The sequence below is a fragment of the Sprattus sprattus genome (genome assembly GCF_963457725.1).
Source record: "Sprattus sprattus genome assembly, chromosome: 8".
NCBI lineage: Eukaryota > Metazoa > Chordata > Actinopteri > Clupeiformes > Clupeidae > Sprattus > Sprattus sprattus.
In genome coordinates, this window is record NC_137927.1 from 27,151,889 (window position 1) to 27,288,305 (window position 136,417).

Sequence of the window (136,417 nt, forward strand, 5' to 3'; positions counted from 1 at the left end):
GCAGCACTGGGTTATCCCTTGGTGTCCCAAGACAGAGCCAGATTTATGTGGGCACCAGATGCATGGTCCCAACCACTATCCTAGGGTATTACGCACACAACCTTACTCCAAGACACAAAGCTGTACGTAGGTAGGTCAAGACGACGCCCTTGTCCTCATTTGAGGGAAATGCATGTGATAATAGGGCCACATTCTGGAACAAGGACAAGACTCATGTCATTCTTTGAAAATTCATTGTAATCAAGATTAATTGTAATGTTGCAGGGACTGCATGGAGCAAACACTTCAAGTGTTTTCTCCCGTATAAACCTATTTTTTACAGGGTTTTCAAATTGAACACCATTCAAGTGTTTTCTCCCGTATAAACCTATTTTCCACAGGTTTTTAAAATAAAACACTTCAAGTGTTTTCTCCCGTATAAACCTTTTTTCCACAGGTTTTTAAAATGAAACACTTCAAGTGTTTTCTCCTGTACAAACCTATTTTCCACAGGGTTTTTCTAATTGCTTTTCAAATATGAAACGGGGTGGGGGTTGTGGCGGGGATTAGATGCTTGAATACATCTAGTGAGGCAGAGCACACGCTTTTGCTGGTTCTGCACCTTCTGCCTCTCCCCCCTCTCTTCATCTTGCCTTGATCCTCTGATCAACAGTAAAGCCAGTGCTGCCACAGTCACAGGAGTATCTCCAGTCCAGAATCACTGTGGAATAACAGGGTTCCCACGGTCATGCACATCCTGGAAAAGTCATGAAATTCAGTACTCCAGTGTCCAGTATGTTCCCTATATGCATTCAACAGCGGCGCACAGCCGAGTTAGGAAGGCCACTGCTGAAATTGAACACTGTTTATTATGCATGATAAAACATACCGTTACTTTAAAAGATATTATAGGTTAATTCTAAAGGCCTAATCTACAGGGCGGAAGTTAATTCAGTGAAAACTGTGTGAGACCAATGGTGTAGTGGGAATATTTAAACACAAAAATATGAATGACTAGTGTAAACATTTCAATGTCCAAATCTGACAAAGCACAGTGCCCAATGCTTGGAGGCCTGTAGGTGTCAGGTCCCTGTGGAGCTCTGCTCCGGCCACGCCCCCTTCAGTTCACTAACTCTCCCCAATCTGCACGTTCACCAGCGGCACTCCGGCAATCACACATACACCTGTCCCACTCTATAGCCTCACTCATCTGCACCACTTTCACAGTCACGTAAGGACTAATCATTCACACCTGCATCCGCGATCACCTGCACCCCGTTTGCACTCAGGTAATTACTAATCACCCACACCTGTCACAGCCCTTTCATATACCCCACACTCCCTGCACTCGGTGTAGGGTATTGTTTGGTTTCACATCGCACTTTCAATGATCACCCCCCCGAAGGATTACCACAGCCTGCTTTCCTCGAAAGGATTTATATCTTCTTGTTGGTTTGTCGCAGCTTTTGCCCATAGCCTTAGTTTCATTTCATACACGCTAGTTTCAGTGTAACGTTTCTATTTCCGAGTTTGACTCGCGTTTTTGTTTGCCTTTACGGTGTTTATAGTTTATCGTTTATTTCTTATAGAGGTTGCCTCTTAGTTTTGTTTTAGGTTTTCTTGTGAACTCGTCCTCCTGAGCTGAGTAGTCCACCCGGGACGAACGTTCCCTGCTGTGTTTTCTGCATCCTGTGTCTGCTGTGTCTGCTGTGCTTTCTGCATCCTGTGTCTGCTGTGCTTTCTGCATCCTGTGTCTGCTGTGCTTTCTGCATCCTGTGTTTGCTGTGTCTGCTGTGCTTTCTGCATCCTGTGTCTGCTGTGCTTTCTGCATCCTGTGTTTGCTGTGCTTTCTGCATCCTGTGTCTGCTGTGCTGTAATCCGTCTGCAAATAAACTCCCAAAACCTACATTGTCCTCGTTCTGTTCTGTGACAGTAGGAAAGGTTATCCACTCTTCTAGCGTAATCCATTGCACCCCTGTTCAAGACACCATTTTCACATATATTAATATAATAAAAACAGAATATGCATTGATAATACTACTACTACTAAAATCACTGAGGGTCCAGCGTTGCAGGCTCTTTTGGCATTTCTTTAAAGGATGCTGAATCTGGTCACCTGCTAGGTTTGCACATTGCCCTTTAGTGGTTGTTAGAAACCAGGCAGGGGGCATCTCATAATTGCATAAAAGCAATAGGGACATTTACCCGTCCATTTGCTGTTATCTCCCGAGTCCTTATAAAATCATCCGAAAGCATTTTCATTTATGCTCACACTAGTATTTTTTTTGTGTCTGATGTTGTAGGTGATAGTTTTTCAGTCCAGTGAACTTTCAATGTTGCTTCTTTTTGAACCCGATATGTACTGTAAATATATTTTAAAGCAATTGCATTGCATCCACATAGACGTGAAATTGATTACTGAGATGAACAATTACTGTATGTTTTCATCAAAATATCAGCCTTTCAAGAACAGAGGACAGCTTTTAGTTAGAGATTAATGTAATTTCACATAGTTCACTATTGCTGTAATTATGCGTTTCCATTTGTGGCCCTGAGGGATAATTTGTCCAACTTTGACCTTGCCTGTTAAGAGACAAATTGCATGAGATTCCCCAAAACAAATTAGCCTGCCATTATCATGCAAATAGTCGTCCCCCCCCTTCCACTTCCACTTCTCATGGAAATTCTAAACACAACTCTGCACCTTGCCTGGGATTTCCTGGGAGACTGTGGCAGGTTATACAAAAGGAGTACAGTGTGTTAGTGTTTTTCATGATACAAAAGCCTGTGTTTGTGTGTGTCTGTCTCTGTGGAGCTACAATAATTGGTGTTTAGCTAAGTACATTTTTTTTTAATGGAACAGTTGAGATAACCATTTTCCTACAGATCAGTACACTTCATCTTATAGGAACATTTCAATTTTACAGTCTCAGCAAAGACATTATTCATTTTCAATCATATTACTTAATGTGTTTGGGTACACATTTTTGTATTGCCCATCATATGACATATCAGAACTTGCAAGCACTTTTAGGGATTTGATAAAAACACAATATAATTGCACTGCTACGACTCGATCTCAGTTATGCCTGTCTATTGCTGGGATTATAGTCTGGTAAATCAGTCAAATATGCCTGTTTCCACAGCCACTGTGGGGGACTGTCCAGTCACCTTGGCAGAATATGCTGTGCATTTCACTTTTTTACATTGACACAGTGGGTTGGATTGATGCTTTTTTTTTACTGTGATGGTACAAATCTGTAGCCTAGATGTAAAACATGCCAATATGAAGTTCCTGTTTGGATTAAGTGTTGTCTGTTGCCTTTCTATGGTCTGTCATTCAGTCCTGTGAGACATTCTGGATTAAAGCTATATCTTTATGGAACATTTATGTAATAGAAATGTACAAAAGGTGTGAAGCTATAGCCAGAACTTACAAACCTACATTTTGGGGATGATATGCTACTATCCTCTATGCTGGACCATCCTCTGTAACACCCAAACCATGCTGGACCATCCTCTGTAACACCCAAACCAACTGATGAGATTCTGGCAGACATCTGTGAGGAAAATAGGTAGGTGAATGTTAAGGTCTGGGCTGAGAGGGGTCCCTCTTCAATCCATCATCCTGTCACAGGTCTGATTTCTTCAGAACAAAGTGGATGTTTGTTTTTTTTTAATATCAGGCGCTGGGTAAGGAGGGCCGTCTAGGATGCTTGTGTTATTGGCCCTGTATCTACATGAACAGGTGGTATGACAGATGTATAGGTGCACAGTAGTAGGGGTTTTCCGTTATATAGAAAAGTAAGTTCTGACAGAAATGTTGTACCACTAAAGCCAATAAGTCATAGCCATTTTAATTGTATTGAGGTGTCTCAAATTGTCTTGACAGTACTATTTAGTGGCTTCATCAATTACTTGTCTATTTTCAGTTGCTAAGCATTCTTTGGTAGAAGCTGTTAGTGCCTCTGGTCTGAGCACTCTGTAAACAAGCCTGAGTAATTTTCCTTGTTTACACAAGAGAACACAATTAAGAAACTTTAGCTGAAAGCAAGATATATTTATAGTTGTAGTTAAGGTATTGAGCTTTTGTACAAAGCGACTTACAAAACATTAGATAAGGAAAGAGTAAAAACAACGAGAAGATTAGGCATAATGCAATTACATTCATAAAACAAGTATGATATTAAAATAAAACTGTAAAATAATAATACAAAAACAAATATATATATGATTATATTAATATATAATATGCCTATTTATATATTAATATGCCTAAAGCAAATAAACCAATTAGACAAATGCTGTTTAAAATGGTAAGTTTTAAGCTTTGTGAATGTACCAGGGCTGTTGCTGAAGCAGAAAGCACTAAGTAGGTCATTCCACCTCCAAGGTACCATGAGAGTCTTGCCTGCGATCTCTTGCTGCGAAGAGAAGACCAAGACAATAGATACCCGTTGGAGGAGGAAAGAGGTCGAGAGCAAAAACACTAACCATTGTACCACTGATCACACTCAAAAGTGTATCTACAGTATTGTGATAGGCAAGCCAACAGTTCAAACAAAATCTGCCCCCCCCCCCCCCCCACTGACCAGACTGGACGCTTTTCGGGCCCCCCGGTAATTTGAGATTGAGACCCCTGCATTAATGGGTTTCGTATATGAAAGAGGCTATAGTTAGTTACAATAATTTGATTGGTATATCTTCTGAGGCCCCTGGCTAACTTACTGTCAGACTTAGTTCCCTTTGGGAGTCTGCTCTAGTTGGCTTGAGATGACTGCCCCAGCATATCTGCTGTTGCCATACATTTTTCTCTCCTGTCATTTGCAGGGAACTTCATAGCCTGAAATGGTCTTGTCCACCTCCACGGAACTTACCGATGCCTTCGGGATCTGGCATTATTGATATAAAATGACAGAGGTATTCTGCTAATAAGTTATGATTGACAGTGATCTTTAGAATTCACACTTCACTTTCCTCTGCAGGCATAAGAATCTTTGGCCACTTACGTAGTTTATGTGTGCATTAGTGAGCATGAGAAGGAATGTACACTTTAGCTGTGTATCAACAACATTTGAGTTCAGCTGCGGGGGAATTATTCAAAACATTAACTTTACAACAGTTGGTTTGGTTGAACTCCCTCAATATGCCTCTGCATTAGATAGGGTTTGAGTATTTGTTCGAGGCCCCAGCTCTGTACGTGTACATACAGTGTGATCTCAGCCGGGTTGAGCAATCTCATATTTCTACGTTTAGGTTACCATGGCAATGCAATTCCTCAACTGAAAATAACAGTGTGCCATTCTTGACCTTATTGATTTTAGAGGAGTGTGGTTTCCTGGACTAGATGAATCTCTCCTCATTAAAACACCAGTGTTGTGGCCGCTGTGCCTCAGGGACACTGGTAATTATCATAAATAGAGACCTGTGTGTATTTAAATAGAGTAGGCTCCCGGAATTTCACCAGCTCTCACCTGGAATAAAGTCTTCTCAACTAGTCCAGACACATATTTACCGTGGATACAGCTGATGCCTTCACATGCTTTCCTCAATATAACCACCACTGACAGCTTCCCTACAAGGCTCCCCCTCAGGAGTTAAGGCATCTGTTGCACAGTGAGTTCTCCCTCACTGCCACGTAGCCAGAGAGGCTACAAAGTGAAGCCTTAACCTATTGAGAAGTCCTTTAACCTGTCATGATGCTTTCAAAGGAATAGAACAGAATGCCAGGACAGAATTAGGGGCTGTATTACCGAAATCATCCTATCCTGTCCTTGAGATGTGGTTTTGAACAAATCCATATTACAGAAGCAAATCCTTTTTTATCTTACAACATTTTCACGTTAGGAAAGCCTACACTAGTCAATCCTACTCAATAGTTGATTGATTGTGTCTGTTACCTAGCAACTAACGTCACATACACATTCTAGTACTAGAAAATATGGTGCGTTCATGAATAACTGAGAAGGTTGTGCTAGGTTCGATCAGCCGGAGTGACACTCTCAAAACTGTAAGCTGCTGTAATTGGCTGCTTTGCTGTCAGGCTACTAATGCCACTCTGGGCATTTAAAAAGGTTGTGGGGCATCTGTTTTATGCACATTCTTTCGTTAAAAAGCGCCTAGATCTGCAAGGCCAGGCACTTTTGTGGGCTTTTAGCATGAGTACCCACTCTGCCTGTGTATCTGGATTTTGGTTTTCCAGTTGACCTCTGTGGCAAAGGGGTTGGAACACTTGGGCTTTTTTTGCTTTAAGAGGAAGCTGCATCCTATCCTTCAGGCTCACCTGATCAATTTTGGAGTACCGAGTGTGGTCCCTGGCCTTAGCCTTCACAGAGAGGAAGTAACAGAATCTGGAGGGGGAAGGTGGGCTGGTTCACACCTCTAACTCTTTGAGCAAGATGCTGCTTCACCTCACTTCCTCACACCCTGCTTCATGGTCTCTGCTACTCACTGCTCTACTCTCACGTTCACAGGCTCACAGAATGATGCCTCCTTAGAAAGTACTCAGACTTGTAGTTTCATATCAATATATCCAGGTTTTTTTTAATAAATACTATGTTTTAGTGCTTTGTAAATGGGTCATTGTGTGGTGATTTCTTTTTTTTTTACCATGTCTCCCATTGCATGGCCAGCAAGCACACTTGGTTGTGTGACAGCATAGCATGTTCATTTTATGGGAATACAATTGAATCTCTCTCCAGGGCCCTTCTCAGCATCTTGGACGCTGTATTCCTACTCCTTCCCCCCTATTGTCATCCACCTAGTACATGTACATATATCCAGCTCCACCTTGAGTCTGGGTCATTTCTTGATGCCTGATGAACAGCATCTGGATTGGCCTAAAATTATTTGGGGATATTTGGGATATTTTGGCAAGTTAGGATGCTTCTGTTGTACCATTTTCCTATCTTTAGTTGAGATAGGAGTTTTAATTTAGGATCTGTCCTTCTGTAATAGCTTTTATCTAAAAACAGAACATACTAGAGAGATAAAATAGAATATTACAGTTGGGATGTTTCTGTAATAGCCTCAGGTGTGGAAAATGGCTCCCACAAGGTAAAGTAGTTAGTGGTAGCTATCTGACCTTGTGTTCCTCACCTAACATTATTAAGCTGTTCAATTTAGAAAAATATCGTTTGATAGGGTTTCTTGTCTGCTCTAGATTATCTGAGTGGACCACAAGTGTAGAGTTGCTCTGAAATATAGCCTACTGGCTACTCCATGTTCCATATATATATTCATTTTTACCTGTACTGGCTTTTGAGGCCTGTTTTGCTCGTTACATCATAAATCTCACTCCACAGGAGTGGATGAGCAACTTGAAAGGACTTTTATAGGAGGTAAATTCTAAGCACTTTTTACTAATGATGTCTCTAACATCTGGGAAATCACTAACTGCATGGCGCCTGTGGCTAGGTGAATACACTGGGCGTAAAAACAGCTTTTGAAAATCGACAAATCAAACATGGGATTACTCATTCATTTCACTCTGTAAAGGGCACATCACTTCAAATGCCATATAACTACTAAGTTAGAATGTAGATTTAAGTTTATGCTGTCAAGAGTAAGAACTAGGATTAACATACCTGCATTCAGGTACTCGGACATGTAGTCCATTACAGTACAGCAGTGCTATTATGAAAAGACACATTAAGAATGCAGAGTCTGAGCTGTGTGTGCCAGTTGCTGAGAGACTCAAACTGGGCTTAGTACAATACGTAGAGGAAATAGTTATAGAGACAATTTAAGCAGAAAAGAGGTTGTTGTTGGTGTGCACTCTCTGTGCTTCTTTCTGTTGATGTATGTGCGGGTGACATAGATGCTCCAGGAGATAGTAGACATGCTAGTGATGTTGTAGTTGATGTTGTGCAGAAACACCTCCTTCTCCTCTGGTATATAAAAAAAGCTATGCATGGCCTTAGGTCATTCATTTCATCTGTTGGCATAGAGCATAGATTTGCTTTTATATAAGGTATTAAACATGCTGATTCACCTCGGAACACAATTCAAGAACACTGCTGCCAAGTAATTATAATCCACTTTAATCTACTTACACTTTGTGCCTTTTGCTCTGTGAACACAATTAGCAAATGCACGTGTCCCTATATGTGGATATTGCTTTGAGTCCATTTCAAATTATGGGAGGTATTACAGAATGAAGATTTGCTTGACTATTGACTTGATTAGGACGTGATTAATGTGGTAAAGACATATGCTTGCCACCTTTAATATTAATAAAAGATTAATAACGGGTATATGACATTGACAGTTCCATTATATTATACCATTGTCAATGCTAATTAAAGAAAGCTCTATAATGTGGCATTAATTAACAATGTTAGAAATTAAACAAAAATACCATGTTAGGCATATAGTCAAGCAGAATAAAATAGATTTACCAGACAAATACATTATGTGGTTAGAACGCTTCCCAAACAGTCTGATTTGAACTTGCTACTGTATAAATGCATATTTGTTCCCATTCTATAATTGATATAAATAATATCTGGTAAATTACATATACTACATGAATCCCCTCCCAGACACCCATCAACATGTTTCAAGGCGACCATATGACGTACAACTCAATCAACAAAGACGAAAACCTTACAGCGTTTCAGAATTTCCATTCTCCCTACCTAGACTGTTTTGTTATCTGACCGTCTTCCTTCCTTTCCCTTAATTAATTTAGAAGCTCCTTCTGCCTCGTTGCAGATGAGAGATCTTAGACTGCATAATTAATGCACACTGTTATTCGCCATCCACATGAGAGACATGGGTAGTGGCTCCTGAGTCTTGTTTTGACTCTGAAGCATCATATTCCTTATCATTATGAGATTAGATTAGCAGGCTCTGGATTTTTGTGGTGTTTGTCTATTAACCTTGAAGGCGGTCTAGGTTAATGTTCAATCACTTCTCCACTCTTGGTGGGGCCAGTGTGGCACTACAGCTGGTTTCCAACTGAATGAACAGTCAAGCTTTGATTAAACTTTGTGTGCACCCCATGCACAAAATGCCCTGGATCTAATAGAGGACATTTCCACAGATGGAGTGAGATGGCAATCGGGTGCTGAGAGTGAAATCATTCGAACAGTGTAAAACATAACGGCACCCTTGAATGGGTACCCATTTTGGAAATGTTTGGCATCACTTTCTTCCATACTATGCAACAAAATAGCCAGGGTAGGGAGGTCCAACAGCAGGAGAGATCCATTTGGAGACCCATCAATCATGCTGATGCAGGCCCATGGAGAAATTCATTTTCGCTGAGAAGCTCAGCCACATTTCAGTCTCGTAGTGCATCTTTCATTTAAGTGCTAGTTGGAATCTCGAATAGAATGTTAGTGGAAAACGATTAATTAAGGATGCTTTGTGAGGTAATGCTGACACGCGATGAGGTCACGTCTTATATGTTATACTTTCCACTAAAAATGTTTCCACAATTCCTTATTCTAGACCTTAATGTTGGTTATTTTTGTAATTCACGTTCTGTAATGAGGATGCAGGGCACATCAGTATGTAATCTGATTGATAAGATAAGCAATTTGTTCTGGCATGCCTAGTGAATTGCTATGATGGCAGAAGACATTATGTACCTGCACAGATGCACTCAATGAGCTGCCAGACTTTGAATGCAATTCCACCGTGAACTGCCACCACTACTGCCAGCTTGTCTTCCAAACAAAAAGAGTTTACATATTCTCTGCTGCCACCAGCTCACAGGATGTTTTTAGTTTTTTTACTGAAAGCTGCAACAACCACCTTGAACCCAACACCTTTCTGAAGTGATTGCCTCTAGAAGAGTGAAGCGGGGTTTCCTCCTGTGAGCCAAACATGATGGTCTCCAAAAGGTTCAAAGCTCTGAGCTGTACCTCTGCTGCTCTGCATTCATGCAGAAACTTCCAGCTGGTCTCACACTCTGGTGCCCTGCCTGCTGCCTGCCGCCTGCCATGGTGTTAGAGTGATTGCCTTCCACTCTCGGGAACAAATGACATTAGACTATGGGAATATTAAGCGCTCAAGGGACGTTTTAAATCAGTCACTGGCACTTAACAAGCCAATCATCGACGGTGGAATTCTACCGAGCTCACTTACTGCTGAAAGGAATGGTGATGGTTATGAGGACCTCATAATGTCTGTGATTTTTAGCGAAAGTCAATAGTTTTAAAACTCAACGGCCAAACAAGTACAACCCCAGTGTTCCCTCTTTATCTTGGAAAATGGACACGTTCATGGAACTTGCAAACAGCTGAACTAACAGCTGAAAGGAAAAATCTTGACTGTTAATTGTTTAAACTGTACTAACAGGTCAGGCAGTGGCAGGTCACTAAAACATTGCTACATTAGAGAATATCTGAAAATGATTGGCACATGCACCATGAACTAGCTGATTGACAGTTGGAGAGATTTTCTCGGTTTGAAAGCCCTCTATATGACCAGCATTTGTAACATCACATTCTCATCACATAGATTTCCATGGTGAAGTAAAGAAAACTTAAGGAAGTTAAGGGATAGACAGTGGGTTGCCAAGATAGGGATCTTCCCAAATAGTGAGCCCGCATCGATGTATAAAGCTGTGTTTATAACTAATTTATAATGGCTTATTAATGACTTACAAAGGGTTTACAACCTAATTAACAACCTATTTATAAACCATTTATAATGGAGCCTTATTGTAAAGTGGTACCCCTATTACCTCCAACTACCTTATTACCTTTATTCTCATTTCAAATAAAGTTCATTGTTGTTCATTGATGAAAAACATAGTTTGTTATTTTAAAAGGATCAAAAAGTAATTCTATTTTCCAAGCGATGTATTGCGTTTAGTCCGCAATATCATTTAGATGATGCCAGAAAAATGTTTTCATAAGAAATAAATGGTACCATAAGAATAAAAAGCAATAATTCAGAATGTATCTGGAATATCCTCTTTTTCATCAGAGATGATAAATACACCTACATGACTCCCTGCTCAAAGGATTCCACACTGCACCAAATTATTATTATTATTATTTTTTATATTCTTTCTTTAAAATGTAGACATTTATATTTTTGGTCATAAATAATTCTTTGCAATCATGTATGTAGATTTGATTCTGTAACTCTTTGATCAAAAAAAAAAAAAAATAGTTCTAGGAAACTTCAAGTAAGTGAAATCAATAGGGAAATGTGTAATTATCCCTTTATAACTTATTAATGTTAGAGCTTTGCCCTAAATATCTTGCTCAGTTATGAGTTATCATGTCAGATTTGTTCATCTTCAACAGCATGCTGAAGGAATCAGAAGGTGGAATGGATTGACACACATTCCATGGTTAGCAGTGATTCCATTTCTAACATATTCCTGTGCAATTGGAACTCCAACAATTAATGTGTTCATTGTGTGATTTAAACTGACTTTTTACTATGAATCATAGTCATGAAAGTCATTAGGTAAATAATCACACCTCTCCTTTAATCACCTCCTGTAACTCCTTTTTGTTTTCTCTTATACTCTCACCTCTTTCCTCTGATGGCTCTCCAACCTTTGGGCAGAGGTCAACCCTATTGTGTAGTCTGCTTGGGTCAGGTGCACTGAACTCATTGCTTTCAGGAAGAGCACAAGAGCATACTTGAAATTTCTTGTCAGTTAAGAACTGAGCACAACTAACCAAGTAAATAAGTTAACTAGCTAAGCATGAGAAACAGAATCTTGCTAGCCCGATATGGAAGCAACGGAGCAAGTCAGTGCCAAGCTGCTTACTCAATTGAACTCTGAACTTTATTGCTGTGAAATCTTTTCATGTATAGGTATTTGGTAGTTGGTATGCAAAGAATGATAGCCATATGCAAAGTTGATGTTAGTTATGCCTCACACAGATGCAGGGTCTTGCATGTAAACTAACCATCCTCTTTCCTCACCTGGCACCTTTCTCTGAAGGGCTAGATGAACCTGACTGCACAGCACAGAATTCCTCCTATTGTGCAAACAAATACTAATATTCGTTTATACATTTCATTTGAAATTTGTAAATGGAATCCCATTAGTAAATGCAAGTTGTGCCTGTCCGAGTACTTCAGAAGATGTATTCTGGATGTGATTTGAAATGTATTTCCAGATCAAAATAGTGGGAGCCAAGCCAGTCCTGGGAATCATTATGAAATAAGCATATTTCGTTCATGCCAGCAGCCAAACGATGGCACAGTCTCAATTTACCTGTTGCCTCTGCTCTGCTTTCATGTGCGCTGGTTCCTGTCTCATGGGTCCTAAGTGAATGTGTTGTTTTCTCAAGGCACTGCATGTTCATCCAAAGAGGACCCATCAATTTATTATGACTCTGGGGGAAACACTGCGATGCTGAGAGAAATATATAATGCAATGCTGAGAGTAACATCTAACTTTAACTGGCATTCTGTGTGCATAGTCATATGATTGTCAGTTGTTATAAATTCACATTTACCCTCTGGATAGCTCAAATAAATAATATGATTATATTTTACTTTCATGAATATTTCTGTGAAAACCCACATACACTTATAGATAATGCTGTTCATTTATGCTGCATACTGTAACAAAATGATGTAACGCCTGTAGTACCATATAACCCACTTATTGTAAAGTGTTGCCATGATGTCATTATTTGCAGTGATAATTTAGACATACTTTCCACACCAAGCACATTCTAGAAAAATGACCAACCTTTGTTAAGACTGCAAATTGCAGTTTGAATTGTATGACTGCTAAATTAGTTGATTTGATCTAACTGTAATGATTTGAATAATTTTTTTGTGATGACATTCTCATTGAATAGATTATAGTAAAAATATTTGTGTAACGTAGAGTTCTCCCCATACTGTATAATACGAAAAGGTAGCTTAGCTGAAGATTATGTTGTCTTCCTTTTTTAATAGACATAACCATGCTGACATTTCCTCACATGCATTCCAGTTTGGAAAGAACACTTTTTTTTCAGCATGTCTAGAGAACCGTGCACCATGAGCTCTGTGAATGATGGCACTGGCTTTGAAGGCCGCTTTTAATAAAATGTATACTAAGAGCAACAGTTAGGTGTGGGAGATGCCTGCAGGGGTCATTGCAGACGGTTAATGCATCTTCACATGTGTGGTTTTCAGCGGGATTGGTGCTGTGAAACGCTGCAGGTAAATGTCTCGCTGTAAATTTGAAGGTAAACGTGAGGAAAATATCTGCTGTGTCAGACGAAGTGCACAGAGAGAAATATACGGTTTACATTGAAAGCAAACATACATCAGTAAGGTATCATGGCTGGGTTGTCACATTATAGAGTATGTAAAAAGTCAGGTCTCACTGCAGCACTAGAAGAGAATTGTGAAGTCTTATCAGTAATGTTAACAGTCCTATAACAACCCTGGCTACTTTGCATTTACCAAGGACTAATCATATAAAAGATCACTAAGAGTACTGCTGGACTGTGAGTGTGTGGTGAGGTATGGTCACGTGTGAACCAGTCTGGCTAGTGGAAAAGATTATTTGTCTGGATAAAATTGTCCCATCTTCAGGTACATGTGGGATCACATTGCCATAGAAATAATCTTTGTCAGGAGGCAGAACTAGTTTGTAGGTCTTGCTAATGTCTTTTTGGTTCCGTACAATAGACAGTATGTGACACAATTAAAAGCAGGCATGCATGCTGTTTACAGGAAACCAGTCAAATGTTCTAATTAAACAGAAGAGTATCTCCTGACATGATGCTGGAGCAGAACCACAAACCCAGCAGTCTTATTCTGTCTACTGGAAGATGTTTACCCAGACACTAGCAGTACATCATATTCCCATAGTTTAGAGCCAAAGTTGCCCTTTAGTTTGCGATGTTTAATGAGCAGGGTTTCAGAGAAATGGTATTAGAGGCAAATCTTGTAAAGCTATCAGAAGTCTGCCTGAAAACTCCAAATGGTCTATTTTAGAAATGAACTTGGAAGCTCAGAACAAGTTTGGTTCCCAACTAAATAGTTGTACAGCAAAATTAATACACCAACCCTTGGACTCGAGCATCTATGCGGTAACAACTATAGCTACTGTTTGCAAACACAGCATGGACCTTTTTTAATATGATTCTTGTGGAGAGGCCAGCATGCAATACATCTCAGGATAGAATGTGGTGGTGTTTGATAAACCCTTACAAAAAAATCACTGATACCTGAAATGGTAAATGTTTCCATGTTGATTTTTAAGAGAACCATCACTTTCTTTGTACACTAGGAGACCTAGTTTGTGTGTAATAGTGTGTAACGGCCAAACGGTACTTGAGGCAAAGTCAGGTGTTTTCATCATAAATTTGGGTGTGGCCAAAGCAAGCAAAGACATTGATGTTCCATTTGAGAAGGTGACATCCCCTCCCCCCTCTCACTGACTCTCAAGAGGAGTTTGGCCTCCCCCGCCGCAATGGTTGAGCGGTTATGCAGTGATCGAAAAATGTATGTAAGTAACCACTTCTGTGATTGTGCATAGTCAACACCGACCTTTTGAGTAGGGCTTCGAAATAAACCTTGAACTTTAAATTGAAGGTATCTGTCATTGAAGGATAATTAAAAGATTGCCTCCAATCTGTAAACACTTTAATAACCCCTTGAATTTTGATGAACTCAGGAAAAGGCCTTAATTATGCCTTGCATCACATATCTTAGGACATTTTAAAAGTAGTAAGTAAGGGCAACAAATAAATGGCTTTTGCATAGTTTCAGTTTCAGTGTTGAGGGAGAATCTAATGGTTGCCTAGATATCTTTCAGCCATGTAGGCTTCAGGCTCCACCATCGTGTCTGCCACAGAGCAATCGGAGTACCACACTGAAATGCAGTACGCCAGGTCGCTTTCGGTGTTGGTGTGGTAAAAAAAAAACAGCATCTTACACTAACCGCTGCTGTGCCTTTTTGACGACTGCTGAGGTGTGGGCAGACCAGGAGAGGTCATCAGATAAGTGGTCTCCCAGGAATATGAAATTGTGGACCCTTTCCCCACAGTCCCTGTGAATGTGGAGTGGGCCGGGATACACATGGCCTGCTGTAGTCCGGAATGACTTATTTTGATTTTGTGCTGTTCAGTGACAGATTTCACCACACTGCCAGTTTCAGACCACACCGCCTGTTTCTCAAGTTAAAATGAATGTGCGATAACCCTGTCATTTCACATTAACTCAATAGCCCTATTGAAAAGGCATGGTATTTGCAACACTATGCTATGGTGTGAAGTGGAATAAACTCCTGGAATAACCATGTGTGTAATCACCTGAAAGCATGTGCAGAAAGAATAATCTTTAGTAATAATCCTTAGTGTAACCCATCTTGTAGCTATAACACAGCTTTGCATATTTTGTATCACCCCCCTCAATGATGCTTGAGGTATACTTCATTGTTTTTATATTTTCATAGGATCCAGATAGTGTAGGGGGCAGTTATGCAGGTCAGGTGTATGTTAAGTATTTTACAGTATGCATGTGCTTGGACAGACAGTATGCAGAAATATAAACCATACATTAAGGTGTATTTTATCATCACAAGGAACACTATAATACATTGGATCATTCTTGGCTTCAACTGAAATGGAAAAAACAAGTCCTTGCTCCAGTCCTCCTTGGCCTTATTAAGGAGACACTTTAGTCCCTTGGCTAATCTTTTAAGGGCAGCGCTGAAATCTCTAGCTGGATTTTTGAATGGGAATGAAGCATATTCTTATAACTCCATGGTATTCATTTTTAAATAATCAATTACTGAAGATGTTCCATTTATTAGTGAAAATGTAACATCCTCTTGCAACGTGGAGTTTTTCCACCACCATGCCACAACAGGTAAGGAAATCAGAGAGAGGTCTCTAGCAGCTGTGGAGGAAAGTGAAAATATTTGGTTTATTAGTTCCAATTATTGGATGTCAATTCATTACATATGTAGGTACAATAGGAGACCTATAGCTAAGTGCATTTAGTATTGATTTCATAGAAATGTGTTTAAATTTATCTCTAGAACTTTGCAACAGCTATTAATGGTCCATGCCAATGGTCAAATGCTGACTGCTCTGTCTCAGATTTTTAGCTGAGAGCCCAAAAAAGCTTTGTTGGATTTCTGGAGGCGACACATACTTTTACTTTTTCACCGTAAAGGAAATCTCCATCACATAGAAGTCTGTTGTTTCAGTTACTGTGAAGGACATTTTTGGGAAGCATCTTGGTAAAGATTTTTCTTGTTAAAACTTGAGAACATTTTGTGGCTTTTGTTCTTTGGTATTGATTTTGTTGTTAGTGTGTGTGTGAGTTTGTGTATAGAATGTCAGTGTAATGGGGTGAAATAGGCTTTTCTCTCTCCCTCAAACTCTTGTTTTATTTTCTCCTCCCACAATATGTGTTGTCATGTTTTTATACCAGTTATTGTCTTTAAAAATACTCCTATGTCTCAAAATATACTGTATTTATGTGAATGTACAGTATGTAATTTACTGCTCCTTCGTGTCAAAAATGAAATGTAGATTAAGTGTTTTAGGGAGAGAATGTTTATATTTCCCAATCATTATATACCCATAATGATAGTCAATATCAGATAATCAAAGCAATAATAATTCCCTAATGCTGCTGATGTCTAGTAGCAGCTGCTAACACTGTATCGTAACAGTGTTAATTATCGGACGGCGTATGTTATCGACCAACATTCGCGTTGTCATGTTAACCCATTATTAAACTGAGCATAAAGATTGTTAATCTATTATTAAACTTAGCATTTTGATTGTTTAACAGAATGGCCGATGTTTGACACGGTCCGGTAACTGACGTAGATACGCTACATAAATAAAAGAACATGCTAATATTAAGTTCTTTAATGGGGAAAGGCACTCCTTAAGGTCATTGTATCCTGCTCTAATGGTTTAAAAAAAGGAAAACTAAGATTATTGTTGTGAAGTACCCATTTAGGCGTTTCTACTCTATGTAATGTAGTGGCAGCGTGCTGTGAAGCACTTGCATATGGAAATGAGGTGTTGCTTGTTCTGGTCTGTGGAAGCCCAGTCCCGTTGCCCCACATCAGTATGCAGGAGACAGTGGCTGCTCAACGGCCTGCCTGAGTTCAGCTCTGCAGCCTCTTTTTCAAGGCATCCTGCAGGAGAGGCAGCCAGTGAGACTCTCTGATTCATTGTTGGCTGATGCCGCCTCTGAGAGACTGGCAATTACTGGGAAAAAATCTCTGCTCAAGGAACCCTCATTTGGCTGGATCAAAGCAATTTACCACCATCTTATCAGATGGCTCGATTTGGAACCGATAGACATGTGGTTTGACAGTATAATTTTGTCCGAACATTCCTATCTTTTCCAGACTATTAAAATATGTTTACCATAGACTTGTTGAAATATTCAGTGACCTACATTCAACTGTGTTTATATCAGTTTATATTCAATTCTTTTCACCATACTACAGAAGAGTTGTTGATATTTCTCTATATAGCAAAGGTTCGGAAACAATAACAATATTTACTTTGTGTGTTTAAATTGTATAGGCTTGACAACCACGCAGAGATGGAAAGACTCAAAGCCAGAACTTTCCATGAACTCCTAACTGATTTAATTATGTACTAGGTTAACCCATTAGGTATGTCATGTAGGGGGAGGAGAAATGGATTATTACCAAATCCAAGCTGCACTTACTGTATATACTTTCAGTATTTGGAAGAAGCAAAGGAGACAATACATGCCCAACATCGGCTTAATTCAGAAATGAAGGTGAAGCCTTATTTTTCTAATTTGTCCTGGAGCATATGAATCTAATTCCTCAGTGAGTTGAGGTGGAATGGTGTGCACATTAAGATAAAAATTGTTGCTCATCCTCTTGGAAAAAAAAGACAGATTATTTAGCTATTACTGTTGTTCCCTGAGGCCGGAGAGTTTGGGTTTTAACGTCTCTTTCAAAGCTGCTCTGTTTATGCTTTCCGCCAACACTGGCCAGAGACACGCGGAGAACACTGGTGCTGAATCATCAACAGCATATGTGCGAAGACCAGCTCCTGCAAATGTATTCAAGAGGCAACTAATTAGAATTAATGATTCTCTGGAAAATAAGGAGAGCTAAATTCAAATACATTTTCACAGCAATTAACACCAGCCATTTATTCCTAGACATGGCTTCACTTTCTTCACACCTAAAAGTGTTAACAGCGGTTTCGGAAACTATGAAAGCACTAATCACTCTATCCTAAGTCAATATCACGGTGTTATCGTGGTCATCTGGTGCTGTAGAGAACAGCACAGCAGCGTGTCTACCAAATAAATGCATTTTGATGATTGTCTGTGGGTGGCAAGACTGTGTGCAGGTGTGCAAGCTACAGGATACAACAGAAGTGAGTACACCCCTGTGCAATATCACTTAGATGGGATATTATTCAAAACTGTATCGCCTCTCAAGAATTGCATTATTTCTTTGTTTACAAGTAGAGTATTTCCTCTTATTAACAATCCAAACCAAATACTATACAAAGACTACATTAAAAATACAGGCCTCAAAGTAGAAACGAAGAGGAAACCCCTTGTGAACACAGGGAGAACATGCCAACTCCACACAGAAAAGGCCCGGGTGCTCAGGTTGGCTATCTCCGGGCCTTTCTGTGTGGAGTTTGCATTTTCTCCCTGTGTTCACAAGGGGTTTCTTCCACTAAGAACCCCAACAAAGATAACATGCAAAAGAACAGAACACTCTCCTGTCCGTCCCTGACCAAGACGGACGGTTCACCTAAAAGCTGCCCACTGCTCCTGGGCTCCTGGAGGAAAGACAGTCCCAGGTGGGAAAATGCAGAGGAAAAATTCACAGCGACCTCAGGCCTGCATTTGTGTGTGTCCTGTGTCGCCTCCATATATCCACGTGTGTGTTGCAGTGTGTTGCTTGTGCCATTTAAAATCTGACAATTATTATTCAAATGACACCATGGACAGTGTGCTACTTGCTCTGAAAAACAGACAGGCAAGTGCTTCAGACTTGGCACAGACGTTATCGATGAAAACCGGAGTTTCTGTGACAGCTCAGACAGTGCAAAGGACATTGCATAGCATCAACCTCTATGGACGGTGTCCAAGAAAAAAAAAACCTGCTGTGTCTTCAGCGCAAATGATGAAGTTGACCTAATGAGACCTGGTGAATATTGGGAGCACACTCTTTGGTTAGATGAAAATGAGTGGGCCCAGCATGTTTGGCGTGAACCTAGCCAGAAGTGATTGCCAACGATGAAGCACGGAAGTGGGAGTGTGATGTGGGCGTGCATGGGTGCAAAAGGTGTGGGGACATGACATTTACAGATGGCACCATGAATGCCTGTGGATAGATCAAAACACTGGCATAATAACTACCCAAAGCACAACGCCAAAATCACACAGGAGTTTCTAAAGAAGAGAAAATAATGTGAGTAAGGAAAAAGTAACATGACCTGGCAGTTAAGTATGTTGTCTGACTCCAATTAAACAACTTATGGGTTATTTTACAGGTGGACATACACAGTATTTAAAGAATAAGATTTGAATATGTGATGAAAGGTGTACTGACTTTTGTTGCATTGAGTTCCTACCGTGTGGCCTGTATGTTTAATAGTAAATCTAAAATTGTACTTAACTAATAACTTACTAATAATGAATTTAACATAAGAGCAAATACCTTATTGGATTAGTGTGGAGTGAACAATAATCTTCTTATCATTGAAGATATCAACATTTTAAGACTCAAATTGACCAACCTATGCTATTTGTCTCAGACGTAAAGCCTGTTGAGATCTGGTCTGTGATTTGGTTTTGGTTTCGTGAAAGGTTGTTGATGTTAGTAGTTAATATGCCACTCCCTTCCCTGTTCCTGAAGCACCACTGTGATTGTTTGTGGCTAGGTGTGAGCCTCTGTGTTTGGTTCCATCCACAGAGCCTGGACTGTGTACAAACTGTACTGTTTTTCTTTTAGCACATACACTGAATGGACAACTAGAGGACGCAATCAATGGGAATCAATTTGCTGAATTTGACAAAAAAGTGTATGGGTTTAGAAATGCAGACTGCATTCTTCAATAGGCTTACAAGAGCACAGGCTATTGTTGAGAGCTCAATTTCAGTAAATGTAGAGAAACCCTCAACTGGTGTGAACGCATGTGAATGAAAGCACCCGGAGCGTGGAGCAATGTCTTCAAAAATGGGCTGACAATAAAGCCTTGTTGTTTGACTGACAAATTGTTTGATTAGACCATTATCTTATGTAACTTTGAGCCTATTTTATTGTAGTTCAATTGAGTGCTTCAAACAAAGCTCTCATTTTTCCATAGTTTTGAGATTTTTTATAAGCATGTTTTCTTTCTATTTTAGCCAACTCACTTGCTAGCACTGAACCCAATGACAGCTGGCATGCACTGATTTTAAACACATTTTGAAAAAGCAAAGAAACACTGATCAGATAAATAGTCCTACTGAAACAAATGTGTTTCTTGGTTGCTAGATCATTATTAGCTCTAAGAGTAGCCTAACCCGGGTTTTACACGCTCTCTTCTTAGATCTAGTTCGAGTTTATAATAACCCTGTTGTCCCCCTGATGCAGAGCAGCAACATGCTGATGTTGTCAGGGTAAGAGTTCATCCAGCTGTGTGATTTATTGTACGTTGGGTTCGGAACAAAAAGGCACACCCCAGCTATGTGATGTACTCTTCACAAATGCAATGTCTAAGTAATTCTGCTGAAGCTGATATCATAGAATGCCATTACACAAACTGCTGAATGTAGAATTAGGAAATATTACACACTGCCTTTAATTTTGAGTGAGTGTATGTATCCATCACTGATTGTTACGGAACACAAACAAACCACGGACAGCAACTCAGTGCTATAATACTTTAATAATGTTGGTCCCTTTATGTGGTGCCATCGTTTTCCAAATGTGTTATGTCTTGTTATGAAGCTGAGCCAGGGAAATAGTGCCATATTGAATCTCAGTGCCAAACTCACAGGGCACTCCCAGGCCCACTGGCAAAAGAGCCAGTTTCTTGCATGGTTGAGCTTCATGGTTGCAAAAGCTTGCTCCCAGTGCTGTTTCTGAGGGTAGGGCAGCTGTGTAGAGGAGAGCACTTGATTACAAATGCTGGAACAGAGTATGCCCTTTAACAGCCACATGTTCTTGAAGAGGCGTTATTGTAGACAGAAGGTAGTCTGAAATGTGTGATTGATCCAATAACCACCAAGTGTATTCTTATTGTTCAGTTGTCAGTGGAGAAAAGGTGTTATAAAACTCAGATCTGGTTGGTGTGCTGCTGTGTGCAGTTATAGTGAAATAGACAAGATGTACTTTCATCCTTTTCCTGTTTGTTCCTTTTTTCTTTCCTAGTTTGAATTTGTTAACATTACAAAAAAAAACGTTAACTAAAGCATTATTCAATTCAAAGTACTTTATTTTTCCGTTAGGAACTTCGGATGTGGAGGAGCAGCAGGGTGTGTCCATACCCGACAATACATAAAACAAACACACACGCACACACAGATACACACAAGCACACACACACACACAGACACACACACACTCACACACACGCACACCATCAGCCCACACTAGACATAAGGCAGATAATAATGGCAGATTATAATAATAAACCTTGCTGAGCCTGGTGAATAAATAAGTTAATACCTCCACAGTGGAGGGACAATAAATAATGATTAGCAAAAATGAAGTAATTTTAAGCATTGTAGTTAATGCTATATATGCAGTTAATCTTACTGCATTTAATGAACAGATACCTAATGTTAAATGTTTTGTTTCTTTGACTGTTATCCAGCTTCACATGGCAATTACTGAACCCAGCCACCTTAAATACTTTCTAGTTCGTGTTTTTGTAATAGCATGCTGTCTTTCCAGTAAGCAGGTTACAGGTTACTCATGGGAAAATGCTTTCACAATGGAAATAAGATTTGATACACCCATAGTGCTTTTGAAACTAATCCAGCTTAAAAAAAAAGGGATCATTGAAATTCCAGGGGCTGCCTCTCTAGTCCCCTCCCTGTTGGCCCACTTGTTTCCCTTACTTAGAAGAAGATGATTCAGGCTTGGACAGAAGTTTTCAATTTATTAGGCGTTTATCGTATTAACCGAGAGTAATCTATTTCAAGACGCGGTTTGTGCCAGAACTGCTGATGATTTCAAAATGCTGCAATCATTTGGTGAGGAATGTGATGACAGCCCACAGGAAGTTTAGTCAATAGCTCTCCACAAGCTTTGATGCCTGTGGAAGGTTGAGCTGGGAAGCATACCCTGGAAGTAGAGCACATTGTTTAAAGGCAGGCAGTCGCTTTGGGAGGTGCACTGGATTCATTAGGCCAACGGTTTCAAAGAACTGTCAGCTATAGAGGATCTTGCTGTTCCCTGTAGTGCAGGGTATTTTTAATATAACCATAGTTAGATGATTCAGTAAGATATACTCTGAAGAAAAACAAACCTTAAATATTATGATTGAAACCAGCGCTGTGTTTGTGAGATATAAACTGTCAACATATAATTATCAGTATCTTTGACAAATTGAAGACTTACTGAATTTACATAATGGGCTTTCAAACCACTATTCAGTTACTTTTGTAATCGGTCCGAACTATTTTTTTCTTCTATCTGATAAAGCCTTTATAAGTGGAACCTGAAATAATATTAGAAGGACATGTAACTGTTGAATAGAGGAGACTTGAAAGTTTGATCTCTGTAGAGATTTTCTGACCTTAATTCATTCACAACTGCTCTGTGACCTGGCCCTGTACCTGTAGGTATTCACACAAAGAAGCCTGAGCATTAATGATTAGAATAAGAAGTGAGGAAAAATAGGATCCAACTGAGTTCAATGGCTACTCGAAACTAATAAGAAGAGCTCTATCATCTCCTATTCAAAAGTGTTCCATGGCTACTCGAAACTAATAAGAAGAGCTCTATCATCTCCTATTCAAAAGTGTTCCATGGCTACTCGAAACTCATAAGAAGAGCTCTATCATCTCCTATTCAAAAGTGTGCAACTGAGTGGAGTGCGGCGTGTGCTGACATCTGAAACCTCTTTCTTGTGCTTCTATACCCTTTATAGAAATCCTGAATGTCATGAGGTGGAACTGTGCTTTTGAGGTGGAATAATGGGTGACATGAAGCTCTTGGGACCATTTCATGCTGTGCGACTGATGGACAGATATTGGATTTGCTTGAGGATGCCTCGTTTTGAAATCCAGCAGACAGCAGAGCTTTGGAAAGGAGGGGCTGTGTAATTAGTAAGAGTGTTTAATTAGGTCGTGGGCTTAGATTGCGCTGAGTGCTATTGAGATGGATTACATTGTTGACCTTTAAAGGCTTGTGGCTTTAATTGACTGAAGCCATAACAGCTAGGATGCTTAGTTTCTTAAACGGCGAGGAAAGACAAGGTGAGATCTGTTCATGTGGTTGTTTCAAGTTCTTGAGAAAGAAACATGCTCACTCTTAGTAAGCCTGTACATTTGTTGAAATAAAACTTAAAAAAAAAAAATGCAGTAAAAATGTCCATTCTCAAAATCATCCCATGGTCTTTATGTCAGGCACATAGCAAACCTTGCCCTTGTCAATGATGAAATACCTTATTTTTAAGACATTTTGGTAAAAAATATATTCCAAATACAGTTATGATGCAAAGAAACCAGGGGCCTCATATACAAAGCCTTGCGTACAATTCATTCTAAAACGTAGCATACGCACACAGCTGGAAAGCTGCAAACGCATTCAAATATACAGTATATATGAAACCGTTCTCTTTATACATCCTGATCAACGAGAAATTGAGCACACATTCAGATTGTTTAGCTTGAGACAACATGGCAACAACAGCCAAAAAGGCAATTTCAGCCAAATCATATCCGATCGCAAGGCAAGAAAATATATTTTATTTTGATATAAAATAAAAAATAAGCTACCATTAATACCAAATGAAAACAGAGTGGTGGAGAGTGTCAGTGGCTATAAATGCGGTGGGGTCAGAGAACTGCCGTAATAACCCTCGCTCAGTCTGGGAGTTGCAGGGGGGTTTTTAGCAGCCATGTCTTTAACCGGGTAGCCACGCTGTCTTGATGGGCAGTTGAACAATATATCAAAATATCTTTAAAAATTCAGAATGAATCGAGGAGCCGCCCATCACCTGAGGATAAATCATGAGTTGATCCAGGCCACCTCGCCGCTATAATAATCAGTTGCATTTCTGCATCACAGAACATTTGAACGTTGATGGGATGAGAATGCTTTCTATCAATAAAGCATTCTACATCCGACAATGCCATTATGCGTGTGTAGTCAAGGTCATTGTGGCTCTCGCTACAGTTTGTGCTTTAATGCTAGCCTGGTCGACCACATCATATCAGAACTTTATACACCTGGATGACATACAGATGATCCCATCCCATCCTTATCGGTCTGCTGGTTTCCTCTGGAATGCCCCTGTTGTCAAGAAGCCCAGTGTAGTAAGGCCTTGTAAAGGAATGGCTAAATGCAGTAATGCACTCTAAAGCTGGACCCAAATCAGCACAGAGTTCCAAGAGGAAAGCCCTTGAAAATCTGAAACAGTTGATGAGTCCTCAACATGGAACACAAATACACATTCCCTTTTAATTCTGCCATTGGCAATATCCTCTGATAAGAGTAAAGGTGTGGTTGTTATTAGACTGTGTGTGCAGAGCATTTGCCCATGCTTACACATCCATTTATTTGTTGTTTGTTATTCATTTATTTCCAATAAGGCCTATGTGTCTATGTCGAATGTGCAAATCATTTGGAAGGCCTACAGACTCTTCAACTAGTAATGTTAGTAGTTGCGCTGCATAGCCTGAAAGTATGGTCAACTGAGCCAAACCTTTGGAAATGTGTCTACGCTGGACATGAATTTGGCGTGGAGGAACCCATGTATGGCGTACACAATGCTTTTACCTTAGGCCCGAGGACAGAATCTCCTGTGCACATTTTGCAACTTCAAAGAAGAAACTAAGATATTAACACTGGATGATTTACTTTCCTCTTTTGTTAATTCGACCCATTGTTTTATAGAAAAGCAAATTCAGGTCAGACTTTAACACTATAATGAAAAACTGACTAGCTGCTAATGAGCATAGCAGCTGGTCAGACCAAATGTTTTCTCAGTGTGTGATTACCATTGACCTGTAGCGTCAACCTTGACAGAAATGCTGTGTTAACACAATACTCACCTGTGTGCGTGTGTGTGTACGTATGTGTGTGTGTTTGTGTGTACATGTTCGTGTGATGGAGGAAAATGTGATTGGAGATAATGAGAACCTTGACTGTCTGAGGGGACCATCTCCTGAAGGGACAACACAACTTTATTCACTCCCCTCAAGGCTAGGGAATTCTTCGGCGTTGGCTGCAGACAGTTGAGGACAGTATGTGTGAGCATGCATAGACATCGGTGGGTGTGTGTGTGTGTATGTGCGAGTGTGCGTGTGTGTGTGTGTGTGTGTGTGTGTGTGTGTGTGTGTTTGTATGTGCGAGTGTGCGTTTGTGTAAGTGTGTGAATGTGTGTGTGTGTGTGTGTGTGTTAGTGTGTGTGTGTGTGTGTGTGTGTGTGTGTGTGTATATATGTGCGTGGAGGAGAAAGACAAAGATGGAAAAAGAAGAGCTCATCACATTACCTGCTGCTCCAGCTGGAGTTCAAGGTTCTGCTGGTGAGTGTTTCTGTGGTGCATCTCAGCATGTTCTGCATTTCCTACCAGGCATTTTATCACCTCCTGCTCTGTTGTGTTGCACGTGTTGTTGGATGATTTATTTATTAATTTTCAAACAACACATTCTTTTTCCAAAGGTGGCTTCAACATAAAAAAAAAGAATGTAAGGGTTACTCTGCTCTCATCTCATCTCATCTCAGCATCTCAGCATCTCAGCATCTCAGCATCTCATCTCAACAGGATCAGCTCTGAGGATCAGCACTATTGGGTCCTCTGCCCTTTCAGTAGTAGGACATTTAAATTAGCCTTCCACGCAAGACACGGGTTACACACACTCTTTTCCACCCATCCAACAGGCACACACAGCCACATAAACACAGATACAAATAAAAACAATAAGGTACATTTATTTATATAATGCCTTACTTTAGACCGTTCTTTAAAACGTTTGGAGAAGCAAATGGGAGTTTCAATAGACAAAATAGTTTAAATAAGTATATACTTAAAATATGCTTAATGTAGATTATACTGATCATGTTAATAGTACATTTACTTTTCATTCAGTTTTCCATGTTCTTGGAGGTACATAGATTCTGCATTGAATCGTAACCTTTTCATTTCTCATATGTGAAAAAGAATTGGCTCTTAAAACAATCAAGAATCTCCAATGGACCAACCAACAACAAATCATTGAATTGTTCACTATTCCGTTTTATTTTGCCATCTGCTTCCAACCATCTGCTGAGTTTACTTGGATGAAATGATTGTTTATTACTTCAAAACCAAGCCAGCATCAAAATACAAATGAATGAGATGTCCATTTATATTGGTATTTCATCATGATCAAGAACGAGAGATGTGCATTTTCAAAGGCATATTATAACAAGATTTTATTAAACTCTCTTTAGAGCGGTTCTATAGTGATGTTCACCTAGCTCATTTTTTTTTATATGATACTGAGTGAATAATTCACTACTTGACCCACGGTAATCCCGGCTAATCTGAAGTGTAAACTACTTAGAACATGTCTTTCAACAAACATCTCCTCTCTGCTTTTGTAAAACATCATATAGCTGGTTAGTGAGACATTTCATTTCAGTTCAATACAAGACAAAAACTGCCAAGCACTTGCAGCAGAGAATTTCACATAACAATTTAATGTTACAAAAGCAGAATTTCAGATATCGCCTCAGTTACTCAGCTATTCTGTGTTGCCTAATGGACTGAAAGTACACCAAAATGCAGAAGTTTGTCTTCCAGACTAAGTTGCCAAATCAGTTCTAATTACAGGTAAATGATGTAGCAGCCCACTGCATATTTACATGTTTACATGTTTACATGTTTACAGTGCATTATTCTCCTGTGTTTCTGCCTGGTCTTTATTCTTTCTGATAGGACCTAAAAGGCGTTGTGCCACAGTTCAGGGGATGTTTACTTGCTTTAAAAAAGAACAGAGAGACCACTAACTGTTAAGTCAACAGCCGTGTGAAGATGGGTTTTCAGGCAGAAGCAGCTTGAAACTTTTTCCGAGTTTGGTGCTCAGCGGTATGAAAGGCCCATTACGTGCTGTTTTCTTGTGTGTGAAACCTTTAAAAATGCACGAGATGTTCTCCGGAGGCTTTATTCTACACTTCCGAAACAAAAAGTCTGAATATCTGTCTAAATGCAAAATCCATGTTTTGTTTTAGACAAATTTAAATGGGAGAAAAGCACTTGACAATGAGAGATTGTGACACAACATCCACTTTATTCTGATGTGAGAATGAGTCCACTGGCATAGTCAATATCTATCTGGGGCTAAATGAAGACCCAGACTGTTTTAGGCTTATTATTTCTTAGAGGGAGTAGCATGTTGTCACCTCCTCCATCCTTTTAACATTGCAATTTGACAATGAGGACTTATTTTTCAGGTCTAGCCTGTCATGAAAAACAGCACTGAAATGACTCACTAAAAGCCTGACGCACTCTCACTGCTGAGTATACCACCTACATAAAAACCTTGGCCATCAAAGATGAAGGCACTGGTTTTAGTTCACTTTATGAGTCCATGGTAGAGTTTCAAAAGAAAATAACTGCTAGTTTATTTAATATAGTGAAAGTACAAGAAGCATACAGATAGTATCTTTATGCATCTCTCAGGAATGAAAACCCTGAGCTCTGTGTTGTTAACACACTGCTTTATCAAGTGCACTACCTGTTAAGCTACAAAATGACTTGCTAATTGCTATTCCAACATGTTGTCATGAATTGGAAATACAAAACAAAAACAGCCCTTTAAATCTTTTTTTTAAGTTAAACATTGGCCACCAGTGCTTTTCTAACAGAACATTTGCAATGTGAATCTTTGTTTTAATTAATTTAATTCCTTTTGAGATGGTACTAAAAGTAGATATTCCACATACAAGTTTTTGTAGCACAGTTGGTAGAGCAGGGGGTCAACAACATTAAGACCATGGGCTCAACACCTATGAATGTATGCATGCTGATAAAGATATAGTATCTGCTATAGGTTTGCATCATCATTCACAGTTTTACTTTTTACACTATTTCACATGTAGTACTCTTCCTAAAATATCATTATAACCCATAGGTAATCATTCAAAAAGGCCTGACTTGGATCATTTGACATTGATTTCCATGTTGGTGCAATTCCTAACTTTCCCTCTGTATAAGATACTTTTTCCTATAATGAAATTGTGATTTCCCTACACAACAGTACTCAGATCACAAAACAATATAACAGCAAATATTTTTTTTATAAACAGGACTCTGTTCTGAGTAACCTGATGTGCTGTAATGCCAATCACAAATGCATTAGACAGAATCGATATAGCCCAAACATGATACATACCATGATGTACCAAAGTCAATTTAATTGCTGTGGTTAACCAGCAAATTTGAAATCACTGAAAGTGTCAGATGACTTTCTGAATGGTTAGGATGGCCGACATGGTGGCAACACCATGATAGGATTCAAGGCTTGTTCGAGGTGTGTGTCGAACAGTGAGAACACACTTCCCTTCCAATTAAATTGTGTTGAAAACCAAAAAAAATGGGACTGATGCGCTCCACACTGCAACTGCTGTGTCCCTGACTTGGATGAACTGAGAAGAAACACTGGCCGGTGTGATGGTTGGTCCAATCATCTTCAGCCTTTCTGTATATTACAGTAGTCTTATTGGTACCTTAATACTGGCCAATTACTGCTGTTCTTTTTTGTCTGTTTGTTTTTTTCGAACGTAGCCTCCGGCCTCGGTTGCTACAGCCAAACACCACCCGTGGGATTATCCCTTACCTACCCCACTCCCACTCGTACTATATTGCTTTATTATTCCAGAACCGTAAAGGGTCATTTCATTCCAGATCACCTATGACCACCTATGCCCCCTCAGTTTTTCGCAAGTGTGCATCATGTATACCTGTGCTCCAGATATGGGCACAGGCAAAGTTTCAGAGCACAGTATCTAAAAATGATGGCAAGTTGAATAAAGGTATCCTCATGCTATTGTTCCCTCTTCCACGGTCTAAACTGTGCTAAAGCATTTTGGACAATGACAATGTAGAGGATATCAGGATGGAAGGTTTTACTTTGACTCACTTCCATTTTTTAACAATCTTCAACAATCACAAACATTCTTACAATCTGAATTAGTTTTTCATTTGCAAAAGGACTTTCCAAATACATTGGAATTCTGGGCTGTGGTGAAGGTTTAAAATGATACCTGGAGTACAGGTATACATGATAAAGGGTTATGTGGGAAATGTTTCAGATTTTAAGTGATTTGGCATGGACTGACTCTAAAGTACAGGAACTGTTGACTTTAATAGAAAAAACATTTTTTTTACAGAAGGACTCTGGTAACTGTGAATACTATGCCATGTCAAATCATTAAATGCCATTATGCTACAGGTGAAAACTGAACAAGAGGCTTATTCTTGTCGATATATCAGCCAACACTCCACCATCGTTCAGCAAGGACTTGCGTCATTTGTCTTGAAACGCACCCCAGGATGAGAGTTGCATAGCGAGCCTCTCTATGGTGACATAGCAATTGTCTGCATTGCAGTTGTCTGGAGTGGTTGACTCTGTGTGTCCATGTTGTTATGTTTGTGGCTGGGGGACCGGACCCAATCACAATTATGTTACGTTACTGATTTGAAGTCGAACATACATACAGTACAATACTTTTGTACTTGAAGTCAAAGCACAACTGAGGCATTTCTCCACAAAGAACCATTTATTCTTTACACATTTACCAAAAAAATCACGGCTTATTGAAAGGACACAGAAAGATAGAGAAAGAGACAGATGTAGCGAAGATTAATACTCAGTGCATGGCACATCATTCTCAGGGAAAACGACTCACTGTGAGTCTGTAGCTCTTCATCTCTCTGACACCAACAAGGAAGGAAGAGCTCGGGAATATTCAATGGTGAAAGTTGGCCAGCCAACTTGAGCCTACGTACTTTGGAATATGGAACAGGGAAAAAAATCAACCTTTGCTACAATGGGTGAGAAACCATACTTTTTTTGTTTTCAATTTTGCAGAACAGTTCTTAATTGAGAAAGAGCAGTATCAGCACTGAAAAATCTGTGTTGAACTAGTTGACAAGAGTAGTTTATTTATAAACATCACAAATTAATATAGTGGTGTCCTCACTTAAAAAAATTAAGGAGTTAACAAAGAAATCAACATTTATAAAACAAAATTACCAATACCATTTCAACCTTTAAAAAAACCTATATGTCTAGTATGCATGCCATTGCACTATGCTGCTTATTTAATCATGAAAGTTCAAAAATTTAGTAGGTTGGGAAGTAACATTTCTACAACAGCAGAGCCTCTATGTGGCATTGTAAGAGAGTGTATGTGTATGCATGTATGCCAATGAGTATGCCTGTGTGTGTGTGTGTGACTGAGCGAATCTAATTGTGTGCTTGCCAGCGTGCATGTGTGTGTGCTTATATGCTTTTTGAGTGAAAGAAGGGACCTAAATTCATTTGACATCATCCAGACCATGCAGAAAATCTGCGACTTCATCCTGTCTGCCTGTCTTCAGTTGTGTTTGTCGAGATGTGTCTTTTTAATGGCGCCCTCCTTTGTCATGTCACCCTCTGATGTCCTTGCATTGCCATTTCCAGTTCTGTCATGGCTCTTCTGGAAAAGGGTTCAAACAAAACAGTTACACTCTTTATGGTGCCCATGTGAAGAGCAGCAGCTTTGTTTTTTAGGGCTAGTTTTCAAAAAAGACATGTCAGCATTGCCACAAAAACAAGCAGTAAGTATTTTTAGGGATCTGTATGGTTTTTGTAAGGCAAAAATGAAGATTAGCCTTCACATACTATACTGATTGATTGGAACATTCATTTCAACAGCTTAGTCAGCCCATATGACAGTGTGAACACCACATTTATTTCCCTAGGTTTCAGAGACAGGCTATAAAAAAATATGAAGACGGCTCACAGAGTGAAACCTCATTACGCTAGCATATGCTAATCACACATAACACAAAAAAAAAGGAAGTAAGGAACCGAGAACATTATTTCAGCTATCCCAGTAGGTTGGCTTCTCAGGTGACTGGCTCTGCACACTTCCTAAACTCTGTGGCTTTGTCCTGAGGTTCAGGCGATCAGCTCTAGTGTGAAATCCAATATCCTCCTAAGGATTTGATAAGGCCAGTGTACTCAGGGGTGGGGGGAGGGGGTTTACAAGCCGTTTCATTTCCACAATCCTCTGTGTGAACGCATTAATATCTCCATTTATAAGGCTGGAAACAAATGGCCAGACATGTTCACAGTAGCCTGAGAGAAGAGGAGAGTAGCTGAGAAAAAGGAATATGGTCACACTAAATGCGGGGGACGGAGCAGAGGAACTTGTCAAGAGACTGTTAGCAGAGATTAACACTTCATGGGAGCGCGGCACTTATTGCTGAATAGTGAAATGCTGGTCTTAAGAGCAGAGCCTCAGGGAAATCAATCAGAGCTAACGTCGGCCTTTGTCTCTACCGATGCAGAACCAAGAGGACTAGTAGATTCTCTTTTAGCGTGGCATGTCCTGTAAGATCATGTGAGATTACTGCTATGGGGAAACTGATGGCTCACCTGGGTGTGGCCCGTGATCTTTTTGGTCTCCACAGATACCCTCTCAGTCTGGTTCTGGAAACACTTCCCGTCGACCTACAATGAACGGGAAAATAGTCTTGGTTAGAAGGACAGAATTCAAAATATAAGCCATCACTTGGGGTGCCAGCACATAGATTTTAATGGTGCCTTTCTTTTGGATGCCATAAACTCTGGATCATTATCTCCTCACTCCCAAGAAATTATCTCGCTCCATTTTATGTCTCAACATGCACTACACTCAAACTGTCTGTCTCTCCCTCTCTATCTCTCTCTTTCTCTTCCTCTCTCTCTCTTTCTCTCTATCTCCTTAATATGTCTCTCTTCTCACTATCACACTGTGCGTGTGTGTGTGTGAGTGTGAGAGTGTGTGTGTGTGTGTGTGTGTTTCTGTGAGTGTGTGTGTGTGTGTGTTTCTGTGAGTGTGTGTGTGTGTGTGTGTTTCTGTGAGTGTGAGAGTGAGTGTGTGTGAGTGTGTGTGTTTATGTGTGTGTGTGTGTGTGTGTGTGTGTGTGTGTGTGTGTGTGTGTGTGTGTGTGTGTGTATGTGTGTGCGCGCGCGCGTGTGTGTGTGTGTGTGTGTGTGTGTGTTGGTTTGGAGCTTAATCTGCATAAAGCAATGATCCATAAAAGGTCTATGCTGCACACATAGCAGGAACCTTTCCAAAAAAGCACAGATTACAATATGATGATTAGGCTGCTTTGCATTTAAAACAGATTCATGGAGATGCTTGAGGGGGTGGGGGGGCATTTAAAACAGATTCATGGAGATGCTTGAGGGGGTGGGGGGGGGGGGGGGGGGGGGGGGGGGGGTTATTCACTTAAACATGATGTTTATAAGAGTCTTGTTTGTGCAGTAGTAAACACAGGAAACACAGGATATAGAATCATGGTTATTTAAATCTTTCTCATTTCGAGAAATAGAATTCACCGTAGATTGGAAGTGTGGGCAAAATTGACGCGAGCCACTTGGAAAGAGTGTAATTGCTTCCTATTGGGACTGCATGCTGAGAAGCGTGCTGAGTTTGGATTGTTAATGCACAGTTCTTTAAGAGAAGAATATACACTAAGGACACAGTCAGGAATCTTGGCGAATCGATTGCAGAAACACACATGCATACACAAAGTGTCTCCGGGACTGCAGTCGCACAATGGCACTTTTTAGGACTCCTGTGTGTCCCTTTCACACCTCTTGTGGCTCCCAGAACGAGATGAAAAAGGAGATTCTGTCTGTCTTTCTACCAGCTCACATAAAGAGAATATGTAAAATAGAAACTGTGTTCATGAACAATATGCCACAAGTGAGAATATCATTTTGATCTGTCTCATCTAATCTAGACACGCAAGCCTCTCTCCAACAGCAATGGGACTTCCTTCAAATCCCTGCCAAAATGATATCATCAATAATACCATGAGAGTGAACATTGTTTTTGGCACATTTTCATTAAGGGACAATCTTTCTGACATGTTGTCCGTGGACGGTGATTTTCTCACTAGATGTGATTCCTCTGGAGGCTGTTCTCTTTATCTCTTCCTCCCCACCCATCTATCTCTTCCCCCCCCATCCCCCCATCCTCCCACCCCCCCATCCTCCCACCCCCCCCCCCCCCCCCCCCCATCTCTTCAGCCACGCACCCCTCTCATTTCTATTAGTGTTATTGATAACCACACGTCAAGAAGGTCCCACCGCACCCAAGCCGACTCCTTTCTTTTTTTCCTCCCTGATGTACTGACTCTTGACAAAGGTCTCCCTGTGGCCTCCTGGGAGAGTGAGGCAATGACACATACAGTAAGAGTTACAAGGAGACCAGCCGCATGTTGTTTTGTTTTATGGTTGGTTGGTTGTTTGCTTAGTAATGAGGCTAATATACAATGAACATTATCCAGTGAAACAAGATCTTCACTACTTAGTCAAGGGGAACAATAAGGTGTGTGTAAGGATTGAGAAACAATGGGTTATTAGCATTGGGTTTGCATACTTCAAATCAAGCAACTGCCTTTGCAACCTATATTGTTGGTTGGTTGATAATGAGACTGTTAACAATTCTATTTTGATACATGGAGCACAGAGTCATATCTTATACTGACAACAAACAATTATTGATTCCAACTGACAATCCAATGTGTAATAAATTATATTTTACATGAATAATTTGCCAGATCTATTAATGACAGCTACAGACATGACTAAATTGCACTTTTTAGGTACTGCAAATATGTAGTTGTGGAAGTAAAGCCATGAGTTGGGAAGGTTTGACTTCTGTCTGACCTTGTCTCAGACACTGAGACATTGTTCTTTCACTCAGAGTTTCAAATCTAGCTGCAAATGCTGTATTATTAATCTTCACTTTTAATAAAATATTATGTATAAAACGCGTGATCTGTGTGTGTGTCGTGTCCTCTAGCAGATGGTCAAGTGTGAATAGACTAAACTGCTCTTTCTGCTTAAGAGTTTCTACCTGTTATTACTGCCTGAAAGGGCTACGCTCTTTAGCCACCTTACAACAACCCACTGATTAAAGCAGAGGAATCCATTCAGTGGAGCCACAAGCCAATATATTATTTAACTCAGTCAATTAAGCACGGGATGGACATTAGTTTCAGAGTACACACTGTCCCTTTTCTAAACACCAATGCATATAAACTCTAAGATACCCTGGACTTCTCACCACACTTCAACTCTACCTGTGGACTAAAGATTACTAGGGGAAAAAGGCAGGAATAATATAGCCGGAGCGCTCCCTGAATGGATGACATTTTGGGGTAGGGTTCCTGATTTGAGTGCTCCAATGACAAAGGGATATGCACTGAAGCTCAATGAACAGGTTTGCCGCTTCATTTGGGCCGGAGGGTCAGGGATTGGCTATTAGAATGGAATTGCACTAAAGATTTACCGTTGCCATCTGGCAGTCCTTGACTCCTGGACTATCTCTCCTCATTGCCTCAGTGTTCACAGACGATTTACTTGTTGTAGTGATTCTGGGAACTTTTGGGATATCCTGCGACAGGGAAAAGAAGGGAAAGGATCATTTAGTATTTTGTGGAGAATACCCCCATTTTAGGTAGCACCTGCTTACACCTAAACCCACAAACACTGTCAGAATTGATTTTGACAAAACAGAATGACATGGCAATATTATATGTGAGGGCGTAAGACAAATACATCTTTGTTGAATCGTTTGCTTAATGAACCAGTATAGCTGCAGTAATAATATTCGTTGTTTCCTTGGCTGCCAACACTTGCCGCCAAAAACTCAGGTTGGAACTGTTTTTCGAGGCAGAGAATGGATAAACAAAATCAAAATGAATGAAAGAAAACACAATTTGGTGTTTGCAAACTCAATTAGTCTGTAGTAGAAAAGCAATATGACACTTGTGTTCGCAGGGTTGGTAAAGGATATCCTTAACGGCTGTGATTACTTGGAGGCCTACGGCCGAATCACAACCGTGAGAATATTTTTTTTACCAACCCTACTCTCACTCATGTTATATTGCTTTAATATTCACCCAACCCCAACCAAGTGTTGTTGAAATATTTGCAAATATTTGTCTTTAATGTACACGATACACAGTAAAATAAGAAAAGTATTTTGGGCATGTTAGTAAAATCAGCAGGCTAGTGCACCAGAGGACTTGCCACCTCTCAAGGCCTGTTAAATATGAATCTGGCTGATCCCTCAACCCCCTACTAATGAATCTTTCACTAGCCGGGAATACTGTGCGGAGGCCGTGGCGTTATCGCTAGTGTCTGCTGGAGCTTAGTGCCTATTACGCACACAAACAGAAGATGAGCATGAAGCTGAATGGGGCTTGGTATGAGCACAAATAACCCAAAAGCTCATCCACTTTCAAATCCAAAGACACAAAGAGGATTTTCACTTATAACCCACCAGCAACTAAATATGTAGTTTTCTTGCAGACCATGAAAATTGATTGCACGCTTTAGAGTTTGATGGGGAGTCGATGGTTGTTTGCTACAATACATTATCCTGGCAAATACAAAATTAAAATAAATGTTTTACAGATAATCAAGTCCAGAAAATGGTTGCTTTATTGGAGTTTTTAAAGTTGGGAATATCACTTTTCAGAAGATTTGGTTCTGAAAAATATGGTAGGTAAATAATTGCAAGGATAATTGCCATCACAATATTTTCCTGCTTAATCATTTGTCGCAGTGTAGTTCACAGTAAGTACACAAAACCATGAGCAGGTAATAATTGATGCTGATTCTACAAAGGCGCACAGTGTTCATCACACCACTGTGTTTAATTGCTGCAGTTCGAGTTGGATTTAAAATAAACACAGAAACTGTGTATGTAGCAAGGCCTGGTTACTTAAAAGGCATATTTCAAGTTTTGAGATAGTTAAGTATTTATCTGTATTTAACACTTTTTAACACTAGATAACCATTTAAGTTCCCAGTATGTTTCAGATCTTCAGATCTGCTATGAAATGATAACATCATTGATACGTAGGTTCACGTATAGTCATATTGTCATTTAAAAATCTAAATCACATTGGGTGTCAAAATGTATATAAATACATTGTAGGTAATGCATTGCAAGCTAGCTAACAATATGCCAGTTTTTCTTAGATTTTACTGTTTGGCTTGTATTTGGCAGAAATCATGTAGGTCAAGAATAACTATCAAATTTTATCTACAGATAGATGGCCTATGTGCAATATTGTGTGTATGTGTACATCCATTTATTTATTGACGTGTGCATTTTGTTTATGTGGAAATCTAAATAAGATGAAAGTTATTCCTTTGGTGCTAAAAGTTTTGAATTGCATGAACCACACAAGCTGTGAACACTCTACAGACGGCAATCTCTAGTTGATGAAATAGCTTTAAATGAGCCACAAAATCTGCTTCCAAAGTAGACGAGAATGCATTATGAATATATAGTTTGCTACTTGACACTAACTGAAAACTCAAACCTTTTCCTAGCTTGCTGGGAGACATTCATATTGACAGACAAGAGCAACAGTAATGTATCTGACAGAGACCATTTCCAATTCATTAGGAAGACCATCACAGTGGAAACATGAGAGTACAGCAATTCCTGCTGGGGATGAGCATGGGCTATTTGAATGCTAATCAAGGGAGTTGTAAAACAGAAAAAAAAACACCAGCATCCCAATGTCTTTAATATTAACCAGCAACATTTTTCTGGTGAACTAGCATATCTTCTTTTCAGTTCACTGCCCTTGAAAGCAAAAGCTAGCGAAATCACGCACTGCTGTGATGAGGTCATCCTCTCTTGTGAGTATGCTTTGTCTGCTCTTCCTCCTGTGCAGATAGTAACTCGATACCATGAATGGCACCATAAGATAGCTTTTATGCAGCTATTTGATGCTTCTTGATATTGTTCAGGAGACATATCCGGGTTATGGACAGGGCAACTGGGGTATAATGAAAAATAACTGCAGTGTCCTCTGGGTAGCTCATAACGTCGGGGATCTCAGCAAGACATCTCACCGAGGCAGAATGCATTCTGACTGCATCACAGAGGGGAAAAGCCTCTTACATACTGATTCACTCACAAAGAGCAGTGCGAGCCACGAAACACTGCAGTGTTGTCATCGGCTTGATTAGTCCAATATCACTGTGATAGCCTATGTAGAGGATCTATCGTGAAAGTATGTACTTCATCTAAAAGGACTGTTCATTTCTAAAGGCACAGCATGAAATGAGTAATGAATTTTTTCAGATAAAGGATGTGTTGGGAGGAAAAGACCTCCTCTCTCATTTGATCAACATTATCAAACGTGTCAATTAGCAGGTGTTTAAAGGAGGCTTCCTGTTTCTTTCATGGTGTGTCTGCAGAGGACATTTCTGTTTGTCATTGTCCATGCTGATTGGCTGTTCCATTCAGTACGCTTCCACTGTCCACTTCCTTGTAGAACTTTCTCTGAACATGTTCATGAAGAGCTTTAGTAAACCTCTACAAAAGTCATTTACTCAAATGTTCTTGAGAAACTGTCAAGGACAACGAAATCATCCTGTGACTCGGAGCACTACTCCAGCACATTATTCACTCAAAGGTCCAACATGGGAGTGGGGAAGATGAGACTGACCTATGCGGCACAATTACGTCATCCCTTTATTGTACAATTCACACAAGTCTTTGTGGCTAGCTGTTGAATTATAGTATGTTAATTCAGCCCCAATGCAAATTTGACTGGCAATACATTTTCCTTTGTCCAAAGCTGCAAACACTTTAGAGACACAGCTTGCTGCAGAACCTCAACACTTCCCCTTAAAATTCCTTTCAAAACCATACACGCACAAACCTTAACAAAACATGCACTTTAATGCTTCTCTGGGCAAACGTTAAAACAAATGGTTCATGAAAACAGAAAATCTCATATCATACACAACAGATTCGTTGTATAACAGAAGAAATCCACGAGTCCTGCTAAACGGCATAACCCCAAAACAAGAGAATGTCTTATTTGCCTGGCAAGCACATTAACATTAACACATTCTGCAGACTGTGTAATGAGGTCTGTGTTGAGTGCATTGTTACACAGGCAAGTCTATCCCAGTCCCAGAGGGACCTGAGTAACAGTGATGTACACGGCCTGTTGGAGAGATATTTCACAAAGAGTAAAGAGCAAGTATGTGTCAGGTTGGGGGGGGGGGGGGCACTTTACCTTTGCGTGTGGCTGCTGAAAAGTGACTCTGGAGCTGTTGATCAGTGGAGCGTACCTAAACAGGTGAGTGGGTGTAGCAGGGAATCTGTGTCCATTGGCTGTCTGGCTGTGCAGAACAGAGGAGAAGCAGAGATGCACTGTGTTCTTCAGGGCTTTGAGCTGCGACTCCTGGAGACAGCACAGGGACATATGTGAAAAGTGATTGCAAATGGTGCATTCTCCTAGTGGTCCCTGCGGTGGTGTAACCTCCTTCCTTGCAGGGACATGCTCACTGTCTAGACAGGAAGAAGGGGCCCAAGGTGGGACAAGCAGCATGCAAATGAAAGAGGGAAAGGGCCACTTAATTCACAGAAACACCTTAATTGTCCTTACCTTGTCCAGCGCCGCCTTCTCCAGCTCCTCTTTGGCTACCAGGAGCTTGTTTTCCAAGTCCATTAGCTGTTGACCCTGGAAGAAAATACACTTAGCTGACTCCACTGAACCCCAGACATTATCCCTGAGTATACTGTGCTCTAACAAGCAAATGGCATGGCTTTTCCCCCCAGCTACGTAATTGATATAATGAGACATATGCTTGCAAACATACGAACATTTGTAAGACCACAAAAGAAAATTGATGCAGTCTCGTTCGGCAAAGTTAATTATAGAAAAGTGAATATCCAGTATTATAGAATATATTATAGAAATGTATTATTTCCTGTATTCTTCCACCACTGTACATTCCTTGACAATTATAATTTAATGGTTGGAGTTGGCTGAGAGCTAGAGGGATAAAAGCTATTGGTCTAGGTAGAGGAGGCTGCAGTGATCGGAAAAGGTGATATTTAAGTTTTTGAGCTTGGCCAGCAAAAAATAATAATAATAAAAAAAATCAATAACAATGCTGTGCAAGCTACATGACATATAACCAATGGATATCCATATCCTCATTACACATTATCAGTTTAGCCAACTGACCTACTAATGACACACATAAGTCATTTTAACTCTCACTGTAGTAATGTATTTTTTCAAATGACCACACTTTTTTGTGATCATTTTCTTTTTTTCATTTGAACCAACAAAACATGAGTCAACAAAATAGTACTCATTGCTTTGTCAAAAGTACTGTGGTCAAAATTACTTACAGACAACTGGAGTGGTACTGCAGATTTATTAACGATATCGGGAGCATTGTTACAAGTAATCCATGTTCATGAAATGTCCCACAACAATGCCCATCAGTCTCTGGGCAAACTGAGCTCTTATACCTAAAACCCCTCCCTCGTACTCTTACACTGTGGCCACCTCGTCCTCCACTATAGATAAGAATATTTAACTAGGATCCCCTTACCCCACAGTACCTAGTTCACAGAAGGGACTACTAAGAAATGTAACAATATGTGATGCAGTATGCCTTTTCACAGTTCATTAAACTGTATAACTTCTGCACCATATTTTGGCAACTTTCTCAAGATTTGCTGTAACATCCAATGAACGTTCTCAGCAGTGTCCTCATTTTCCGAATGCAGTTGTCTTTAAAGTTATTGCCACCCTCACTGTTTTACATGATTCTGAAGTGCACTACATGCTAAGGGCAAATTAGCAGGAGCATCAAATGAACAGAGTCTCCACATGAAGTAGAATCTTCACTTCGTGGGCTACAGGAACACAAGTGACATCACATAAAGTAGGTCTGGGCTCTCTGTCTTTTCTGTGAGATCACTCTTAAAAATAGCTCCTCTGTACTTGAAAGGCAACTTATACAGATGGTCTTTAATCATAAGCCTAAAAGCTAGCTGGTGATCCCTCCACAACAATTCCAAATTGGAAGGCATATATTCAGTGTCCCTTAAACCAAATTACTTTCAAACAAAGCGATTGATTGAAGTGATTATGGACATTATTGCTTGAACAAAAGCCTTTTTTTTTTTCTTAGAGGGAGTTTTTATCTCTGAATAGCGCTCAGGAACGGCCACACAAATGCACACGGAAGAAATTAAAATGACTCATGAAACATGAAATTGTTGGAAATTGTTTGATTTATCCATATGTAGTTTTTTATTGTTGCTAGGCAACCTGAACTGACGCCACCTATCTATTACATTTCTCTGGTCCCTCTCCAGGACCGAACTGAGGTTTGAGGTATTGGCCATGGCCCTGCACCCGCCTCAGACATGGAAACAAAAAAGGCTTTTCCGAGACACTGAGACACTGGGGTTTAACCCTGTGCTTTCTTTGACTTAAATGTGGAAATAGGCTAACAAATAAAGGTCCTTTCTTTCAAATATGACCTGACAGACCATATTTGAAAAGAGAGTTGATTACCAGTTTTCACACAAACTGAGAAAACAATATTACAAATGATGTTTTCTTTTTCTTTCAACAGCGTCACCTTTGGACCTGGGGCTGAACAACCAAACCCTGTATTTAAGCATGAAACAGATATCACACCAACAGTGGATGTTCTTGACAGAATTGAAGTGGTAAGTCTCTCGTCTTCACTTCAAAGAGCACTCATTCCAAGCGTGTATCCCTGGAAGAAGGTACGAGGGAGCCTGGGCTGTATTCCATCTGACTGCCTCCCTAATGCCGAACCATATGCATGTACCACTGCACTTCCATCCCTCAGCACATTTACAGCTTGTGTCATCATTAATGGAATGAATTCTATTAATTTCAAGTGCATGGCCAGTATGTTTTACTGTCCACAAAGCAGAAATAAATAGATCATTCCAATGGTGTGATGCTCATGAAATTTAATTATAGATGAATAACAACGTAACTCATGACTGTAACAGGGAGGTTTGCAAGTGAAGGGCTGCACCAAGGTTAATCAGCCCAGATTATCAAAGTGTAAATACCCCCTGTCAATAAGAATGAATATTGATCCAGCTGATCCAGCGGTAAACACTACTGGTGAAAACATTGATGGGTATCCAGGCAGTTTGCCCTGTCAAGGCCCTGAGGTCACAGTGATGCTCTTTTAACGCCCAAATGTCTCCATATTATGTTTGAACACTAATGTCACATGATGTGCCAGGTCTGAAGGTTTATGCGTTGATATGAAGAGCCACTGTGGCAGAAATATCCACTGACATTTTCCTGTCTGCGTTTGGAAAGTTTGGAAAGGTCGTCTGCATGTGCCAATAAATGTCAATGATCATTATACATATTCCCATATGCAAAACCCTTTCACAAAGGTCACGTTTCTCAACTAGAGTAATCTCATTCCTCCAAACTTTTTTTTATTTTAATTTGGTTGGTTTCAGTGGTTAATGACTGTTGCTTTGCCAACTTTACCACTTTGTCAACATCTTCTGCTCCTGCATCTGTTCAGACTGACTTAATGAAGAGGAGTGTCAGAACCTGAAAATAACTCAATGCATGTTGTACACACTTGAGACCTTTAAGTTAATGAGAAGGGTTTTTTTAAAGCTTCTCAGAAAATCTGTCATAAGCAGTTAGTATTGAAGACATGCGATAATTGAATACCAGTTGAACTTGTTAGTAAAAGAAAATAGAAAACCAACATATGTTACTTCTGTCAAGCCCTTTTCAAGTAGAGCTACACAAACTCTACTGTGCAGTACCCCATAGCAATGTCCCTGCGTTCAGTTTCTTAAAGGGGAGGAGCCCGTGTCAGGGGAGCAACTGCCAATGCCTCCCGTTTTAGAAAGGCTGTAAAATAAAGCTGTTTTATATTGTATGGTGAGGAAAACAGCAGTGAAAATGGGAAAGGATGACATGTTGAGGCTGCATCGGTGCATAGGCCTCTCCCTCAAGGCAGAAAGGCAATGATCTGAGACTCAATTAAGCTGGAGGCCTGGGTGGAATCACCTTTTGAAGGTGGACTGAAGCACCAGTTTACTTCTGTTAAGGGCCAATAATGAGGAATCTTTTTTTGGTTGATGCTTACCTTGAAAATTAAATCCTTTTTGCCGTACCTCAGCTCTTTCAGCTGTGCTTGGATTTTTTTGGACTGCAAAAAGAAGATAAGGAAATGTGCGTTAGCTTATTCAAATAGTGAAATTGGTTTTTGATCACGTAGTAGGATTTTTTGAGCCGCGGCAGAGGACTCCTTTGTGGACGCTTGCTGGGCAAAGCTTCAGCTCAAAGGAGAGACCTTCACAAAACGGTGAAATATAAAAATCTTCCCTTCAGTGAACTGCAAGCCCCACACAATAATGCAGTCATGCACTGGCCGTCTGCCCACTGTATAAACGCTCAATCCCACTCCCATGGCTGGCCTGCCCCACACACAAACACACACACACACACACACACACACACACACACACACAAACCTCGTACACCTTACGGTGTGGTGTGTAAAGATAAATCCCCCTCCCCCGCAAAAGAAAATATGGTATTGTACCTATAAGTACATTACCACATTGCAAATAATAGGGATTAACATACATAGACAAATAAAGGGTGTTTACAATAGTAATCAAAATAAGAAGCCATTTTGCATGCTTTTTAGCTATTTGTATGATGTTCACTGATGCACTGAGTTATAAAAAGATGATCTATAAACCTTGTGTGTGTGTGTGTGTGTGTGTGTGTGTGTGTGTCTGTGTGAGAGAGAGAGAGAGAGAGAGAGAGAGACAGAGAAAGAGAGAGAGACAGAGAAAGAGAGAGAGAGAGAGAGAGAGAGAAAGAGAGAGAGTAAATGCTGTACAGTGAATGGGTAACTTGCCTCCTCTGCATGGATGTCGCACAGCTTGTTGCCGGACATGAGTTTGTTCTTCAGACTTTTGTTCTGTGAAAAAAAAATATGAAAAACATGAAGATGTACTACAGTAGAGATTAATGTTTGCACTGTTGAACAGCTAATCCTTTTATGGTCTGAAAAACTGGAATAGAAGCCTCCTGCTCTGTTGTTGTGCGCTCAGTGACAAATGCAGTTCTTCTGGAGTAAAGCCTATTATGACTCCTCAAGGTGACCCAGGCGCGGGACTCTTCTCTCAGTGATAGGAAGCAAATGAGAATGGAGGCATGTCTGAAGATGGAGTGACGCGCCTCAGAGAACACTGCCACAAAATGGCTCAGTTTTTTCCAGGTTTTTATCTCTACCTACTCTTAATGTTCTTTTTATAAACAGAACCTTTAGTGAGAGGGCAGAGAGCGGTTCTGTCAGGATGCCAGTTATTTGTTGCCATGGACAAAAGCAAATGCATCAATTCTGTTTCTACGGATACAGGCAACACTGAAAAAAAAAAGACTTTGCTTTCTTTGACTTCTGACTGTTTTTTTGTTTTGTATATTTGCCAGGCGCTTGCTGTATGGGTTCCATGGATCAGAACTCAAACCCATGATGCTGATGCCACCAGCAACACCACTCTCTGCTTCTCTTCTCTTTTCTTTTCTTTTTTTTCTCTTCTCTTCTGCTTTTTTCTTCTGCTCTTCTCTGCTCTTTTCTTCTGATCTTCTCTGCTCTTTTCTTCTCTCTTCTATCTCTTTTTTTCTTCAGATATGCACACACACACACACACACACACACACACACACACACACACACACACACACACACACACACACACACAGACAGACACCCACACACACACAGGGTTAATGAGGTGGAATAGCAGTGCAATGTGACTCAATGAGGCGGAATTGGCTTGGAATCAAGTCCAGACACTTGCATCTCCTCCTCTTTCTAAATAAGGGCTATCCTCTGTGCCTTCTAGAGGAATGGCAGCTGCCATTAAAAGTGACATGTGGCCACCCTAGAACAGACCCGGAGTGAAAATGAGATCCATCCAAGCAGATGTGTCATTGTACTGTGACTTTTATGCTCAAAGTGCCAACTTTCTTGCAATGCTCCGGTATTGCTGATGGGAGCTCTGTAAGGCCATGACACCACGTCAGATAAGGCCTACCACAGACTGTGCAGCCACACATGATTAGAGGCAGAATGTTTGGAGGGCAGACATGTGAGCCTAAAAGAGCAGTTCAGAGCGCTTTTTCATGATACAGAATACATAACATATTGGCACTCCCTTTGGTACAATTTAGGATGGAACAACAAGGGATTGTAAGCCAAGCATGTTTTAAAATTCATAGTTCCCCCAAATTGTTGCCAGTTAAAACAAGTGTCAATGAAGCCCGACGGTTTATTATAACATGGTGGTCCTTGTGGAGGTGGGTTTCATGGTGGTTGGTTCTCTTCCATCCGACCCCCCCCCCCCCCCCCCCTCTACTGTGCATAACAGTCCTTTAACGAACCCTTGTTAAAGGCTACCCTTCAAATATGTGATACTGTACATAATATGGTAAACCCTGTGGTACAATCTAATGTGAAGACACTGTATGCCCACGCCCCCCCCCCCCCCCCCCCCCTCTACTGTGCATAACAGTCCTTTAACGAACCCTTCAAATATGTGAATATGTGATACTGTAGTGTACATAATATGGTAAACCCTGTGGTACAATCTAATGTGTGAAGACACTGTATGCCAGCCGTAACCCCAGGAGACTGTGCATGTACCTCCTGCTGCAAGTCCTTAATGATCTTGGTCTTCTTCTCCATTTCCATCTTAAGGAACTTGATCTGCAAAAAAGGAGAATTTGCCTGTCAGGTATCTCATAAAATGAACATAGATAGCTTTGTAGCGTCAATATTTTCCATTTTAATTAGGATTATAAATCATGAAAAGGGCTATAACATGAACACACCTGCAGGATTTGATTCAAGGCTACCTTGACATAAATGATTTTCACAGCATATATTTGCATCAGCACTCTTCAATTAAATATTTTCGAAAAAAAGAAAGGTATCCAAGTAATTGCCCAAAACACGCCCAAACAATAAGAAAACAAATAATAGTCTCCCAGGTTGCTTGGAAGATATTAGCTTTTTGTTTTATAACTTTTCAGGTAATGATAAAGTAATTGAACTCAGTGTTCGGAAATAAAACTCAGTGTTCGGCAAGAAAATGCAACAGGACCAATTCCTGAATGCGGTGTAATGCCATGAGAGGAAATGTCCACAAACAATGTGGTGTGTTTCTAAAAATGAACATGATCTGCAGTGTGTTTACCTTCCCGCGGGGCAAACGCAGCACCAATCAAACCGTGTTTTCTACCGTTGGTCCTTATATTGAATTCACAGAGCTCAGTCTGAAATGTCAAACACCCCCAATTCTCATTCCACTCTTCCGCCTGGAGCGGTGGCCGCCACCATGGGGAAAAAATGCATCTAATTGCAAGCTAGAGAACAACATCTGTGTGTGTATCCAGTAATGCCCAGCACAGGGGCTAGCTTTACAGTAATTGACTCACAGGTGATTATAAATGCAGCTAAGGGTATTCGCACACAGTAGACCAACATTACTGTGTTGTTTAAGCTAGCATACAAACACAAATGTGCAAATATTGGGATAATGCACTTGTATGTCAGCCCTTTGAATACTACTCAGTAGAGGTTTCTAATGCATTCATTACTCAGGCTGTTGTGAACATATGTCTGCACTAGACACAGAGCTATGACGGAGATGAAGAAGTTGAAGAGCTGTCAGGCGTGGATGTGTGGAGTGAAGAGAGCTGAAGGAATGGGAGGAGCATAAATGGGTCCTTTTTTTTCTTTCACAAAGAGCAATATTCAAATGGTCCCGCTCAACATACTGTCTTAATCCATTACCATCGCCTTTAGAAGACCACAGAGGCACATTCAACTGTCTCCCATCATGAAATCACAATCGAAACATCAAAGCTGCATCACTGGTGGAAGTTCAAACGTGCCCTTTGTCACAGACAATATCACGTTTGAGTGGATATGAATGCGCTTTGTATTATTAAAAATGCTTGACAGCGACAGAAAACCACAAAAAGCCTGCAGTATGAGTGCACAGACAACATTGCCATCTTTCTGTTCGTGGCACCTTTCAAGCTGGCTGGCAGACCCTGTGAAACAGCCGACCACAACATGAGGCACTGGACTGGTTCCTCCCACAGTCATTGTGTGCTGGTGTATTGACAATGGAGCACAACAGGCCCAAGCAACTCAATTAGACTGCATGCAGAACTCAACAACTTGTAGCATGTCTCCATATGGCCATGGTGCTAATTATGTCTTGTGTTGAATGGGCATACTCTTGCAACCAAAAAAAACAAAACAGATTGTAAATAGCATTTTTAGGTCGTGAATCTGTCACCAAATGTGTAATTAGTGTCAACTGATGGTGAACTGGGAGTGTGCAGAATAGCTCAGGCTGCTGAAATGCTAATTTTCTCCAGTGATTCATTCAGATGCAACACACGGCTGCCAGAGCCAGAGCTTCTTTTCTGCACAGCCCTCAGCAAAGTAAGGGGGAAAAAAAGAAGGCGCTGAAGAAAAGTTCCAGCATGCAGATACCTCTCATCTTCTGCCATTGAGGTGCCTCCTACTGTTTTCCATAATTAACATACTCTTATACTTTACAAAAAATATGCCCAGAATAGAATAAACGTCAGTCTGCTTCTCCACCATGGACTCTGTGGCGTTAATTAGACATCCGGTGTTGATTTCCTGATAATTTGTTTTAGAGGGCACTGTGTAGGCAGGCGGATGGTCATAGGTCAGTAGTGGTGCCATGACAGGAAAAGGAAACACTGTTTAACAAGTGGACTTCATCATTCGTGACTAAACACATTGTGCTCACAAAGCTGCTTAGCTGTTGTGTGTACATGCTGAGGTGGCGCTCCTAATGCAGTCGGATTTATGCAAACAGATGAACACGTACCGTTGGTTTCATCACGGACAGATGGCTAATGAGCTACTCTGGATGCTAGTGCCAGTCAAACTACCCAGGTTATGGGGAAGGCGTACGAGGCTTCGGCTAGCGGCTAATTGGTGGAGAAAATGCCTGGGTGCTTTGTGATCGTATAGTCAAGGGCCAACTTCTATACAATTTAAGAGGTGTGAAATGAATATGTAAATTATTTTTTGGGGAAAAAAATGTGTTTAAAATAACATTTGCCTGAGACTCAACTAATGATGCAGGCGATGCCGGACTGACTGCTATCGCCTCACTGAGGCGAAGGCTGGGATTGAGGCAGAGGCCTACCATGCGTCTGACAACTCTTAGCTGGGGCACGGCGTACAGTTTCTGCTTGAGCGAAGCCCACTGGAACGTGGTGAGAGGGTTGACAGGCGAGGGAGGCGCTGGTGCCAGTGGACTCAGTTTGGATTCTGTCACACTCGCTCTCACCTAACCAATGATTTCATACAAGGGGTAATGAAAGCAAGGGTACAGGTAAAGAGGGAAAAGGAGGGAGGCAACCGATGGAGAGCCGTGGCTTACCGTAGCCTGCTGCTTCTCTGCTCTCTCCGTCGCCTCATCCAGCTGCTTCTGCAGGGCCGTCTGAAGCGACTTCATTTCCTCCCTGTGTGTGTGTGTGTGTGTGTGTGTGTGTGTGTGTGTGTGTGTGTGTGTGCGTGTGTGTGTGTGTGTGTGTGTGTGTGTGTGTGTTTGTGTGCGCATGTGTGTGTGTGTGCACATGTGTGTGTGTGTGTGTGCAAGAGGCAGAAAGGGAGAGGAAGGTAATAAGAGAGTATTCACTAGAGTGTCTGAGTGTGCATCAAAAGAGAGCATGCATTCCTACATCAGACTGCTGGAGTCAATCTAATTTTTGAAGTGTGGTCATTTTCATTGTCACTGCAAATTGCATAAATTCCAAATGCCCACTTTGACATTTTTTTTTCAGTGTTATTCCCATTCCATACGGTACATTTATGCCATATAAGATGGATGTTATTTTGTGGGAAGATGCTCAGGATAGCCTCTTAGGGTAGAAGAGCCATTTCCATCTGCAGCATTATTTATTGTTTATTGGCAGGATGATTGGAATAGGGCAGAATAGAGAGTCGGACTCCAAACAGCAGTCCTTACTGAAAGACCTTTTACTGGCCTAAACATTTTATATGAAAACATCTTTCATCTGCTGTCCTACCCTAAGCAATATGAATCTAGGATATTTATATTTTCTCAATTATTAACTATGTGTTGATGGGGCAGATTAACAAAGAGAGGCTGTCATTTCAGGCAAATAAGCAACAGGGTACAACTGTGATAGTGGCTTATTTAGCAGCCAACAAACATTCATTGAATTCATTTCATAATAACATTGAAACTATTTGAAGCACTGTTTGTAATAGAGTTCCTACTGTTCAGAAATGTGATGGCAAAAGTGATTTATGTAGGAGTGATTTATGTAAGTCGTCCCAGTTGAAAATGACTTTTGTGACATTCCACAGTTCACATAAATACAATTTCAGCTCTAGTTTCTTGATATAATTTACAGTCTCCCATACCATTTTATTGTACTCAAACCAGGGGGGAAAACCTTTTCAAAGTGCCATTGTCTTGACCAGCCATCATCTATTTTAGGCTATGGACTTTTTTAAAGCTGTCTGTAGACATGTGTAGCGTATCACAAGTATACTCCGTCTAAACACTTTAATTGTTAATGCGTGGAATATTCCACTTTTCAATTATATTTCCTGTCTTTTTCTCATGCAGGTATATATACTGAGACGTACCATTTTAGATTCAAAATCTACAGGCTGTCACGAAAAAGCTGAACTGCACTGACTTCCTTTCTGTTGACTGTGTGCAGAAAGAAACCAATCCACACCTGACGTTCAGGGAAATTGAATTCTGTCACTGTCTAACCTGGACCTGCTAAAAGGATGACCTTTAATGGATCCAATCTGTTGCTATGATGTTAAAAGTAGAGTTTACGCTGGAACACACTGAAGAATTAAACCTAGCCAACTGGAGCCTGATTCACGGTAAATGAAGGCAAAGCAAGGTGAACTTTCAAACATGCTGCAATTTGAATCAGATGAATCAGTGATCAATTCCCTCATTGTTGCTGTTGATTAGTTTGGTCTTACTGCCATGCTATTTAAGTTCGGCTATGATGGGTTATAATTTACATTGAAATGGGTAGCGAGACATAACCGGCATAACTTCATCAGCGGTATGACAAATTATTCAAAGGGCCGTAATTGAAGGGCATTGGCCTGGTGCTAATTTGCCAGGTGTGCTCAGATGCATTCGAGAGTGAACGTGTGTCAATGCACTGCTTGCAGAGATCATCATAACACCGTCATTACGGTTGTTTTCACAAAACACTATTATGATATTTGGCTGATAAAGCATCCCTTAGCAGGTTTTAGAGCAAATTCTTAAGAGGACAGACGGCAATTCCATTTGATTCAGCACTCTATTGATCCATCGGATAATTTTAGTTTTAATTCATCAAGTGCTCTGGGGAAAGAAACATGAGATTACTGATGAAAGCAATAATTTTGAGGAACAGAGGGAGGAGTGGACTTAAAAGATAAACTGCCCAAAAAATAAGTGGGGATGTCACACTCTCCCCTTTTCTTTGCAATATAAGAGAACATTCTCAGATGATGGAACACAATCTACAAAAGACTGAATTTATCTGATATTGCAATACACGTGGAAAAGAAGAGAACATTAGAGGTGAGAATGGAAGAGAAAAGAATTTGTCTGAAGTCAAAAAGATTTACCTCTGTTTGTGGCTGAGCTCCAAAATCCTTTGCACATCCGTCTTGGCCACAGAGTCATCATTCTTCAGCGACTGAAGGAGAAAGGGAGAGCCTTTTATTCTCAGAGAAAGGTCTGTGCTACTACAAGAGCCCATACTGCCTTGCTCCAATATCACTTTGGATAAATCATACCCCTCTTTACTTCCCAGTTCCCTTCCCAGTCTGCCTGTTTAAGTAAGCTTTTGTTTTAGAATGTCTGCCTGTTTAAGTAAGCTTTTGTTTAAGTATGTCTGCCTGTTTAAGTAAGCTTTTGTTTTAGTATTACTGTAAAGTACATGGCTGAGTGAGCCATATAGTATACAATGTAATAGTATGTTTTTAAACTATATTTTAATAACTGTGCATTACCCTATATACAATAACCTACAGATTCTTAAAATATCAGGTATGAGCAATTTTAGTGCTGGTACATGTTTATAGACCAATAACAGTGACTGTGAAATCTGCACAGTAGTAGATGCCATAATGATGCCATAATGATGCCTGAATTCTCTGCAAATAAGGCAGCCTATGCCAAATTAATGCAGCATATGGATAGCTTCTACGTTCAGAGCTCTCTTGAGGAATTAAACGCAATCTTTATTTTAATCAGATAGAATTTTTAATCTTTACCCTGAAAATGGTTACAGTATTTGGTTGCTTAAGCACTGTGTGTGGCAGAGGCAAGAACACAGCTACAGAAGCTCACATAGGTCTACTCTCTCTAACACACACACACAAACACACACACACACACACGCACACACACACGCACACGCGCACGCGCACACAGACAGACACAGACACACACACACACACACACACACACACAAACACACACACACACACACACACACACAACAGGTAGGGGGAAAGAGCAGTACACTCTAGTCACATGCATTCATGCCTCTGTTCACTCTGTCTCCTTTACTAAAAAAAAATAGCACAAATGGTATTAGATGGCCCTGTGAGATCAGTGTCACTTCATTATCTTAAATAGAGAGGACAAGGAAGGTAGCATCATCAATAAACACACATTGGTAAGAAAATGGTCACCAAATCTTGAACCAACTGAATTCTCTATAGGAACATGTTTTCTGCAACCGCAAACAACAGATGAAATCATCAATGTATGTTATTTTGATAAATCAATAAGCATACACTACTAACTGCTTCCCCCCCCCCCCCATATATGTTCTAAAAGCATTCAGAAATACATGAAGCTTCATTGTACTTGTGTCTTTATTTGACAATTAAGTTGCGCAACATTTCACTACTAATGAATGAATGAACTAACAATGAACGCCGCGAATCACAACGCACATGTATTTACTGTCTGCTCTGCTTGTTCTATGACCTTCAAGATATCTTGTGTAGGAAGGAAGCATTTTGCATCTACACATATTTAATCGACTGACAGCAGACCCAAAGATGGGGTGTTTCCAGGGTAACAAAGATGACCACAATCCCAAGAGCTCTTCGCAGAATTCATTGTTTTTAGAGTCATCTGTTTCACCTACGTTTACTTGGTTGCCTTCGATGTGAAACAAACACATCAATATCGTGCTATCAGCGGACAATTTTGAATCAAGTCAAGGCTGAAATCTGCGCACTTCAGAAGAAACTAGATCAATGGAATTCAAGAAACAGTCGATGGCAGTTGAACGAATCCCCTGAATTATCAATTAAATGCACCATAGCATTCATTTAGTCTTACATAGTCGTATATGCATACTGCTCTAACGTAACCTAATCTTATTTACTGTTGAAACACAATTCTAGAATTACTAATAGAAACTGATTAAGATGTACCGAGCAGCAGGATTGCATTACTATTGTACAACACAAATGAATTGATATTAAAAGATACATCATGAATACAAATGGAGGTGCAACCTTGCCTGTACTGTTGTGTCTGCCCCTTAGGCCTGTTTAGGTTTGTGATAATACGTAAGATTCAGAGACAGAGAGAACATAACACAAATGCACTTTGATAAACACCAAAATATCTTTCTGTGTTATGACCAAGGCCATAATTCATTATTTTCAATTAACCAAACAAGCTTTCTTTCTCTCTCTCTCTCTCTCTCTCTCTCTCTCTCTCTCTCTCTCTCTCTCTCTCTCTCTCTCTCTCTCTCTCTCTCTCTCTCTCTCTCTCTCTCTCTCTCTCTCTCTCTCTCTCTCTCTGTATGTTTATTCACACACAGTAGTTGAGTTGTATATAGGCTGACAACTTGATTTCAAAGGCATGCTGGCATGAAGCCACAACCAAGGTTCACCCCCGAATAGCCCCTAAAGCCTCTGCCAAGACTATGAGCTCCATCAGGCAAAGTTTAATTACGATAAGCTGACCCTCACTCTAGGGGTATCTCATTATGAAAATAAACACTACCAAAAGACAGTCTTCCAAAAAAGGTTAATCGGTCACATATACAGTACATCATTGATCAAAGGAAAGTGGCTTGCATTGATGGAAACTATATGTCTGACCCCAAACCTCTTCTCTGGAACATAAAGACAAAAGACATGAAAGCCAAGAGGAATAATGGCCCAGCTACAAAAGCACCATTAACACATCTGCCAAGGGGATTGAGATCATCCTTATAAGCATAGACACAATAATCTTTTATTTTCTGTTCTTTGCTATTTGTTTTATTTCCTTTCGTTTGTTTTGTTTATGCAAAGACCACCAAGGAAGATTCCATCCAGTAAACAGTAACTTAGAGAAGTGCTCTTTGGATGGCATATTCTTCACTGATTCTTTCTTTTGTTTGTAATCACTACCACCCTTAATTAGCTTGTGACTTGACATTTGGATCAGTCAGTATTGATATAATTGTGTAATGAAATTGTTGCAGGATGCTTTTCACACCTGCAATGCACAGGTAGATTTGTGTACCTTTTTCTAGTGTCTACAGTGCTCAAAATGGACCACATCCGGCACCGACGCAAGTGGCAGCCTAACCACGTAGCTCCGTTGTTTTCGTGTCTTTTTAGCGTTTTTAAGTTTGTTTGTCCTTGTTTACACTTGCTTTTCTGAAGCACTGTGTAGTTACCTTTATATCCTATGGATACACTTACGCTATCCTGTACCTGTAAACGCCCCACTCCCTGTGTACATGTTCTCCCTATGTGTATTGTGTGTATTGTGTTTATTGTGATTCATGTATGTATGTTTGTGAGTTAAGTGTAAGCTACTGGATGACCTTAATTTCCCTCGGGATCAATGAAGTATCCGTCTATCTATCTATCACATACGTACATGTTTTAATGCAGTCACCTCTAAACAGGCACTGGGCAGATACAGCCTAATGGAACCAGGATGAGGGAAACTGAATAAAGGAATGCCTCCGCTTCCCTTCAATAGAACCACCATGAATGTTGCATTTTCCTTTTAGAGGCATTTGTGTGCCTCTATTCAGTAGGTGAATTCAGCCTCATGGCAAAGTGTGTGCAGCTGTATATAGCTATGGTTCCATTTACTGAGACCTGATATCATAAATAATCTCAGAACTCTGTCATTTCATGGCCATCAACTCCCATCCATCTTCACAGAGCGATTTACAGAACGTTTATTGTTCACACTCTCAAGGGTCCCTTATGGCAGAGTAGTGACATTTCATTCTTTAAATGTTTCTAAGGAAGTTTCTATAAAACATCCAGACATTACTAGTGCCAGTCTCTCAAAGTTTCAGAAGCATTCACATCAACTTATTTGAACTGCGAAGCATGTCAAAGACAGAAAGAGAATACTCACCTGAAGGTTTCCTTTTATGCTGTCCAGCTCCTTTGAAGTTTTGGAGAGTTGCCGTAAGATCCCCGTTCGCTCTGTGAACACCTCCTTCAGCTTCTTCTCCAGACCCTCATAGCTATGGAAGACAGAGAGATTACTTCATTTATATTGGTCGCCTTCCAAGAAAATCACTTTAGCATGCCAGACTATGGGTGTGGAGCCTGGTGAATATGCAACAAGGATTTCAAGAATCAACATGCATTGGGAAGATGGCCTATTGAAAACAATACAGAAATAGATAGATAAAATGTAATGGATGTATTCCTTCGTGTCATTTTATAAGCGTTTGGCATTTGGTTTCTTGAACTGTTCAGAAGTTATGTTAATGTAAATTTAGCAGAGCAAAAGCAAAAGCATAAGAAAGTCTACTTGAAGGAGTTGGAGGGTATCATTTCTCCATGCAGTATGCTACTTAATGCAATGACCATTCTCTCATTCAGAATACTGTTCTGGACATAGCTCAGGCATGGGGAGGGGATTTTCACAGACCCTGGAGAGAGCATTGATCAATGCTTCCTTTTCTCTTTCACTCTTTCTGTGTCAAAGTGCCTCCCAGCCCCTTTGCCCTCTTTTCTCACTCTACCTCATCCCTCTGTCTACCCCACTATCTCTCTATCTCTCTTTCTTTCCCCTCCCTCTCTCCCTGTTTGTCTCTCCTGCCCTCCCTCTCTCCCTTGTCATCTGTGGTCAGAGATAAAGATGTGGGAGACTGATGTCTGACCGCTCCAGGGCTGCCTTCCCCGCACCAGATGGACCACAAACTTTAACCGATACACTGAGCTTGTCACTCTCAAACCATCAACACACTCGTTCTCACTCACACACACACACACACACACACACACACACACACACACACACACACACATAAAATGCATTCATTGCACACATGTTCACATTTAGTACAGCGCAAATAGACACAGGCAACATGTTCGAGAGGGACCAATTAGAACATTCACAGTATTGCCGCGCGAGGCCCAAAACCACAGAAGGCTCTCACTGCTAGAAGGAATGCCTCATGTTGGTACACTCACACGACGGAACTGACAACAACAGCAATCAGAGAGCTGTTGGTACTGCTTGATTTTGTTCATGTCAATAATGCTGCTAGGGACAAAAGAAAAGCTGTCATCTTGCTCAAATACATCCGGGGCGTTTACAGGCATGTATCCAAATCCCCTCAGTTGAACATCGCATTGAATCTCGTCAAAAATCACGGCAGCATCTCCAGCACAATAACACATAAATCAGTAATAGAGGGAAATAACCTGGGACAATAAATAATACATGCAGCAATGCATACTACACAAGAATTCCTTCCACTTGGCATCTGTGAAATGTATACAGGATGCTTGTGAAATCCGATGATTTTCTTTTAAGGCCAGTTTTGAAAAAAATCACCCGGTGTCTGCCAAACCAACCCAAGGGAGTCGGCTCATCTGGCTCTGTCGGTCGGCAATTTGAGTCCCACTGACACAGAAACGGCTCTATTGCAACTCTACAGATAGATGGCCCTCGCTCACGATAGGATGAGGAGTAAATTGGTCATTACTGCGTGGAGGGAAAAAAAAGAAAAAGTGTCGAATGCATAATTGTGCTGTGACCTCTCCTGACACGGATGTTCTGGCACGCTTTCACACACAGGAAAAAGAGTTGGATTGCTGAAGTGCCGTAATGAGAAGCTGGGTGTCAGACAAACAGGCTTATGATCACTCTCTGCAGTCTGCACCGCGCTGCTGCCAGTGATCACATAAGTGTGGTGGGGAAAAGAAGAATGGCTCCCATTTAATTTGTAGTTTATTTTTTCTTCCAAATGAATCCAGGATTGCGAGCAGAGATGACCTGCTCTGTTAGGGCCTGAAAGGGCTCACACCTCATTCTAAGAACAACGTAATTGTCTGGCAAAGCAGAAAATGAACATAATTTGGGAAGGACAATTAGAAGAAAATCTATAATATCTTAAATATGGCTGTGGCTATGAAAGCGAGCAGAGGATTATAGGCACAAGATTACGCAGCTACTGAAACATTCCCACGTATGGAATTTGGAGATGCAAGGGAGATTATCTTTGATTTACTCATTAAAATATGAAGTGACAACATCTTAAGGGGTGTCATGGCATTACTAACTTGTTCATTCACTGGTTCCTTTTAGTGCATCTTAGTATATCCAAGGTTTACATCACACACATTTCCAAATGATTGTGTGTCCTTGCTAAAGCGTGGTATTTTTCTAGTTCTTTGCTACGTATTAGCTAACTGTACCATTTTTTGTCCTTGTAGCCACTAGGACAAAAGCCACCATAACTCACTATGTTAGAGGACTTGTTAATTGAATTGGACACACCAAGAACCTACCAGGCTAAGGTTGAGCAAGCACTGACTGAACATGCTGCCAGCTCCTTCGAGGAAGGCAGTGTAGCAGCAGTGGAATGGAGGTTCATACAGTAAACCGTGTTACCTGCTGCGGCTGTCTGAGTTTGGTATTTGGCCTTTGCTAATGTGTGTACCCAGTATACGTTTACATCTGAAATGTGTGTGTGGAGGAATCTATTAATACAATTAGGAACTGGTCACACTATCAAAACAAAAACCTTTTGCGTAAGGTTTTATTCCTTTTGAGAAATACTTTCATTTTCAAAAAGGCATGCAACCAACCTGGAGCATTTACATTTCAAAACACTTGGACCAACACCAGTTCAATTCTCCACTGAACCAATCATAGATTGGATGTGATAGACTGCATCATGCCAGCCCCGGTTGCAGTGGATCTGCTGGCGCTCTGAGAACAAATGTTTCTGTGGGCCGGGCAGCAGCTGAGCTAAATGAAGTTGACCCTGCCACATAATGAAGAAGTGCTGAGCTTTGGGCCTAGAAGAGAGGAAAGTGCTGAGGTGCACAAGCGTACCTTACTGATACAGCTCAATAAGGGCCACAAGGCCAGGCAGGAGACAGGGGCAGGAGGGACTGGTGATGTGCTGCACTCGACAGGCCAGGGACAACCTCTTCTCTTCTCCAGCTCTGGTTAACAGGTATTGACCCAGGCCCTTAGGATAAGCACTAATAGAGGTAATTTTGCCTTTCAAGGCTGTACAGTGAAAAGGAGGGTTTGGGTGATGATAAGAAAGGCCCATTCATTATTGGACTTATTATGCGATTGAACAGGCAATAAAGCAATAACATATTATTATTATTCTTTTTATTTTCTTGTTCCTCTGCTTCTTCTTCTTCTTATGATGATGATGCTCATGTTTGGGGCCTCTATTTCCTCAACATTGACACCATTCCAGCACTGACAGGTTCATCCTAATGCCGTGTAGTGCTGCTATACGCAGCTTTTTCACAGGCCCTCTTGTTCTTTTATAATCACTTATTTTCCCAGTGAAGATGAATTGGGGCAAGTGATATGTCCGTAGCATGTTTAACTATTGCCAATTGCTCAGTGGCTGCTGAGTTTGCACGGCCATATGGAAATAGATCATGGATGTCCATTCACGCATGAAGAAACAGATATGGAGAGAGCTGGAATTTTTTCTTCTTTTTTTTCCCCCTTTTAAATTCCTAGGAGAGTGAGATGTAGTGTAATATGTAATATATGCTGCAACTTCTGATTTACTGCTATCTGGGGAGAATGTAGATGAGTATGTTTAAATAATACTAACTGTCCTACTTTTAGCGTAACATACTGGCTCATAATGTTACGATGAATAGTAATATGCCACATATTAATAAAGAAACAAACATTGCGTTTCTGTGTGCAAGTGGGAATGTTACATGGCCAGTTTCTTATGGAAATGCATCTCTAGTTCATACTGTGCTAAACACAGTGTACAGAAGACAAACCTTGTCAGTGCACCTTAAAAGGTTGGCACCAATTGAGAACGGCAACAAACAAACTCGTGACACGTCCCTGTTGTTTGTCAGCGCTATTTTAATAGCGTCAAATTAGACAGTTGACTTTTCTGTCATAGACATTATTGCCTGACAGCAGTTAATGTAGAACTTCCAATTTAAATGTGGATTTATAATGTCGTTAAGAGGATGCAAATAAATAGTTTTAATGAGGGGGAGAGCCCGAGGCTTGTAAGGAGATTGATGCATTGCTTTAGCTGAGCATAACCACCAAACACCTGTGACAAAATCCATCAGACTTGTTTACGGAGTCTTGTCTTGTATAAACATCCCATATGAGCAGAATATTAAGTTTGTTGCTGTCTGGATGCTCAACACTGAATCTCCTTTAATTGTTATAATATGGACCTGTGGTTAGACAAAGCTTATGATGCTCCCAATTTCCTATGGGCCACAGATGAGAAGGATGTCAAGAGAGATCAAAACAGGTAGAGTGGAGTGATGGAGAGCAGGTGAACAGATGAGCACGGCGCTGAGTGGAGGGAAGACTGATAGGCTGGAGGGGAGACTGAATGGAAGAGTTCCCCTCAAAATCTACCATTTATCCCCGATCAACTGGAAAACAAGACAGCTTGATAACTATGTAACCCATTTTCCTCAGAACTGTTAAGTTCCTTAATGCTTGTAACATTAGCGTAACTAACTCATTTCAGCTCTCATTCTCTAGAGCTCCCTTTGTGCTGCTCTGTAAAACCAGGCTGCGCGACTTTAAGAACAGCATCTGTCTGTTTACTCGAGGACCTCTGTGCCTGCAGGCGTTTAGGAATGATATATATCCCGATATGCAAATACCAGCTTGCTAACCTCCAGCCATTCTTCACATGGAAAGACTCTGGAAGACCGATGTGGGAGAGACTCATAATGGTAATGGAAATAAATCTTTGGGGAGCCAAGCCTTGTAAGCCACAACACATATTCCCTAAACCGTTCATCTATTTAAATCCCCCCCCCCCCTCTCCTTCAACCAATTATGAGTGGGCTGCTGATAAGCAGGGGCCGTCCTCACCCAGCTCGGAGCAGAGCACAAAAACCCATCAATAGGCAGTGCCGGGGTGGAGTGGCTTTTGGAGACAAGAGTGAAACAACACAGCAGGTTCAAAAGCCAGCCACGTTAATATTATGTCTGTGCCCTTGAGGCCAACATTTAGCCCAAAATGACTTTCGCTGAAATTGTGAAATTTAAATATGGCAGCTTGAAAAACAAAGATAAGGCCATGCAGTACGGCACAATACAAATCATCCACAAGTCAAACATCACAGCTGGTCTTAAGAGGCCAGGAACATTTCTATGCATCCGATTGACAAAAAAGCCTATTTGTTAACTTGCATCCAATGTAAGGCCCCATACATTCATTATTTTAAATTAAAACCGGGAAGGCAGCTCATTTGCACAATGGACAATGAATGACCTTTTGAACCTGGGGTAACTCTTTGGCCACTTTAATCTCACTGATGAGACGTACAGAAGAATCCAGTCCATTCTACAAGTCTACCCATCTACAGAACATATAGAATAAGCAAAAGAAAACCCAATTTAGAATGTTATACTATTTCCTCCCACTGTGAAGCTGTTGGTGTAGCTAGATGAGGATATAAACAGAGTGAGTGAGCTTTTAATAATTCAAGACAAGACAAAAAGACAAATCACCGCTCTGATAATGTGGCAGCCCTTTTTGGTTATTTTCTCGTTCTTTCTTATAATAATGTTTCAGTGGTGAGTTGGACCATGCTGACTATATAGTGAGCCAGTGGATCCTACATGCAGTCACATTTGGCACACAAGCATCAGTTAGTAAAATATTTACGAGAGGCTCAAGCTGTTTTTAAGGAGTAGTGGAGTGCATTGGTTGCCCTGTTAATGGAATAAATAACATCAATGCTTTCCGCTTTTTTGTGAATATTTTGGACTGGTCCGTGTTGATTTTGCAATGGCAAAATATCTTTTCATTAACTGACGCTAGAGAGGGAAGTATGAAGAAAGGATACAATATTTGTCTGTAGTGAACCACAATGTTTTTATTGATTACAATTTACTGTATGTGTAGCCCATATACATTTGTGGGATTCGGTCCAATTTTCATGAGCTCATTTCAGTCACATAAAATCCAGCAGACCTACCATAGCATCTGTCATACTCTCAGACAGTCTAAACATGAAAGATCTGTGTACAGTGAGGCCAGGGTTTGATGTAGCGCTCATGTCTCAGTATTATCAACAATTAACAAGATGATGACTTGCTTTCATTGTGAGTTACTTTACCCAATATAAAATCACCTCATTTGTTCATCATTTGAATAGTGTGATATTTTTAGAAAAGGAATACATTGAAATAGAATTTTTTATCATAATGGATGAATAATTCAGTAATTTCTTGCAGGCATTTTTCTTGCATAAATGTCTGCCAATGACTTCCGTGCTTTAAACGCCTCTCATTCCATAATTTCCTGCACGTGAAAGACATTTTCCTGTTTTGTTCCCATCCTACATGAAGGACAGATGAGAGGAGAAGGTGCATGATATTACAACTGAGCTTATTTATTCAAATACCTTGTATTACAGGAGCAAGGAGTCTCACACCTTTGTACAGGGATTGTTTGTGTGTGTGTGTGTGTATGTGTGTGTGTGTGTGTGTGTGTGTGTGTGTGCGCGAGCGCACATGTCTCTGTGTGTGTGTGTGTGGTTTTCCATTTATTGCTGCTGGGCATCTGTGCTTATTTTGTTGGCCTTTTTGTCATGCACATCTTCTGATTCTCTCTCAGATATGTGATACAAAGTCATCTCCCCAGCTGTGGGCCTGTCTCTGATGGGCAGGGATGTTTGATCTAATAACGCTTGGGCCAAGCATTACACCTGACCGCCCCTGTGGGGAGAGGATCTGCTGGGAATTGGGTTTTCACCTAATTAAATTACCATGTTTGTCTCCACTGTGTGGTTTACAAACAAATGTGTGTACGAAAGGGAGTTTCAAAGCATATTCCTTCCAGAGGTCCATCAGAGTCCACAGTGGGGGACAAATTCATTTTTCAAAAATTCAAAAGGTTTCTGGGCCTCTGTTTCATCTGTGTGAAAGACATCGTGGTGAAGATAAAGGGCTCACATTCTGCTCATGCTGATAATGAAACTACAATATTTAAATCACTGATATGTATTCAGAGACTCAACAGAAGCCTTTTAGTCTTAAACCTCCAAAACAATCTTTGGCTCTGGTTACTCAAACAGTGCCAACAGAAGAAGTGTCCATACTAATTATACTTTAAACTCATTCAAATACTACTTGTCCCACAGTTGGAGGACAACGCCAAATATTTTCCAGACTCTCAGACAACCTGTCTACCAGAAATTCTGTGAGTTTTGCCCGTGGCTCCAGCTAAAGGATAGACAGCGCAATGATGATGAACACGTTGAACAGACATGCCCAGTCTACTAATGAGGACGGTTTTGTTCTCCCTTATGCCGTGAACACAGTAATTAGCACCACAAGCGTCATTACACAATTCTTATGACATATTTGACATAAAAACTAGACAATGGAGTCGAAGGAAAATACAAAGAAGTAAAACAGCACATATATGAATGCAGTAAACGCTCGAAGACAATAATTTACACACTGACATTAGATTAGTGACAAGCTTCCTCTTGTCATCAGAATGTCCTATGCTAAATGATGCTCTAATGGCATCTTCATTGATGCCGGAAGCTCTTGACTGAGTACAGAGCAGTGATCAATCAAGACATCTAAAGAGATTGACTAGAGAGACTGCCTGTAGTCAAGTGACAAGTGACGTTGAGCATTCAATGTTAATGGGGATTTTTATACAGCACACTATCAAAGTGGTGTCTGTCGCAGAACTGTTTTGGCACGTGGTACATCATTATTATGTAGAAAAAGGTCTTTGTTCTTATGTTCTTCCCTTTGTTCTTTATCAAATCATAACCAGTACGGGGACCTCCAAAACATTGTATTTGCCAGAATAAAATGCATCATGTTGTCTGTTGCCAGAATAAAATGCTGTGGTTGATACAGCTCATTGAAAGATGACAAGCGTGCGACAATCTACGGCACAGGACCCATCCGCCTTTTGTTTCACCTCAGGGGTGCTTCAGAGATGGCCTCAAATGTTTTCTAATTACGTCAGATAGATTACCAATGCAGTGAGTGGTGCTTTTGTTTCATTCCAAAGGGCACGGAAACATTCAAAATCAATCGGATCCCATTACGCACAGATACCGCCATTGACTTCCACACTCGCCTCGGCCCGATAAGACGTATGACAAAGGACACCAATCTGACAGAGCCAGCCAAGTCACAAGAACGACCTTTCGGGTTCATCTGAACAGAAGGGTAACGCGCCGCGGTGGGAGGTTTCAAGACCCTCACTGGACCTGAAGCAATTTACAGAAGGTAGGATGCTGTTGTGTTCACTCAGGCATTTGTGGACAACAGACCAGCAGACACCCTCCATGCCAATTCAGTCCAGATGAAAGCCAGGCATTCCAATAGGATGAGACTGTATGAGAGAAGGGTGTGTGAAAATAAGGCCAATATCTCACAATGAAAACCAGAATGCCCCCCATATTTGACACATTAACCTATCTACAGAGGACAGTGTCACACAGCTGATACGCGATCTGGCATTTCTGATGCTTGTGCATGACTAACTGATGTCATAGCTGAACATAGCTGTGCCACAGACAGACACCGGGGACCACGAGATATGTCACGTCCATGTTCCCTAGAGAAATGAAACCTGAACCCAATTTCAGCCTTTTTTTTTTTTTTCCTAGAGATTGGGTTGTTACCTCTAATTGCATTTCCAGGAAGTATAATATCCGTGTGCACTCTACTTACAGTGCCTCAGTTTTAAATGGAAATGATAGGATGCTTCTCTCTGACTGAATTATACAGGGTCCCTGAGAACCTGACCAATAACAAATGATTTAGTTGAGTTCCTAATTAAGTACCTCGTTGTGTTCAGTCTTCATATGGAGCCGCGCAGCCTCAACCCCTGAGACAAGGTACAACCCTACAACTCAAGACACTCAGCTCCGCCTGAGGCCAGAGTGTGCAGGAATGAAGACTGGGCTCAACATGGACGTAGTTAGGGCTAGACTTCCGTGGGCTACATCCCCGAATATTTCACGAGTAGCCCCAGCCTCTTTTTTACTGTACTGGAATAGAATAATAATAAAAAAAATAATCCCAGATCTATTCATATGTCATTCCAATCATGCATCAAAGCCCTCTGAAATAATATGATATCGTTGATCAATATGTTCTCGGTCATGTGTGTGTCATTCAAGCAACTAATCTACTTCACACTACATGGCATGCACCATTTTGTATGAGTACAAGAGACAGAGAGAGTGCACTGGTTACAAGGCTCATCCTTGTTGCCATCTGCTGATAGCTAGCTAGCTAATTCACTAAGACAAGACTTGAAGGCCATGGATATAAGAAGAAAAAGAAAACGGATGAAAGCAACGAGGCACAGGCGAGACTAGGGGAGGAGGAGGAGGAGGAGGAGGTGGGGGAGGAGTTTTCTCCAGTTGGTCACCATTTGGGCAAGAGCAAGCTGAAGTGGAATGAAATGATGAGAACAGTTTACAGTCAACTTCAACATATCCCAGTTCAAAATCAATATGCAGACAGGACTCTTTATAGGCCAATCTAAACCTCCGTTTACCAAACCAAGTTTTCTGATATTCAAACAGTTTGATGATGACATGAAATGTAATTTCTGCCTATAAAAAACACATAAATGTATTCTATGGGTAACCTATGGCGTTGTCGATATCCTGTGTCAGTGTGACCTAGCATGAAAGTGTTATCACGTTGACAAGCCGTATCATATAATGGATGGGATAATGTTCATGTGAATCAGACAAGGCCCTGCATGCCATGGATTATCTTAAGGCGTATTGTTTCTGTCACAAACTGTGTGAAAATAGTGCATTTAGATGAATTACGTAAAAAAAACGTTCCCAGTGGAGGATGCCCCCGGACCCCTCTACAGGTCTGGGCTAGGCCCTGAATCAAGCCCTAGCAACGCCCCTGGTGCTCAGTTAAACTGGTATTTAGGTTTAAAAGTTTAAAGTTCAGTTGAATCATATTTGATTAGGATGCTTAGATGAGCAGAAAAATGTAAAATTAATGCTAAAAAAGGTATGATACCGTAATGAGCATTGATGTCGAAACATATGACGTCAGGGTAACCTCATAGGACGATTAACCCGTGCCTCAACCTTATGTGAGTCAAAGAACAATCATTTAGTTGCATTAGGGGACTAGAGGAATGTGGTTAATTGCCTCATAGATAAAGATTACCTTATCTTAGCATCTGCCACAAGCGTCATCTCGGTTTCATAGGACAAACTAAAGATTCCCTTTTAACTCTAACACTGGGTGTGCCTGAGTTGGTGCATTATGCTGTTCTCATCTTATTATGCAACTTCTTTATTCCAAATAATTTGCTTCACCAAATTTGTGTTCATTAAAAGGCCATCCCACAGAAACTGATTATAAAACATTTGTTATTCTTTTAGCAACTCCACGGGGATGGAAAGCTCTTGCAATATAAAGTGTCCTACGTAGGTTACCTGATTTATAGGCCCTTCATCAATTTCCTTTAGGTTCCTGATGCACTTTTTGAGGCTGTATTTAGTAATTAAAATGTTCTTCCAGCTCATATTATTGGTATTTCTGGTCAGTGTGTTTATAAGGATAATGATTTGTCAGTTCACTGTTCCTTATAACCTTTATAGTATTCAACATAAAAAAAAAAAATACACTTCTGTGTAAACCTGTGAACTCTTGTCAACGTTGTCTTTCAAATGATCAACTAAACAAGTTTTTTGCATTTTCATGCTTTACTGGCAGAGTGGATTGTAAAGTATGTATAGGAGTAGCAAGCAAAAGCTCTCTGTGCTGTGTCAGAGCAGGCCATAAATAAACAGATGGAGAAGAACTGTCCTGTGCCTCGTATGAGCCGGAGAAAGACAAACTGGAGAGGACAGACTATTCCCTTGTGGACCTAAAAAAGTGCACTCTTAAAAACAAACAGCCTGTAGTGAGTATGAGTGAGAAAGACAGAAAATGTCAGTTTTCATTTTAGCCTGGCCTCAATAGGCCTAGTGTACAGTCACATGGCACACATAATGTCTAAGGGGTAGCTATGAGCAGTTTCTTGCCCTGCCTCTTTGAAAGTAACTGATGTATACTGGCATTCTGTTAACATCACTTACAGTCTCTGACTCTTGCCACTAATAAGTCAACTGGTCATCAGGCTCTTGTATTGTGTAAGTTAAACCAAATAAGCTCAACTACTTTCACCACTTGTCACAATAAAAAAAAAGCACAAACCAGATAACATCGTTTGCAGTTATGAAACCAGGGGAGTCCAATAAAGGCTGTACACAGCGCTCGTAAAGAGTCATATTTGCTGATGAATGCAATAGTTGACCTTGCTTTGATGACCTTGTTTTGATGACCTTGCTGGTTTCTGTTGATGCTACCGCGTAAAGGCCGTTTCAGCTCATTTTAACACTAAAAGGTCTATATCCCTCGTCCGGGATATTTTTTGTTTTAGTTTTCGTCTTAGAGACATAAAAAGAACAACCACGGAAACATTGAACCCTTTTCTAATATTATTGCTGAGGTCTTCTAGAATAGAATCATATATTCTATTTGTGCATCAATGTTTTTAGTTAAGCAAAATGTACAGAAACATCAAGGCATGTCAGACAACTTAGAAAAGTCTAAAAGGCCTTGGACCTTAGAGTGTTAAACAATCTTGATTAACATCTTTTGCACTCCCCTTTATCTGTTACCTGCTTCCTATGATTGGGGTTTTGGATTTCACTACAAAGTTCAGGTTTGCTGAAGGTTATCACTCCTCTTTTATATGTATATATATATAATTATTAAATTACTCCTTGATGTCAAGGAACAGAGAGTTCGAGAGAAATTAAGTAACCGTGTAGATCATTATAACCTGGAACGAATTACCCCCAGATTTATTGTGTTCTCATGAGGCTTTAATTCAGAGTGTAAACAGAGAATTTAATCCTACTGCTCACCATCTGTGTGCTTAAGACTAGGAGAACTACACCCCTCATATTAGGCCATGGATCTCATATGACAATAGCAGTAGGCTCTGGAATAATAAAGAGGACAGTTTTCTCATAACAGCAATTTTAACTTAAACGTCAAAAGGTAAGGTGTTAATAATAAGAATGGTGTGTGTGTGTGTGCTGCTAATGCTGCTTTATACCAAAATGCATAACAACATGTTTGCCTTGAACAGAAAGTGGTTTCACATTATCACAAAATATAAGTATGCCCCCTGAGCATGCATTACGGCAAAGTGTAAATAAAGGACTAGACTTTAAGATATTTGTGGTTTAGTGCTACATTGACCTTTGTTGTTGCAAACATTATCTACCAAGACAAAAAATGTCACATGACCTGATTTCTATGGCTGAGAGCATTGAAGTTGAAAAAAGTGTACAGCGCATACATCGAACCAGCCACATCAAATAAACTCCCTGAGAAAAGCAGTATATGCAGTTGCACTCAGACTGGAATTAATCTACTCGGGTTCCAACTAATTATGCACTTGCTAAATGGGCGGGCCTTCTTATCACCCGCTGTGAGTGAAGCTGCCTAAAAGGCACAGTTAAATGGTGAAAGTGTCAACTGCAGGGACAATCAGTGGCTGGTTAAAATGATGTCTGCCATACCCTATGATATACACATTACTGTAATTAATTCTAAAGATATGAATACAGTGCTGCCTATGACAAATCATTCCACTTCTTGTAGCCTATTCAAACATTCTGTGCCCTAGCTTGAGGAACGAAACCAGCTGGACGGATATAGCAGCACATGCACACTGCTGCAGAGGAAAGGACATGCTTTAAAGAGAGGTAAAGGTGTAGGCAAAGGCATTAAGTAGGCAGAGCCAGGCTAAAGGCCCTTGCTTGGTTCTGCGTTGAGCATGAATTGCTAGGTGCTTACGCGTTGCGTTGGGGGTGTTGCCAAGCAATTCACACCCAGAACAATAGGCTTGCGTAAAATGGCGCAAGTCTAGAAAAGGGGCTTGCGCTTACGTAACAGAGCATAAATCGGCCTTAAAGGTCATTATAGGAAGGTTTGGTTAAAGCCGACCAATAGCATTGCGGAGTTATACCTTTAAACTGACTGTGTTAGACGGAATGACAGTGAAAGAAGATAGCAGTATTACACATAGTGTGTTCTGGACAGTGTTGGCCAGGCAGGACAAATTATTGTAGCTTGTCAGAAATGTTTAAAAACTGACATTCAAACTGACATATTGTTCATCATGGTATGAGATTTTTAGCCTGTAAAAAAAGAGAGTTTTTGTGCTCACTTCTATTCCATGAAAAGCTCATATTAATTTAGTCAGATCAATATTGCCCATCTCATGTCTATTCTTGAGAATTTTGTATTTAGGCCTAGAATGTTAAATGTCCAAACATGCTTAACATGTGATACATATTCAATTTAATAATCTAAAATTGCCTAATGGAACACATTTACAACTTTGGAGCTAGGTAATGAAACGAAAAATGAAAAGTTAATTTTCTTTTTATTTAACAAAACGTTTAAAATGGAATTAGTCAAAAGACAGCGTACAAAACATTCAATAAATAGAACATTAGCTGCAATCAGTCAAGGCGACTGTGCAAAATGGTGCAATAAATAGAGGATTAGCTCATCCAGGAGGGTTCTATATTCATCTGGCCGTGATATAGCGACACCTGCACATAAGACCTTTGTCATGAGTGTAAGGAGGTGGTACCCAAGGACACACAGCACTCCAAATGTGTTTTACACAGCAAAAAAAAACAATATACAAATAAATCAAACACAGCCAACTCAGACAGATGACTTTGTCGGATCAAGTAGATTACCTAAGCTACAAGGCACACTCAATAAGACACAACACTGTATAGTAACCAGGACCCGCCTACCCACATACCCCAGGGTGAACATTGCACAAGATACAATGGCCCATGTCAATATATACACTTAAGTGTAACCATTGATTATTGCACATTACCCATCAAACCTGGCACACGCAAACTGTCAGAGCTCAAATTTGGATTGGGAAACACAGTGGTAACCTACTGCATACATATGACCTTTTTACTTCAAATTTTTCTTGGAACAAACTGTGGGCTATTTGGTGCAGTCGAAGCATCCAGACCCCCGGCAGAACTGAACAGGTGAGTGAAAGCCTGTTTAGCTGGGCATTGGATCAGCAGGAGGGAGTGGACATATAAAGGTGTTAATTTGCGTAATACGAGGATACTGGTGCCTGTGTGTGTAGATATACTGCCGATATGAAATATGACAGAGACACGGAAAGATCCAGAACCTAAAAATGCAAGAGCCGCAGTGACCAGCAGCCTACAGGAATGAGGAATGCATAAGATATGGCAGGTTGGAAGTTATACTTATGTTGATGAATTTGAACTCCTGGACCAACCTGAATGCAATCTTTTTCTGCATTCTGCTGTGGCCAAGAAAAGGGATATTTTTTTTGTGGGAAATGCGCTGGTGTGGCATTTCTTCTACTGCCCTAGTCTAATTAGACTAAAGAATGTAAATAAAAATAACAAGATATGACGTTAATGTGTATTTACATCATGGATGACATTCATTTCATGCTGACTGAGCATTTAATTCAAGTCAGACAAATTAGACTCTCTCTTCCCAGACACTCAAATCTTTCAAGGGGTTTAACCTTTTAAAACAACCCTGTTATTCTTTTTTTAAAGCCTGCCTGCTTCCCTGCTGTCACAGATGGGCATGATGCGACACTCTTCTAGTAAAGGGAAGGTGATATTATTTGCCAGATAGATAAATCAGACCACGGGCGGCGAGGGTTTGTGATTGGCACATGCAAATGTTCCCTGGCAGAGATGAATATGCTGCCACGCCTGTATGAAAACAAAACGGAATTTAAAGGCACCCAGTGCAACTTTATAGGCTTGAGACTCGAAAAATAAACATTCAATTTCTAGTCTTTTTTTACACATAGTAGGTTTCAATAACTCCATACCATAACATATCGACATTCAAGGAGCAAAGATGAGACGTCGTTGTGTGGTGAGTACTGATAGAAAATCGTAAACAACAACAATCGCCGGTGGGGAGAGGCCATTTTTCCATTGACTGGAATCCTACGCTATTGCGGCTAGTTTTAGCGCTCTTTTTAACGCTCAAAGTATCAAATAATGATGCAAATGTGCTAATATGGTGAAGTAAATGTCAATATCATAAAGATTGTCTTATCCAGAATATTTCCATTTTGATGCCCTAATGTTGCACTGGGTGCCTTTAAGACAAACCCACACGGAAGAAATAGTCCTTTTCTGCCAGTCGTTTTTAGGGCCTAATGTGTTGAATCAAAGTACACTACAGATGGAAGTATGATACTACATGCTACTAATAGACACTAAATATAGCCAACTGTATGTTTAGGGACTAAAACCATTGAGCCATTGGCCATCAGATTCAGTACAATATTTCAAATACATTCACAGTATGTACATCCCTTCTGTAGAGACGGAGATATGTCCATGTTATGCCAAAGTGTTTATATTGTGACGTTTAGTCAGTCCAAGGCAAAACATAATCACTCACACATTAAACAGCTGTGCATACTTTCCTTCAATTGTTTACATGTTGTATTATTGGGTGCACACGCACACGCACACACACACACACACACACGCACACGCACACGCACACGCACACGCACACGCACACGCACACGCACACGCACACACACACTAATGGACACAATGTGAATTCATGTATATGTAATAATTTAGCATTTGTTTCATACAGGTAGTGTATAAATAGCTCTTCTAGGCATACACACTCACTTATAGGTAACACTTTATTTTTCTGAGACAGACACTGTTTAGACCTCAGAGTCTGTCTCTAAACCTACAGATATGCTGAATTATTCATTCATTCACAGTGATTCCTGTGCACACCCACATACTTCAGACCTCCACCAAATCATGAAAGGAGCCTCCTACGCTCTCTTTTACCCCTCGCTGTATGCTTAGCTATCCCAACCAGTGACAGAGAAAGAGCTTGCCCCAGGGTGCTCTCTTAACTGCTCCAGTGCGTGTTTTCTTGGGTTGTGCCCTCTGGTGCTTGGCACTGCCAGCTGCAGCATCCACCAAACATTGGCAATCAATGCCATATTTTGCAGCGGGAAGCTGTTTCAGATTTGTTCCCATCATGTTGGGATTTAAAGAGCATCTCAGACCTCTGATGCATCTGTCTGCTTCTCCAGTTGTTTAAGGGGGGAGGGGGTGGGGGGGGGGGGGGGGGCTCTTCTAAATTGCTTGTCTAATGAATAAAGCATTGTTGGATTGTGTTTGGCATCAGCGGATATGTGTGTTTGTGGAGTCTTTGGCAGGGAAGGCCAGGTTCTATTCCTCCCCCCCTCTCTACCCTCTCTACCCTCTCTAGGCTTGTGGTGCTTTTAAATAGTTTCATTAGTCTTTTCGAAATTCTGATGCTATAAAACATCAATGAATATTAATGATGTAAGAAAATAGTTATTTCCTCAAGCTAAATGTGAATAAAAATGCCTCAGAGCCTGTGATAGCGATCTGCGAAATATGTTTAGATTTATAATAATTAATTGACTATAAAATTGGATTAGGTCGGCAGTGATTTAGCCAAGCAGATGAACGGCATTCATTGCATATTATAGGTTGAGATGATCTACCATAGTGCCATTCTTCCAGATATTGTAGTGGTCAGAGTACCTCTGGTTTATTTGGCAGAGCAATCCCTCCTCACATAATACAAGCTAGAGTAGTATCAAGAGCAGACGGGACCTGACAGAGAATAGAATGGTTTCACTAATCTTGTATGTGCTAGACTTTCTATTTAAGTCACAGGGACAAGATGTCAAAGGAAGAATCGATGGCCACTTAACGCCATACAAAGCAGGTGTCAGAGTTCCTTCACATATGTGGCAGAGGAGATGAGAACACTGGCCTGTGTAATCCTGAGCTGTCAGCATGAAATGGACTTGCTGTTGAGTTAGACCTCAACCAAAATCCCCATGCTGTAAATTTGACCATTACTGGCCAGTTGCAATTCAAGCTATGTATAGCGACATATATTTGATATATACAACAATGGAGGGATGCCCTTTTATAGGTATGAGTGTGTGTGTGTGTGTGTGTGTGTGTGTGTGTGTCTGTGTCTGTGTGTGTGTGTGTGTGTGTGTGTATGTGTGTGTGTGTGTGTGTGTGTGTGTGTGTGTGTGTGTGTGCTTGTGTGTGTGTGTGTCTGTGTGTGTGTGTGTGTGTGTGTGTGTGTGTGTGTGTGTGTGTGTGTGTGTGTGTGTGTGTGTGTGTGTACATACACTATGTGTAATATGTGTATCTTTAGACACATTCTTAACAATCAATCAAACACCAGCATTGTATCTTCATTTTGATTTTGTTCCACCCAGCCCACTTCAATCTGATCAAGCACCATTCCATTTTAATCATCTCAGAGAACAACAATTTCATCTAGAGGGCTTTCTCAAATGGAGTGTATTGACAATATCAGCCCTTTCCGTGGTGTTCAAGAACTGTGTGAGGACACAAATAAGAAATCATAAAGATACCACACACAGTCCCAACACAGAATACTCCACAGAATTACCTGGATTTGTTTTTAATTTACCCTCAAGTTTGTCACAAAATGTCGGCATGGCAACCGAAATGGATGAAATTGAAAAGAACCCTGTAGGCATCCCTGGAGAGGTCATCTACCTTCATGAAAATGAAAGACCATTTGCATATTCCAATTTAAACCGAGGAAATAAGTTTGGATGATTCACTGAATTGTATCACCAGAGATAAACGTGACAGATTTAGCCATGTTTACTGGGCCTCATAATTTGCTTTTGTAAAAAAAAAAAAAAAAAGGAGTGAAAAGAATGAATGCATTCTGATGTGATCTGCAGCTGAAGTAAACATGCACGACAACAAGTGGATGGAAGGTCTATTTGAATCATGTATTTTAATGTGCCTCCGTGGATTTGGGAGGGTGTGGGGACGGGGGGTGGGGGAGATAAAAGCCTTTGTGCTTCAGTGGGAGGAGATATGCTGTTGTGTCTGGAAGGCAATTCAGAGTCAAGATGAGAGAAAAAATATGGCATACATATTTCTAAGAATGTTTATTTTTTTTATTTTTTTTTCACGATAAATTCTGACGTTGTTTTCAAGGACAGTAAGTTCAGTGCAACACTCCCTTGGGTAAGGGCAAGCCTTTTATCTCAGATTTGTTTTAAAATAACACACCGTACGTGAAGAGGTTTCACACCATCAAGAGAAACTGCCACAAAGATAATGAAAAATAAAGAATATGAACGCATACGAGAACATGTCTGTTCAAAATTACCTTTGTATGATGATCTTCAGATGTGATAACACAACACCTGTTTTCCATCAACAGGTTTGGATTTGCGCTTTGTTTCGTTCAACGGCGTTGTCAAATATTGTTTGGTGAAAATCCTGTGTGTTATCTCATCTGTAAGCCAATCTATCAACAGATGAGGAAGTGAGTCCATCTAATGGGATCTGTGTTCTCAAGGATTACATAACACACCAAGATATTGCCCATTAACATTATTATAATTAAGAGGTGCTGTCAGTTAGAAGATAACCGATATTTTAACAAGGGGAAAGCCATGTTTTCAGCTATGTCTTTTCATCTACAGATCTAGTGAATGTTGCCAAGGCAATACAGTCCTTTTGTGGTCTCATAGGTGCCCTGTTTTGGATACAGTCTTGCCATGAGATGTGTTAATGGTTTGCTGAACTGTCACAAGCACACTACAGTCAGCCAGGCCAAAACAGTGGCACATTGTGACAGCTTACTGCTCAGCTGTTTCAAATGTCCCGAGCAAGTCTGCCAAGGCAGCTGCTTATCGTGGCCTCAGCATGGGGGGACTGCAGGAATTGGCCTGCTGGAAGGCCACACAGCGTAGCCCTCCAGAGCTCACCCTCTGGCACTCACAAACCTGTCCAGGAGATTAGGCCTGGATAAACTCACAGTTAGGCACAGACACGGGGGGGGGGGGGGGGTTGCATCAGTAGTGGCTTAAAACATGCTCTCTCATTTAATCAGACAGAAACTGGTTTAAAGTCATGGTAGCTTGGGTGGTGGAGTGACACATGTCTCTGGGAATTAAGTGTAGCCAAGCCTTCTCTGTGGCTGCAAGTTGGACACATGCTGCCTTTGCCATGCCAATGCAACTGTACTTCTTTTGTGTGTGTGTGTGTGTGTGTGTGTGTGTGTGTGTGTGTGTGTTGTCTTCTTGTGTACAAATCAATGTCAGGTGCCTGTCATGTGCACACGCAGATGCAGATGTATGCATACACATGCACAAAGACATACACCTATGTCCACACGCTAGCACAAACACATAGCATACACATGCACAAAGACATACACCTATGTCCACACACTAACACAAACACATAGCATATGCATGAACAAAGACATACACTCATGTACACACACTAACACAAACACATAGCATACGCATGAACAAAGACATACACCTATGTCCACACACAAACACAGAGCATATATTCACTCACATAGAGTGTGTCCAAAATCCTTTTCCCACTCCTGCAATACTTTGAGACAGTCTAGCACAACAGATGACCTTTACGACTCAGCACATGGTACCCTACCCGGAGAGCTAAAAATGGTGAGAGCAGCCAATTAAATATTTAAGGGCGACATTTACAGGTGCATTAAAGTAAAAGGATGCCACAAATAAAAACACTTTGTTCTTCTTCAGTGGTGTTGCAGATGAAAACATGTCTGGACCAAAGCGTCGAGACGCGGGGTGGGTAACACGCCACAGAAGGGACAGTGTTCCATGCGAGCAGTGGGGCTCCATGGCTCATGCTCATGGCTTAGGCTGCACACTTCAGGAGTTGTTCCAAGGTGCATTTGTTTAGGGGTGAATAGATCTTATCAATAGCCCTAATACTAGGAATAGCCTTTAGACAATGCCTTTAGTTCTTCATCTACTGTGGCTAAAAGGCATATGTTAAAAGACATGGGCATGGGCAATAATACATATTATGGACTCAAAATGGGCTCAGAGATTTAGGGATTCTGAGTCATGAGGTGCAGGCATGCAAAATGATTAGAAAAATCAATAGCACATCATTTGAAATTGAGATCCCATTCATCCAAACAATAAGTAATCATTTCAGCCCATCGTTTTTCATAACAAGTCTGATTCGTGCTGGGACACAGCACCTGGTTTCCATCAAGAGGTTTCAATTTGCTTTGTTTGCCTTCAACCAATTTCACTTCATTATGTAATTCCTGCGTAGGATGTACTTTCGAAAAGCAGTCGATCAGTCGAAAAGGATATTTCATCTCATGTGGCCTTTGTGGTCTAAAACTCCAATTTTTTCATAGTTCAGTAAACGAACCCAGATAACTTTGCCAATAAATTGTAAAAATGAAAAAGACGGAACTATAAAAATACAGAAGATAAGCCATTCTATCCTTGTAGCCCTTCAGTTCAGATGTCTTTGAACCTCCATCAATTACAAAAGACAGACTGTTTCCTCCTCCAGCCAGGGGAATCCCCAAGGAATAGTTGGAGCGTTGCACTCAATAGACAACAGGTTATGAAGCAAGTGAACCCGTTATTGCTACTTCATGACAATAAATCACCTTGTTGAAGCAACAGATGAAACCTCTATGAAGCATAAGGAAAGGGGCAGATGATCCACAACAAATCAAGTATACCTACAATAAACAACACAACTTGCCAACTCAATCATACTCATCACTGAACTGATGATCTCTAACATATAGACATGCAGTGAGTGGGTTGCGACCACATTTACTAAATACCTAGGCCCCTTTCAGAGAGAATATGATTCTTATGCTCTTACCACTAAGTGTTTTCCTAAATCATACCAAATATTTGAATTTTTTCATATAGAAAATCAGAGAATAAAAAGGCAACAGTAAACGCAGGGATCGATCTTTTAAATCGGATTTTAAGCAGTTGTTCTACCCTTACCTGCATTATTTTCCTGATGATAAATAAATTATAGACTTCATGAATTTGGTTTGTCTATGTCTCCTCAACAATTCTCGTTAACGGTGTATTCTAATTACCTCAGAAGTCAGCATGAGTTGATCGTGTGCCGGTAACAAGTCGGAAAACAAAGGCGATACCAATTGTTGTTCTTAGTAACTAGATTTTAGCAATACCAGTTGATAACAATGCATTACTCTGTATGTTGTGCATACAAACACCGTAGCAACATGTCCACATATAGGAGTTGGACACGACTGTGTGTTTGAGACACAAATTAGACAAAAGTGATAAATAAAGTTGATGTGCGGGGGCATCTATCTTGGATTCTGAAGTCGGGGTTGGTGAGGTACATCTGACTTTCCGAGTTGGAATTCCGACTTCAGGGGGTGTTCCTGGGAAATTCCAACTTCGGAGTGCAACTGGAACGCTCCATAAATGTGTCCAGACATTGACATAACATGCATGTAACTGACAGCGGAAATGTTGGACCATTCTTTTTCTACAGGTCCTCCATCTATCCCAGCCCGAATTATAAGAGTGATTAGCGTAATTATAATGCTCTTGATTAGCTAAATCAGGTGTATTCATCTCATCAGGAGTGATATCATGATGGAGGTCCAGAAGCAGCATTAAGAACTGTTGCTCTAGATGCCCCGTCAAAGTGCATGGGTTCAGGAGATAGTGCTGAGTCCTTAAAATAGCAGCTGTATTACTTTTAAGTGTAACTCCTAAATTGAGCTGTTACAAGCTACATTGAGCTTTAATCTTATAAATATACTGTATAGTGGCCCTGGTTTAATGGAGCAAAACACTATTGTTCATTTTGATTAGCAGTGACTCCGATCTGGGCCATGTTTCTCAAATAATGTCAGAGGTCCTTGATGAACCATGGTATGATACACTGTTGGTTGAACTGACATATTCAAAATCATAGTACCTACATCGCTAATCTCACTTCTGTTGCACCTTAGTCCCAAAAAGTATTTTGCACCTACTGGTTAGATGCTAAACTGCATTTCTTTGTCTCAGTACTTGTACTCTGTGCAATGACAATAAAGTTGAATCTAATCTAATCTAAAAAATGCAATGCAGCATGTAGAAGATACACATGAGTTCTACACATACTAGAGCAGCTAGTGACATTCCAGGAACTAGGCCTCCAACAACGGGTCGCAATCAGTAGTTACATCCACCCAATTTTACAACTACGCAAACTAACGTTGTTTGAACTATGCTTTCAAGAAACACCAAATTGCTAAACCACAGTTGTAACAATGCAGATTGCAATGGTGGTTGGACAATGCCACTTTCGAGAAGAAACACACCCCTGAATAAGACATCTTTCAAATTCCCACAGTATTTGTAAGGAGGCATCTTTCACATGTAGGTACTTTCACATGCAAATGGCTCCCACAGACCCAGTGACAACTCTCTTTTCCCTGGGTGTGCTATTAGTGTTAGTAGAGAGATGGGGCTAAAAGTGTGCCTGCTGCCAAAGAACAGTAAAGCCTTTCATCTTCTTGGATTACACGTTTTTGTTTTGGCTTTTGCATATCTTGGGACTTAGCAGGTGGCGCGCTGAGCCCCTAACAGAGTCATTTTATTAGCACACTATACAACTGTGCATTACAATTACATTCAATTGCTCTTTAAACAACAGCAAGGAGCAATTGGAGACTGAACTGGCTGTTGTATTTTTGGTTTTAGGTTGTTGATACTCCTCGTGAAAATACATTATATTTAAGTCGGAAAAATGTGTACTGCTCGTGTCTGTGTTTTCTCATTGCGGCTGCAGCTCTGTTTGTTGTTGCCTGCACAGACAGTCAGGGTCACATGGGTAGCATCCGATGGCATCAGAAAGATTACAGACGCTGCCAGCCAATCCAATCTGCTGTTGTGTCTGCCCGGTCCAACAGGGCGAAGAGTAATCAGCGCTCTCATTAACACTCTTCAGGACACACGCTCTCCCATTCAGATCTAAAATGGTGGAGGTTAGACCCTCGGCTCTGAAGAACTGATTTGCATTGATGTCACTTGGTCTGGCTGTCCTTCGGAGACAAAAGAGTAGAAGTCCTCAGTGAGCACATAGGTAATGAATGCAAAAACACTGAAGGTATAGCGAGCTTCAGCTTCAAAGAGGCTGGGATTTCGTTTTTTTGATCATATCCCGTTACTGGGCTTTTCTCTGCTCTCTGCTGCAGGAAGAGTCGTGTCAGTCAGAATTTTTTGTCTCATTACACCAAGTGTGACATCAGCTCGCTGCTGCCTGAAATCATGGGATATTCATCATTTAAATGGAGCTGGGGGGATTTGATTCTTAGAAAATTGAATCTAGGCCAATTTAAGCTGGATGTGAGAGCCACTCTGTCCTGGCGGGGCGTAAGAAGTCCTGGCACGCAGGTGATCTGCGCACTGAGTGACACCGGATTGCTGCTTATAGTTGCATCAGGATCGCTTTGCATTCAGACCCCTACCCCACCCACTCCCATCCACCAGGCTCTAAGCTAAGCACATTATGTAAAACACTGCACAGCGTGTGTGCACCCCGTCCCTATGCCCAAACTCCAATTCACAATGCACTTCATGCCTTGGAAAGCCTATTTTAGGCTCAGTGTGTCTGGTGTTCTCCTTTGAGGACAGGCTTCGGGTACAAAAATCTCCTCTGACATTGAGTGTCTCCTCCCGACTGCATGTCACAGCTCAGAGCAGGTAGCAGCGCTCTCTCACTGATTACACAGGGGAAAACAAGGGAAAGACACAAATATAGGCCACTAATTGCATGTAGAACTTGTATGAGACTAATGCTAGAATGCTTTTCACTAATAAAGGAAGGGGATCCGCCAGCAGTACAGACTACTCCAGGTTTTGTAAAAGCTGTTATACAATATCCCATCATAGTGATTCAAATGGAAATGTATATGTTTTAGGCTACCGTCACTGCTGTCAGATTTGAAGTATGATCTTTTGAAAGCCAGATGCCAAATGGGTTGCAATGTGTGCTATTCATTTGGTTAATTTTTCATTTCATTTTCATTTTTATAGTAAAATTGTTCAGAGCACTTTAAGCAATGGTGCTTTGAGAAAATCTGAACCCAACTGTTCTTTTTTTTTTTTTTTTTTTCATATTAATGTCTTGACAGTCTCGAATCATTAAAGCTATCTATAATTGTGTGATTGATTGGATTAGTTGTGTAATTTCCTAAGCAATTTGCAACTAAACACATCATTTTACAGGCCACGAGAAAACCACTCAAAACATCAGTAATACAGGATGCATTTCATTCTAATTCAATTGAGGAGAGGCTGAGCTCACTCCAAAGTAATTACATTAGTCATTTTAAATTTGTTGAGTTAGCTACTTTTGTATAATGCACTTACAACAAAATGGCCTTTTACTGCTTGGATAAGGGTTGTTGTCATACTGTGAATTCAAAACAAGTGATCCGAGTGTAAATACCAACATTTACTTTCAGGCCATCCATCTTATTTTGACGTCAGACTGCAGAAGTCAATTAATTCACTTTGTCTTTATTAAATCTTGTTGTGACATGAGTGGTATGAGAAAGGATACCAAGTTGTCAGTTTATTGAACTATTTATTTTTTATTTTCCAACACATGGTAAATCTTGATTGTGCTACAAATGCATGTATTGCTAAAGTTCATTTTGACAACTCATGGGTGCTTATTCTTATACTTGTAGTCTAAGCTATTGCTAATAATGTAGACTCCAGGACATATTCCATCCTTGTCGGTCATTTCACTGAGAAGACATTTTAAGGTAAACGTTGCCCATGTACCTCAAGTTTTGAGGAAATATTAAAAAGACTGCTCATTTCCCTCTTCTGCAGGAGATTTGCTGCCAACCCATGCACTATTTCATCATCTGCCTGTCTGTTTCTCTGTACTGCTCTCATCTCCCCTGCCAAATGGTTCACTAGCCTACAGAACCTAGTTTTTTCTCCCCGAGATCCTCCTTTTCACTGAGGAGAGTCACAAATGACTCTGTGAAATGTATTATTTAATGCTTCTTGAGTGTCGAAAAACGAAGAGATTTTTCATGGAATAAAATTGCTGAAGATATGACCTCTGTTTTTTTTGTAATAGTACCTTTTGCCCCATCCTCAGCACAGAGATGACCTCTTTGGTGTGAGAAGCACGTAAAATAACTAATTTCAAATTATGTCACAGCAAGTAAAGCTTAAGGTATGTGACACTATTATCAGCACAGTGTTATGTGTTTGTAATTGTTCAAGTTTTAAAAAGCTATTTGCATAAAACAACAACAAAGCTTTGATTTATTGTTGAATTCAAACTCGATATCTGTTGACAGGCCCAAGTACCTTGAAACACATTGTCAAAATCAATGATCTGTCATTTCACAAACTGTCAGTCACGTTGCCTGGGCTGAACTGGCAGCTAAATACGCATTTGGAAAGCTTTAGCATGGTGGCACTCTATCCAGGCCTAAATTGGCTCCAGATCAGCCTTTTAAGAGGGCCTTGCCTCCTGAAGGCTCCTGTCATTAATGGCTGTCCCCCTCAGACAGAGATCTTCCATCTCTGCTGGGGTGATGCTGCATGGGTCCAAAGCCCACACCAGCTGAGATCAATTCCTCAAAGTGATTTGCTATTAACCTTGCTGTGGTGATGGACTTCTGTGGCTGGCGGCTTAAACCAGGCCATTTTTTTTCCCCCAGCCAGAAGTTTGATGGGAATATAATGATTTGAGTCCAAGTTCTAATCTCTCATGGTGGGGAAACAATACAGGGGATGCTGGGCTCTGAATTGGTCCAGTCGGTTGTGGGGCATTTGCAACACTTGGGCGCACTGCTTTCACCTCTGAACATCTCTCCACTATAATTCCTGGTAAAGAAATAGTTCCTGAACCTTCTGTTCCCCTTTAGCATCCACCTGTCCCCACAGAATGTTGAAAATAGTGATTCCAGTTAATGTACCAAATAATGTCTGGTCATTTAATACGACTTCAATCAATTAATTACTCTAAGGAAGCCAATTCGAGGATGTTTTCATAAATTTGATTGCTTTTCTATAAAACTCCAACAAGAACAGTATTTCAGTCCTTGATTGCCCTCTAAGCAAAAGAGAAAAGGTCATGGTCACCTGGGAACAATCACAGGCGAACCAGGACTGAGAAGATGAGCTCCAGTAAATCAAAGTCACCCCAATCACATCTTCAAATACCACAGAGCACACAAATACAATTGATTAAGAAAGGTGATTTATCGTGGTTAATGATAATGACATACATGGGTATCTCAGGCAGACGGTTTCTGAACGTACCACCTTCTTCATGCCAAGTATGGTCAGAATCGTAAGGTTTATGTTAACTATTGGCACACTCTCTCTCTACTTGTACTGAAGGCAGTATGTGCATTACTAGTGTCAAAGTGCATAAGTGCTGTCCTCACCATCATGACCATTATACCTAAACACATGGCAATGAAAATGTTTCTCAGCATGGGAATAGTGTAAAAACACTGCAGTTTATGTATTGTATGGACATAAAACCAGGGTAGCTTCCTGTGTTCATTTTGAAGACACCATTTTGATCAGACATTCAGTTCATGAACTGGCAGCTTTTTTTATGTATTTCCTTGCTGTTAATACATTCCAAATCTGATGCCACCATTATGCTATTATTGCAAATAACAACCATGAATTAAATGTTCAATTTTGGTACTGTACCTATGTGTTGTGTTTCCGTCTGCCTGACAACTGCAGCTACCCTTGAGGGCAGGTTGTATTCCGTGACGTCTGATAGAAAATGTCAGCCTATCCCAAAGCATATAACAGTGTTCTATTGAACATGAGGAGCCTCGAGAGGAGAGCTGTCATTATTGATCTGGAGACTCTTTCCTTGTGCTGATTCTCTCTACCTGAAACACAAACACTGAAAACTTCCAATGTTTTTCTTTTCCATACTGAGGAAGTAATGTGTATTTATTTTGGGCTGGAGGGGGAAGGTTTTCTATGTGTGTGTTCAGTGTTCTTTTCATTTCCCCATATTACATTCTGCTAAACTAGAGGAATTTCCTAATAACCACCTATCCCTCTCTGTAAACGGTGTAAAGCATCAGATCTTCCGTCATGTGGATTAACGTGGAGCAGAGCTGTGGTTGCTGCAGGGAGCCACTTTAAAAGCTGCAAAAAGAAAACTACTACTTTCACTGTTTACAAGAAAAAATTAAGGCATATGGATTGTGTTGTCGTAGGATTGTTGGATGCCAGGTTTGTTGTTACTTGTGACGTTTTAACACCTCTGTTTTCCTGGAGCATGCCGCTGGTTGATTGTGAAGTCAAAGGTAGAATTTTAAATTGACATAATAACTTACATGACTGTATGGTAATAAATGAATTCACATGCCAACATCTGATCTTGATCATATAATATTTTTTCTGATAAGAGTGACTATAGTCAACTTAAAATAAATAATATATTGTCACAGTTCAGCTGTCAAAATCGAACTGATATTAAATTAGTGTTGTTGTTTTTCATATTAAAACATGTCCTGATTGACATTGAATACATCAGTTAAAGTTAAATGCATCTGTATAGGCATTTAATGACAGTTAAAACTTCATCACAATTGCATTCCTTCCCCCTTAGACAAAAGATATTCCAATACAATTACAGCATAGATTTATGATACACTGTCTATTCATGCTTTGACTGACAACGTCTCTGTTCCAGAGACTTTGCATTTGTCATCTCCCCCTGTCATGTCATGATCACAAACCATGATAATCATCACACTCACAGGCTTTCCCAGTCATTCCTGAATGTGTGACATGTAATATATTGCTGAATGTGATCACCATTGCAGCCTCTGCCTTTGTATCCTTCCTCAGTATTGGTGTCTTTCAGCTATATGCATGGCTTACTCCCCACTGGGTAAGATATTGCTTCAGTGGTGTTCTCTTCCCCTACTGTTTTGGAACGGCACCGGTCATAAGAAGAAGGATTCCTGTTCTTTGATACTCACAGATGGACGTCCTAAAATGTGTCCTGATGTTGCCAAGCAAATGACCAGTGTCACATTACAAGTGGACAGATATGTTGAATGAGGGCATATGGATACATCAGTGGTAGGCCAGAGTACATACTGAGTGAGCAAACAAACTGAGGAAAGGGGCTTTTTTTTCCGTGATTTCAAACCAAAGATTAGTAAATATTTAAAATCCTACTTAATAATTGAAAACCTAAAAAAAAAAAAAAACTGGGAAAGAAAGCAGACACATTCAACATTTGAGTGTTTGGGCTGCCTGCAGCCAGTAGAGGTGGAACATGCCCTTACACAGGCACTGACACAGGCACTGCAGCCAGTAGAGGTGGAACATGCCCTGACACAGGCACTGACACAGGCACTGACACAGGCACTGACAGAGGCCCTGACACAGGCACTGACACAGGCACTGACACAGGCACTGGGATAGGCACTGACACAGGCACTGACACAGGCTGCAGCCAGTAGAGGTGGAACATGCCCTGACACAGGCACTGGGATAGGCACTGCAGCCAGTAGAGGTGCATGAACATGCCCTGACACAGGCACTGGGATAGGCACTGCAGCCAGTAGAGGTGCATGAACATGCCCTTACACAGGCACTGGGATAGGCACTGCAGCCAGTAGAGGTGCATGAACATGCCCTTACACAGGCACTGACACAGGCTGCAGCCAGTAGAGGTGCATGAACATGCCCTTACACAGGCACTGGGATAGGCACTGCAGCCAGTAGAGGTGGAACATGCACTTACACAGGCACTGGGATAGGCACTGCAGCCAGTAGAGGTGCATGAACATGCCCTGACACAGGCACTGTACAGGCACTGACACAGGCACTGACACAGGCACTACAGCCAGTAGAGGTGCATGAACATGCCCTGACACAGGCACTGACACAGGCACTGACACAGGCACTACAGCCAGTAGAGGTGCATGAACATGCCCTGGCACAGGCACTGTGATACCTTCTCATCCAAGCAAACTCTTTTTAGTGCAGCCCTACATGCTCTGGCACAGCTCAGCCAGCCAGGCATCCAAGGAAAGAAAATTAAAAGAGATAATTAGGTATGTGTATAAACCAAGGTGATTCTGAGCTTATGCAAGGCTTGCAATTATATCACATGTTAATGGAAACCAGCACAAAATGTGGCTTTCAATGCGAAAGCACTGGCCAAAAGATTTAAATCACCAACAGGGAAATGGCTATATTGGTAATATAATAATTGTCAGATTTTAATGGCCCAAGCAACACACGTGGATATACAGTATGGAGTCCACACAGGGCAGACACACACACACACACACATGCAGGCCTGAGCTGTGAATTTCTGCTCTGCATTTTCCCATCCTGGACTGTCCTTCCTCCAGGACCCCAGGAGCAGTGGGCAGCTTTTAAGCGCCCGGGGACCAAGTGCAGTGAACCGTACGTCTTGGTCAGGGACAGACAGGAGAGTGTTCTGTTCTTTTGCCCCTTGTGAACACGGGGAGAACATGCCATATCCACACAGAGAGGCCCATGAGATAGCCCACCTGAGCACTGAAGGCACACACACACACACACACACACACACACACACACACACACACACAGAGGCCCAGTAGATAGCCCACCTGAGCACTGAGGTCTGGGAGGACCTGCCCCACAAAGCCCCATGCGGGACCTTCTTGCTGTGAGGCGGCAGTGCAAGCACCTGAGCCAGCATGCCAAAGGATAAATTGATCACATCAGACACTTCGCTTTTCCATTGCCTCTTTGTGAATGTAAAAAAAAGTCCTAAAGTCTTCCCATTTGAGATCAATGGCTATCACCTTTATGATATCAACATTTTATTCTGTGTCAGTGGGAATACAGTCCCCATGAATCAAACCCTTTTCTTTTATCATACTCTCAAATAAAGTCACCTGCAAAACAAAATAAGTCATGGCATTCTAATGAGCCCTTTTAACTATCTACCAGCAAGGCCTATGAGTTCATTTGAATGGGAGATTATGTGGCGGATATGTCAAAGAAGAAAAAAAGATGACTACAGACCATATTTTTCCTTTATTCATGACTGCAAATGAGTTCTATCCGATCTAGGTCCTAAGTTTGTAAATGAAACAAACTGCGCTTGATATCACCTTAAATACCTGGCATCTAGTCCTATTTTGAACTACCACTGAAATGGTTCCCAGGACCACAAAGGGGAGACTGTGGCATTCATCTCGTTTCTCTCCCTTGATGCTCTCAGGACTGTGTGCCAGACCTGCCAGAGTCTCCAGAGGCCCTGTGGACGCTGTGCCAACAATGGGCCGGGGGATAATTAACTCTGCTTTCCAATTAAGATGGAGCAATCCTGGGAGAATACTGAGAGGGGACAGGATAAATACTGAACGATGTGTGAAAAAACGGCAGAGGGGCATAGAATAAATACTAAATGATAAGAAAGGATAAACGATCGTGTCAAATAAAAAACGAATGACGATCGAATCTGCATTCAAAGTGTGACTGTGCCAGTTAAGTGCCCACACTTCAATCTTAAACAGAGATTGACCACTAGGCACACAGGTATAAAGGGTTTGATTGAGCACTAGATATAAAGGGTTAACAGAAACACTGAAGAGACAATTGTGAGGAAATAAAATGTTGTTTCACTGCAGCCCGTAATAGACTTTTTATATGGCCCACATTTCTACCCAAGTCATTTATTGTTACAAGCCTTGCAGCCATACTAGTCATATCTGAATCTTGAAGAACTTGAGCGGTTTAATGCGGGACATACATCTGAATAAGATGCGATTAATTTGAAATCTGCTCCAAGGCCCTAAATCCACTTTAATTGTGTAAGAGAGAAGGTAATAGGTTGTGACTGAATTATTATCAGTTGGATTAATTATTTCAGTTTTCGAGGCTGTGCATGACCAAAGTAAGAATTAATCTTAACCCCTAAATGTCCATTATGCACAAATCATGTGTCACAACTTTTATATTTCTTGCGTATGCTGGGACAACCCTTTTCATGGTCATGAGATTAAAAACCTCTTTTCATCTTTATGTGCATGAACATATGACATCCATTTTTAATATCACCATCTCCTTATTTCATCACTCACGTGAAAGTGTGATTTGGTTAATAAAATTGTTATAAATCTCCAACCAGTAAAGATAGTGCTGCTCGTTTGGGAAGTTGAGATGAAAAGTGACTGTGAGGTTTGTTGTTGGCTCCCAGCATGGCTATACAAGCTTCCAGCCTACTGCCTACTATTAGATAATTTACCTCAGAATTTGTCTATTTTGGTTTTATATTGTGAAAAAAATAGAAGTACCTGAATTAACATTCAGAGGTATAGAAGATTTCACAAAGAATACATCTATCTATTTGTATATATTTTCTTCTTTATTTATATATATAATTTAATGTATTATTATATTATTTTATGTTTAATAATGTGATATACAGTATTACCCTTTTCTTTTCTTATCTGTTTTGCCCTTCTTAAGTTGTATTCATTCTGGTGTACTGTCCTTAAGAGTAAAGGGGAAAAAAAGACTACATAAAGAAGTAAATAAAGAAGTCCTCCTTAGAGGGGGGGGGGGGGGGGGGGGGGGTGAAAAAAAAAAAAAAAAAATACATCTATCCATTGCACACAACTTCTTCTCAACACTGTGCAGATCCATCGCAATGAATTGAGATCTCATTCACCAAGTACAATGAAGGTAAACTTCAAAGGAAACTCTAGCAGAAGTACCTTTGAACTGGATAAGAAAAAAACGTGATCATGATCAGTGAGCACGTTCTTTAATGCAGATGGCATGAAGCCGGGCATGAACGCAGGCTTTGTGCTCCAGCGGTGAATGTTTAGGGTCTATTGTACCTGTTCTTTTCTCGGAAGCCAGACAGTACACATCGAGACGCCAGTCTGGTAAATTCCACATCAGACAGCTAGTCAATACCTGAAGGGCAACCTTTTAACGAGGTAATACAAGAGGGAAGGTCAGAACAAGCATGTGGCATGACAGGAGCCACATTGGCACTTTACGTGTCAGCTGATTCCGTGCCAGGACGGCTGTCTTGTTCATCATGACTCCAGTTTGGGATTGGAGACGGAGGGCTCAGCTTGTTAACTGCACTGGCACCTGTAGGTCCTCCAGCAGCTACAACTGCAAGGGCTGAGTGAAGTAAGGGTCTCACGACCTGGTAATTGTCAGTGTCTAGCTTCAACCTCAATTACCGGCTAAATACCTTTTCTGTCTGGTATGGAGGGAAATGAGAACAGCCTGTATCCCTACCCGGTTCCAAGCTCAGCTTATCAGAATTGCATTGACACTCAGATCTCTACCGTTGCATTGATTGTAAAGCTCTCTTTTTGAGCTGTTCATTTTTGGAAGCACAGATGCCCAATATATCCTAGCAATAGACCAGATGTCTTAGTGATGGTGTGCCTTTTTTATTTGCTGTCTCTCCCTGTCTCATCCAAGGCCAAAATAGCCCGGTTACAACACCATTTTAGCTTTTCCTACCCACTGGAGAAATCACAGTCTCAGAGCAGCATGTTGAGAGGCACGGCTCTCTTTGACTGAGTTGGGTTTCATCCTCATCTGATATTAACCTGCTTTTGAAAGTCAATTAATATGATTGAAATGTAGCCATAGCTTTTTTAGTGTGGTGGATCTATTTAACTTTGATCATATTTAATTGTGTTTTTTTTTTGTCTTGAGTCCTGATGAAATCCTGATGAATTGCTTATCAAACAGAAATAGCCCATGTTTTACAATAACTTGAAAACACGTTTTTTTTGGCATGCAAGGTATATCAAAGAGGAGATCAATATAGGTTATACAGAAAAAAATAAACAGTGCCCATGCTGTTTTTTCCTGCGGGTAGTCAACAGCAAACAGAATCTATAAGTCTGAAAATGGCTTCTGCAGCTGAAAGAAATCTTTTCCTTTTAATTACAGGCAAACATATCCCTGTTGTTCTACTGCGATGTCATCCAAGTGCTGGATATGTGAAAGGTTTCTTTGTTAATTCAATTCACTCCTGTTTCAGTCAATATTCTTCACACTCTCTCCGAAGCTTCACAGGGAAGTTGGCTGCCTGTCACATTCTGCTTTAAAGATCACCCTGTATGACTTCATCTGATTCCTTTACGACATTAACCCCAGAGACCAGACACAGAAGAAGAATTCAGACCAGGTGTGTCTGTTTCCCATGTCTTGTACATCTGAGCCTTCCACTCTGCACTGCACATCAAGATACTAAACCATGTGCTAACCTTGAGGTAACCTTGGGGCACATCACACTTCCACTTCAGAGGCCCAATGCCATTTCTGTTGGTTAACTGTGTTTGCCCTGTTTTTTCATAGCAGACAGGATTTTTTGGAAGAATGATGTATCCCAAAAAATATTTTAAATCCATCCCAACAACTAAGTGTGTGTGTGTGTGTTTGTGTGTGTGTGTGTGTGTGTGTGTGTGTGTGTGTGTGTGTGTGTGTGTGTGTGTGTGTGTGTGTGTGTGTGATTATTTTTAGGAAACCACACTTGTGTGTGTGTGAAAGATAACTAAAAAATCAAAGCTTGGAGCTATGACATTAGGCAATGTTATAAAATATTTAGGTAAGTTTCCTCTAGCCACACAGAAACACACACAGATGGACAGGTAGCTAGCACTGTGTTCCACTAACCTGGTTCCTGTCCTACTCACAAAAAGAGACCAAGGCCGTGTGTTAATCTAGTTAAGAAGCAAAGAGGCAGTTATGGTTCACAATGAATCCTATTTGAATTCTGTTTCCCATTAGCAGCAGTAGGAAGCTCGTGATGGAAGGCAAGCTCTCGGTATGGAAATGCCAAAAGCTATCATATCCCTGTGATCAGTTTCAGTAAAGAAAAAACCATAAGCTTTGCATCTCCATGTGTGACGTACACCAAAATACCCGAGGGCAAGATGTAAGGCTAGGCTGTGACCCCAAGGAGTAAGACAATACCCTGAACGACAGCAGCTTATGGAATATAAATATGTACTCCTATTCCCTTTAGGGCCGATGCAATCAATGCACCCAAGGGGACGCGCTGTCACATAAAACACAGGACTGAGATGCATGGAGGAAATGAAGAGAGCGGAGTGGAGACTGGCTCTGTGGTAATGTGACACAGTGTTAGTGTGTGTGTGTGTGTGTGTGTGTGTGTGGTAATGTGCCGTCCCTGAGGAGAGCACCACTGACAGGCAGGTGCCCTGATTTGAAGATCTTTGTCAGTCACTCACGCAAGCTAACAGACCCATCGCTTTCACTAAAACACCTCTGCAGCAGATAAATAAGCACATTGCCATAAAACAAAGAAGCAAACCAGAACGCCATCTACCTGACTGGGTAGACCAGAATGTTCTCTGCCAGAAACAATAACAGAATTAGACTATAGTTTAGAAAACCAATAGCCTGGATATCTGGTTCTATCTAAAAAAAGACATTCTTCAAAATGAAGCAAAACAGAACGCCATCTACCTCAGGCTTAAAGGTGACAGACAGGGTAGACCGGAATGTTCTCTGCCAGGAACAATAACAGAATTAGACTATAGTTTAGAAAACCAACAGCCTGGATATCTGTTTCTATCTAAAAATGACATTCTTCAAAATGCAATATAGTCACTATATGATATAGTAAATGATATATGATATGATACTAAACGAAATAGTTCAGTGTCACTCTTTCACTTGGAGGATTGAGAAGCATTGAGAAGACATGACGTGCTATACACTTAGATTAACGTGAGCTCAATAAGCTATATTCATATCTTAATCTGGTGGCATTTTGCTTTGAGGGCTTTTCAAGCCATACGCGCACGCTGTTAAGCCCACAAGGAGAAGGAACACCCTACAGACTTGAGCACATCAGAGCTGATTGAAGCCCGCTGCGTTTCCTGATTACTACGTCGCTGAGACAGTGGCACGCCTCTTCCCGTGGCGTTCACCCTTTCACTGGCTGCACCTGAGCAGGAGTCCCCGCCGTGCACCGGAAACTGGCTCACAGAAACCTTTCTGCCTCCCCGCACAGGAGCACATATGTCCGTCTGTTTGTTCGCAGGCCAGACTTGAGGGCAGCAGGGAAGACACCAGCGTGGAGCTTGTGCTGTCTCAGGCTTTTGGGCCTGGGCTCTCCAGAAGGCCGGAGACAGAGTGCCGCCTGTGCACCTGCCCGTTGCGGAGGCCTGCTGTTGTCAGGAAAGGCCTTTGGTGCTCCAAGGACACCAGGCAGGGAAATTAAAACAGTGCCCTTATATTGTCACTACACACCCTTGCTCTTGTACAACACACTGTAACCATAAATATACCTGTGAAATGACCATACCAATTCAACACATCTGTAAAATCAGTTGGTTCGTTCAGTAGTGTCTAAAGTGTCGCTTTATCAGTCATTACTACAGTTCTACCTGGAACATTGATCACCATTCAGTTCATACTTTATCTATAACGTTTTACAATACCATAATATTTGTGGTAATTGTTTGAACTTATAATTTTCAGCATCAAGCTGTTATAAGCAGCTGCATCATCTTACATAGCTGATCCATCTTACAGCGTTAGAAGTTCAGCTAGCTGAGGGTCCATTTATGCAGCTATATTGTTCCCACAGTATCATTTGACTGAGACATTTTTTTCCCATCACTGCAATGAGAGCATGAGTTATGAGGTATTGGACTTTAAGTGGCCGAAAGGCTACAATAAAAAAGCTCTTCGCCCACAGTAAATCTCGTTAAGTCTCACAAAGTTTGGTCAGTGTGTGGTTGTTATCAATTGAAGTAAACATTTAGAAATGATCCTTTAAAAATGCATAATTTCTTTTAACCTTTAATCTGCCTGACCTAGAGAAAGCATCCACTGTTGACTAAGCGGCGATGCGAGATGAAGTTGCTTAAAGGCTTTGCATAGCGGGGCACCTCTGTAGTGTAGCAGCACTGCAAATCCCTGCAAACACATGATCATTGCTAATCCAGTTATGGTAGAAGTAACGTTTTATTATTAGACTCATCCATTAAGTTAATGGGATTCACACTGCCATGTTACCAAGCCCTATATTCAGATTTTGTTGTCAGCCAAGGAAGGTATTTGGGTTGATGGAGGTTGCATAATGCATTATACAAGACCTTAGTCACTTAACAGAATGAATACTCACAGATATGCACACTCACCAGTATGCCCCTATAACTGTGTTTAACAAGCACTAATGCAAAATGATTGGAAGTAAATCATTGTAGCTGTTCATGGGGTCTGTAGTTATAAAAAGTGTGCGTTAACCAGTTTAGTATGAGAGTGCAGTACCAAGCTCTATACAAGCTCTATACAAGACCTTAGTCACTTAACAGAATGAATACTCACAGATATGCACACTCACCAGTATGCCCCTATAACTGTGTTTAACAAGCACTAATGCAAAACGATTGGAAGTAAATCATTGTAGCTGTTCATGGGGTCTGTAGTTATAAAAAGTGTACGTTAACCAGTTTAGTATGAGAGTGCAGTACCAAGCTCTACACGGCTATCTGAACATCAAATGGAACTTTCAGCAGCTGGACACTCAAATCTGTTCATAATTCCAACTGGGTTATTAAGATTACATTTTTATATCTTAATTGTATTTCATAATACTTTTTGTCTGATGCAGTTATCTTTCCAGTTCCATTCGCCAGCATGCCTGCCTGTTTCAAAGAAATCTCATTTTCATGCAATTGTAAAAAGTCGCATTGTTAGAGATAGGCCTCTAACCATTCATTTTCAAAGGCTGATACTTGCCTTTATATTTGATGGCTATTCTTACATAATTTGTATAGGTTTGTCTAAAATTATTATTTTTTTCCAAAAGTCTTCCATGGTCCCTTTATATCTTACTTAGTAAGTGTGGTATGAGTTCATCTCTGCTGAATTTCTTAAAAAGTACCATTTTTATACAGTCATTTCATTTTAGTTATTTATTCCTGCAGTTATATTGTTACTTATATTGTATCAGCACAACTGTGACTTGGCCATGAGACCACAAGTCTATGCTAAAAATAGTATCACTGCTATGCGGGTACACTATATAACAGTATGACCTTGAGCTGTTGCTTTTATACAGCTGTATAATTTGTATTTAATAAATGCCAAGAGATAAAAGTTTATAACTCCATTTCCCACAGTTATGTTACAGTATTTAGTCATGTCGTCATGCCATGACGGGAAAATAACATAAATCCAATTAAAGGAGTATCTAAACAACTTCACATATGTCTAATTCTTGGTACTGCTCATTTTCTTGGTGCTTTTGGAAGTCCCTTTACAAACTAAAGAGTGTAGAACTCATTGCACTAGCACAGGTAACATTTCACAGCCTGTAAACTATAAACTAATGTCTGACTATTTTAGATATTTGCCAGAAATACTTAAGCACTGTTAGAAGCATGATATTAGCTGAATAGTTTGATGGGGGGAAAGCGATTAATGAAAGCCCTGGTGATCATCTGAATTAATCTCTTTATCTCCCTCCACCACATAGGCAAATAACTCTCGGCTGAATCTTGATTCTGGGTTTAATTTTTGTTAGGATATGCTCAGATCCAGTGCTGTCATGTCACTATGTTGTGTTAGAAAGACAGCGCCGGAGATAAGATTGGTAAGGTCATCTGAATGAGGCCCACCAGAGCCAGATGGCCCTCTCCACATCAATGACAGTCCCCATGGAAGGGGTGGGTAGCCATCAGCTGTGGAGCTTTAAATATTATACACAAAATCACCCATGCTGTCACCACACTTTAAATACACGCAGGAAATACAAGATTTCACAATATTTTCAGACTGGGTATTTGGACCCTTTACTGACTTGGTACTTGTTCCAAACAAAATGTGTTGTTTTCCAATAGGTACAATTCTATAAGCAATACACTGACGAACAATTTTTTGTATGCAAAAGGTAATCTCAAGGGCATTTCCTGGCACTATGAAGCCATTTAGTTATGTTGTTAAGGTTATAGTTAAGTTAGGCAGCATATACCTTTATCCAAGACAACTTACAAAACATATGAGAGCAGTGTTGAATGTTACCCCTATGACCCCTAGAACTGTATGAACTACTGACATTCTGTAGGAATGCTTTTCTATACGAAGGCTTGATATTTGTTTCAGTGTAAAAACAGAAACAGGCCTCTGTTTAATGAATGTTGGCTTCTTAGTCTGACCCTTCTGTATTGTGTTTCTGCTAAAACAGGCTTTAGAATGCAAAATGCCACGGCATTTGGCAGAGGTAGAGCACAAAAAGCAACTGGCACATGACAACAGTTTCAAGAGGAAAGGCTCTCAGGAGGACAGGCCTATATTCACACAGAGTAAAAATGTCACCATATTTAAGCTTGATACCAACGAAAGCTGTCCAGGGCTTTGTCTTGTCTGGATTATGGCACTTTCTTAACGTGTGTGCAAGAAACTGCACAGACCGTTTTAATACCAAATGTCCAAACCTTGAAGAACATGGGCTCTTTTCCCAAAGCGTGTTTTCCAGAGATATACCTCAAGATGTACCTTAACTTTTCAAGGTGTTTCCCAGAGCATCCTTAATTAAGGTAAACATTCCTTAAGAGATATTTTCATAAGGTTGGTCTGGACCACTCTTAGTTATACCTCAACACAGTTTTCAGATTGAATAAATGTTTTAGAGCCTAAAAATGTATTGTCAATGTTTTGGATGTATGCATTGACTGCAATGTAAGATATGGGTTGCAATACATGGTGTGATTCAAAAAATAAAAAGAATAAACATCTGTATAAAACAAATTAGTTGTTCAATTTAAATCCCTTGCAAATACAAATCATTTCTGGACTACAACCGTCCTTGAAAACCTTTCGAATTTGACTTCATTCCTTGTCGATGTTTTCTGATAAAGATTTCCTGCCCTCCAAACTCATGCTCATCATACATCCCATGTTCCAACCCACGTGAAAGACAAGAATTGATTCCAGACACATGAATCCAGCCTGTGCATACAGAGGAAGGTTTCTCTGAGGGAAACTCTGAAGAGATGGTATAGGAAACACTTGTTGAAAAGTTTAGTATGGTATGGCATACCTTTCAAGTCCTCATAAAACGCTTAGACTGTAACTCGGAAATAAACCCCAGGTTTTATTAATTCAAGACAGAGAATAGCGCAGGTATGTCCAGACTGCTTCTGAGTAGTCAAGCCTGTATTTATGTACTGAATTTGAATTCTAAAAGGAGAGCTAAGAGTTTATTAACATTCTGAAAGGAAGGAAAGGAAAGATAAGTTAATAATCCAAAATATTTAGTAAAGCAAGTTCATCATATTTAGTTAAGCATTAGTTAGGAGAATATGCATTGTCTTTTCCCCTCATGAGAACATTTTTGCTTTTCGTAATCACAAAATACACTATCAATTCTTGAGTGGGATTATTTCCATAAAATCTGCACTCAGGTGGATTTGTCTTTGTGTGTTTGAATGGAAAGCAGATGTCGTAAGCTCTGCGTTTCATTCATAGCGATCATCAAAATGCTCACAAAAGCCAGAACGCACACCATGCTGTGAGAAATCACCTATGGAAGAATGCCCACAGAGGCTGCTATGATCCAATCCGACATGTGGCTCCACAGATGCACACAGCAGTCAGGAGAAACCCCCTCCTGGTGAGCACAGAATGGCATAAATTGTAATGAAACGAGAAAGCCACATCATCGTATGGACGGAGATACGCAAGCCCAGGTTGGAAGTCTCTATGCAGGGTTTATATTTGTGTGTGGTGTGCTTGCATGTGTGTGCATAGGAAGCTCACCACGTGTGCTTGGGTCCATTATCATACATGCAGTGTGCCCTTAGCGGCACAATTAATAAATGCTTAATAAATGCTGTGCAGTGCAGCAATGGATTGCTTGTGGGTACATGTGCATGCAGGTCTATGTTCGTGTGTGTGTGTGTGTGTGTGTGTGTGTGTGACAGCAGCTGTGACCTGATTGAGCTGCATGTATGCATGTACGGGTTGTGTGTTAGTCATACTTATTCTGGTACGGTCTGTCCTACGACTCTGCATGCTCAAAAAGTGCCCCTGGGGTATTGGTGGTGCACCTGAATTTTGTAATCATTCCACACACCTGCCGGCAATCTGCTGACAGGCTAATAGGGCCACACTAGCAGATTGTGTCCAAATTTCCATGGCTACTTATCAATTACTTTCTAAAAGCTAGCAGCTCAGCAAATCCAACAAGCCAATTTCAGTAACACATCCTGTGAGTACCCTCTTTTCCAAGCAATAAATGACAACAAGGCCAGAGATGCTATACGTAGTGTTGTTTATTCAGTATTTGTTCCCCCCCATATTTTTTCGGGACTGCCGATAGGGTGTTCCTGACATTGTCCTGAAGTGTTCAGCGATCTGCAGTGAAACATTTTAGTAAAAATAAACGAATTTTCTACATTTTGCCAAAGCTCTTGGAGCATGAACAGAAAACCTGTGGATTCAAGGGCACTTAAACTGGATGCTATGTTGGTCAGGCAAGAAGCTTTTAGTTTATGGCATTTCCTCTGACTATTACATACACATCATAAGGCAATTACTGCTCTATGGAGCACGAGACAACACACTTCACCATTGTACAAGCTACTTTCTAAACAAAAAACTAGTAAAAAGTGAATATTTCTTTGCAGCCCAGCCATGTCTTATGAAGCCATTGTAAAGGCTTAGATAAAGAGGCTGATACTGCATTAGGCATCACACCCACCACAGGTCATCCACAGTGTCTCATGGGTGAAAGGAAATCATTTGCATGAAATGTTGGCACTGTCCTGGCTAACCCTTGTTTGCATACTTCCTGGTCTTTCTCCACATAAGTTGTTTTATGTCTACTGTTGAATCACATCCTTCACTCCCGATAACTGTTCCATCCGCCTTATTAACTGTAACACTAATCCATCATGGCATGCCATCACTATCCTTAAAGACTCGACTGTCTGTGTCCATGCACATGTGTAGTTTCTGAGAAGCTGGGAACCGATGCATGCCCGGCCGACTGGAGTGTGTGTGTGTGTGTGTGTGTGTGTGTGTGTGTGTGTGTGTGTGTGTGTGTGTATGTGCCTGTCTGTGTTTCTCTGTGTGCAGCTCCTCCAGAAACAGAGCTTTCCACATTGGCATTCACCCGGGTGCACCCTTCCTGTCATTCTGTCAACGCCGTCACCAAGATGCAGCTCAGCCAAGCAAGCATTCAGACAGACAGCCCTGGCAAATGGGAGCTATGGACTCCACCAACATAACAACACCCTCTCACCACCCTCTACCCAGTGCCACAGCAACCACTCGCCGTGGCAACGACAAGACCTCAACACCCTGAAGGCCACACTGAAAGGAATAAACAAACAAGCGCTCAAACAAACATGTGTGCAGAAGCGACCAGACACATGAGCATAAAGACATGCTTGCAATCTGCGGTGAGGACATCCACCCTTAATTCGTTTTCCAACATCAAGGTTTTTTCATGGAGACAGACATGACGGTTTAATAGGCATAATTATTTTTGAGATAAGGCTATTTCCACAGCACAACACGCCTCAATGCATTTCCATTAAAACCAGCAATGTTTTCATTTATACAACAAATTTAATAAAAAAAATGCTGCCTTCCCTCCCAAAAACCTCTGTGGAAGAGCACAATATGCATGGTTATATAACCAAGGCTGCTCAGAGTGAGAGCAAAAAACCTTAGCCTTGGCTACTTTCCTTTCCTAACGACTCTCCTTTTGCTCTCTAAACATTTAGTTGAAGGGGAAAACACAAAACGCAAGGCAGAGGCTTTATGTTCCCAGTGGGGATACCTGACCCTCATCATGAGATAAAGTTTGAAAACCAAGTGGAAGTGGAAAATGTTAGCGGCTATGAATTCAGAGCACTGCTTGGCACATTACACATCATCGGAGGGAGATAGCAGGCGTTTTGTACTGGGTGAAAACAAGGAGGCGAGGTGGATCTGTATTATCAGATGTGTGCCAATTTGCTGCTGAAGTCGGTATTATCTCATTTGGAAAAAAAAGAAAAACTAATATCATAGGCTCTTACAATGGGAAAAAAACAAAGATAAACTGCTGCTGCAGCCCTGTGAGAGGCTTTATCGGTTTTACTTGAGGACCACTGGTCACAAAATGTTCCCTCTCCAGGCATACCCCGGGGAAACTTATCGTAGCCAAGTGTCCCTGCAAACGACTGCAAAGTAAGGTGCGATATGCACTCCAAAGAACCCACTTCTGTCAGCCAAGATGAATTCAGACACAGAAAATGAAGAGAATGAGATGAGATAAAAAATAAGCAAATCCATCCAGGTGTCATCAGGAGTGTAAGTGGGCCGATAAAGATTCAGATTGATGTACTGCTTCAGATTTATGTAGTCCTATACTAAAGAAGTGTCAATGTGAAATTTTTAAAACGTTGAGGGAATGGCAAAAAGGAAGACTACACAAGCATACAGAGGTGACATAAGAATGGGTAGGCAAGTGTCTTTGACCACACGGCAGGCAAGAATCTTTGGAAATATAACTTGATAGAAATAGAAATGCTGTTTTGGTCTGACTTTAATTTTGCATAATTCATGTTGGTTTGCCACTGTGCCAAAAACTATTTTTTTTATGACAGCACACACTTGGCCTCTACATAGCATTTATGTTTTCTCATCCGAAATCTAAGAGACGAAATGCAAAAGATTTTTTAGTTCACTGGCCTCAGTTTGAAAATCCAAGACCCACCTCATTAAAGGAACAGTGTGTACGGTTTGGTGACATCTAGGAGTGAAGTTGCAGATTGCAACCAACTCCCTCATCCCTTTCCTCCTGAGCGTGTAGGAAATGCACAGTGCCAGTATGAGAATCAGATGCCAGTAGCCACTTCCAAAATTATGTACTTCGAGTATCTCATCGAGTAGCCATTATATGTCAAGTGATGAGGTAACTTTAGATAGATATATTTAGAAATCATATTTCGTTATTTAGTCTGTAAAACTATAGGTCACAGCTTTTATGGACTGTAAATTGTGAATTATGGCTATTTTAGTTGTTTGGCTCCATGGGCTTTTTTTTTTACACCCTTCAATTGGATATATTTCTAAGCAGCTGTTTGCTTGTGCTAAATAATAAATATAATCCACCATAGTCAAAATGTGGGTTCTCAAACGTCTCACAACACAAAATGGTCAGCCAGTACCAGCAACCACTAATTCCTCTTCTGCCCTCTTCTTTGTCTTTCAGCCATCGCCACCAAATTCAAGCCGCCACTTCAACATAACAATACAAATGTCCCTCTCTAGAGCCAGTGTTGTTTGTCCACTCTGGGCTACTGTAGAAACATGGTGGTGCAACATGGCGGACTCAGTAGAAGCTGACAGGCCCATTCTAAGTTAACCAAAACTCTAATTGGCCTCCCTAAATCCCACACCCCTCACCTTTAAACAATATTGGTAGTGCTGGTTTGCCTTCCTGCGCACTATCCCTTCAGCATGGCAATACATCCCTTTTTCTTGAAATGCAACCTCCCTACTTAAGGCAGCCACTTAGAAAACAACCCATTACTATTTCAAATGGTGATGAAAGGTGTGCCTTTGAATATAGTGACAATGAAACAGTAGGCTGGTTTGAAAGGACATGTTCTTGTCTTGTTCGTCATCTTCTAATGCACATGGTTCAGGACTCATATCGGCAGTCTTTGAACTGCTGTTTGACTAATTGGATGAGTTCTGCTTGTCTGTTGTGTGTGAGACCAGTGCATATCACTTTCTAGGGGGTGAGCTATTCCAGAAAGTAGGCTGAGAAAAGTACCTAAGTATATTGACAGAAAATGTTGAACAAGGATTTTGCAGAGTTTTGTATTCCACTGACCAATGTCAGTTAATATGTGAACAATGGGCAACATATTTGGTGGCAGTTTTTTTACTTTGAGGTAAACCTCAGTTGTCATCTTGAAAAACACCAGCCAGTGATGTTTCCAACACGAAACTCCTGGATAATGCACCATTCAAAATGGAAGGTGAATGGAGCCCAACAGTAGTGCTCAGGAGACGATGGTTGGACTCTGATCAGTCATTATGGCCTTCGCCATGCACTGTGCTATAATGGGGAGTGGTCAGGTTTTATTTGTGTATTTAATTTATGTATGTATTTACTTATTCATTTGAACAATACATGCACCTTATTATTCTACTCACTCTGTTATATTGACATGTTTGTTTTATTTCATTGTGTTATGCTCTCAAGGCTGTGAAACACAGACTACAGTCGTACTCAATACATTTAAAATTATACGGCGAAAATTGTTGAGAAATTGATTTATGATCTTACGACTATTCTTCATTAGATAAGGTCAACAGTTAGACTATGTTGAATAAGTGGATATGGTCTTTCAAGGAATTCACGCTAGCATATTGATGATTCTTCATGAATAGGTCTACACGACACAAACAAAGGGATCAATAGTCTATTTCCAATTAAGTGAAATAGAGGCCGCTTCTACACTCTTTGTCACTCACATCCATAGTGAATGCTATTATCAGCATTCTACTGATGGTGGCTATTTAGGTTCAACTTGAAGGCAGTTCGGTTGGGAACAATGTACTTTGTTGTGTGTTCAGAGCTGAGTGAACCCAATTGGCATAAACCTCTTCAGTTGTTTTGGAATCAATAACTCTGCATACATAGCTTCGAAGTCTGCCAACTCAGCGTTCAGGTCGGAGTTTGGAATTTGTTAAACCAGAGAAATGAATACATCTGTATGGGAGTGGCCTTTGTGTTCAACCTAATTAATCATTTCTGGTCCAGGTATTTTGGATCAGTAGTACAATAATGATGTCAAACTTAGAGGCACAACTTCTATACCAGAGAATGGAGTGTGAGTAAAGGCAAGGAAAAACTGTGCGGGTGACAATAATCATTTAAAAGTGAAACAATGATGCTTTCATGTTTTTTTACCCAAAGCATACAGCAGCATTGTAAGCCTCTCAAATGCATGCATAGCCAGATAGAGAACAAGAGGGAGAGAGTTGGAGGGAGAAAGAGAGAGAGAACGAGAGATGAATTACCCCAGCAGCAATGACCGTTCGAGGTGAATCACAGTTCATGTGCACCCCAGGAAGGCAGTCCTAACCTCAGCACGGTCAAAGTCAACCATCGGTCCATTTCCATCACTTCAGCCATAGGAGTCACCCAGCAGTGTATGAAAAGAAAGAAGCCTTGCAGGCTGCAGTGGCTTTGTTTTCATGGTTTGAGACTTTTTAAAGTGTTTTATTTATGAATTTCGCCTTTGTTCATGCCCAACCCAATTTCTCCTCACTCTCTTTAATCTCCCTAATCAGTGGTGAGTTTCTCCTGTGAGCGTTTCGCCTCCTACCATGGGGGACCAATTATGGCCCATTAGAGTGGGAACAAGACAACGGCTGCTGAAGGCATGTGCAGAAATCGGGAGAAAAAGACACGATCACAATTTAGATAGCAGGAAGTGATCGAGTGCTCAGGAGCGAGACACAAGCCAAGGGTTGTATTGCGATGCAATCTCGTATTTAAATTAAGCACCACTTCCAGTTTATTCACTGTCATTGTTAGTGTTAGCACTGTTAATACCATAGTATACAATCAAACCACAGCAAAATGTTATTCATTTATTGACTCCTCTTTTTCTACTGTTACTTCTAATGAAACATCTTCAGATATTTAATACATGTACAGTAAAACCAGTAATGCTTATAATGGCGTGCTACTGGTTAATGTTGATCGGTGCTTTGTGACACTAGGTGCCAAGTTAGATTTTCCCATGACGTGTTCCCCTTTTGAGCTCAATCAGGTTGTGTTTTTGTAATCCAGTCACAAGTGGGTGTACGTGACTCTTATATTGTGGGACTTGCTCACTCACAGTAAAACACTGCATCGTCCTTCCAAAGAAGTGCCATGTCATTGTCAATGTCATTAAGTGTCACCCTCAATTTGGAAAAAAAGGCACTTAGGTTCCAAGGGGCCTAGATTGAGGCTGATGGCTTGATTGATGGCAGAATAAAAATAACTAACAGCTAGGCCATGTATTCACATGCCCCTCCGGCCTCTAATCCCCCCCCCCCACACACACACACTCACAGATGCACATTGAAACTCACACACACACACACACAGACACAGTCAGGTTGCCAGGGTTGCAGAGAAAAGGTCTGTGAGTGACAGGCTCCAGCTTTCCTCTTGAGGGAGAGTCAAGGTTATTTCCATAAAAAATAAACTGCCAATAAGACAAAGGAACAATAAGTCAATGACTACAAATCCTGATTGAGGGGTAATCTCTGAACAATGTCCTTAGATTAGGGCGAAATGCAACTGTTCTTTTGTTTTCCAAAGGATTTTCTGCATCTTCTATGTAAAAAATCCTGTAAATGAACTTGAAGTAGTAGCAACATCCATTTACATCATTCTCCATTGATATTGTGCTGAATGCATCACTCTAAGACATAATATGCTGTTGTGTAGACATAGTGTCTGTGTTATGCTTTGGGCTTCATTCCACCCGTAAAGAATACACTCTGGGGGGGAAAAGAAACATACGAATATATATGACACGCTCCTCCATGCAGAGTACAAAGAAGATAGTGTAAGACGTATAGTGTAAGATAGTGTAAGCAACTTAGACACCTCAGATCCAAATGTGTGGCATTTCCAGCATGTGTAGGGTAGATATTAAGTTCATGCGCTAGTCCGCTACGTGCTAGTTGCAATTCCTAGCACATTTAGTTTTTCTTCGATTTGTCTTTGTGTGTTACATGGTCTCTAGCTGAAGGACTCTAGGCTACCAGCAGGGCGACTGTTAAAAGCAACTCATTGACAAAGGAGACTGGCAGAGGCGATCATGAATTGTGTAGACAGTACAATAGTGCAGCCATAAACGAAAGCACAACTCATCGTAATTCATCAACTTCCACCTCGAACAAGAAAAACTACAAAAGGCGGAGGAAGGAAAACACTGAACACCAGACGACTGTAAAACAGCACGGCCTGACTGACTCCTGCTGTGCTGCCGAGATGGGCAGCCCAGGGTGGCGAGAAGACCACCTAGGAGTCCATGACTGCAGGGGATGCTGGAAATATGATGGCGGTGGAAACGATTTTACAGAGAAACACTGAGGCCCCTCGACGAAAGTGGATCGGCATTAGCATACCACAGGATTTCTGAGCACTGCTGCCAATCAAGTCCAGCCATCTGCAAATGGATTATTTCAGCTTGAATATTTTCTCATGTCATAATTTTAGAAAACGTTTTCCAGGAATGGGTTTTACGGCCGAGATGGAAGGCTTTTTTTTGTGTGTGGAGAGCCACTCTGTCCCCACATATTAGTCCAGTTGAGCATTTGAGGACAGAGATGGAACACACTATTCAGAGCTGAGCTCCAAAACCAGCCAATTTCACACCACCATTGGAACGAGAAGAGCAGCTATCACGATGGACCAATGTCTGAGGACAGACTACAGTTACCTAGCAGAGCCCACTATATGACTCTGGGTAGGATCTCATGTGAGGCATGATTATGTCAGAGTTTCAGTCAGGCTGTATGGCTTTCAGGTTTTTCATTTGTTGCCACAGTTATGGTATGGCATGTTGGGTTGATCACTACATGGAATGAATGAAGACTTTTCTAGTGTATTTCAAAGATCTGTGAGCATGAGATCAAATGTGTGTGTGGGTGAAATGGCACTATTCTTGTGCCAGGTTGATTCACAGCGGTCGGATGACATAAACACTACGCGCTTGAAAAGAATTAAAAGTTACTTTGTGCCTTGACAACACAGTCAAATAAATGTTTCACACGAATCTCAAATCCATTTCACACAGTGGTTTCCAAGGGTTTAACATTGAGGGGAGAAAAAAAAAACTTGAGTTGCCTTTTAAGCGGTTTCCTTTCATTCGGCGGAAGCCCATTTGATGTGTGGCACTAACATCCCTTCTCACAGAGCATTCCTCAAATCTCTTTCACCCACATATCCCCTGTGTTCTTTAACTTCTTTACAGTATTAGTCCCTGTGGAAATTTTATAAAATCCTATTACTCCATTTATTATTCTGAGCAACAAACAGAGCCCAATCCCACAACCTCTATAATGTATATTGATCTGCCTTTATGGCTTCTGCTATAATATCAGGTTGTCTGTTGTGCAAGGTTCTCACTCATATTTCAGCATCATCAACAGAGTGAAATGAGAAATGGAAGTGTTCCCAAGCGTACAGTTCAATTTCCCCATGCAATGTGAGGAGCATTATGGGATGCAAACATCAATGAGGTATCTGGGACTATTAGCAGAAGATATTAAAGGTACTGTTAGAGCTAATGCAAATATTGGCATTTTCGTGATGTGGCCATAAATTGTCGTTCAGAACCAATTCTAATATCTAGTGATTGGAATTGTATTATCTGAACAACCCAAGGTTCGGTTGATTGTAATCCTCTTGGAGGTTGTCATGTAGCCACGGTAGTTGCTATGGTACACTGATCACAATGTGCCCGGCAAATTTCAATTATTCAGTCTTGCAGCTCGAAAGACTAGAGGACAAAGACATAAAAGAATTTGGCAGGACAGTGGCTTTAAAATGAGCTCAGTGTGGTTAAAATAAAGTTGTTGAACACGACATCGGTGCTTCTGTAGAACTTTCTATTTTTAAAATTCTTTTTTAAAACTAAAACATCCAAAACATTTTAAAATCTGTTACAAACATTTATGGTGTGATAAATTCTACCTGCAATAAAGAGATGACTGCAGGCCCAACTACTAGCCCAGATGTCTGCCTTCTGCAGCACTGGCACATCAAGAGGTCTGTCAGAAGTCTGGTTTTCTATTTTCCCTTCACTTGACCCCCTGGAGATTCGCTTGCCCAAGTCGCACTCTGTGGAGCAGGTGAGCTTTAGTGCGAAAAATCACCTCCACCAGCTCTTCTGAAAGAAGTACAGACAGGAGCCGGGGCCCTGCTCTCTGGAGGGTTCATTCCCCCTCCTTGGCAAAGGCTCTTCTCTGCGCTTGCATATCTGGCTTCCACAGCTAACCTCGGCATCAGGGGAAATAAACATGCCAAATGGGGCATCTTTGCTTCAGACTAATCATAGGCTGTAAGAGGTGTATCATTAGCAGAGTATACACAGAAGCAAAGCAGCACCAATCTGGGTTAAGCTTTCAAACTGCACATGTAAGTAAGAAAGTCAACAAAAATCAGAAAAGTTCATTGTTTTGATAATTGTTTCTTTTGGGAGCATTTCCTGTGTACGTTTTTTTGGGCTGGATTATTTCCATCTCAGTGTTTGGTCGAAGAGGAGGTTCATGAGTCAAACTAATTGGGACGGGCAAAAATCAGCCTGAATCATGATGAGCAACACAATACAACACAGGTGAGTTAGGTGAACTAATGTTAGGTAGTCAAGACAGGGGGGTGAGGTGAACTAGTGCTAGTTAGTCAACACAGGGGAGTAAGGTGAACTAATGTTAGTTAGTCAACACAGGGGGGTAAGGTGAACTAATGTTGGTTAGTCAACACAGGTGGGTTAGGTGAACTAATGCTAGTTAGTCAACACAGGGGAGTAAGGTGAACTATTGTTACTAGTCAACACAGGGGGGTAAGGTGAACTAATGTTAGTTAGTCAACACAGTAAGGTGAACTATTGTTACTAGTCAACACAGGGGAGTAAGGTGAACTAATGTTAGTTAGTCAACACAGGTGGGTAAGGTGAACTAATGTTGGTTAGTCAACACAGGGGAGTAAGGTGAACTAATGTTAGTTAGTCAACACAGGGGGGTAAGGTGAACTGATGTTAGTTAGTCTAAGCCTTCCCCCTAATAGGAGGGTTTATTTAAAGCTGTTCAGACCGAATGAGATATTTCAGCATTTCACCGTAAAGCACTGCTCCCAAATCATTCTTCACACAAATGCTAAATTGAATACCTTATCATATTTCGTAGGCCTCAGTGAATAGACTTTAGTAAGAATTTCCAAGCTATTAAAATATGAGACTCTGTGTCAGTGATTGACTCTCTGAAATGACAGACCTTTGCTGCACATTACATTAGGCCCTTATCACTGTATAATAAGACACCAGCATTCTGAGCACTATATTTACATTTCATGAAAAAAATCTCTGTTTGCAGTCATGCTTCACATTTCTATTCATACAAAAAATCTTCTACAAAGAAGATGTCAACACCAGTTTGGCCAAGCTTTCTGATAACACAGTGACACATCAAGCCATAGTGTGGCAGCTATAGTTGTTAGGATTGAAATATCAAAGTTTACATCTATGGAACTAACAAGTACATCAACGAGACAGCTTAAGTCAACTTAAAACATATGAATACAAATGTTTACATTAAAATGGATACTTTAGTGCCCATGCATCAGCATAGGTACACCCTTCAATTGCTCCATGAACACTGATCCTTGTTTATAGTAAACAATGTGTACAATATGTTTATATTGGTCTTGCAATTCATCATCTCAAGTAACTAATTCTTTACCCGGAGCCCAGCTAAAGACCCAGGTTGCTTGAAACACAAAGACCAGAAGTTAAACTCAGGCTGTTTACTGTGTGCTTAACATAGTTGTCATGGTAATGGAGACGCATCTGTCATTCACACACATCTCTTTGGTCAGTGCCTGTCAGCAAGAATGACATTAACTCAGTTTTAATGACCACGTGTCAGATGGCCAGATGTGTATAGACTGGCAACTCAAACAGCTCATTTTCACATCACTTTTATAGGTGAATAATATACTGCCTACTTTAATGACCATGGAGCAGGTGGTCTTTTTACAGTAGTGTTTCTGGTTTGTGAGCCACCTATTTGAGATGCAGATGATAGAAGGGACGATAAAGTTTGGATGACTTTACCAATAAAAACACAATACAGGGACATATTTGTAAATCAAGACCAATCCCATTAGTCCACTTTGTTGCCATGTTTGTGCCTGTGTGGGTGTGTGTATGTGGGTGTATGCATGTTTGTGTTTGTGTGCATGTATGCGTTTGTGTGTGTGTATGTATGTGTGTATTTGTGTTTATAAGTGGGATGATACAGGCCAATATACCCATCTGCGTGTCTCTTTGTAGAAGCCCATATTTGTATGAAATGTTTGTTTTTATGGTTTTAGTCAGCTCAAATTATTGTTGAATATCACCACACATTAAACAAAGCCATCTGTTCATAAGAGAGACACCGACCAAAGCATCTCCTTAACCCTTTTGCTGATAAATAGAGAATGCATTCATTCAATAGGGACACTACACTTTTAAAATGACCAAAACAGCCTAAATGTCAGATAGTTCTCCTTGAAGATCTTTCAGACATCTTCACTATATTCCAACCACAAACTGACCTATTTCAATCTAAACCCTAAAGACATTTCCCTAAAACAGTTTATTTTAGTGGCACTATAAATATACAGTAAGCTAACAGTAAGTAGGCATGCTTCATGGGTCTCTTCTGACTCCTTCATGATTATTCCAGTAGCAGTCCTCAAATTGCAATCATGTGCCTAGCTGTGCATATGTGTGCGGATGAGACGGAGCAGGTGTGGAGTTCTGTGGGAGGGCTGGTGGGAGGGTGGCTTTGTTTGGTGTGCATCCAAGCCGCTTCCTCTGCATGGAATTACCATTGAGGAGACTATCTTGTTATAGGCAATAACTGTGACCAACGAGAAATGTAATATTTCCTGTTGCCTTCAACCCTATGAAAAAAGAAGAATCTGCCATCTGTGAAAGTGCCGTCACCGAAATTATGTTTTGTAAAGCAGAAAGTGGTGAGATTTTATCAATGGTTTAATTAATCATTAATCCTCCAGTACTCCCCCCGCCATGCATGACTCCTCCTTTTTTGCCCTTTCTCTCTTCTTTTCTCATCCTCAGAATTCTTCCGCAGCATTATTCTACACAGACACACACACACACACACACACATACACACACTCTCTTTCTCTCTTTCCCCTCCCTCCCTCTCTCTCTCTTTCTCTCTCTCTCAAACACACACACACACATACATAATCTCCAGCATTGCAACACAGTTAAACAAAAAACACCAGCCGAGGAAAACTTGCTCTTTTTCAGGAACATTCTCTCAACTCCCATTGAGTCCAAACCTCTGAAACATTTCAGTCCATTAATCACCTTGACTGAACAAGGGACACCTCTTCAGTGAAGCAACATGGAGCAGACACAGGAGTACAGAAAGAGGAAAGTTGAGAGGATAAGCCTCTTTTCCTCTCTCTTTCTATCTCCTCTCCACTGACAGCAAGCCCAGCACACACAGATTTCTACCAGAGACAACAGCTAAAGCCAGCCAACAGGACTGAACACAGACACAGATTCATATCAGACATTAGCCAAGGAACGCATTTGCGCCGGTTTACCCTTAAAAGAGAGACTGTAATCAAAGAGAAATCACTGAGCTTTTCTCCTCCTTACCTGGTATTGAGGCATAAAGCAGGACAGAGAAGCAGCAGGCAAAAAGCTTGGATGAATTTCATAGCTTTGTCTTGCTCTCGTGCTCACCGCGTCTCTCTCTCTCTCGACTGCACGCTTTTCCTCTATCTGGCTGTTGGCTCGCTCGCGCTCTCTCTCGCCTGCTCCGTTGCTCTCTCACTAGCGCACACGCACGCCCCTGAAGACACAGGCGCACACACACACACTCTCTCGCTCTCTCTCTCTCTTTCTCTCTGCCTTGCCCGTAGTGGCGGACAGATGCAACACAGTGAGCTGCGCGAGAGGGAGGTTCTTTGGCTTTAAATAACAGGCCAGGAGACGGACAGACTTATTAATGGGCAGGAACAGGAGGGGCAGGGATCCAAGGAGAGCAGCGGTGGATGATTTGAGATGGCGATGTGATGTCAGCACCAATTCAGCCACTGGCTCTCAGGCTTTTTTCTCCCCCCCTTGTGTTGTGTGATGAATTTCTGGTAATGCATTCTCCCATGATATCAATCAGGCAGCCTTATTACCAGCCGCATGGGGACAAGGAGGGCGATTATCAGGCCACACGTAAACCAGGGTCACTCCCGAAAGAAAGTGGTAAATGAATGACTCTGCCCACGATTAAGCTTTGATGGGGTATTCATTAGGTTGTCATTTTGCCTGTGTTGTCCATCAAAGTAATTGATGCCATATAATTCTCCTTCCTCTTTTATATTGTTTAAAAAGACGGGGGAAGGATTTGGTGATTAATGCTACTCATCACTCTCTTGCTGGTTTTCCCCACTCTATCTTTGTCTTCACTGTTGTCATAGTATGCCTACTGCCCATCAAGTTACATACACCAATCTCTTTGCCCGTGATATTTTACAGGGAAACAGTACTTTTGGCGCACACAGACCTCAATACCCTGTGAAACTACTCGGCAAATGGTTTCGCTCAGGTTGAGGTCACATAATAAATAGCATGATAAATGATTTCCATTACAGCTTTAATGGAGTTTGGACTCCATTGTCCCATAGTGTTTCTCTTAGTACACCTCATTTTCTACGGCCCTCCCCATCTCAGTTTTGCCTAATTAGAAGACCCACAGGAGGCAAGGAGGCACACACACACACCACAGCCAACTACACCAAGCACTAGACCATAACCTACTGGAGGACTAAAGGAAGTGTCCTCTGTGGACTCTGATGATCTGTCTTAATCAGCACTTTCAAATCGGCCAGTAAACAGCCAGTCTTACCACAGGGAAGAGTGAAGGCAAACCTGCCACCTGCCAGGTTGTTTAACTTTGGTATAGGGCTAGTGAGCCATAGCAAGCACATTAGGGAGAGAATCATGTGTGACAGACCCCCTTTTTTTTTAATCCTATGTCATTTAGAGAAGCCTCTATGGATGAGTTTACAGATATGTCAACAGAATGTATGAAGTAGGGGTACTCAATCATTTTGGGAACAGAATACCATACATTTGACGTATAAAGTGAGAAAGACAAAGCTGGAAAACCTCTGTTGACTAGAACTGCCAGATATACCACATCTGAAATCTTGCTTATGTTGGGGAGTTAACAAGAACTAAACTCAGTTCCTGCAATCCAACTTGTTATGTAATAGCTTGTCTTCTATCTCTTCCAGTATATTGGATCACCGGGTAGGCCATTGGGTCAAGCTGTTGGATGCGTTCCAGACTGGCGTGTATAGTCTTTGAATTAGGTTTCATTGGCCATACAATGTAAACGCTGTCCAGAGAAAGTGTGCGATCACACCTCCTCGGTTGATTTTACAGCTATCATTCCCGTAGAGAGGAATCGACTGTTCCACAATCCATCAGCGATTGCCACTGTGTTCCTTCACTTACTCCAAATCTGTATTTCCGTCGCTGAACCGGTAGAGCAGTATTAGGTTAATACCAAGGTGCTGAGTTCAATGGGAAAGTCTCTTCAGATAAACATGTCTGCTAAATGACTGAATGTGAATGTAACGCTGCCCAGATAAGCTTTTCTAATCCCAGTTGATCCCTGTCTGGGCTTTTTTTGAAACCAAAGCGTGTGCATGAGAGACTGGACTTACCCAATTCACACCACCAGCAGCAATGCTGTGTTCTTACTCTTTTGTGTAAAACTGTGGAAAAGGATGAAGGGCTTATCAGATTTTAGCCACTGAAACTGTGACTTGTAAGTAACTCTGAAACAGCTAGATCTTCATTTCTGCTGCAATTTAGGCAGACCAACAAAGGCAATAGCATAGCCTATCAAAACAACATTAGGCTCTGCATCTAACACTTAACATATGCACATGGCCAATTATTGGTCAGGAATGTAATCAGATAAATAGGGCCCCAGAGCCATCAGGAAACATCCCGTGTTTCATTATTAAGAAAGATCCTTGATTAGTTTTTTTTTTGTCTTTGGCCTATTTGCTGTGCGTTGAAGGAGTGCAAACTCCAGCCACATTTACTATTGGATTTTCTTGTAGAAGATGTGCTTTGGACAGGCATAGTATTTTGTATATGAATATCAACATGAGTAAGAAAAGTTTTTTGCTGAGAGAAAGATTCCTATATGACAATGAACGCATACATGCCATGTTGGCACTGAAGGTAAAACATGAAGTAATGTATTTTTTTGTCACCACAGTGTACTTACAGGGTCAGACATGACTAGCTCTTTGTGACAACAGTACACAATCCAGGGACAATCTTGTTTAGACTTTGATACGGAATGCTGGTGAGAGCCTACAAGTCGGTGGCTTTCCTCCTGAAATCCACCAACAGTTGACAAGTTATTTGACACAGTGTCAAATAACCTCTCACCTTTGCTGTTTTCTCTTTGAAACAGCACCGCTATGTTGAGCTCTTCTCTCATGAGGCTCTAGATTGACTTAGAATGTCCCAAACAACCTGAACATTGCTATTCACACCCATGTTTTCTGTGATGCTCGTTCGCTGATGTGGTTAATACTGCACACATAATGCCTGGATTCAATGTGTAGCATTGTGTATCCTATTAATTCCATGGTTACTGAATAGTCATTTGAGCAATTTAAGATTGTATCTCCATGTGTTCATCAAAAGTATCTTGTTTTGACATGTCCTTTTAAATACAAATGTGTTATTTCTTTAGCTTAGCATCAGTCCGCCATTTCGTTTTATTGATGGATGCTCCTAAAAATGGCTTGTCCAGAGTATAGATTTATTGCAGCAGTCTTGACCAAGTGCATATAGGGTGTCTCATTTTGCAGAAATATCAGGAATTGGAATTGTGACAATGGTATAATGACATGCTATCTAGGGGGGCGTTGTGAATTAATTAACACCCCCTAAAGAGGTCTTTATTTACTTGACCTCAAATCATATTAGCAGCTCTTTTTCCAATGGAAATTAAAACTATGTTTTTCTTTGTTGGCTAACACATTTTGTGTAACACACATAAACAAATACTCATATTTGTTAGTGATATGAGTCTTTTCAGAAAATGGCTGGGCATCTCTAGGCAAATTAGCCCTTTACACACTGAAATAGCTCTGTTATAGACCACTATCAGAATAATAAATATAAATATATAAATATAAAGAGCCATTACAGGTTTAAATTCTCTTTGGGTTCTATGTTACAAGAGCTCTTTAGAGTTGAAAATTGCTATGAAGCTCATAGCCAAAGGATACCATAGCATAGACCTCTACAAATTACACTTAACAGGAGGCATGAAAGGGTTAAAATAGTTTTTCTCTGGGGAACTGTTACAAAGCAACATATTTTGCCCTTTTTTTTTTTTTTTTTTTTACTTTTCTGGTACTAAGACTCTATGCCATGTTCATGTCAATGTCGAAATCTGAACATGGTATTAGAAAACTGTACATGGTGTTATGAAGAAGATAAGTAAATTCTATCCCATTTTGCTATCCCAAAAGCTGTAAAAGATGTAGTGTAGTAATTTTCCACTTGCCCTTTTCTGCTCTACTCCAGCTGGCGTGCTTTGTGTCAGCAAGAAAATATCAAACTTTGAGACGTGACAACTAACATGCACAGCACTTTTTGACACTACAGGCTTTTTTGTTCAAAAGCTCTTGACCTTTCTTTCTGAAATGACCTTTCTTTTGTGAAAATGTCAGACCTGGGTCTACCAGGTCAAAAGATCTGACAAGTATTTGATATGATACTGACCCTCTAAAGAATAAAAAACGAGCTTCAAAAGCAGAACGATGTATGAAAGCCCCGTAGGGTAGCAGATGAAAATGGTCTTTCAAACAGCGTGGAACCTATTCAAGTTGAATCTTTATCATCTTTTGAAAATTCAGGCAGCAGAAAATGAAATAACATGTTCCTCTTTGCAATACTTTATCTGGTGTAAACACATCATAATGATTATCTATTGTCTTACAAGCCATCATGGGTGACAAAGTGGCAGCATCCATGTTAAGTCAGGCGTTCTCTGTACCATTTAAAGATGTATTCATTCGCTGGCTTTGAAATAACAGCAGCTGGATAAGCTGTGGGTAATTATGTACACCATCCTCAGCCTTACACATCCTATTTGTTATACATTGAACACCCGTGTGTTTGCACCAATCAGAAGTTGTATAGTTCAACGTGGATTTACCTACTGCTTTCCACCACACCTCAATATTTAACCATTTACCCATTACCAGTAATGAAAATATTATAAATTGGTTGAATAAATGCCAAGATTAGAAAATGATGGTACCTCTGGACATATGAAGCATGGCATTACACAAAATGAAACCTCCCTCTTGCTCACAAGTCCATGACCTCCCTCTCCAATATGGATGGCATGGCTCTGTAATAAAGCCTGGGGCTGCAGGTTCAACCAATAGCATGTCTGTGGCTGAAGTGGAGGCCCGGGACTGGCCCTCGTCCCCTCTCAACTATTACTCATGCTCTCCTCACAACCCTCCAAGGAAGAGGGGAGACAGCGGCCATTAGTTCTACAGGAGAAAACAAGGACTATACATTTAACCATGTATGCCAATGGAGAGCCCTTTGCTCACAACTAAGCCACAAATATATGGTCTGCATACAGATGAGTTGCCTTAATGCATCATTTCAATAAAAAAATACTAAACTACAAAACACTGAAAATCTGAAAGGAAAAAATAATTTGGATTTGTATTAATTGATGAAGAAAATTACATCATTCACTTTGTTCAATTTCCTATCAAAAGAGCTGTGTGTAATTGAATCACTATCTTGCCAAGGCGGCCAATTCATAATGTAAAAAGGAAAGTCAAATGCTTGGGGCAGCTATAACAGGTTTAAGCATTCAGTTCAGGCATTAATCTGCAGATTCTGAAAAGGTGTGCAATCTCACGTCCTTCCTGCGTGTCCTTCTGGATATGTCCTTGTTAATATCTTGCTGAAATCGCTGGATTAGGACAGGAGCAGGGAAGAACAAGGAGGGTCAAGTGCCCCTGACGTGTCTTGTGTTCTGGTGTCTCCGAGCTCTTAAAAGATGAAAGCATCACAGTCATTAATGCAAAACAATAAACGCATTAAAACATAATTTATATCAATTATAGATTCCATGGGAGCGTAAGTGCCTTAAGCTGCAGAGACATGCAGTACTAACAATAGTCATCAGTACCAACAAAAGGCCTTCCTATTTATATACAGTATAAGCCTTGACGACAGTGACCATGGAGACCTGTCCTCTCTTCCGGCTGGATAGCAGGTCATACAGCGGGTTTGAAAAATAGAAGAGGATGATCATGCCAGTGCCCACTGAGCAGTCTCAGAGATGATCCGCCATCTGTGGCCAGTTAAGAGGACCTCACAATGACGGGGTCATTACTGCCATGTCCTCATGCAAGGTCAAGCCGGGCCTTAAGCCACATAAACACTCTTTTGTGTACTCGTGTTTACCACGGATACGTCTAGTGGTGTTTTTTATCTGCAAACGTTCCCAACAGATGACAAGAAGCCACCCCCACATTTTACCAGAAGACCTACAAGGTTAGAAGAGGGAATTTGTGAATGAAACCACCTCAAGCAGCTATCATGACAATATCTGACAACATTTGGTTTATGAATCTCAGCCAATACTGTTGTAGCGTACAAAGGTTTGGACTGAGAAAACAACTTTCCTCATAATTGTGCCCTACACAAAGCTATCAAAAAATGGGCAGTGAATTTCATTATGTTTCATCCATTTTCCCCCATTGGAATAGCAGGATCGTGTCAGCATTGTATATTGTACCTTCAAGCCGACAAACCTAGCAAAAGGGGTTTAGAACACCTGTTACAGTTCCGAAACAGCCGTAACTGCCAGACAGTCCATTAACAATGGAAAAAAAGTCACTAGCCTCCCAGCAGTGAGGCACATGCGCTGTATTTATTCATTCACAGCAGGAGAGCAGCTTAATTGTGTTAAATGATAGGGCTCCAATGTGCAGCTTCACTTTTCCATCAAGTGAACACTTCCATTGAGCGTACATTTGATAGCCACTGATAATTATACCTTTACTTACCGAATACCAATGGTGATTTATTTCTTTCAAATGTGTCCGCTTTTAGTAAACCCTAGAAACTGCTGGGCCGAAAGACATTTGATAATATAGTTAATAACCAAATACACAACCAAATTTGACAACAGTCTGTCAATTTTAATAATTTATTCAGTGATATCTGAATGACTGAACGAATTGGATGCTAGTGTCTGGTCCTTTGGTAAAAATGTGACAGAGCTGAACATTTCTTACACACTCCTCTAATTACATAATCTACATTCTTTTTATAAGCCTGTGATACATTATATCTGAGAATGTGAATTAAAATGCCATTCAGTCTTGGCAATATAAGTAGGATAATTACAGCATGAAATCTTGCAACATTTTCTACTTGCCACTGCGGAAATGGGAACTTTGCCTCCCCTTCAAAGTGTGCTTCTGTTTTAGGGTGGCTCTCAGTACACAATGCATAGCAATACAGCCTGGCTATAGGCTACATCGCCATGTTCGCTTCAACATGATAGTTTAACCTATGCCACACACCACAATAACACACATGAAATGGAACTTTGCCTCCCCTTCAAAGTGTGCTTCTGTTTAAGGATGGCTCTAAGCACACAATGCTGCAGAATGCATAGCAATACAGCCTGGCTATAGGCTACATCGCCATGTGCGCTTCAACATGATAGTTGAGCCTCTGCCAGACTGCCACACACCACAATAACACACATGCAGCATGATTGAGACCTAAACTCAGCAGGAGGCATAAATGGAAAGATGATACGGAGATGACTCCTGTAAATGAGGGAATGGTTACCCACAGAAATAGGACATAAATGTCTCACTGTCAGCCACGTCTAAGATCACTGTCACTTGTAGTGCTAAACACAAAGGAATCAATGTGTTAAACTTGACTGACAGAGAAGCATCACTAGTGGTGCTAAACACAAAGGGAAACAATGTGTTAAACATGACTGACAGAGAAGCAGGCTGAAGAAGGGATCTGCCAGAAAACATCTGTGCCGCATTAAAAATAAGTCCAGGTGTGCACCAAACAAGTCAATTCGCTTTAAAAAAAGTTTTTTACTTCTGTCTCTGATATTAATAATTTATCATCTGAATTTTGGTATTGGGGCAAGCAATTCACCTGAACTTGTCAGTGAATGATTTTCAACTTCTAGCTGGTAGCTCATGGGAACAAACAACAGTTAACATGTACGAGCGTCATCCTGCTCCCGCCAGAGTGAAGCTGCTGGGCAGAAACAACTGCCATTGCAGTGTCTGACTTCTAAACCCAATGGAAATGTATCACACCAGTCACACCATTAACAGAATAACAGAAATGAACGAATACAACAAAAGAAATAATTGCTTTGATTTCAAATGGAACCAGGGATGCAGGTTCTACAGCAAGCTTAATCAGACTTACCATCTGAGGTTATGCTTGTATTGCTTTAAGCCATTTTATGAGTCATTGCAGGCTGAATACATCATGGGCGACACATCTGAATGGCAAACATATTTGATGGTTTAAGCAAGCTACTTCATTGCTATTTGCCAGCTAGTAGAAATAATACAAACAATAACACATTTGCTTCATGATTTTTATGTGTAAAGAAAGTATGGCACAAAATATGGGACATAATAGGACAGAAAATGTTTATTTTTTGTGTGATGTTTTTGATAGAAATAATTGATACTTCAACGAATTCTTCCTGTGTTGTTATTCAAATGACTTAGAGGTTCAGCTCAACAATTGTTTTCCATGGCTGGAAGCAGTATAACTACTTGTTGGACCATCAAGCCGCAATCTGCTGCTCAGCATAACTTTGCTCAACATATGGTTCATGTATTTTGGGTGTCCTCCAGCGTCTGGTTGAAGCTGCAGGATTTGAACCTTGTATCTGTCTGTTTTCTGACTCACAGCTCACCTCTTATCAAAGAGTATCACCTTCAAAGAATTTGATTATCAGTTAATCTGTCATGGATAACAATAATGTAAAGCATGACAAATCCTTGCTTGCCTTGGTAGAGATGGATTTGTATCCATTACATCATTTTTCATTTCCAGTTTTATTGAGGTCCCTACATTTCCTTCAGGATCAATACAGTATTTACTTTATGGACGTTATGTGAAACCTAATGTAGAGACTGAAGTGAGATTGGTCATTAAATCCTGCAAACACCCTCATCAGAGAATCAAAGTGTAACATATTCAAGGCTAAACTATGCCCTAATGAAATGTGCATGGCTTAAAATGTCAGTGCATTCAGCGGCTTTCATTGTCATGATTATGCAGTAGCTCTAAAAATAAAACCTTTTTAATGTTTAACAAAAGAGAGTCCCATCATATTTGGCGTCAACATCACTTCAGAGAACTGCTTTCATGCCCTTCTGAAATAATTCAACTATGAGTTACTAATAAAATTGTATTTTGGCCTATGACTTTTCCCAACATGGATTACCACAAAGTGGCTAGAGCAGAACTCCTGTGTAACTGGTTCCATGCAGAGAAGGACATTTTGAACAGAAAATTGAGTTTGCAAAAAGCTTTCTCATCACTCTAAAGAAATAAATACATAAAACCGTTGTTAATCAGATCTGTTTGAAAGCCTCTTCTATCTGACGACATCAGGTTATACTACGTGTATGTCGCACAACATTTTGAATTATAAACTGTTGGCTTTGAGAGAACATACCTCAAGGATACTAAGCTTTAGCATTTTAATGTCATCCTTGTATTAGTGTTGCACGCCTCTGGCTTCCAAAACTCATAAATCTCATCATAGCCTCACATTAATATCTATCCATCTTATATTTATCATGGCGTGCTATATTCAAGCCTTGTGATTGGACTGTTCTTCACAGCAGACGTTTGCCAGCAGTTGTATCAGTATTAGCCAATCAACGGCTCAAGTGGGAAGGCAGTATTCAAGGCACTGTGTCGAAGAATCGAACAGGACGAGGATGTTTGTATTGCCAGGTATCTGATCTTGAAGGATATAACGTCTGACTAGCTTGGAAAGAAAAGGAAACGTTTCCCAAAGAGGGCATAAAAGGGCTCACCGTATTGGCTTTAATAGCAGATGGTTGGTGCTAGGGAGGGTTTGGAGCTTGGCGTGCTGAAGTCTAATGCAGTTTTGTCGAGAGAGAGGGGTGCGTCAATGATTTAATGAAGTCCTCTCCTCACCTCCTCAGGAGGGGCGCTTTAATCTTGAGCCATCAACTCGCCGCTTCGCTCCCTGACAGTCACAGGAAATGCAATCAGCATTACCGGATGCCCTTGGGAGCGTTCATTGAACATAAGCACATGAATTAAATGTTTGTTTTTTTCTCTATATTTTTTTTCTGTGGACTAGCCATTGGGGGCTCTTCCTCTCACACCATAGGAAGCTGAACACCTTGCATACACAGAGCTTTGGAAGTACAGAGCATTGATAGATCACACACTTACAATGCTCTCTGCTTTATACACACTGTAAAAAAAGAGGGGGATAAGAGATTCGAACTTTGATGTGCTTCCTGCCTTAATCCGCCACAATAGACTGCTCTTACCACAGTGGCAGCCATGATTACTTCAACCCAGACCCCTTTACATAATGTATGTAAAGCAACTGTTCCTCAGCCTAAAGATTATGCTCAAATCTGACAAAAACAACACTCTGTAACTGGATTCAGTCATGCTTGCAAATGCTAACGTTTATTTTGTGGATTAAATTACTTATAGACCAGTGGTGGAAAAAAAAAAAAGAGGTTACAATCACACGCTGTTTCCCAGGGACACTGCCAGCGCTGCACCAAGCGAAGCCTTCCTGATCTGCTCAGGAGGCATGAAACACAGAGTAATGGCTGCCTGTAAGCCCCATGGGTGTTAAACATGGGGAAGTCACAGGCACACACGTGTTGCTCCTGGGGAGTCTCTCTGCATGGATCAACTCATTTGCAAGTCCTCTAACCATCTGACATGTTAAACCAACAATTAGTCCATCCTGTGTCATTTATTGAAGAGCGTTTTTATAACATTAGTTCTTCTGAAAGCTGTTGTTGCTGATACTCTGTTGAGTCTTATCAATGGTGTGATTGTACAGAAGGGGATCTGGGTAGCCTCAAGGCTGATGGTTATTAAATACTTGAATCAACAATTGTAATGTTGTTATGGATGTGTTGTCTTGAGGACATTAATATTACCCTGTATTTTTCCGTTTTTTGTTAGCTATGGCATCCCTTTATTGGGGTCAGTACTGGTCTCTGTTTCCCTCTTTTAGAATATATTCACTTCATGTAATATGACAATACAGTACTCCTGTACAACATATTTTCTTTCACAATTTTACAAAGGATTTCACTTTGAACACTTTCCCATGCATTTAAAAAAAAAAAAATCCTGAAGATGTAATCACACAATAATTGCAGTGTATCATCGTCACTTGCCTGTATTATGAGTGTCATGGTGATTTGTACAATAGATTGTATTTAACAAGCTAGTCTGTAATTAGAGGCATTTCTGTTTACAGTGGTGTGTTGTTTGTTATGAAGATCTCTAAAAGCTGGCAATTGAGTTTATCTAAATTACCTTGTTACAATAACGCGTAAGTTTACATACCTGTAATGGAGTTTGCCGTTTGAGATAACAAGATGCTAATTTGATAGCATGTGATAACGTAACATAATGTAATGTGATGATGACGGATACGTTTGAGTGAAATACTTGTTAAATGTCTAAAAATCTGTGAAGATTATAGATTTAAATGTATACATAGTGTATGATAAGTGACTTACCTTATAGGATCTGAATCCATACTATGCAGCATGCAGTTTTTGCCATGACGGCTTGGCTGTGTTTGTTTTACATTTAAAAATGCATGTTATTTATATGTAGCCTACGTATCTCTGTATGTGATTGTGAAGTAAAGGAAATGCAGCTTTCATCCACCATACTTAATTAGTGATATGATTCATGCTTGTAGATACTCCACTGACGAACATCTGATATGCAGTCAGTGAGACGAACAGGCCTTTGAGAAATGAAGCCTTGTCATTATACATTAACAACTCGCTGATGCGAAATACTAGTTAACACTTAGAAAACATCTGTGCTTTGCTATGAGCCAGTATTATGAGCAACTTACTGGAGTGGATAGAACTCTAGGAGGATCCTACTTCATTACCAGGGGCGCAGATAGCACTGGGGACGAGGGCGGCATGTCCCCCCCAGATTCATAGTGACCTGTTCCGTCCCCTCCACTCTCCCTACGTAAGGCGACAATCATCAGTAAATAACGTTAAAAAAATGTTAGCGTCCCCCCCAGTTCTAAAATCCCATCTGCACCGCTGTTCATTATGTACTGTCAGGAATGCAGGAATTCCACCTGAGTGGAGTCGTAACCTGTGTTCTCTGTTTTAACTATATGTTTCTATATCTGCACGTGTGGTTTTGTTTTTGTTTTGCTTTACCATGTGCTTTTGTTGGTTTATGGAACCCAGTCTGCTGACTTGATTTTATGAAGCATTTTGCATTCTGTTCTGCCTTGGTTTGCCATCTGCCTGTTTTTTTTACTATCATTTTTCCATCTGGCTTTTTGGATTTCTTTACTTTTCCGGAACTCTGCTTGTTTACCCGGATTTTGGATTCTGGAATTCTTGGGATTTTTGCCTTGCTTTTTTTTGTTTGACCTCTGCTTGTATGATGACTCTGCTTCTTTCTGCTGTTTGGCTCTGTAGATTTTCTAAATAAACATTCTATCATATGAGCTAAATCTGTGAGTGAGTGCTATTCTGTGTCCTGCCTGTATAATGCTGAAACCATCATTCTTCTCAGTGAGATTCAGTGAGATTAATCACACTAAATGAATAATGTCATTAAATGTGACTCAATCAAGCATCGTTTTAAGCAGATATTTGGTCAGATTTTAGATCTTTAACGTTACTCTACTGTGGTATTTTAGATTGGTCTTTAAAATGTAAAAATACACCCAATCCTTGATGGACATATCTTGATGTATCATTCATGTACATGCCTTTGTGTTGCTCTTCTTCTGAGCCTGTTTCATCTTGTCTGTATCAGCAACCTTATGAAGTCATGCAAATGCGATGGATTTGATTCTGTCCAGCTACTCACTCACATCTCCCTTCTCTGAGGTGGTCATTTCTGAACCACTGCTGTTATTGACAGCAGGAGGAACGATTCCAAACCAGGTCATGTCAGTATTATGTGAACAAAATCTATGTTATGAAGGCTTTTGTTTGTTGCTGAAGGGTTAGAGGCTATACCTGGCGTTGGGTATGGAGTCAAGAGATAATGTAGACCTACTGGAAAGACCCAGGAGATAGAAAAGACATTAACAATTTAATCCAAGAAAGCAATGTTACAAGCATTGTGCATTACAATGCATTAGGTATTGTATTTCTAAAGTACGAATCTAAAACTGTTTGGTGTGGGCATGTTGCAGATTAACATTTCAAGGTTTCTCTCTCAGATCCTGCCGGTTGGAGGAAACAGGGTGAGGAGCCAAGATATGAGGACAAGACTTGTGGTAGTAAGGCAGAGGAGGGAGACACTAGAGGAGCAAAGTGGATTGTTACGCATATTATCTAAAGCTGGATGTAAACCCTCCATTGGTTAGGGGTAAAGAATGAATAAATGGGTGAATTTCTGAATGATGTAGATGTGGTCTTCCTGATGGATGTTTTGCATAATATACCATTTCCAGTTTCAGTGGCGGGCATGGGCATGTCCGTCTTTACTCTAGTGAGTAATGACTAAAGCCTGGCTGTCAGATAAGGATAATCAGCCTGATTTGTGGTCTGATTCAACCCACTCTGGCTATGTCATGATGTCAGTGTGGTCTTTAGTGATTATCCTGTGCCTTAGTGATTATGGTTTTGTGGATGTCAATTCTTCACACAGCGTGTTAATGTACTTTTAGTGATGCATACAGGGCTTACATATGCCCATGACCATCCAAAAAAAATGTACAATTCCTCAACGTGTTACTTCTGTGTCTTGTAATCATCTAAACTAGGTGGAAACAGCATGAACTATGTGTCAGTACTAGGTGTCTCAGTAAATGTTGTTGAGCGTCTCCACATTCAGATAGCACCCATGCTTTATTTAAATGGATGCAAAGGTTGTTTGATGTTGCTATTCATTTTAGTTACAGGATGTGTAATTAAAGTTGATCTCAGTCCAATGCTTATATTTATTAATATAGACCGGAGGCCTCTGCTGTGGTGACTGTTTATAATCACTCTCCCTGACTTAATAAGATCCCAGCGGCAATAGTTTAACATTATGTCCTACCTTAATTGAAGATCTTGAGCATGGTTTTGTATTCAGATGTGTTGCATGTGAACGTGTTCATAACAAAATCAATACCCAGCCTGTTCATAATGGCCTTGTGCGTGTTCAATGGATGTTTATACATAAGACTCTGCTGGGTCTTGGCACTTCATTGGCAAGTCTTTTGTCAACGCTGCCGACCTCCAATAAAACTCACAATATATGTGATTGAGCTGGGTCCTTTATCCCAGGCAATGTCACCCAAAAGTGAAAGTTCCTTATGCAGGCCAGCCTGGTCAGCCTGTCATTGAAGCCCACGCAGTGGCTGCCTCTGATTGTTCTCTCAAGACCACCTCTGTTAATTCATTTTTAATAAATCAATGATTTAGTTTTGAATATCCACCGCCTGAACAAGCACATGTCTCCACTGCAGGACTTGCCTGCTCCTCTGCACCTGTGTTTCAGAGAGAGATTGGAGTTCTGCAGGCTCTTGATAGCTCAGGTCTCTGAAGACCTCTCGTGGGGGTTTCTGCATGAATGTGTCTTCCCTCAGGTCTATGTCCTCAGTCCTCTGAGGGCCCCACTATACTTCTCCAGGGGGCACATGTTTACTGTATGTTGCTGGTTTTTGGATTAGCCCTGATACAGTGTATGCTTGAAAACAAGATGCATATATCACCAAGAAAGACTTGTTGTGAGCCAGTGTTTTCAGTGTCTTCCATAGGACTAAATGTGTGGAGAACAATCAGTTTGCCTTTGTGCTAACAGCCCACCTCTGCTTGGCTGGAGACAGAAACTGCCTGAAAGGAATTATGTGCATCTGCTGCCAAGCACACATTCTTGGCTGCTTCTTGCATAATCAAATGTAGTGCATGATTGCTGCTATGCACATACAGTAGGACACTGACGTTTCACTTTGGTCTGGACACCTACAAAATGATTAGAAGTGGCTAATGCTGTCAACACTGAAATCTTCAAGTCATTCAACTGGGAAGTATGGAGGCGTAATTACATCCTTCACACTTAATTAAAGTATCTCTGTGATGGAATCATTGGCCATTACAGAACCCAAGGTAAAAAAAATACTGCACTTAAGTTTCAGTCACTGTACTGCAGACAACATGAAAAATGTTCAGATGAACTTACCCTAGCAGTGCCATCAGCAACAAATCCATAGAATGTACGTTCTCTTGCTTTGGAGACAATTTCTCAAAGAATGAAATGTGCAAAGCTTATCAGGAGTTAATTTGTATGGTGTTATGGTGCCAATAATGTCTTCTGTGTAACTTAGTGTGCTTTTAACAAATCATGGTTGGCCACGTCCTTGACCAATATTTCACAGGGATTATATGAAAATGGCAAGAAAAATCCAAGGATTCTGCAACCATTGAGCCAACACCCCCACAGATTCCCTTCTGTGTGATGTTCTCTGAAAAAGAGCGTTCAATGTACGATGTAAACATAAGCATGCTGCTCCCCTTCCACTCCACTGAATCTATGTAGGAACAACTGATTTCACACAAGGCCAATGAAAATTGATTCACAAGCCATTCATACCAGCTCTTGGACTGATGCTGTTGCAATGTTCTTGGATCTCCCGGTCTCTGACCAAGGTGCTGAAATGCCTCACAGGGATTGAGCCGCATGACTGTGTGAGCTGTCCAAAGGACGCGTGCAAATGAAGTGGTGGATGAGCACAGGCAGCAAAGCGGGGAGAGATCGACATCTGCACTTGAGAGGATGAAGTTCTTGAAGACAGGAAGCAGCTGGAAGCTGGTTGGGAGGTGCAGGTGATGAAGGAGGGGGGGATAAGTCGCAGTGGCCGCGGCGGAGGAAGGTGATCCGAAGAAGGCAATAGCCTTGGCCATCCTCCTTTTGGGTCGACTAGAGGGCGCAACCCCCAGGAGGGTTGGAGAATAGTTAAGTTGTGATGGACTCACTACGTGAGGCTGGTGGCATGGCTCTTGTTAAAAGGGGGGGGTCAAGGAGAGCCAGGGACGCAGCTGCTAGCTGGGGAGGAGGGGTGAGCATGAATTTGTAACAGGAGGAAGGAAGGAGATGAAGGCCGCTGAGCACCTTAAGTGGGTATGGAGGACACAGAGGTGGGCAAGGCCGAGAGGGAGGAAGGAATGGGACCAGTGAAAGGGTTGAAGGGGAATGAACACCCATGCTGGGCCAAGTGCTTTTAAAGCAGACAAGGGAGATTGATTTGTTGGTAAGGAGAGAAAAAAGGATTGAGTCAGAAGGAAACTAGGCCTTGGATAAATGTTTTAGCCTGATAAAGATCTGAAGAGTCAAAATTAAGACTAAGATTATAAGTTTGGGCATCTGCCTTTGTTCTGAGGCCTAACTTCTTCCTTTTGGACAGGAACATCAAATCAAGCATCCTCAAACTCACGGTTCTGTCTCTGTTATCACCTCAGAGACTGTTTTCAGGGTCAGAGATTCTGTGTGAATGAGTGCTCAAGTGAAAGACTCTAAGATCTAAAACCATTATTATATGTGGGCAACAATCCAGCGTTCCTCCATCTCTAGAAATAAGCATCATAATATTTCTTCAGGTCATATTGAACTGACAATGACTGTTGAATGACAAGCAGTTGTTACATCAGTGTGACATGCCATTGTTACATTAAATGTAAGGGGTCTAGAAAGATGATAAACACATGTCTATCTTGACACAAAACACAGTGACATCAATCTTGGACTATTTAACATCCGCTCCATCACTGGCAAGGGACAACTACTAGGACCTCCTCCTCGACCACTAACTAAAGTTGTTGCTATGCTGCTGCTCTGCTTTGTGCATTTCATTATTATTATTATTATTTTTTAAACTGTATTATTCACTGTATTATTCACTGTTGTAAGGCGGCCTTGGGTTTCTTGAAAGGCGCCCTATAAATAAAATGTATTATTATTATTATTATGTCGTTATTGCTGACATGAAATGGTGAATTCCCTGACATACTTTTTTAAATTACTGGAAGTGTTCACTGTTTTTTATAGTACTTTACTTCCAAGCCATATCTGAGGATTCCACTCACGTAAGATTTGGTTGTGAACCCACATTGTGGTGATATGCATACTTAATATACCCAGGGGCATTTGAATTAGTGACTTGTGGTGATATGAATTTGCTGAATACGTTTTTATTAAAATGAATCACTTGCAATTATGAATTATTCAATCAAATCCACATATTTCAGTCCATGCATGTGTTTTACATTTCTCATTAGCAAAGCTTATCACATATTTTTGCGTACTAATGCACCCTCCTTGCTTAGAGTATCAATGATGAGGGTTATCTATTGCGTGCAACAGGCAATACAGCCAAAATACTGAGGGAAGACCTTCAAGGTCATGAGATTTGAAGCCTGCGTACAGTAAGGCTTTTTTAAATAGTCAAGGTCTTGCTTTACAAAAATGTGATGTGTTCAGTGCCCGCTCGATTGTTTGTGCAGTGTCAGCTTTGAGGGGAGGTTTAATTACCTCCCCAAGGAATGCCGGCAGCCCCCGTCACAATGCGGGTGAACAGCAGGACTGTTCCCCATGTTCGACTGATCTTATTCTGCCAAACTAGATAAAGGGTCCTTACCATGCAAAATCAGCACAAAGCCTAGAGGAAAGGTTCCTTATGCATAATGCCAGGTGTAGTCTAATATAAAATAGGGAGGTAGTGCTGGCGTGTGCCATGATGACACATCGAGAGTCTTTTGTCACACAAATTACTTTCAAGGATGAATCCCCTTGAGCAGTGAGGGCACATGTACCTTAACTTATGAAGATATCACACATTTCAGGCTCAAAAAACCTTTTAATAATTAAACCATGGATACTGCTCTAATTTATCCAGGGCTGTGGGGTTTAGGGTCTTTCTTTATCGAAAATGGAGGGCGTACTTTTGTTTTCTGAAACACAGCAAGTTTTCATCTTGAACAGGCCATGTATAGCTGAAATATATATATGCTATGTATAGCTCCTAATGGTCTGAATATTATTTAGGATGTTAATGACAGCAAAATAAATATCTGACTAAAGAAATATCACATATTTCCTTAGGGTAATTAAGTGGAAATAAGACTTTCTTGAAAAAAAGATATTATTTGAGCCAAACTCGCATCTTCTCACACTGCTCTCCGATTTCAAGTCTGTATTCACATCTTGTCAGCTGACTCCCCCGCACTAGTTAGGAAACTTTGTTTATACGAGGGTGGAAGATCTAAGAGAATTCCTTGGCACTACTAATCAAACAGCCTGAGCCCACCACTCAAGTGTTGGTGGCACCTAGACACGAAGCTGCCACTTATCAAAGGCCCTGTCACTGTCGTCTGTTCTTCAAAAGATTACTGACTAAGGCGTGTACCTCGCCACGTTACAGAGGAGTTCTCAGTGACAAAGTTTTGTGAGTGCAGTATGCAGTTGACTCATTTCACATTGAGGTCATGGTCTTCTAAATTTGCTATGTTTACACAGTAAGCTATTTTCAACCCATTATTGAAAGTGACTTCAAAGAATGCTGTGGGGAATAGAGCACCATGACACTCCTCAGCCTTTGTTTGTGCCTCAATAACATCCTTTGTCCTTCCAAACCAACATTAATGTGTGTCCTTTAAACCTTGGTATTTTATCATTATTTTGCCTACTTAATAGTAGTCATGCCACGTCTTCACAGTTTTAAAAACCTTTTCAAGTCTTTTACTGGTAATTCCCATTAATTTGATAACTCAGCCCTCTATAATAAATAGCAATGGAGACAACTGGGAACTAATGCTCCTTGGAGAAGCCTCACCTTCACAGCTGGACGGCATTCATAATTTCAGACTTTTAATTAAGAGATTTCCATTGTTGTTGCTGAATGCAACTTCTTTCCTTCTTGAAGAGCTTCCTCTGTGTCTGTTGAGAACTGAACAAGAACAAAGAAGCTTTCGATTCACCATATCAAAAGCTTAGAGCAAATCCCCTCAAGGTAACACAGCATAGCTTGCACTGTCAATATTTTCGTATAGCAGTCTTCTCCTTAGAGTTTTTTCTGTTAGCCTACCCTAGAAACCGGACTTTCCCCAGAACTTTTCTAAACAGATGGTGAGAGAGAAGACTGCCACTATTCAAACGGATTGACTCATCATGGAGAATATCGTAGTTTATTTTTTAATTAGTGTATTAGAGACTACCCACGACAAAGTACTAACTGGACACTATTAATATTAGAGTAGGCTATTGTCTTTACCAACACAAAAATGACTGCCAACAATAAAGACACATTGTACGAAAGAACGAAAGATGGTGGTTCACAGGTTGAACAGATGGACACAGATACAACACTAACAAATGACAGCAAGTGCGAAACAAGTGCAAAATTAGAAATACACTTGATGTACAAGATTTCTCAGGGTGGCTTTGAGGTTAAGTTTCACACCATTTCAAATCCAATCCTTATACAAAAGTAGCTCCATCTTGGAAATAATGTATGCAGTTGAACAGCTTAATTTCTGCATTCTGAGAAATGATAAATCTGTTGGTGCAGAACAACAATGATTCATTTCTTAGCACCCCCAAACAGTACCTGCCTCCATGTACTTAAGAATCATGGAGTTGGACAGGTTTTTCATTTAGTTTTATGAACAAATAAGCTCCCCAGAAATTCTTGTACTGCATGTGGTAATCATTCAACTCAGTCTGTCCCTGTCCCTTGAATATAATTATCTCCCACAATATCTGGTCCTCCAGCATATGGAAAGGGTGATTCTGTCACTGGGAACAAATATTAGGTTAAGCTAAACACTGTGCAGAAGTGTTTGTAAGCAGCATTGTGACTATACTTGATACCTGAGGCATTTGTGGCATCTGTTGACTAAATTCAGTGTACTCCACAATGCATGATGAGCTAATGTACCTATGAATTAGGCATCTCTAAACATCAAATTAGACAATTTCCCCTTAACAGCACCAACTGCACACATAAAATGTAATTGCACTAACTACGCTGTTTAATAGTCTACATGTGCTCAAGCCGGGATCCAAGTTTTCCTCAGTTAATCGTCAGCAGGAGAGCCAGAAACACACAGCGAGGTTTTGCTGAAGCCTGCATGACAACTATTAGAATAAAAAGGAAACAGATTTGCTCTTGTGAAGTCTGACCTGTTTTAGAGCATTCTGCCTTGCTCTGTGCAGCCATCTATTTTCCCTGAGGTGTGGACTCTAAAAAACATACTCCATCCTGCTGCAACATCACTCTGCTCTGCTCTGCCCGCTGTATTTGATTATGGTGCTTTGGAGAACCATCTCATGTCGCGCTTTGTCGGTGGGTCCTGTGCCCTGTGTAATGTACCATGGGCTGAACTTCACTTTGCCTCGGGGTAAGAACAGCCAGGCCAGTATGCTGAGTAAGAGAGCTGCACTCGCGGGCGGGGGATAATGGGAGTTCACAGAGGGCTTAAATCAGCCATGGGGGAAAAACAGTGATGGCCACTGCTGTCATTTTTTTTTAAAGAGCAAAGCTTGGAGTGACAGCGTAACAACTAAGCATCGCAAGCTGCCAAAAGAATTTAAAGCGACACAGCATTTGGCCTCAGAAAAGATGAGGTGAGAGTTCATGCTTTGAATCACAACACTGGAGAATAAACTTTGTCTTATTATGGTGGTGATTTTATTTCATTTTTTTGCTGATTAAACACAGGGTTTTTGAAGCCAATGATTCTACTCAGATCAAGAACGATCAGCTTCTCAGAACTTGGCTTGAAATTGTCCGACAAGGGGGTGAATTTAGTGTCTTGTTGTAGTATTTGATGTATCACTGAAGGTTATTGATTCCTTTCATAATCCATTATTTATTTATTTATGTTGCAGTACCAGTCCAGATATTACTTTCAACAGTACATACAACCTGGGTATGAATTGCAGTAGATTAAAGAAAATAGTCATACAACAGTCTACATGGAGATTTAAAGGACCAAGCACCTACGGATCACAGTTGCTACTCTTCAGAGAAGGGTCTGATGTTGCTTCATTATCTCGATCTGATGGTGATGAATACTGGTATGTGCTGATACAAGGAGCTCTTCCCCCAAGGACCCTCACTGAAGGGCTTCTGCTGTGCTCACTAGCCAACACATTCATGAAGTCAAGGTGATGGAGACGGCAAAACTCATGACATGATTCTCAAAAGTAATGTTTAGGAGGTACAATGGAGAGATATTTTTGTACACAGTGGAGGTGGACTTTTCAAACCTCCTGAAAGTCTGTCATGCTGTTCTTGCAGCCTGAGCATAGCATGCCATCCTGACTCAGTATATGACATTCCTGTAAACAAATGATATCGTATCTTGTTTCTCAGTTGACATGCAGGGAGATAGGACACAGCACTTTGTTGTCACATATCTGACTACTTTGTAACATTCACACAGCCAGTTCCAGTCACAGGCATGCTGATACACTGGATGTAGAGATTCACTTATCTCCTATTTTTATGCATAGCATTGGACTGAGAGGAATGGAATGTGAGGTTGGTAATGAATAAAACATGCTGATTGCATGAGGTAAATCTTTCTCACGTTCATTCCATCTCTCTGTCTGTCTTTCATACAAACACACGCACACACACACCCCCCCCCCCCCCACACACACACACACACATACACATACACACACACACACACACACACACACACACACACACACACACACACACACACACACACACATGCACTCACTTTCACACAAACGCTCACAAACACATGCGCATACACTCCTCTTCATCTCTGCGGGGGCAGCTCATATGGAAAGGTCCACATCAACACTTGGAAATCAACTCAGGGTCCATAAATCAAAGAGCAGCTCAAGCTCCACTCCTCCACCATCCATCAGCAGCCTGGTGTCCCCCTGGCTGTTCGGCCTCCCAGTCGTGTCAGCACTTCACATATAACACCTTGCCAGCAAGCCCCACTTTGCCCGACTGCTCTGTATGTATTTATTCATTCAAATCACAAACGCTTATGCCTTATTTATGGGGCAGCACAGATGGCACCTTTGGCATCTGTGTGGGATGTTCGGTGGTAAATTGCTACAGCTTTGACATCGCCTGGGCTGCCTGTTTATGAAAATGAGGGTTGACACTCTCACCCTGCAGCCGGGGCTAATGTCACAGCATGGATACGCAGCACTTCACCTTTTGTCATTCTACTTCAGTGTTTCAAATTAGTACAGTGTATCATTAGGGAATATTATGCTCCTTACTGCATAATTTCCCCTACTCCTGTTTTCCAGACGAAGGGTGCCCATGGCTTGTGACGGTGTGTAAACAGTGGTTAATTCCCTTTAATATTTAGTTTTGACTTAGTGACCAACTATGGGCTTTTAATATACGTATGTATGCCAGTCAACTGCAATTTAGAAAAATAATATTTGAAAGTCAAATATGCACCTGATGCTGAAATCATTGCAAACACGCACTATGTTGAAGCAGTAGGCCTATTTCCCCCCTGTGCATTCCAATACATTTAAAAGGCTGATCAAAGGGGGTTCTGAATTTGTTTTCTCTACTATGTAAATGTAATAGCCTATCTGCTCCCATCACAGTCAGCCATATACCTACCTACCTTGTCTCCACAGCTTAGCCTACTTACTATAGAGAGAACACACGCTCTTTCAACTAGCCAATTATTCAGTGATTGATTAGAGGTCTCTTGAAACCCTTAGCTAGGTATAACAGATGTAAAGATCATTCAAAATTATTATAAAATGAGTCAGTTAAAATAATAGCTCAGAAATGAAATTTTCAGCACAATATGTCAATGTGATGTAGCCTTTCCAAACAAATGTAATTAACCTTCTGACGTTATAATGCTATAGGCAGCCTAAGGCTTTCCAAAGGCTAATTCTGTTGTATGACTACAGCATAGGACTTTCTAAAACAATTAGCTGAGACCAAAATGTGCAAACGGCCTAGTAGGCTATGTGTGTTGAAACTGAATTTTACTAACTTATTATACACCCCAGATGTGAAGTTATTGGTATAGTGAAACGTATAGATAGGCTACTTGTAAGCACTGTTGTAAAAACTCTGCGTGGGTCTACTGCCATCCTGTGTCAAATTGGAGAGTTCCTACATCCGACCTTTACTACACTACTAAAACACTGTAACACCATAAGGATGTGTGAGTGTAAAATGTGAAAGAGTAAAATCAGTATCAGTAAGTATATTCCTGTGTCCTGCATATTTGTTAAGGCAATTCACCTGCAGAGACAACATTTCAACTGATTTTTTTAAAAAACATATTATCATGCGATGGTCTCGATTCGAACAGTATGACACCCATACCACACGGGGCGCTATACAAAATGAATGGTATTCGCCAATCATTGCTAACTGTGATGTAGCTTAATCGATGGTAGCTCATGTAAAGGGAGCTAAAATAATTTTGCTGGTGTTCGTGTTTTGATTTTTTGAACGCCATGTCTTACAACTACGTTGTCACAGCGCAGAAACCAACAGCAGTTAATGCCTGCATTACTGGTGAGTTAATGTCCTGAACTGAGTTGTGGATCTGGTTGGCATCGGTGGTCCTGAAGCCTGTCATCTGTCTGTACGCACACAGCTCCCGCGCTGAACTCAAGTCGCAAAGGCCTAGCTAGCTGTTGTCATTTTATCGCTAACATATCTAACGTTGATTGTTAGTTACGTAGGGCTCTAATCTGTGTGGCCTCTTTAAGTTTTTATCTTTGCTTTTATTATATTATGACGCTGGTTTGCACGAGACAAAAATTACATGCTGATATGCCAGCCTTGACCTAAACAGTGCTGCAATATCTGGCTTGTCAATGTTAATACCGAGGATCGCTAGCTAGCTAGCTAAACATGCGATTATAGAGTTGAGTACACCACTGACCCAGAAAGGTAGACGAACGTTTGTAAATAACAAGCTAATGAAATACCTACCCAGCATCGTTTGTTTCTAGACACATTAATTCCATACATACTTGGCAACGTTTGCTATCAAGAAATGTAGCTAATATCACATGTACTGACCCCTTTGGTTTCAGAGTTGTTTTTGTGAGGTTTGTGACGCTGGTAAAGCAAATGCATACCACACATGTAGAGCTGCCAGCTAGTTAACTTAGCAAGTTTACGAGCTTCAAACTGATTGCCCTGTAGGTCCAAATTAGCAGTTGTATAGCCTTAATATGTTACGCTCTCTGTGTAGTCCCAAGTCAGAAAATGGTTATAGGATAACTTACCTTAAAGCTTATAATAAACCCCTGACACTTCTTGCTATTACCCTGAAAAATAACTGTCGTTCATATAGTAGACACTGTAACGTTGGTTCAATTTTAAATTGCTTTCTTCCCTCTTTGTTTGGAATTTTGACAGTCAGTGCAATTGGAGCTGTAAAGCAAAATTAAAAGAAGTAGGTCATTCTTACATTCTGTGTAATATCTCAGGACATTTTGAAACTTAAGTGGTGTAATTATACCCCATAAATCAGGCCACTTCACATCCTCGGAGGATCTGAACCTTCTGATCGCTAAGAACACACGCCTGGAGATCTATGTGGTCACTGCGGAGGGGCTTCGGCCCGTTAAAGAAGTGGGCATGTATGGAAAGATCGCGGTTATGGAGTTGTTCAGGCCAAAGGTTAGTCTACTTATTCTATTCATGCTGCTGTTTGACTGTCTCCCCTTTAGTTAGTCTCTGTGCTACTGCTATGACGCATTGCTTCTCCGATTCCACTGCAGATTTATAGAATTTCAAGGCAAGTATCTGTGTAGGTGTCAGGGTGTGTTTGGAAATGGATTCTCTTCAATCTGTAAGAAGTGTTCTTCTCTGTCCTTCAGGGTGAGAGCAAGGATCTTCTCTTCATCCTCACGGCCAAATACAATGCATGCATCTTGGAGTACAAACAAAATGGAGATAGCATTGACATCATCACTCGTGCTCATGGGAATGTTCAGGTACATTATTGAATACATGTGGAATGCACTTGGATATCTCCCCTCATTCGGATACAAAGTCTCTTGCCATTAGCATTTTTTTTCACATTCATTTTTTGAGATTTACATAATGTGTTACTGAACTGTTCAAAGCAACCTTGACCAAAACTAGCAGAGTGAAAGGCCTACAGTGAAAGTGTTGCACAAAGTTCATTTCAACAGCAGTTATGCAAAAGTATGCAAAGTATTCATGCTCTGACATTGACTAAATGTTGTTGATGTCTTTTATCCGACAGGACCGCATTGGCCGCCCCTCTGAGACAGGCATCATTGGCATTGTGGACCCTGAGTGCAGGATGATCGGGCTGCGGCTGTACGATGGCCTCTTCAAGGTGATCCCACTGGACCGTGAAAACCGCGAGCTCAAGGCCTTCAACATCCGCCTGGAGGAGCTGCAGGTCATTGATGTTCACTTCCTGTATGGCTGCCAGGCACCCACCGTCTGCTTCATCTACCAGGTGTGTGTGAGAGATGCAGTGACCCCGCAGGCTGCTCTTAAAGGGAATGTGGAACCAGAAAACCGTTACTGCATGGTTACACATTTGGCTGTCTGCCAAAATGAGGTGGTGATATCATATCCTAAAGAAAAAAACGGAATGTTCCGCATGGTTTGCATTTACAGAATTAACACAACGACAGTGACGATGATGATGATGATGATGTATTTCAGGACTAGATGGAAATATTTAATTGTTTTGTGTAGTAGTCGGATGTATTCTTGAGGATTATTGCAGTCTCACTAGGCCACATCTTTGTGTTTCTGTACATTTTCCCTGGATTGCAAATGTTTCTATCCCCAGCTCAAATGAAGACAAAAAACTCTTTCAGTTATAAATGTGAATTGATTTGATGTCTACATCTTTCATACTACCCACAGGCAGTAGCTCCCCTTACAGTATCACTGGTATTTCCACCCTACATTGGGCATTGAGCCCTGGCACCAAACGGTGACCACTATCACATGTAAGCAGGACAGCTGTCTGGAAAGAATTAGTATCGGTCCTGCAAAGTGCACACTGCAAACGGCTGCTTTGTAGCTGTGCACACAGTGAATGCACACTCTAAACAATATATCATGATGAAAAATATATCAAAATGAAAAATGATGTTCTTATATTAGCATCCATATATAGGCAAACACTATTAAAAACCCGCAATATTACATTAATATTCTCGGTTTCACAGATGCGGCTTAAACAATAGCAAGTGTACTTAAAAAGAGCTGACACCACCATCCACTTCAGTCTATGGAATCAAATATTCCTTCCATTCAACAGCTATGTAAAGACCTTCTAAGAGCACACAGAATGTGGGGATGTGGCACAAAGCCTGTACTTCCTCTGGTATTCTTGACACTGAGGGTAGACATGAGTGAGAGCGTTTCTCCTTCATATTCTGTTTTTGTGCTTTTATGTGCCGCCTCAGGATCCACAAGGGCGACATGTGAAGACCTACGAAGTCTCTCTGAGGGAGAAGGAGTTCAACAAGGGCCCCTGGAAGCAGGAGAATGTTGAGGCCGAGGCCTCGATGGTCATACCAGGTATAGAGACAGAACAAAGAAGAACACGCAAAAGAAATATGAGCAAAAGATGCGCCTCATTTAATCCCTGTCCTTGAATTTTGAATATCTTGGTAAAAGCTCAATGTATTATGTATGTGTATCTGCTTTGCAGTCCCAGAGCCATTTGGTGGTGCTATAATCATCGGTCAGGAGTCTATTACATATCACAATGGAGATAAATATCTGGCCATTGCTCCCCCCATCATCAAGGTAAGTACACTGTGTTTAAGGTGTGGTGGTAACTAGGGATGAGCTGAGAGTTAGAAACCATGACCCTTTTATAGCAGAAGTGGTTTGGAGCTTCAAAGTTTGTGCCTACTTCAAGTGGCGTCATTCTGATGCTTTGCACAATTTGGTTTTAACAGGTTTTGACTTGTGTCGAGTGTGTTCGGCTTCTTTTTCACTCACCTCTTATAGATATGTTTGATTCACATTGTAAATAAGACCTATGTCTTGAGAACAGACCCAGGCCCAGTGCATTGAGACCTATGTCTTGAGAACAGCCCCAGCCCCAGTACATTGAGACCTATGTCTTGAGAACAGCCCCAGTGCATTGAGACCTATGTCTTGAGAACAGCCCCTGTGCATTGAGACCTATGCCTTAAGAACAGCCCCAGGCCCAGTGCATTGAGACCTATGTCTTGAGAACAGCCCCAGTACATTGAGACCTATGTCTTGAGAACAGCCCCTGTGCATTGAGACCTATGTCTTGAGAACAGCCCCAGTACATTGAGACCTATGCCTTGAGAACAGCCCCTGTGCATATCTGGTTTCAGTGCCCATTTTGCTCCCAAAACATAAAATTGACAAATCATCCAGAAAATAACAAAGCACATCATTAACACAAGCCCTACAATTAGACAGGGCTGGGCCCAACCCGCTTCAATTTGGAGACGTGCTGGGGAGTACTAGAAGCTTCTTCTACAAAGATCACGTGATCTCGTGTGCTTTCAAATGAGGCAATGTGGTTTTTAAGTGAGCCTCCAGAGCACTGCTTTGAAGCAGTGTTGCCTCATTAATTCTAGATGCGTGTCGAGACTAGGTATCGAGCAACCCCATCCCTCGCAGAAACTCTGTATATGTGTGCATGGAGGGGCTAGACACTGATGTAGGTTTATTAGAAAGTAACAAGTTCACCATCTGAACAAATACGGAATTCATTGGTCAGATCCATGGTTTTAACAGCTAAAATGGAAGCCTTTCTATGTGTATCTTTCTCATTCTCTCTACTGTAGCCCTGACCGGCTTTAAATGATTTCAAACCTATGAAATAGCCAAATGTTTCTCATTGTAATTTCCCCAATCTTTTCGCTGAGAAACCCAATTATTAAGCTAATGCATTATAGATCAGCCTCATGAAAGATGTATAAAATCTGGCTTTGCAAGTGGGCTGTGCTCCGTGTCTCACTTGTTGGGTCATGATCTCTCTCCCCCGCCGTCAGCAAAGCACCATTGTGTGTCATAACCGCGTGGACCCCAACGGCTCGCGCTACCTGCTGGGGGACATGGAGGGCCGGCTCTTCATGCTGCTGCTGGAGAAGGAGGAGCTGATGGACGGAGGGGTGGTGCTCAAGGACCTGCGTGTTGAACTACTTGGAGAGGTGTGTGTGTGTGTGTGTGTGTGTGTGTGTGTGTGTGTGTGTGTGTGTGTGTGTGTGTGTGTGTGTGTGTGTGTGTGTGTGTGTGTGTGTGTGTGTGTGTGTGTGTGTGTGTGTGTGTGTGTGTGTGTGTGTGTGTGTGTGTGCTTTTTATATATGTTGGTGTCAGACATCTTGTGTGCATCTCTGTGTTTGTGTGAGTAAGAGAACAACATCTCACTATAGAGCTCTCTGTCTGTGCAGCTCTAAACAGTGTGGGTGTACACACACACACACACACAAACACACACACACACACACACACACACACACACACACACACACACGGCTCTCCTGCGCTGCCTCAGGTCTGTGTGCACATCATCATCTGGTGATGTTTTGTACAAATGTTTTTTTTTCTGTCCCTCCTGCAGACCTCCATTGCTGAGTGTCTCACATACCTGGACAATGGAGTTGTCTTTGTGGGCTCCAGACTGGGAGACTCCCAGTTGGTAAAGGTCAGTGCCACCTGCTGTGCTTCTAATCTGGCCCAAAGCTGCTGTATAACAGCACAGGGGATTTTGTTGCAGAATTGTTGCATGGTAATATCCGGTTTCATAACGATAAAGTAAAAGTAACATGATTTCTAACATCTATTTTCAAATGTGTTTCCAGCTAAATGTGGACAGTAATGACCAGGGTTCCTATGTAGCGGTGATGGAGACTTTTACCAATCTGGGCCCTATTGTGGATATGTGTGTCGTGGATCTGGAGAGACAAGGGCAGGGCCAGGTAAGGGCACCTTCAGACCCAAACATTGCTGTTTGCCATTTCAGTAAAAAGCTGTTTGTGGCCCTTTTCAATTTGTAAAAGCGATTAGTTAAACAGAATGATCTGAGATGATTAGAAAAATAGAATTCGTCTCAAACAAGATTTCAGAAAAGCGTTTCAGATGTCAGAAAAACTATACTCTAGAATCCATGGCCCGTTTGCGGTGCTTCAGACAATGTACTGTGAGTGTGCTGGCAGGCAGGCAGGCCAAGCCCGTCTCCGTGTAAGTGCATAATACTCGGCTCTTCTCACAGCTCGTCACCTGTTCTGGCGCCTTCAAAGAAGGCTCCCTTAGGATCATCCGCAATGGCATTGGCATCCACGAGCACGCCAGCATCGACCTGCCAGGAATCAAAGGTGAGCCCGCTATGCCCCGAGGAACTCCGCCGTCACTTCTGCTGCCGCCACTGAGGCCCTGCGGCATTCCGGGGGTCTTTTTTGTTGGGTTTTTATTTGGTTGGCAAAGCATTAACTCCAGTTTTGTTCCCGGACATGGCGTTTGCACTCAAGTCAGTAGTCTTCCCTCTCTGGGGAAATAAGGTAGGAGAGTTGCTGTCTCAGCCCCGGCACCTGCTATCCTAACAAGTCATCAGTTTCACTTGGGAGAGAGGAGTAGGGAATATTAGTTCTTCTCTTCTTTGGGGAATATTGCCTCTTCGCCTTTCTTTACCAGGGGGCCCCTCGCTTGACTCGATAGGTAGCCGCTTCCCCTCACTAATGATTCCAGATCAGTGATCCTGAAGGAAGGGCAACAGACAGTAGTATCCATTTGCTGAAATGAGTCTGGGAACACCAGTCTAATCAGGCTGGGCACCAAAACACCACAGGGGCCTGATGAATTGCCCTGATTACATTCCAGTCTGGGAGCCCCTTTTTTTACGTGTTACTTAATCTCATCTGGCAGCTCTCTTATCCCTCCCTTCCTTCCCTCGCTTTCTTCCCCTCTCTCTGTAGGACTGTGGCCCCTGCGCTCGGATGCTGGCAGAGAGACTGATGACATGCTGGTGCTCTCCTTCGTGGGTCAGACCAGGTAAAGGTCACTTCCACACACTATCTCACAGGCTTTGTAATCAGTGTCTGAATTAGCATGCAGGAGGAGAATGCTTGCGTGTTTCTCCCCGTGCAGTAAAACGGCTCCGTTGATGGTATTAGTTTTTGTTGTAGCTTTGACTGAGTGGTGTCAGTCCATGGGATGTTTCTGTTGTTGTTTAGTTGTGTCTGAGCGAGGTGTCTGTCTGTCTGTCTCTCTATGTCAGAGTACTCATGCTGAGTGGAGAGGAGGTGGAGGAGACGGAGCTTCCAGGGTTCGTGGACAACCAGCAGACCTTCTTCTGTGGGAACGTGGCCCATCAGCAGCTCATACAGGTGCGTCCATGTCCATAGACACCTGTCTTACTGGGTGTGGCCCATCAGCAGCTCATACAGGTGCTTCCATGTCCATAGACACCTGTCTTACTAGGTGTGGC

General features: G+C 41.0%; 2 protein-coding genes across 2 annotated transcripts in view; one reads left to right on the forward strand and one right to left on the reverse strand.

The window, feature by feature from the left end:
- Positions 1 to 30,575: 30,575 nt before the first annotated feature.
- luzp2 (leucine zipper protein 2) lies at positions 30,576 to 106,346 on the reverse strand. The gene is made up of 12 exons (XM_080843830.1): positions 106,251 to 106,346; positions 53,694 to 53,805; positions 49,919 to 49,989; positions 47,679 to 47,760; positions 44,885 to 44,947; positions 43,094 to 43,156; positions 42,311 to 42,373; positions 38,785 to 38,859; positions 38,413 to 38,580; positions 34,647 to 34,751; positions 31,736 to 31,810; positions 30,576 to 30,791 (listed from the first exon to the last, which is right to left on the reverse strand). Exons 1-12 carry the CDS (start codon positions 106,310 to 106,312, stop codon positions 30,690 to 30,692), a joined length of 1,041 nt encoding a protein of 346 aa, XP_080699956.1. The 5' UTR covers positions 106,313 to 106,346; the 3' UTR covers positions 30,576 to 30,689.
- Positions 106,347 to 129,375: 23,029 nt separating this feature from the next.
- Positions 129,376 to 136,417, forward strand: part of ddb1 (damage-specific DNA binding protein 1) — a 19,797-nt gene continuing 12,755 nt past the window's right edge. The window contains exons 1-12 of the mRNA XM_080843243.1: positions 129,376 to 129,507; positions 130,478 to 130,626; positions 130,827 to 130,943; positions 131,219 to 131,440; positions 132,408 to 132,522; positions 132,656 to 132,753; positions 133,986 to 134,144; positions 134,555 to 134,638; positions 134,796 to 134,912; positions 135,206 to 135,308; positions 135,906 to 135,981; positions 136,208 to 136,316. Of these exons, the coding sequence (XP_080699369.1) occupies positions 129,447 to 129,507; positions 130,478 to 130,626; positions 130,827 to 130,943; positions 131,219 to 131,440; positions 132,408 to 132,522; positions 132,656 to 132,753; positions 133,986 to 134,144; positions 134,555 to 134,638; positions 134,796 to 134,912; positions 135,206 to 135,308; positions 135,906 to 135,981; positions 136,208 to 136,316 (1,410 nt within the window). The 5' untranslated portion in view covers positions 129,376 to 129,446. The remainder of the gene's footprint in view (positions 129,508 to 130,477; positions 130,627 to 130,826; positions 130,944 to 131,218; positions 131,441 to 132,407; positions 132,523 to 132,655; positions 132,754 to 133,985; positions 134,145 to 134,554; positions 134,639 to 134,795; positions 134,913 to 135,205; positions 135,309 to 135,905; positions 135,982 to 136,207; positions 136,317 to 136,417) is intronic.

Bases quoted from the DNA above. Each gene is read 5' to 3' on its own strand.
- luzp2 (XM_080843830.1), bottom strand. From the start codon at position 106,312: ATGAAATTCATCCAAGCTTTTTGCCTGCTGCTTCTCTGTCCTGCTTTA. The intron at 42,374-43,093 runs GCAAGTTACCCA...TTCTTTTTGCAG, and splicing joins GCGACATCCATGCAGAGGAG to TCCAAAAAAATCCAAGCACA. The intron at 31,811-34,646 runs GTAAATCTTTAG...CGTTCATTGTAG, and splicing joins AGGACTGCCAGATGGCAACG to GTCGACGGGAAGTGTTTCCA.